This window comes from Accipiter gentilis, chromosome 6 (genome assembly GCF_929443795.1).
Source record: "Accipiter gentilis chromosome 6, bAccGen1.1, whole genome shotgun sequence".
Classification (NCBI taxonomy): Eukaryota; Metazoa; Chordata; class Aves; order Accipitriformes; family Accipitridae; genus Astur; species Astur gentilis.
Window position 1 is genome coordinate 14,727,979 of NC_064885.1, and position 143,706 is coordinate 14,871,684.

The window sequence follows — 143,706 nt, forward strand, 5'->3', positions numbered from 1 at the left end:
GAGGACAGAGTGAAACCATCCTGCTGACATGAGCCCCATCTCCCTCCCGCAGGGATGCCAGGAGAGCACGGCACTTGGTACGCATTTCACATGCTACTTACCTCCGCAGGATCACGCTGCCGTGATGCATCGGGGAGGTCCCCTGGGCCTGGAGCAGCAATGCAGTTGTCACATGTGAGCTCTTTCTAGCCCAAATCTGACTCCTCAATGCTGCTGGGCAGGAGTATTCCTCTGCCAGAGGAAAAGCTGATGACCTCTCTGCATGATGGGGGAGCATGGGGCAGCTCGGAGAGATGTTGGGAGGGCACAGCATTTCCCACGCTGCTTGCAGAGTGGGGACTGCTGTTCTGTCTCCTTGCAGACTGCCCCACCATCCCCTCCTCTTTTGCAGAGGTTTCTCAGGTTCTGTTCACAGTGTAGGGGACTGCACCGAGCTCTCAGACTGCTGTGAGCAGACGTACAAGATAGTCCAGGACCTGACACACAGAAGGTGCTGCTGCATCCTTACTGCTCTGGTCCCGATTGTCCTGGAGCAGCCCTGGACACCGCAAAAGGGACAGGTTACTCAATGCTGTGCTGGAAGCCTGAGGGATATTAAGGAAGCAAAGCCAGGTCATCCCTGGGAACTCCCACACCTCTGCTGGGGGCAAACAGAGGGTAAAGTAAGACACGTTGTGGTAGCATAGAAATTAGGTGCCTTCAGCCTGCAAGCCCTCTTGTCCCCACATCACCCTCCTGCTGGCTGTTATCTCAGATGCTGCCACACAGGTGGTGCCTTGTTTGGCCAGGGCACATGGCACCATCCTCAAGGCGTGGTAGAACTGCCCCATGGGTTGCTGGAGGTGTGCCAGCTGCTCCAACCTCTCTCTGGGACCTGCCCAAGTTTCAGACTGGCGAGCAAGCTGTTTTGGTTTTGGAGTCTGTTACCATAAAGGTTACAGCTCCCATCCCTTTATTTTCTTTAGGCTGACCTCCAAGCATCACTAGTGCTTCCTTTACTGACCACATTCACCACCCGCCTTTGTTTAAACAAGCGAGGCAAGGAGGCTTTGCAGGGCTGGAGCCTGAGGGGCTGGCACATACCACCCAAAGGGACAACTGCTTGGCAGAAACTGCAAAGGGGAAGCAAATTCGGAAGACATCAAGCAAGTTCACATGCCTTTGGTGGCACTAAACCCTCTGCAGCAGGACCAGGATGCAGCTCAGCAGAGCAAAAGTGCCCGGCTTGGCCCCAGGGAAGCACAAGGTATATGAAGACTTGAGCATCACCTGCTCCTGCCTGCTGCCCTCCCCAGAGTGCAGCCAAAGGGCTTGGAAAATTTTGGATCTCTTTGGGGTGAGGGATGAACCAAGGGCCCACACAAGCAAAAAGCACTTACAACTCATTTGACAGCTTTGCATGGCTCAATTACAAAATAATTTACCCTAAAGATCCCTGATGAAACAAATCCCAGGGCAGGTGGGATGCCCACAGCCACATCAGAGGATTCTCAGGGCCAGGGAGAAGAGGCATTGCTTTGTACCACTTCCCATCAGCCCAGCAGCATTCACACATGGGGGCCGTGTATGTCAGCTCCTCACTGTGCCCCTTGCTGGGTAATGTGCTTTCATGGTGGGGTGGGAGAAAGGGGAACCCTGTCCAGCCTTCTTCCCCTCCTGGTTCACCTTTAGGGACCACTTGGAGCATCAGCTGCCCACAGCCCCAGGCACAGCTGGGAAACAAGGGCTTTGCTCTACAAGGCACAGTGATAGTGAGGTGCTGCAGGGCATCCTTCTCCCATGTGCTCAGCTTGGCCCTCACTGCTGGTAGCAGCACAGCAAGCCTGAAGCATCCTAGGGGTGGATGTCCCAAAGGAGAAACTCATAAAGTAGCTCCAAGCCTGTCCTGACAGCAGAAGTCCTCTGAGGGGAGAGCCCCAAGACAAGCCACCCCCCTCCCAGAACATACAACCCCCAAAGATAAGCATCATCTGCTGCAGGCAGAGACACACAGCTGCTTCTCCTGCGGCTTTTGAGTTGCACCTTGCAGCTCCTGGAAAGGCTGTGGGGTTTTGCAAGAACAGATGGACACACCAACTGAACAAAGGGGGTGACCTGAGGAAGTGTCTTGTATGGAGAAAGAATGAAAACTTAAGATTGGGAAATTAAAATGTTCAAGACAAAAAAAAAAAGTCCAAGCAATTAATCAACACTTAAAACCACTTCCTTCACCAAATGGTATCAAAAGATTACAGTATTTTTTGCAGTTGAACACTGAGCAGCAACAATTTCCTTATTTCCTGTCCTAGCGCTGTCCAAGCAACCAGGGTGATGCTGAAGGATTTACGTGTTACCGGTATCTACCCCATGCATGACTGAAAACACTTTTCCTCCAACATGGAAAAAACCCAAAACCAAACATGAATTAAAGCCTTTTTATGCCAGGGTGAAATTGAGATGCTTCCCCTATTAGAGCCCATTTGCTTTCCAGTTTTCAGTTCTTCAGGGCTAAGAACTTTTAGTACCTTGATGAGATGTTCACATAAGGACAGGACTACAGACTTTGGGATTTTTAAGAAAGCAGATGTGAAGAAATGCTAAAAAGCATCACTTGGCAGTTTTATGCTTTGCAGCTTCCCTTCTGCTCTTTGCAGAGTTCACATAGATGCTGCTGCAGTGGGCTGTCACAGGCAATAAGTAATACCAGTTTACCAAATCTGGGCTCTGTCTGTGGCATGACCTGACCACACAGGGACAGGAGAGCCAGGAAACCCTCAGGTTTCTGAGCCACAGAGACCTGCCAGGTGTCAATGTCAGATGAAAGAAGCCCAAATTGACTTTTAAAGCGGTAAAAGGAGATGCTGCTCCTGGCAGAGGAATAAGCAGTTGGTTTCTGCCTGGGCCAGCACAGCCAGGATGAACACAGAAGAAGTGTGCACGTACCAGCCAAGTATCAGCTTTGGGCATGGTCCAGCCACGGACTTTTGGCCGGCACAGATGGGGAGCCTGGTGTCAGCACCAGGCACAGGACAAACCATACAGCTGCTCCACACCATTGCTAAGCTATGGGCGTCCAACCACCAAGGCTTCTGTTGCACTCAGGCCAGCTGGAGACACGTCTTCACCGACGCCAGCAGAGCAAGGGGAAGAACAGTTTCTGCTCCAGGGAGCTGGAGGAAAATGCAAGCCTGTTGCCAATTAATGTCAGATGAACTTTGCCAGGACACAGGAACAACATAAAAAAAGAAGTGGCAGCACTCAAGCTTCCTGCAACCATGCAGCATCTCATCAACGACTCGCAAAGAGGAAATATATTCGTGGGAGGGACAACTGCTTAATGTGCTCTCCCACCCACCTCTCCTTCTTATGGCTCCAAATTTCCCCACTGGGATTCAGCATCTATTGAGCAGACGTGCTGAGAATTAGGATATTAATCCACTAAAAGCTAAACATCAGAGTTTCAAACTGCTCTGGTCCAAATCAAACAGAGATTTAGAGAGGGGATAATGGTAAAACGATTCCTGCTTTTTTAGCATATTCCTACATAAGGACAGAAATCAGGGGTTCTGTAGCCAGCCATGTAGTCTGGTACCACACTCAGAAGCACTGCAGAAGAATACATGTAAAAATTGTTTTAATTAACTTTTTTTCCTTAAAGCTCACAGATTTCAAGATTAGAGAAACACACCCCAAATGGCTCTCGCTATCCAAAGGAACAAAGGAGCTTTGAAAGAGTTATGTGTTTCTACAGACTCTGAGACAATATCCACAAGTCAGTTCTTGTAGCAAAACCTAGAGCTCTGTATGTACAACCAAGGTCATTAAGCTTTTTATTATTATTATTGTTAAAAGCAGGGTGGGTTTTTTTTACTTGTTTGGGACTCATACTTAAGCCTTCCAGTATAGATAATTGTTCATGATGAGATGCACTCCTCATTACACGAGTGTTACACAAGGAAAAAGGCCAATCCAAATGCAGCTTTGCAACCAGGTGTTAGAAACAGCATTTTAATTTATCCCTCAAGACTTAGTGTACTTCCAATGCTCCATATAAATGTAAGCTCACTCCTTAGCAGGAAATGGAGTGCAAGGTGTTGTGCAGAAACGATAAGGGGGCGGGGGGAAGACGACACGTTTCATTACACTGCTAGGTAAATCCACAGTTTGCCTACACCAGGAACTGTGTGCACATCTATGTATGACCCCCTGGTCCTTGTAAAACAGGTGTCTTACAGGGGATATCCAGAGCTCTTCACATGCAAGAGGGGACTGTGTTCACAGCTGCCCCAAGGCATCAAAGGAGATAAGGCAGGTTGGAGCAAAAAAGAACAACAACAACAAAGAGAGAACAAAACACCAAAACAACAACAAAAACAAAAAAAGGAAAGAGAGAGGTGGTTCCTCACTCGACAGCTGAGCTGCAGAGCTCCTCACTGCAGGATGCTGGGGATGTTAAACACCCACAGGATTTCAAGGGAAGACCAGACAAGAGAAATTCATGTCTCAGTAGACATCATTTGGCTTAGAAAATCATCCAAGCTGGAAAGGGCTGGAGGCTGCAAGAGGACTCAAAAGGATGCGTTGCACAAGCCTGCCCTGCTCCTCCTCCTCACCATGCATCTGCTTTAACCAGGGCTGGGGAGAAGACCAGGACCCTTGATCTGCCCCAGTACAGCTGTTCTGAAATCTTTAACTTGAGCAGTAATCTTTAACATAGAAGGGAATGGGATTGTATTTGGCAAGTTAAGTTAATACAAGGAGCAGAACAACAGCCTGAACTTCAACATTTGCCCAAGACAAGTATCAAAACTCTAATGGGTTAGAGTGGAAAGGTGAATTTTTAGCATTGAGTTCTCTCAAAAGAATTAGCTCACTCTTTTGCCAAGACTCCTTGCATATCCTGGTAGGGTTGATACAACTTGCTCACTGAAGCCAAACAATAAAAGGAAGATATTCCAGGGAAAGCATCAAAGCACCTGAAAAGGTGAGCTGGCATAACCCCCACCGGGAGGGTGGAAAACACAAAGCCAGACACCAGCACCATTGCTGAATTAAAATCCCAATTCATGCAGAAGATACACCACTGAGCATCTCTTCTGTGGGTCCATGGATCACACTGGGGGTCCACTGCCACAACTGGAAGTCAGCTATAGAGATGGTCCTGGCCTAAGTGAGCACACATCTTAAGATCTGTGACATTAAGGTGAGGGTAGTTTGTCCTGACACAGGGAAGTCCTCCTGTTTCTAGGAAGAAGTATTCACATTGCTCCCAAGTACGCCTTTCTGGCTGAGAGTTGTCAGAGATCACAACCAAAAAGCCAAGACTCAAGTTGCATGCGCAGTCAGATGTTCTGCAAAGTTGGCACTGCAGAGAGAGGGACTGGGTAGCAGCCAACATCATCCAAAGCTGCACCAGTACAGAGGAGTCGGGCACACATCACTAGTGATTCCCCGAGGCACAAGAACTCCGTACAGAAAGCCAAAATTGGCTCTGACGTACAATAACATTGTTTACCCCAAATGCTGAGCAGAGATGGAATTCACAGCTTTTCCCAGAACCCACATTCTTTGTTGTATCCCAACATTGCCAAAACAAAGCTAGGAACAGTCTCCACAGATAGGACTGAGATATCCCCATTTAAAATAACATCTGAGAAGGAAAGGTGACTGACCTGAAGTAGCCTAAAGTTTAACTTGTCCCCCAAGAACAACAGCTATAAGCAGCTGGGATTTCTGCTGGACATATTGACAGTGAAAGCGCCTTTTTGATGGCAATGGCCTTGATTCACACCCAAGTTGCTGCCATCACACAGGCTACAAATGGCATTTTCTGAGACCAGCTGGAGCCACAACTCAGCTGCCAGCATCATCCTGCTTGAAGAGCAGATGAACTTGGACAAAAATAGTTTTACTAGTAAATTTTTCAATGGGTTTTCATCATCCCAGTGTGTTGTTATGAGAGTTGAAGGCCAATGGTCTCTGTCTCCTCTGCCCTTGTAATAACCCTCTCCTTTTTTCCCCGAAGGTGAAATTTGGTAGTTAATTTATGACAACACCCTATGGAAGGGCCACTTGGAGATGCATTACAGGTTTTCTGCCCCTCTCCCTAGTCACAAAGAACCTGTCAGCAATTCCCTCTTCACAGGTTTTATTTCCCCTGCACTATTACCAATTAACTGACACTCTACTTGATTAATAGCTGGGAGCAACTACCAGTTTTCTTGAAATTTTCCTTTGCACAACACCCCTGTGACTCAGGCCAGCACTTTCAGAAGGGGAAAGCAAGGCCTCAAGAGTTTGGGCGAGCTATTTAATGTGGCAGGAGAAGCATGGAGCACAGCAGCTAAATTAATCCAGGTCTCTAAATCACAGGTTATCTAATTTTTCCCCATCTGCCCTTTCACCTATAGCAGACATGGAGATTCCTACTGTTCCCCCTCCCTGAGTAGCAATTTTATTGCTGATGCACTTTGCTATCTCAGCTCTGCCCTTAGATTTTGGCTGTATGGCCCAGGCTACCTTGCTACCCCACCATTCCTCACTGCTCCTATAAATCCTTCAAGACAGCCTCAGCCACACAATTCCTTCTCTTCTTTATTACGTAAAACAATAAAAGAAATTCATTTTTACACAGCTTTGCCCTTACTGACTGCTGCTTCTTGGGAGCCCGAATATTGCAACACAGGGAATGGCTTGTCCATCAGCTGCTGGCACTTTGTTCCCTCTCAAAATCCTCCTCTTCAAAGAAAACTGGAGTTTTTAAGGTGAGTAAAACTAATACTATTTAATCTGCCTGAAACCCTCCCTTTGGCCTTACAAAGCAGACATCACCAGTCTGAGCACAATGAAGCACACAAAGAAAATGAGCTTTACAAGAAGAGTAGAAAAAAAGGGGTGCTGCTCACCAGAGCTGTGCTGCACTCTCCTCCCAAGCAGAAGCAGGCAGTCCTGCCTCCCCCTCCTGCCTGTACTTCCCAGCTGCAGATGCTCCTGGTTCTGGGCAAAATGCTCTGCTGCTCCTCAGTCCCCTCCGCCCATCCTCTTCCCTCCCTCCACGCTGCTATGGCCTGAACGTCACAGCACAAGACCACTGAAGACTTCTCATGGCACTCCAGCAGCAATATCCACACAAGACTGTGATCTGCTCCTGAAGTGCAGGAATATTTCCTATGTGCTTTTTTCTGTTGACAGGTAAAACTCTACCAGCTGAAAGAGGGCATTTAAAGCTTCCATTTTAGCCCTCTGGCCAGCATTCAAATCAGGAATGAAGTCCTGCAAGCAGAACCTTAGAGCATGTTACCCTTTTGACAGCCTTTTCTTTTTTCCTTAAACGCCTTTTATTTTTACACAGTTCCCCTTTTCAAAAGTAAATGCTGGTTTAGTTTGGTTTTTTTGGTTGTGGGATTTTTTTGTGGGTGGTTGGTTTTTTTCCCCCCTCTTCGGTCTCTTGCATTTACTGCACCAGTGAGGATTGCAGATCTAAACAGTTTGGTCACTGGTACAGAGCAGCTCTCCAGCGATTTTACAGCTGGTCCTGTGCATTGTTCAGGACTGAGCTGAATTGTTTTCTCTCTGGGGGGGGGTGTGTGTGTGTGTGTGTCCTGTCCACCTGCTCCATGAAACCAGCTGCTTATACATTAAAAAGAGAAACTCCAAACATGACATTTACCCAATATGAAAGACTGAAGCCTCCTGTCAGGCCAATGTACCTGTTCTCATCTGATATTTGACTATCTCACTGCTCATGCTGCTTGTACCATCCTTCTTTCATGCCTATCGTATCAGTATTCTCATTCAAAGCCAGCTTGCTGTCTCCCCACCTCCAGGCTTACCCCTAAGGCTTCTGACATCTCTGCAAAGACAAGTTTAGTCAGTCCGGTTCCCTATTTCTTCAAGCCCTGTATTCCGTCCCTTCTTTAGCATTTCCTAGGGAGGTGTTGCCAACATCTGTCCCATTTGCATCACTAAGGACAAACAATTAATTTATTTTTCCTCCTAGAGCATGAATCATCCCCAGCATAGTGCTTTCCCTATTTGTGGGTTTCTCTTAGCTCAAAAACAAAGCTTGGAAGACAGTTTTATTTAAAGTCTCACCAGCTCAGCTCCATTTTGATCGAGGGGAAGGCCATTGCTGAGGGACAGCCTGCTTCTCTACAGAAGGGACCAAGTGCTCACAGCAGCATTAGACTGAGGCTGCCTGGACAGAGATTTGGGACACAGAGGGTCTGAGCAGGTGGCTGAGCAGCCCTAAGCAGGACCTCTAGGACTGGGTAAGCTTGAAGATAGCTTTTACGTGTTATCTATAGCACTTGATTTGCATTCTGCACCCAGTGTTGCATCCCAAGGACATCCAGAAGAGATTCCTACTTGCTTTCACCCAAGCTTCACTGCAGAAATACACTCAGCACCCAGGGTGTCAGCTTCCAGCCTTCTCCAAGTCTATTCCAGAGGCTGAAGCATCACAAACATATTGGAGCCACCTCCCCTAACCTTCATCCCTAACCCTCACCCTTAGAGAGCGATCAGCTTTTGCTGGGCAACAAGCCTGGGATCTGCACAGAACTTGGTTAAAGAAAAAAATTAAAATACTGAAAATGTTTCTTTTGAAGGTGCTGGACAGCTCCAGGAGACAACCCCTGAGCAGCCAGACTCCGCTGCAGATCTCTCCCATGCCAGCTTCACAACATCAGGCTTCTGCAGTTCTCAGTCTGATGGATCAGAGGCAGCCCCCAACTTGTGTGCCAAGGAGCTACAAAAATGCAAGGGGGCTTTCACTGCAGTCTGAAGAGGACATCTCAGGAAGAAGGGGAGCCATTCTTATGTCTGCCAGCAAGAAGGATTCCATCAGAAGCAAGTTCTCCTGCTGGAGGACAGGATGGGATACAGGGCACATGGCTGCAGACCAAGTCACTTCCATCAGGCAAGGTAATAGGGAGCCACCATATATATCCCCACCACGGCTGAGGTATGTGTCTGGAGGTAGGTGTCCACATACATCAGGACACAGGTCCAAGCCATTTTCATTGTTGTCTACAGTATGAAGTGAACTGCACCACATAGGTTCTTCTCTTACAAACTACAGTTTCAGCAAGATGAATCTTGTCTCATTAATGAGCCCAAGTTCTCAGATTGGGGGACTGCTTGCAGCTAGTGCCAGGGTTTCTGGTTGCTTGCAAAGGGTTTTGGCTCCACATGGATGCAAGGCACAGGAAGAGTTATTGGATCCTGGAGGGTTACTCCCAGAGATAGATAACCCAGCTTGTCAGGTCAAAAGCTATGGGGATAGTAACACAACAGGAGACAACAGAAGAGGCCAATCTAAAACTTACTAAGCAAAAAAAGAGCTAGAATATGCTAAAATGAAGTGCATTTTGTTTCAGCAGGATTAAACAAGGTGGAAGCTGAGACTACAGATGAGACTGAGTTGAAGAAGAGGCTGGGGGGCTGGAGGGAGGAAGAGGAGGAGACAGGACTATTTGATGCATCCAGCCTCTCCCACCCTAGGAATGCAGAGAAGCTGACAGCTAAATCAGAAATAGACCTGGGGTAGTTACTTTGTTCAACTTTGCATATTTCTTGGGTTTCTTAGTGGAAAAATGTTTTTATTTGAAGCTTTTGTCAAGCTGACATGTCTGGCTGCTTCAGCTGCCATGCAGCCCTGAAAAGGGGACCTGCTATCTGAAGCATCAGACTTGGGAGCGAGAGCTGGTCCTGGAGTTAGCAAGCCACACTTGTTCACACAACTGAGAACAGTTTCTGTGCCATGAAAGGAAGACGACAGAACTAATGTTATTGCCTTTTCCAGCCAAGGGAAGCGGGACAGCAGCTAGCTCAAACACAAGACAGTGCAATCAAAGGAGCATTCAGCTGCTGCAGTTGTGGTGGGGCTGTAGGACACCAATATAAGCCAGCACGTGAGAACACATACCAAGCTTTCCCAAGTCCTCAGCCTAGTATACTCAGCCCCAATCAGGCCAATAACTGACCCTCAAACCCACTGAATCTTACAATCAAACTTTGCCTTCTGCTACAGAGCTACTGCATGGTAATACAAGCTGCCTCTTCTTAACAAATAGGCCATAGTTAGCAAGTGCTTAGCAGCACTATACATGAGATGTTGCTCCAATGCAAGATACAGTTAGAGGTCAGGATAGGCAAGGTCCGCTCTGTATAGGAACAAGATGAGTCATCAGAAATGAAGCATATTCCCTCCCTGTAATGCCATTTCAATCTGATATTTGCAAGGCAGCACCCCAGAGAGAAGATACATTCTCTACATCCTTACCAGGAAGGAAGCAGCAATTACCAAGAGCATCACCACATGGAGCACATGAATGGCTGCAGGAATGTCCTCATCTGGTTGTAAGAACCTGGATGTGCAAGGGTGTAAAAGCCTTGCTCCCCCAGCAACAGCACTGCAGATTTCGGCTGCCAGACTGGCTCCTTATCGGGCACTCTGACACTCTGGTAAGCTATTTGGATCAAATCTCTCTCACATCAGTTCTCAGCAGGCTGCTAGCCTCAGGAGGCAGCCTGCCCTTTTTCTTATTTCTTTCAATGGCTTCTCATTAAAATTCTTGTGCTGAGATCAAAGGCTATGGCTGGACTCACCTCACATCCTGCAATAACAATCTGCCAACATCAAGAGGAGTTCACCTGACAGATTTCTTGAGCTGTGTTAACACAGCCTTGAACATGCACAATCCTTGGGTCACAGATCATTTGCACTATAAGTCACATGCCATGTTGAAAAAAAGAATACACCATGTGTTCGCTAGAATACACACCAAGGGCTGCTTCCCCGAACACTACAGTGGGGCTTGCATGAACACCCTTCATGCATGTTCAACTGTGATTTGCGTCAAGTGAGGGTTTTTTAACACTGGCATTCGTATTTGTGTGTGGCATGATTATTTGCCTACTTTCAAAGGTAAACATTTCAGAGCTGGGACCATGGGACTTTGGGACTGAACTGCAGAAGATAGCCACATTTTCACCTGGCCCAAAGTACACAGATTCACCTGCAAGGAATGTACTCATGTAGTATGAAGTTGATGCACTCATACCACTCTTTTCCGGGAGAACTTTTTTTTTTTAATCCTCCTTTTCTTCAAAATTATTCATATCCATCAGCTACCACAAAAATGCTCAAAACTCAATACTCTTACACAAATTCCACAGTCTCAGCAATACTTCCACTTTCTTCTGAAAAGCACCAGCTGATTCAAGCCCTTTCCATGCACAAAGTTTAGAGCACACCACACATGTCTTTCCAGAGCAAACAGTGGAAAACCTCACAAATCCTAGGACAAAGCTGTCAGACGAACACTTTTGGGTGGGGTGCCGATTCTTAGTGCCAAACTCAAGAAAAAAAAATTAAATAAACTTGAATAAAATAAGGTCACCTTTAGTAGAAACAAACAGCGCCATCTTCACATGCACCTCCTTTTGCCATGCCAGCCTAACCCTTCACTGAAGGCCTGGAGACAGTTGCAGCGGGAAAAAGAGGACAAACTGAACATGAATGCTGGCCAAGACAGCCGAGAAGAGTGCTTTGATCCTCCAAGGCATCTTGAGTTAAATGGAAAAACTGCCCATGGAGCAGCCATTCTCTCAGCAATGCTTTCCAGGTATCCTTCCTATCCTTTATTTAGCACCTCCACAGCTCCCAACCCATCATCATTGATAAATTGTCTGCTCTCAGCCTTCTCTCTTCCCATTACTTTTTCTTTCCATGATTTGATCTCCACCTTCACTCTGGAGCCCTAGTCCATTGTAAGTCCTCCAAACCAACCTTGACCTCTGCCTCCATAGGGAGTCGCATGCATGACACCCTGCACTTAATGCTCAACACCTCTTGCCTTTAACCTCCTCTTGCCTACTTTTTTCTCCCAGTATCACCCCCTCCACCATCCCCCCAAACCCCTCTGGAAGCCACAATCCTCCCCACTTCCTCCCTTTCATGTAACCACAGCTTTCTGTTCTTTTACCACCTTGACTTACCTACCAGTCATGCTCCATCTAGCTCTCCCAAGGGTCACTCTCATACTGTTTTCTGTTACTGCTCTATTAAGCCTCTCCTTTGGCTTTTCCTTAATACAGGAGCACTATAATTTCCAAAACTCACTCTCATCCCACATGGTTTACTCATTTTTGTCTCTAAGTCTATAAAGAGAGCTACTGACAGCTGCTTCCGCAGCCCTCTACACAATACATACCACACAGTTTCAACATCAGCACTCCAAGTGAAACGGCCCCTGTGGAGGTCACCAGTAACATCTTTACAAAGAATCCACAGCAAGGAGCTATCATGCTCCAGAGGGCTGAGTGCAAAGAGGACTGGTTCACTCCAGATTTCTCCAGAAATTTGATTAGGGCTTTCTCCGCTGTTCCTTTCTTCTTTAGCTCCTATCTCATGGCTCTCCCACATACAAAAGATCTTTTCTATACATGAAGTCCACAGACTGTACTTCTCTGACAGACCCTGTTACCTCCTGTTCAAAGTCAGGCATGTGGAAAAAAGACTGAAGAAAGACTATTTGATATGTTTAGTATGGCCAAAACAGCCAACTTCATCCTTTTCTTGTCAACACAAAATACACCTCCATCCTAGTCTGTCACTGGAGCTTATAAGCCTGAGGACTATCATCAACATGCTCTTGATGCCGCTCCAGCATGAAACATTGTGCCATATATTGGACCTTGGTAAGAGGGTATATATTTGTATTCAGGTAACAGGTATTGATCAATCCAAACTTCAACACTGAGACTTTTCTGTGTACTTTAAGAATAGAAGTTATTGATAATATCCTCCTTCCAGAAATTCTGTATTTTTCAATCTTCTATGAGTGACCTGCTCCTCAAGAGCTTTCCTAAAAAGCCATGGAGCTAAGATATTATCACATGCAGCAGTGAAGAGAAACACCAGCATGAAAGCTATTTGCAATCTTAGGTACAATAAAGTTCTGCAAGGCATCTACTCAAGGTAGCTCTGCCATCAGCAAAATGCCTATCTTAGCTTTAACCCCTGTAGGTGAAGCATGTTTAAATGAATGTATCTATACTTTAATGCTACACTAAACCACTTCTTGGTCTCTACTGTTGTGTACACTCATCTGGGAGTAGATGAGAAACAGCCTATCAAAGGGAAAGCTGATGTAGTTTACCATTCCCACTGCTCGTGCTGACAGAGCAGAGCAGCTTGAAGAGCAGTACATCCCTAACCCACCCACCTTACGATCTGTCCTGGTTTCAGCTGGGATAGAGTTCATTTTCTTCCTAGTAGCTAGTATAGTGCTGTGGTTTGGATTTAGGATGAGAATAAGGTTGATAACACACTGATGTTTGAGTTGTTGCTAAGCAGTGTTTACACTAAGTCAAGGACTCTTTAGCTTCTCATACTGCCCTGCCAGCGACGAGGTGGGGGGGACAGGACGCAACAAGAAACTGAAAGTAGACACAGTCAGGACAGCAGGACAGCTGACGCAAACTGGCCACAAGGATATTCCATACCATATGATGTCATGCCCACTATATAAAAGAGGGTGAAAGCTGGCCGGGGGCTGCTGCTCAGAAACTGCCTGGGTATTGTGCATCATTTGGTTTTGTATATTCTAATTCTTTTATCATTATTATTATTTTTCCCTTCCTCTTCTGTTCTATTAAACTGTCTTTATCTCAACCCGCAAATTTTACTCCCCCACCCCGCTTCCCCTTCTCTCCCCCTCCCACTGGGGCTGGGGAGCCAGCGAACTGCTGTGTGGTGTTTAGCTGCCTGCTGGGTTAAACCACAACAAGACAGTAGCGGTTAGGTATCTGAAGTGACATCTATGAGATGTATATCTTGCAAAATCTGTTCACATCTTGTATGCATGTGACTCTACCCTGTGAAGCACATAGAATATGCATACCATTTTCACCCTGGGCTGTTTTCCAGTCTCAAGTAAATCTTACTATTATGACCTCTGTAGATCCCATCATAACACAGATCTGGATATGAAAAACAGTGCCACTGATAGCTTTAACAACCAAGTCATCATAAACAAGTACTGACACTGGGTAGTTTCCCCGGGTCAGAAAGGAAAGAGACCACAGAAGTCCACACAACCAAAGCCTTACTGCTATCCCCAACACACCCAGTGACTCCAAAGCCAACCATATGAAATCAATTTCAATTCATTCAAGCAAACGCAGCCCATCATAACATGCCCAAACTTGAGCCAGCAGGAAAACTTCCTTCTAGGATAAAGCAAGACCTGGTTCCCTAGCCACAGATAACTAACGCCAAAGTACAGATAGGGAAGCTCCTGCATTTTGAGGGACACTCCATTTTAGCTCAGCAATGCAAAGGGGCAGCCTGCGAGACTGAGAACAGACCACACAAAGTTCTGCCTCATGCGATATCAATTAGAAAGGATTAATTTTCTTCAGCAAGGTTCAGAACTCTGGAAAAAACAAAAGCTGCACATCTGCATGACACAGCCAAATCCAGCTGCTTGTACTTGCAGACCAGAGTCTCCCTAAATGCTACGATTGCTACAGAGCCTGTTAGGGCAATATACCGAACCATGCAGTTGCACGAACACTTGAGGCTACAGGTACTTTACTCTGAAGATGGCGTGAGACAAAAGACAAATTTTCATGTGCTGAAGTGCAACCTGCCTCATGGTGCCACCATGTAGAGGTGGCATATCACTTGGAGAAGTAAAAGTTATTCTACAAATAACTTTGCTATATATAGACTATAAAAGTTACTGAGGCTGAATTGATGGATCAGCACACATTTTCTTGAAATACCTTATTCAGGCCTCTTAAGTAATGGTCAACTCAAAATAACCTGGGTTGGAATGGGTATTTGGGTTAAAGAAGGCAGAAGGACAATATATTAAGTCTCAGGGGACTAGTTCTGCAGCAAGGGAGGCAATCCACTTTGTCTTCATGCCAACTCCAGCCCAACAACCGCCACCAACTTGGACATTCAATACACAGGGCAATGTGAGGGACCAAGCTTTCACATTAGATGTAATAGAAAAACATTCTTTACTCTGCAAGTGTCTTTACAAATATATATTTATATATTTAAGCCCATTTCAGGCCATAAAAGCCCATAAAAAACAAGCAGTACCTTTTTGAACAAGAGAAACTGCGATCTGGAAGTCTGAGGTGAAAGACTCCCACACAAGGGCTGCTTTGGCGCTTCTCTGAAGGCCTCTATTTAGCACATAAAACCATCTTAAAAATGACATCAGCCTTTTATCTGCAAGGAGGGGCACCATTTTTGCCCCACCTTCACTACTCTCTGTATGAGGTAAACTGGAATCACTTTTACATAATCACTTACTGCTTTAAAAAGGAGATATTGTATCCTGAAGACCAGCTTTTCCAAAAAACATTCATGAGTGGCTTAAAAATGTAAGATGCTGCTTGTGGATCCAACCACAATGTGCTGTTGTCTCAAAATAGAAGTTGATACTAAAAAGCTATCCAGATACATACAAGTACAAACACTAGAGCTGGTCAGAAAGATTCAATTTCAACATTTTTTAAAAAGCAGGGAAAATTTTCTGCAGTGTGGCTTTTGCATTAATTTCCCCTATCCTTACTTTACTACCAGTTCCATAAACCCTTCAAAAAAATCACATCTGTTGTAAGAGTGCAAAGTCCATCCAAATCTTGTGTTTAAGTTCACTATCACTACACTTTAAAAATCCTGATGGCAAATAAAAAGGTCTCAATTTAACTTAGCAAAAGTGATATCTAGAAAATATTCAACACCAAGAGGTCTTACAAAAAACTTCAGACTACTAAGGCATTCTAAGGCACAGTGTTTTGGAAGAAGTGCTTTCTCCCTTTGGTGTTGCTTTATACACATCGCGTGTGTGAGTCTGAGTGATGCACAGAGCTGCAATGTATGCCATGCCTTTTCCCAAACAGTGAAGTGAATCTTCTTCCACAGTTTCAGACGTAGGCTCCCAATGCTGCATGAAATTCAGTTAGACATTGCACCAGCTGCTGAAACTTGGGTCTTTCTTCAGGATCTAGGGCCCAACAGCAGGCCATCACAGCAAAACTGCAAGACAAAGACAGACGGAAGACATGAGAACATAAGCCAGGCAACCACAGTCCTAACCTGAAAGTGAAAAACAGCATTTGCCACTAGAAAACCTGCTGACTGGAGAGAAAAGGAACCCTGTATCTTCTGATACATGATGCTAAACAACTCCTTCAGAAGACAGACACCTAGAATGATCAATAAATGTGCTGTGACTGGAAGTGCTGGTTTGATTTAAGATACCAGTCAGATGCAACCCAGGAAGAAGCAATACATAGTTCATTGGAAATTGCTAAACTATTGTAAAAGCATAGTTCAAAGTGTTTCTGTGGTAGGTTTACAGGAAGGGGATTTGAAAGAACATGCAAGAGAAGGTAGTGCCTGTCTGTGCACTTGCATTCTCCTATACCATTAAAATTGTGAATAAACCCCTCAAGCACTGCCATTTAACTCCATTACACACAGTACTTCTCTGTAGTTTTGCCAAGAATGGAGATTCCCTCTACCTACAAACCTACTGGCTTCCTACACTGCAGCCCCACAAACACTAAGCTGAAAAACCCTGGCCCCTTTGCCTCCCTCCTCCCATCCTGCTGATCAACCCCATTTCTCCCATGTGTCAAAATAAGGAAAAGAGTTAGGTCAGGATTAAGTGAAACTTAACAACAAAAAGCATTTAATTTTTGCCCGAGTACCTTGACATACATTACTGAAGCCACACAAATACTTACACGAGGGTTTGTTTAAAAGGCAGAATAAACAGGCAGGAGAAGGCAAACCCAGCTCTTTCATTGATAAGGCTGGCTTAATATACTGATTAAAAAAATAGATATTTTATCCTCTCTCCAAAAATATGCACTTACAGTTCATCAGGGCAGTTGATTGGCTGAGCTATTCGATAGCCATCCTTTAAATAAGCAGCCATCTCAAAGGGGTCGATATCAACATATGGAGTCTGTCCTAAAGTCATCAGCTCCCACAGCGTTACTCCAAAGGCCCACTGAGAAGAAATAGCATACAGCATTAACGGAACATGCCGAATTTTGAGATCTCCTTCAGATATTCCACAAAATCAGTCACAAATAAGACTACACAGAGTAAGAAAGCTTTACATAAATACTATATACATCCAAGTTCAACACAACAATACTTTGTCTTGGATAGGGACAATTAAGAATCACAGAACAAGTGTCAAGTTGAACGAAAATTAAATCTTAATGCACTAAGATTTTAAGGGATAAAAAATTATGTATTTACTGCATTTTTCCAGTATGACATTCCAAAACACTTCACAGATGTAAGGGATATTAAACACTAAACCACTGCTTTGAAAAAGTTAACCGCTTTATATTACATTTTACCTCTTCAAAACACTACCCAACATTCCTTAAAAAAGGTCTCTGAAATCCAAAGGTTCAGAAAAGCAGACTAAATGAAACCATCATTTTTTCAAAGTCATCTGTATATTTTGAGCATACACTCACAAGTAGGACTCACAAAAAAAAAAAAAGATTTAATCCAAGTAAACTTTGACAGCTGGATCAGCATTCACCACATTCAGCCAACAATACTTGCCAAAAGGAGCTTAAGGTGATGAAATATCTATCAATCAGTTCATGTGCAAGCACAGTACAAGTAAAATGATTTACTAGCTGGTATCAATAGATCCAAGAGACAAAACCTAGATGGTGCTGATACTGCACACCGATGATTCACTGCTGAAGTTACAAGTGCTGCAAACATCATGATTTATTAAAAAAGGGGCATAATTCTGCAAGCCTCGAAAGATTCTTGGTTTTAATAAAAAGAAATCCCACCCCATCCTCAACCAAAGCCTTAACACTAAGGGATGCTCTCAGTGGACACTGATGGGAAGCTCAGAGCTGGAGAATGGCAGGGGCACAGATGCAGCCCCCGCTCTGAATAGCCATCTATTAGCAGTGTGGGAAGGCAGGGGATGACATCCTTTTCATTTGCAGTTAAGAAAAATGCTGAGGGACAAGTGGTGGTCTTAGAACATGAGAATAAAGGGTGATTCAACCAAAACTACTCTGAGAATATAGCTATTTCTAATTCCGTAAGTAGCTGCATAAAAATGGCATAAAGAAATGCAGAGCTTCATGTCCAACAGAGGGAAAAAACACAGAATTAAAATTCAAGAGGAATTGTATTTTGTTTTTCTATGCTTTGGCTGACTGATATAACTGTTGGCAGAGAAGAAACACATTAGGAATGTTTCAAGCCAGCAAAACCATTTTAAAGAAATGCATCCAAAAACCAAACCTAGAACACATGCCAACTGCATCTTAACAGGCACCACCTAAATTGTTTGTAACAGATTTCATCACCGATTATAAGCTACATGCAATTGATATCTAGATTTGTTCCTAGCAAGCAGACAAAAACATATTACACCATATTTGCAAAAAGCATCCAGGTAAATGCAATGATGATATTTAGGGCAGATGGTATTTTCTACACTCAGAAAAACTGTCTGGTTTTGCACACTGCAAAACTCGGCAGCTACACTTGCAAAGTTAAGAAATATGTATTAGAAGCAGAGTTGCATTTATCCTTATATAAGGCAAAAAGAAGTTCTGCATTAAAATAGTGCGGACTATATGCCGAATTCACTAGTTTTCTGAAATGGTTATGATGCCGAGGTGCCTTCATCCTAATAAAATTCTACATTTCACTGCCAGTGTTACATAAGCTTTTATTTCCAAGTCCAGTCTTCACAAATGGCAAATGCTTTCATGTTCCAGGTTTAAAAAAAAAGAAAAAATAAGAAATCAACGTTTAATTGATCCCATTTAGCATTACAAAAACATGCTTTTACAGGCAAATTCTATTTCCTGTTCTGTCTTCAAGTTTGGTATAACACAAACCACCACACATTTTCCAAGGAGTAGATAAGTATTTCTGGAGCAGAGCTGACTCCTTTCCTTCCCTTGGGTGTTGTTTTTTTTTTGTTGTTTTTTGGGTTTTTTTATGTGGCTTGAGCACTAGTACAGAGACTATGGCAATGAGGGGGGAAAAAAAAAAAACCAGCCAGAACTTTTCAAAAGTTTTCTAAACTAGCACATTTTAAGATGCAGACTGCAATCTCTGGATGTAGTCATGTTAAGGAAAGCATCATTACCAAAGAAAATACCCCTTTAGCAGGAAGACACAGATTGTGAGGGCAAGTGGTTTACCATTAATTAGCACTCTAATTACCACAGGTTGATCTTCAAGGACAAGCTCCTGTAAGTAGAAGAACAGTCCGTTCTGATGTGCAGGAAGCTGAGCAAGCATGATAGAAGGCCACCATGGATGTACTGACTAAGCCCAGACACTAAGGAAGGAAAGAGAGGGTGGAAGCAGGAGAAGGCTACTTGAGAAATGCAGCGAGAATGCATCAGCATGCAGGGATGGAGTTTGGAAAACCAAAGCTCAGCAGGGTTAAACTACTAAGAAACGCCCATAGAGGAAAACGTTTAGGCTGCACTGAAGCCAAGCGCGTACACACCAGACCACCATGCCAGACCGGATGCATCCAAGAGCGCTGAGGGAGCACGCTGAAGTCATTGCAATGCTGCTTTCATCATCTTTGAAAGGCCACCGCAATTGGGAGAGGTTGCCGACAACTGGAAAAAAGGCACCCTCTTGAAGAGGTGGGATCCAGGGAACTACGGGCCAGGGAGTCTAACATCACCTCCTGCTAATATTGGGGAGCACATGATCCTGGAAGTCACTTCCATGCATACAAAACATAAAGGTGTCTAGGAACAGCCAATGTGGATTCATCGAGGGCAAACTGCCTGACTAATCTGACTAGCTTTTTGCTGAGAAGACAGTGTTAGTGGACACACGGTGAGCAATGGATGTTCACCTTGACTTCAGCAAGGCCTTTGACGTCATCTTCCATAGCATCCTTATTGTCAGATTAGTGAGATGTTGACATTAAAGTGGCTGGACTGCTGGACTCAAATAGCTATGATCAGCTGGTTACTAGTGGCATTGCCTAGGAATCAATACTGTTGTATCTTCAGTAACAACCTGGACTCTCAGGAAGTTTGTGGATGATACCAATCTGCGCAGAGTGGCTGACAGGTTGAAGGACAGGGTTCTGCAGAAGGACCTCAAGAAGCTAGAGAAATGGGCTGACAGGAACATCAAAGTTCAAGGAAAACAAATGCAAAGTCCTGCAACTGGGAGGGCATAGCTCCATGCACCAGGCCTGGCTGGGGCTGACTCCCTAGAAAGCGGCTTTGCAGAAAAGGACCTGGGGGTCCTGGTGAACAAGCTGAACACATCAGCGGCCTGCCCTTGAGGCAAAAGAAGCCAACTGCATTCCACACTGTGTTTGCATTAAGTGTAGCCAGCAGGTCAAGGGAAGCAATTCTTCCCCTCTTTTCTGTCTGTGAGACTGCAACTGAAACACTCTGTTGTGGACTCTGGATCACGTTCATTCAAATAGCAGACAAGTCCCAATTCAGATTGCTCAGTTAACTAACTTGCCTTTTCTGCTAACGCTACCAAGGAGAACAGGGTGCAACGGACAATTTTGCCGTGCAAGAAAGGCCTGCTTGACATTTGAACTACCTGCCATGAGCAGCAAGTGCAGGAAGCAGGTGTATAGATGCTGTTCTAGACAAATCACTGTTACCTATTCAGTGACATGATTCTCCAATGGCTGAAAAAAAGGGAAAAATGTCAACAAAATACATTTACAAAATATAAGAGGAAAAAAAAACCCCAACAAACTTACCACATCGCTAGCACTGGAAAATTCATTGTTAACCAGGCTTTCAAGAGCCATCCATCGAACTGGTCTGTTTTCATTATCTCCCAGGCAATGGTAGTCCATAGGAAATAGGTCTCGAGATAATGCATTGTCTGTAATCTTAACCTGAAGTGCATCGTCAATGCTAATTTAAGAGAACAGAAGCGTTTAGCAAACTTGGCATTACAGTTTTACAGAAAATATTTATGCTCAACCTTAAGTTTCAGACTTAGGATTTCACAGGGGAACACTAATTGCACTATCAACATTTCAAAGGGCTAGCATTCTTCTAGACTGACATGCTTATTCTGTGATTACAAAATATCATCAAAGAATGTATTTATTCTGTGTTAACAGATAAGCACTAGAAAAATCAGCAGTCAGATTAAATAAAATCTAACATTTACAAGTGCAAAAAAATACAGTTAAAGCAAACAAGCAACTCCCTTAAATTATTCTTCCTCCCCTGGAGATCCCCTATCAGGTCAATTAAACAAATTTTAGCTATAGAACCTCTGTAGCAACAAGGAGCCAAAAATTTAAGCAAAGCAAGAGTCAGTAATATCTTGTTAAAGTAACCAATATTATTTGTGGCCTAAAAGCTTGTCTCTAATCAAGCAATCTGGCATGATATTATTTATTCCCCTCAACAAGAGATATTAATTCTGACTGTTGTCAGAAATTGGATACTGGCTATTTTAATCACCAAAAGACTCAAAAAAGCACACGGAGCCTACTGATTTCTTCCCCCCCTCTGGGATGTTAATTCATATTCTTTTAACTTTAAAAAGTGTGTAATAAAGTTCAATGCTCTCATAAAACAGCTGACTTCAGAATACGGGTGAGATGTTGGCTTTAACATCTTATGACAAAAATATAGAAATAACATTGCATTAGAGGGATTGTAACAAAATGGTGTTTGCTGTCTTTTCATCTTGTCAATTATTTATTTATTTTGATGAGAAAAATCAAATAGAAATGCTCAATCTGTGTGTTTTCTGCTTCACTATCTCAAGTACCTTCTTATTTATCCCATTTCTATGCACTTTCAGGTCAGTTCATTGCCCTCGAAATGTATAGGCCAGGAAGTTTCCATATCTAATCACTCTAAAGAGTTCAGATAAATTCCTAGAAGACCTGTCTATAAACTAATACAATACAAAGGGTAACTTCACAGTGATTAGAGAGCTCTGACTTCTGTAATCTGTATGTCCACTCTGAGCCCAACTGTGCCATGAGCACATGACACCAAAAGTATTTCCTCCCTTAACAAACCTGCCAAGACCACTGCAATCCTGGCTCCCTTCCCAAAATTAGGGCACAGGTATATAGGTCTGCTACACTTCATATCAACTTCTCCCAGCCTTTCACCACACAGGAATAGACTTGGGGAACAAAGGGGTGGTAGATGAACCAAAGCCCTTCAAGGGATCTTGGCTACTGGCACCCTCTTTCTCTTTAAAAACCTAATGCTAGCCCAGGATTTCTTGTACTGCAGCACAGATCAGCAGATGCTCAGCTCCTGCCTGCATTTCTCATGGAGAAGGAGCACCAGGTGCACTATGAATTGATTTTTATTGCCAGTGCTCTGCATCACACATATGGCAACTAAAGTGAGGAGGGCAAGGAGTCAAGCAGCCTGGACTGCCAACCCTTTGCACAGCAAGGGCACTAGGCTATCAGTCCACTGCACAGAAATGAGAGGTTGTCACAAGGTAACTCCCTGGAGCACTGTTTATGTTCTTTGTCTCCTGTGGTACCACTTCTTCCTCAACATGTTCACCAGAGAGGAAAAGCAACAGGAATTAGGAACAGAGTCTCTCAGGAACTCTGTCAAACTGAGCACCCTTATGTAGTGCAAGAGCCAGGAAAGATTCTGCTGGACTAGCTTGGTAGCACCAGTTCAAAACCACAAGGGATGGCTTCAGGGTGGATCTCACTACTCCCTCTGTCCCAGCATTTGCTACACCAACAGTGCCTACTGCCAGTGGTGCCAGTACAACATGTACAGTAGTTAAAAGAATATCCTAGGACAAGCATGAATGCTTAAGTGTCTCCCAGCTTTTTCTCTTAGTCCCCCAGATGCAAAGTCAGAAGCTTTGCTGGCCCTGGTTGGGATATTTGAAGAACTGGGCCAAAGACTGCACCTGAGAGGACCAGGAGATTTTGTGGACAGAAGCACAAGGGACAAAAGTTGCAGCAATAGTGACCTCTGACAACCCTGAGGGGCTGGGCAGGGAAGTCAGTCCAAATTTCAGAAATGGGATCTATCCTGGTGTGGGGAATGTGACCCATGTTTTACTACTAACTGCCAAGCCAAACACGCAGAGCTCTCTAATGGATACCAGTAGTATAGCCCCAAGACAGTCCATACACTAGAAGCGCATGCTGTCCATGAAAAGTGCAAAGAAAGAAACTGGGCTTCCACTTGAAGGACTATGGGGGAACAAACAAAGCAAACCCCCAGTTAAAAAGAGGTACAACAAGGTATTTCAACAACTGTGCCTTGAAGATATTGGAGGGACTGAGGCCTTCCTCAAGGCCTAGGAGGTCTTTTGAAGGGTATACTGGAAAACACTTTGGCAAATAAGAAAAAACACAAAAGGTGGCAAAAAGTTGAGAGAGATAGAAGCCAAAGAACAGGAACTGAGACAGTAACCCAGTCACTCCTCCTGCCTGGGTAACTGAGGAAGCTGGAGATTCAGGAGCGTGCTTCAGTCTTTACACCCTTGCACTAGCAGAAAACAGGACCTGAGAAAACCCTGTAGGTATTGCTAAGGCAAAAAGCCTCTCAGATTACATGTAATACATACCCCAAGGTCATCAAGAAGATGTGGGCAGCAATCCTGAGAAATTAACTAGTTTATCAATAATATTTTCATAAAACAGACACAAGAAGTATCAAGCAAGTGACCAGACCATGAGGCATTTTATATTCTTCCTAAAGTAAATGAAGCATTGTAGCTGAAGGAACACTAGATGCGCATCTATCCCAAGTAATCCAATTATGACGTAGTGTTTCATAAATGAAATTGTTTATGATAAAGCAGAGCTCAACAAATTTCAAAATCACCTCTAACAGCCAATTGCAGGTTAAAGACTTTATATTAATCAAGTGCAGTTACCTCGTTAGGGCTTACTTCATTGACCGACAATTTGTACACAGCTCTGGGGTATAACCCAGAGGTTGCTTCTTTCTCCTTTTCTTTCATTGCTAGCTCATTAATAGACCAGTACCTGTCCTTTCGTGCAGGGGTGGGGGCAGGCAAAAAGGAGAGGTGTCTCTCCAAATCAAGAACTTGAATTCAAGGCTTCAAACATAGTCTTGAACTCTGAAAATAACTATGTTACTTGAATTATGACATTATTTGCAGATATCATTAAGACTGAGCTCATGGACTAACTGCCCCTTTAGGTATTTCCAGATGTTTGGTTAAGTTTAGGCAGAACCCTGTATTTTCTATGTTTCCCCTTATTAGGTATGAAAGCAGGTAGAGAATGAGCACAGCTGGTGGTGTCTGAGTGATTTGGTTTATAGAAAGCCAAAACACACCTCAATGTCTACATTTTAAGGGCATATTCCAGGCAAAAGATGGTCTCAAACACTACTTAAGCATTCCTACCCTTTACAGAGCACATTCATATCTATCCATCATTTGACAACTAAGAAACCTACCAGCAATCAAAGCCATTAGGCTACATTTTTTAAGGAAAAAAAAAAATGAAGAAAACCAACTTCATACAAAAAAAAATAATCCATTGATAAACTGCCAAAGATATTCCAAGTTTTTATTAAAGTTTAAGGGAAGCTTTAGTATTTTTCAAGCCTTTGAAAGAAAAAGGATAGACAAAACCTAGCAAAAGTATTTAAGATGACGATATTCTGCTTTCTTGAAAACCATGCTTTGTGGTTTAAATTATATTTAGAGGAAAAAAACTTCACTGACAAAACCATTCACCCAAAATTCGGAAAAAAAACCCCAAAGAGTGCTATATTTTGAAGTAGACATCAGGTCAACTGGAGGAAGCCCATCCTAACTCTAGCTACTGACCTAACATTGCCTGCATGATGACTCTACCCTGGTTGAGTACTTACACACAGTTTCTAGCAGCCAGGTCTTTGTGAATGACCTCCCGTCTGGCCAAATAACTCATTCCACAGGCTATCTGAATAGCCATATGTACAAGGTCCTGCTGGGAAATTGCCTGCAAGAGCACAGAACAACAATCAATGCAAAAGTACAAGCCCAGTGCCTGTGAGGTTAGTGTTTTTATTGTATTCTAGTGTGTGCCCCTCATCCCTGCTTTAGCAGCTGATGCTTTCTAGTAGCTACAGACACTACCACCCATTGAAAACTTATGAAGAATCCTTATTCAATTTTAACATTTTTTTTTGAGACATGCCAGGGGCAAATGTTTCCAATTTGCAACTGCCTCACTGCTACACAGCTTTTCCTTTGATTAATAGTGAATGTAGGCAAAAATGGTCAATTTTACCCTTCTTACCACACTTTTTTCACTGTTTCCCTGGAAACCAACTCATTTTCAGGCAGCAGAGCACAAACAGCAGTCAAAATTGTTGTTGCTATCTACTGCTGAAAACTAGTGCCAGTCTGCTGCTCCATCTACTTTTACAATTTCACAGTCCTATAAAAATTAATTGGATTCCCTCTTCCATTTCTATAGTGTTTCAGAAACTTCAGTATGCAGGTGGACACACCGAGGTTGCAAGACTGGGGTTAAAATAACCAAATACTAAATTAAAACAATAATAAACTGGCTTCTTCTTTAACAGGTTATTAAGAGCAATAGCCATGTATTATTTCAGAGAACTCAAGCATTTGCTTTAGGTATTTGTAGAAAAGTTCTATCTCAAAATAAGTATCTAGGACACTAAATGTCCCATTTTTTGATAGTTAAGCACAGTCATTTCTAGTTACTAAGAGGCAACTCCTGTTTGACATAATACAGATTATAAACACCATTTCTACTTAAATTCTTAGAAAGGGATATTGGTGCATTGCATAGGGATTATAACTCAGATTAAGCAGCAAAACAAGTAAAATCAAAGCTGAAAAATCCTAGCAGCTTGTCACAACTTGTAAATTAACAGAGGTAGGTGGCCCTTGCTAGTTTGAGATCTGGTACATAACAGGGACAAATGCTGACCTCAGGAAACAAGATTTCATTTTGTGCTTGATTTAGCCTAAAGACAGAAGCCAAACCAAGATGAAGTTGAATAAAACACAAGGTAATCCTAACACGAGGCATAGTTTTAATACATATACACACCCATCACTAAACACTTTTTCAGATTTTTAAAAATAAGCAAAATATATTCTCATCTAGGAATATTTTCTCACTTCTCATGAAATATATGCAACAAGTTCTACTGAAACACAGTAAAGTTATGAATGTTAACAAGCACCCACAGCAGTAAAAAAAAAGTCAGCAGATTGCTTCCTTTAATATCTAAAGTTAAATAAATCCAGTTATTTTACTTAACAGCAAATCTACAGGAGCACCTTGAAAGTTTTAACAGAAATGCTTTATGCTTACTATAAAATAACAAAGAACTACAGTAATTAAAGGGATAATCTACTAATTTTACCAAAAATAAAAATCAGTAAATCTGAAATTTCTCCCTACACAGTTTTCCCCTGTGTATTCCAACTTAAATCCACAATCATATACCATTTTCTCCATTTTTTAATTTTTTTTTTTTTTTTTAAAATGTATTGATATACCAGATAATACCCTAATCAGAGTTTAACTCAGCTTCATGCCCTCTGAACGTCTGTGATAAATGCAGCCAAGACTGTTTTCCTTTTATGTATCAAGACAAACACTTGCTAGGGAACATGCTTGCCAATTCTCTCATTCACCTGTTCTGTTATGACAATACCACAACTATTTCTTTTAGGGCACATACACAGATGACAAACCAAGTCTAAGTTTAATGGGCAAGAAGTCACAGATTTCTGAGTGTACCTGAGGATTGTTGGCCTCTACCAGCTTGCACTGTCGTAAGAATAGTTTAAGGTTCCCCCAATTCATGTATGGCAGCAGCACCATTGGTTTCTCTCCCTCTTCTATACAGACATGAGTGATAGGTAGCAGATTCCTGGAAGACAGGGAGAGAAATCCTAATTATATGAAACACACATTACTGTGACAGTAATTCAGCATTGAAAAAAAGTATTTTCTTTTCTTGCATTATGAATTGCAGAGCACAAGGTCTCCAAACTAAAGGGGGGGGAGAGAAAGAGGGGGGGAGAGAAAGAGGGGGGGAGAGAAAGAGGGGGGGGAGAGAAAGAGGGGGGGGAGAGAAAGAGGGGGGGGGAGAGAAAGAGGGGGGGGAGAGAAAGAGGGGGGGGAGAGAAAGAGGGGGGGAGAGAAAGAGGGGGGGGAGAGAAAGGGGGGGGCGAGAAAGAGGGGGGGGGAGAAAGAGGGGGGGGGGAGAAAGAGGGGGGGGAGAGAAAGAGGGGGGGAGAGAAAGAGGGGGGGAGAGAAAGAGGGGGGAGAGAAAGAGGGGGGGAGAGAATGGGGGGGGAGAGAAAGAGGGGGGGAGAGAAAGAGGGGGGGAGAGAAAGAGAGGGGGGGAGAGAAAGAGGGGGGGGAGAGAAAGAGGGGGGGAGAGAAAGAGGGGGGGAGAGAAAGAGGGGGGGAGAGAAAGAGGGGGGGAGAGAAAGAGGGGGGGAGAGAAAGAGGGGGGGAGAGAAAGAGGGGGGGGAGAGAAAGAGGGGGGGGAGAGAAAGAGGGGGGGGAGAGAAAGAGGGGGGGGAGAGAAAGAGGGGGGGAGAGAAAGAGGGGGGGGAGAGAAAGGGGGGGGGAGAGAAAGAGGGGGGGGAGAGAAAGAGGGGGGGGAGAGAAAGAGGGGGGGAGAGAAAGAGGGGGGGAGAGAAAGAGGGGGGGGGGAGAGAAAGAGGGGGGGAGAGAAAGAGGGGGGGAGAGAAAGAGGGGGGGGGAGAGAAAGAGGGGGGGACAGACAGAGGGGGGGAGAGAAAGAGGGGGGGGCGCGAAGGAGGGGGGGGGGAGAAAGAGGGGGGGAGAGAAAGAGGGGGGGGAGAGAAAGAGGGGGGGGAGAGAAAGAGGGGGGGGAGAGAAAGAGGGGGGGAGAGAAAGAGGGGGGGGGGGGAAAGAGGGGGGGGGGGGAGAAAGAGGGGGGGGGGGAGAAGGAGGGGGGGGAGAGAAAGAGGGGGGGGGAGAGAAAGAGGGGGGGAGAGAAAGGGGGGGGGAGAGAAAGAGGGGGGGGAGAGAAAGAGGGGGGGGGGGGAAGGGGGGGTGAGAAAGAGGGGGGGGAGAGAAAGGGGGGGGGGACAGTAAAGGGGGGGGAGTGAAGGGGGGGGGGGGAGAAAGAGGGGGGGGAGAGAAAGAGGGGGGGGAGAGAAAGAGGGGGGGGAGAGAAAGAGGGGGGGGAGAGAAAGAGGGGGGGGGGAGAAAGAGGGGGGGATATTTGAGTACTTTCCTATTAGGAAGAACCCTCCAGATTTTTTCACTTTGTCCAAAAGGGCTGAAATACATTTATGTGAATACAGGTTATCATTTATATTAAGAAGCGATACATTCTCAACCTGGAAATGTATCATTCTAAATGCAACTATAGATATAAAATACATAGCTCCATTACAGTGGAGTAAAAAGAAAAAAAAAAATCAAAACATTGTGTTTGATCCACTTCAAAATGACAGAACAGAAAATTTTAGTTTTGAATCAATGAAACATTAAATTGCATTCTAAATGCAGAAGTATCTCAGGAGCTTTATCACAAGTGTTTTAGAATCATAATCATTTACACTGGAAAAGACCTTTAAGATTATCAAGTCCATCAACCATAAACCTAGCACTGCCAAGTCCACCACTAAACCACTTTAAAAATCCCTTCCAACCCTCCTTATGGCTCAGATAACCCCCATGCTGTATTTTTATAAACATCTTCCTATAGTACCAACATATAAATTTGCAGAAACTTGAAACAAACTATATATAGTTTCAATTTCCATTAAACATTTTTAAAAAAATATCTTCTATTGAAAATGTATTAGTAAGTCTCCAATTTTTAAAAGGAAACTTTGAAATTTCCTGTTCTTGAAGATGTCTGATAGTCAGATGTCACACCCACAATCTCAACATACCCATGTAGCTCTACCTTCAATCAAGATAAAGGTCCCAGCTTTATAGGCAGCAAACAGAAGAAAAGCTTTTTGGACTTTAAAGAGTTTGGCTTGTAAAAGGAAGGATAACAGCTGATTTTGAATGATGAGAGGGGGCTTGTTTCATTTGGTTTCAATTTTGTTTCCCCAAGAACCTGCCAATCCTCTTAATACAATCTTGTATTTTAGGCAAGGCCTTAACTGTAATAACTCTTTGAAGAACAACTTTTCAATGCACTGTGGAACTAACAATTCTGCATGAACTATTTTCGTTTCCTCCACATTAACAATAAGAAAAGATCAATTACCAGTCTAGGGACTTGATGAGCGTAGGTTTCTTCTTACCTGCATCCTTGCCAGTAACGAAGATCTTTAAGGCCAATTTCAGCCTTTAATCCAAGCTGCAAAACTTCCACTAACTCAAGCTGTTTGGGGCATCAATTTAAAAAACTTAAGCTATGACCCCAAAAAACCACATCATTAATTCTTAAGGAATAAGAATCACCACCAGTGATGTTACGATGCCATACCAGGAACACATACATGCAAAGAGTCCTAAAAAGCATTTCCTTGTGTCCACGTGGGATGGCACCTAATCACAATACTTTTCTGTGCCACGTAGAAAATTATGACCAATACAAAACAGACTAGTAAATTAGCTAAACTGACAATCAACCTGCATATATACTTACTCTCATCATCACTAAGATCCCACCACATTTAACAACTACCCTGTGCAAGAACCAGCACAAACCAATGCGTGCCTGCAGCATGTTTTTCTGTAATAACTAAGGATATATAAAAGAAATATCTACCCATATTGCACTGCAAGTCTTGGAACACCAAAGACTTTCTCCATTTTCCCACATGCTGCAACCATTTGATTTTATGCACTGCACAGCTAGGAAAGAAGCTTATAAGCAGTCTTTGCAATAAGAAGCGTATCTAGAATTCTGTATTTTAAAGTGACATAAAAATAGTTTCAACTCTTTATGGCTTAAAAAAAAGAAGTTTCAAACATAAAAAAATGTTGCTGAATTCTGAAAAAAATTCCCTCCTACTAGGGAGCTTTAAGCACAAGTATTTTCAGCTCACACAGATACAGTTTTGCTTATAAACACTGCTTAGCTTACCTGTGATGAAGTCCTCTGAGTTTACAGCTTTCAGTCAGCATCATTGTCACCTGTACCTCTGAGGCTTGATCTAAAAAAAAAAAATAAAATAAAGGAACCACAGATACAACTTTAGGAACAAATCAACATATTAATTAAAATTTGGTCCAGATTTCCAAGTCAGTTGAGGTCATTTGTGCATGAACAGAACTTGTTTGCCTACTTTTTTTACATGGAATTTAAAAAAAAACCCAAACGAGTAAGCCAACTTCTAGGGAATATTTCTGCTTAAACAAATGGGGTGAAGCCGAAAAAGGAAATAAAACACACTCCAGGTGCTGACAGACTGTACTTTTGCCACTTCCTGACAGCTTCTGGGCAGGCATGAACTGCCGGCGCTAGGCAGCGCGGGTCACATCCTCCACACAGGGCTGCTGCTGCTGCTGGAAGAAGGGGAATCTGCCGTGCGTTTCCCAAAAGCACAGAAGTGCTCAGAAGACACCAGTTTGCTGCTGAATTACCAGTATAGGCTTCTGCAGATTAATTCCACACTGATGGAGACCATTTATTTCTAGATTTACTTATTTACTGCTGTCTACTTGAAACACTTGACTCTTGGTAACCTTAGAAATGTTTGCTCTTCTCTTCCCCACCTTAAAATAAAAAAAAAATAAAAAAACCCACCAAAAAACTCAACCCTGCTGCTGCCAGCTAAAATTCAAGCATCTGTGAAAACTCCAGTAACCCACAGCAATCAGAACATCTATTGGGCAGAAGCAGAAGTGTTGCCTGTAACCCCTTCCCTAAAGATATTTTTGTGTTTGGTATTTTTCCCCTCTGGTGGCAAGAAGCAACAGTGAAGCTTAACACGATGTAAATCAGAGCTCTCACAATCTCACCCTCCTCATACCTGGGTGCATTTTCTGCCCCTCCTTCATGCTAGAACTAGTATTGGAGTGCCTAGGCAGCAAGCTAGCACAGGAGAGAGCACAGCAAAGGCCCATCAGTTTTCCTTGCTGCATTAGGATAAATTTACGTATTACAGATGTGTCAAACCAACATTCTACTGCTCTGGGAGGATAAAGAAGAAAGAACTTATCTGCTCTTTTCCCTTCTTCATGGTCTTACCCTCCTCCCTGTAGCAGCTCTAACACCCTTTCCTAATTGAACTTTAACCCTGCAAAAGAAAACATGACTTTTGACTGACTTGAATGGTGAACACGGTCAGTGCAGATGAGCACAAGCTAGGGAAAGAAAGCACAAAGCCCTGAGAGAGAGCATGGCCTGTCCCTTATGGCAATGGCAAGCTAAATAGATAGGCTCTAACCATAACGCACAAATTGGCATTCAGCTTTCCAGATCTGCTGGAACTGGAGGCAGCTTCAGGCACAACATAGCTCCTGCCTAAGAAGGGTTCATCAAAAGAGAAATCACATAACTCAACCTGTAAGCCACAAAACATTGGCTGGATTGAGAAAGGTCCCTTAAGTCAGGGAAAGGAATAATATCCCAAGGCAAACTACTTCAAAGGCTGCTTTACTACCTTGGCTCAGGAGAGATTAAAAAGGAGGTATGCCTTCCCAAAAGCATACAGACAGTAAAAAAGGAGGAGATCAGAAAATTGAGGTTATAAAGGCAGATACAGGTCCCAGCCAGAGGCACCGAACCCTGAGCATGCTTGGAAACCCCTAAGGAGCATCACTGCCTAGACCCCGTACAGGCTGGAAGGACCAAGGCCACCAGAGCCAAAACACAGTGCTTTAGGGAAGCCCACACACAGAGATGCCATTAGATTAGTGACAATTATGGCTGTGATATATCATGGGATGCATCAAAACAGTGCATGTCCTTGTATTTGATAACAAGTACATATGGGGAGAGGGTATGAACAGGTTCTTGCAGTGGAGACATTTAAGTAATGCTCAGCTGAAGCCTCTAGTTTGCACTCCAACACAGAGGCATGAGAAAGAGAAGGTCCTACCTACTGTGCAGCAATAGCACTCACGTGTTTTATATGCAACAAATTTGATAAGTACTCGAGACTTCAAAAGGCTTGTAAACACGTAAAAAACCAAGATACTACTTTAAAATGAAGTTACATAGGCATGAATGACTGAATCATCCAACTCTTATAAAGGGCAAGAAGCATTAAAAACAGAGGTATAAAAGCATATTATAAGAAGTTAGAGGAACTGCCAGCAGGCTGCTAGTACACAGCTTCAGGTTTACATGCATTAATTACTAAAACTCAAAGACCACAACCTCCTCAACTCAGCATATGACATTAACTTGCTTATGCATTGTTTGGCCCTGTGCTTGCTTAACTGGTTTGCTTTTAATTATAAGAGCCACCATGCAATAATTCGAAGCTCTAGATCAGAGATTATTTAAGACTGGCTTTAAAATCTACAGAACGAGTTAATCTGGTTCAGACAATGCACCTATTCATCTCTTCACACTAACACTGTAAGAGGCAGCACTCTTCTGCTGATGCCTTTCCCTTTCCATCACACAGGGTGTTTTTCAGCAGGTCACTGTTAAGTTTCATTGTTTTCTTTCACCTCGGAGACGCTATGCTATAGTTGTTGAGCACCCAAAAGGACGATTGACTCCCGTTGAAGTATATACGGAAATCTAAATCTTATCTTGTGAAACAGTCCCAGCATCCGTATTGTGTTTTCTTATCAATATTATTTCCTTGTTTTCTGTATGGAAAAAACTTACACAACACCAACAAATTCAAACACACTCAGAACAAACAACAGCAGTACAGGGCTAATCCTCTGCTAGCTTATACCAGTGCCAATTTTAGAACAAGCAAACAGTTTTATTATTGTGGGTTTGTACTAGACATAGTTCAAAACAGAATATAAATCACCACTTCTTTGAGTGATTCTACTCAAAAGAGGGTTAAAAAACCAAAATAATGTTACTCCAACAGTCCCCGTTGCAATTAGACTTCCTTTTGAGGCCATTTTCTTTAGCTACACAACAAAAAGTACATTTAAACAAACTCTGTCACATTTAGCACATTATAACCACTTTCGACCATCCAACAGACAGGTCGTCATAGATTAGGAAGAAGGTGATTTTGGTAATGATACATTTTGTTGTAGAGGACCTGGTACATCTGACCATCCTGTACTGAAAACCCTTAAAAGCAATCCAGAAAATTCACAGCGTTTCTGGCTTCGATACAAGAGCTACGCAGTCCGCAAGCAAAGACAGTGACAGCCACGACCCACCAATTCCAGCTTGGTGAAAGGTTTTTATAAGGACATACTAAGATGAATCCTACAGATTTCATTTTCCTGCCTGGGCCAAAGTGTAACCCTGTACCAAAACCATACATCAAATTAAGCATTACATGTAAGCACACACACGCGGGCATTTTATTCACAGAATTGTTTGTGTAGCCACACAAAATGAGACCTGGGGAATGATCTTGTCAAACACACAAGAATGCCCACAGGCTTTCACGGCTCATTTTTTCTGTACCAGGTCTGTGAAGTCATTTGATATGAACACAGCCACACACACAGCTAAAGAGGGTGAAATGGGAGGAAAGCCTCCCACAGAGCCAGAAACCTCTTTAATTAGAAGAGCAACTTAGAAGTCACGACAAAGGAGGCCATAGACTCCCATATATTAAATTTGGGCATCAGGAAATAGCCCCAAGTTTAAGTTGAACATGCCAGGGCGAGGCAATAAGGGCTTGTTGCACAACTTCTTCAAAGCCCTAAAAAAAAAGCTAAACTTCCCTCTCACATATTAACACTATTTGTGATTAAGAATACATCAGAGCTCAACAATTCATGCAGTTGCAGCCTGATGACTGCAAGGTGTTGCCAGGTCAGTGCTTCTCAGCCCTGAAAAAATATTATGTATTTTCACAAGATTATTGTGCACCAACAGCTGAGTAATTGAACAGCAAAGACTTCAGGTCACAAGAGTTCAGAGAAAGATTTAATACCCAGCAGTATTTCTAGATGTTCAGTTAGGACCAAAAAGGCCCAACTTTCAGAAGGTGCTTAAAAACAAGACTATTTGAGATAGATGTAAATGTATTCCAGAACTAGGAAGTTGCTTTTAAAGCACTGGTTTTACCCTTTCTGTGCCAAGAGCCTGGTTGTGAAAGTCTACCCTAAGGCACAGAGCAAGAACAAGCTAAGATTTCAAGAAGCTTTGATACGGTTGCAAGTTTATCTCATGATATTACGTTATTTGTATATAGCTAGGCACAATGGGGCTCTTGGCACTACTATTTTTATGTAACAGGCTAATCTCTCCATGCAATTCTGGCAAGTGTTATATGTGCTGAGGTCCTTCCTGGTTCATGGGGAGAAAGAGCACCTATTTGATTTTTACCAACTTCTCAAAGTCCATCTGCAAAACTGCATTTTAAAATCTTTGTTCATCATCATCAGTCACACGAATCACTGTAACACTCACATGAAAAAATCTCTGAGAAGTTTTGCGATGACACTAACATTGCAGCAATGTGCTTGCTCTGAGACTGGGCACTCATAACAACTGCAGAGCATTGTGCTCTACACAATGCTACGTGGTAGCATATCGGAAAAGGGTGACTCCACACCTCAAATTACTTACCACAGATGAAAAGCAGCAATTACCTGGATATTGCACTGGGTTACCCGATTAGCTGGATGGCTTTCAAGAACAACATTCTAAGTCAGACCTCCTAGAATCTCAAAATAGCAAAGCACAGCATTACAACTTAGACTTTAGATTGTAGCACGCATGGTCACTGAAGTCTGTTTCTTCAGACAGAAGGCAAAGCAAACTCTTAAAAGAAATATAACCAAAGGTTTCAAAATTTCAGTAAGTCATTTGAGCCCTTTCCTAGACTACTATAGGCAGTAACACCCAGCAATTTCTGTCAGCACTCCTATCAGAAGAAGCTCTGCAAACACTACAGATAGAAAGTCTAAGGCTTCTGATAAAACACATTTCCTGACAGCAATATTTAAAAAGATGTTCTACCTGAAGTTTTTCTCACCTTTGGACCATTTGTAACATCTTGTTGCCACGCGAACTTCCTTCTCTAATACGGCCAGTGAACATCAGCACACTTACACAACCCATTTTCTATATAGCTACTGTTTTCACAAGGCTTGTATTACCCTTATTATCCTTCAGACTTGTAGGCTTTGCCAAATATACTGTGAAAAAGTCCACAAGCTCAAGTTATTGAAGTATGAAAACCATACAGGCAGGTACAATGGTCACAGACTATGTCCATAGGAATTGGAAGCATAGTACTAGAACTGTCCTAAATGTTCAGCTTCAGGTAAGAAATGCTCCTAGTATCAACACATCCTTTTTAATTACTGCTGCTTCTGCATAGCAATTAATTATGTAAAATTTCTCCCAAGGCAGAATTCAATTCCAGTTCAAAGACAATACATGCCTGAATACTGCTTTAACCCTTCTACACAAGGCTTTGGTTTTTTGGAAGAAATTCAACACTCAAAAACTATCCGGAGTTCACATCTGTTGTACATGACATTTTTAAAGCTGCTAGCAGACATTTTCAGAACTTTCCTTCAATAGAAGGATGAACTGCTTAACGACTGCAAGTAGTCATGATCAAATCTGCTTTTTCATAGGTAGAAGGGAAAGTACATACACAAAAATATTTATGCTTTAAAACTTCAAGGGGTCCTAACAGTTAGACAGTGACAAGTTACCATGGAAGCCAGTAGCACATCCAATGGCTTTCTGCCTCCCACAGAAGTGAAGGAAAGACACCTTGCTCCTTTTTAACCACTCTATTGCATGCACAAGTCTGGACAGCTACAGAGGCATTCAGGTAATGGTTATACTTTCATGCATCAACATCTATCTGCTTTACAAGGCAACCATGGATCCTACAGAATTCAAATCTCCTGTATGTTAAGACATAAATACACAAATGACGACATAAGGAGGTTACAACATCGGACACTATGCATAGTTTTGTCAAAATTTCAATAGAGCAGGATTTCTCCCCAAATCTTAATACCAAGGCTATTTATATTGAAATGTTTGTTTCCACATGACAACCGCACAAGTTTATTTTCCAAAGCAATGCAGTTCGTGTTTTCAAATTCAAGCCTAATTTTAATATATTCTGGAAGTGATTCAACATGATACTGCTAAAACGGGGAGCGCTATTCTGGCTTTCCTACATTACAAATGCACACACAGTTTTAAAGCACAGAAAAGGGCAGAGAGAAGTATGATTTGGGGATACTCCTATTTCCCTTATATAACAATACTAGAATCCAAGTAGCAGCAGCAAATAGCAACAAGTAGAAGGCTCTTTGCTCAGTAATCCATTTAACTTAAAATGAAGCAGAAAGTGTAAGTAAATGTGAAGCGAAACTGGGGAAAAGACATAACTGATGTAATGTTTCAAAGTCTATCAATTGCTAAAGGGCAGCAGCTAACAAAATTGAAATTTTAAGTACAGGTAGTGATTTTAACTGTATGTAAATGAAAGTATACTGTAGGTTATGAATTTATTTTTTTCCTGCAGAAGCATATGGAATAGTAAATCTTTAAGTAGTTCAGTACTTTGGACATCAACCTCATAGCTACTACTGCATATTTCTTTTAATGTATATTGTACTACCTTAGGTCTCAGGATACTTTCTTAATGAACCAGGATTGAATGACAAACATAGTGCATTTTTAAGGTGATATTCAGAAATTTGCTACTTTCCCCCTAATTCTTTAAATTCAAGTACCTTCCTTTACAAAGACACTTAAGAATTTAACTCAGACTAGAAGCAGCTCTTTTCTGGAATTGTTTTTGTCATGAACTTTCTTCTACAGAAACAGGATCTTGTACTCTGATTTTGCAAGGTTAAGTACTTTTAACAATTAACTTAAATACTGTATATTTAAGGCATGAACTTAAACTTATATTTTCACAAGGCAGTGCTTTTAAGAATGAACTGCCCAAAAATCTGAAGTCAGTGCAATTTAAAAACAGTACCTTGGGAACAACTGTGTATGCTCCAGGTTGCAGTATACTCTATGTCTAATATGAACAAGAAACCCTTCAACTTGGTTAACACAAAGCTTACTATGAACACTTAACTCGCCTAACTATGCCTTTGGCTCTCCCCTGCTTTCCATAGCCTAAGTTCTCAGGATCTCTATCTCTACACCTTCTAAACACACTAAAGTAGTCCTAAAGGGTCACCAACTTGCACTCAGCTAGGTCATAAACAGGCCAAAACGGACATCACATGAATGAAGGCAGTAACAGGTCTTCACACTATGGACAGTTAAGTCCCACTTGTTTGAACTACAATGTTTAACATCTAATAGGTCTCCTCATATCTACAACTCAAAACAAACTTGCACTGCAAAGTGCACGTTTTGACTCATACTAGAGAAGTCTTGTGTACTACAAATACTTTGAAAGCAGCTGCAGTCCTGAGATATACCAGATGAATTCATGCTAAGGTCTTTCTCCAAGGTTTCCATTACAGCATCATAATCCATATTGCCTATGTGGGTGCACTTCGAGCAGCCCATCTTAGATTAACAATAAATAAAAATTTAAAAAAGTATAATGTTGGAGATAGCCAAGAGTGCTGAAAGAGTCCTCTAGTGACCTATGGTGATATGAACAAAACTCAAAGCTTTGTTAAAGTTAATAAAATTATGAAGTCTTAAGAGTTAATCTTCACTTAATACTATGACTTTGTTTCCAGTGCTTTTCATGGGTGGTTTTGTTTTCAAACACTCCTTCCTTGTACAGAAGAAAAATTTTAAGTGGTTAGAAAATGAAATGGAAGCAGTCAGATTATCTTGAACAGCCCGATCGGTTGTTTTTAACAAAAATGTACCTTGGCCAGAATGTACTAAATGAGTCAGGGCTCTGCACAACTCAAACTCACTGCGTAGGTTCCTGGAATAATACAATTCCATTTGTTCTGCAAAGAATTTTCTCCTTCACAGGAAAAGCACCATTAAACAATGTGTTCTTTAAATCAAAGGTAAAAACTGTGTGTTTTCTTCCTCTTCTGACGTAAGATGATCTAGAAGATTCACAAGAAAGTCTATTTCATACCATATAAAAGCAGAAGAGAACTGTCAATCACTGGCAAGAGACACAATGCCAGCTTTGAGAAACATGCCAACCAAGACACTTCCCAAAGTTTGAGAGTGACTGGAAACCTCCAGTTGGAAAGTGAAGCATTACAACCTCATAAAACAATTCTACTGTAGAGCAAGAAACACAATGAAGAAAGCAAATGCCAGCTAAGTCTCTTATCTTTCTAACAAAGAATTATTCAGGTTGTGTTGATCCATGGATTCCAATATCCCAAATATAGTACAGATAACATATCCTTGTTCTTACTGGCAATGAGACACACATCATTTATCTTCATGAATGTCCATTTAAAGAAAGAATGAGGCAAATTATCCTTAGAAAAGTCTAAACGTGAAAGAAGCTAAAACTATGATGATGACTAGCAAATTAATACACAGTGAAACTGTAAACTGCAAATAGAAAAGAACAACTGGATGTTCAACACTAAGGATCTAGAATAAGCATGAACAAGTAACCCCTTTTGCCCAGGGCCTGTGATCTTTTTACTCCCAAAGTTATTAGACCTTCCAGAAAGCTGTTTCTAATTTTGCCAACTGATACCCATTTTTTCTTTTAAGCTCTTCTCTTTGGCATGGAGCACTGCACATAAGGGAAGACTTGTATCATCTAATGCTTTAGAGTGTGTCTGGTTGCCCAGCATTAAAAAAAAAATAAATTATAAATTAATGTATTTCATGAACATGCAGGTAGAGGCTTTGTCACTACCCAAGGCATGTTACAACTCTTCTCTGGAGTGCAGTACGGTTAAGTGAAAAAAAAAAACAACCCTCTTCTAAGGGATCTGGAGTGAACATCTGGCACTCAGGAATTAATTCTGTCTTCAGACTCTATCTTTATAAAAGATGTGGCATTGAGATTTCAAGAGAAGTGTCTCCAACTTTTCAGTCATATCCCTGTACAAGCTACTGAACAAGTAATCACTCAATCAGTTGAAAAGTACTTTAATGAATTAATGAACAGTTCAGATGGAAGATCCCAGACAAATTCTGTGGTGCAGGAGAAACTAGTCAATGCTAAACAAGCAAACTCCCATCTATTTGCCTCCTGCACTGATGTGGCTTTATTAGGATCAAACTTGCCCTTTGAGAGTCTGACCTAATAGGTTAATCCCAGCTTGAGAAAATGAGGAATACAATACATTCCTGGAAACTAGTCTCTCACACTCTCTGAATAGCCTCTTTCACTTAAAGGAGTTTCTCAGGACAAAGGTAGGCAGGTCCAGGCTTTCTAATTTTTATGTCTTACCAATTCCTTTAACAGCAGGTCACTTTAGAAGGGAGAACAAGTACTAAGTTCAGAAAACTCAAGGCTTCTTGATTTCAGTTAGCACTCTTCTGGTTTATAGTAATGCTCAACACCTTACCAGAGGGCTAGAAAACATCAGGGAAGGGAAGTGGGAAGGACTGCTGCAGTTACTGCCATAACTCTTTGCTTTTTGATCCTTTGGAGAAAAGGATCAACCCTGGTGAGAGATAAGATAGGAAAGAGGCAAACTGACAAGGCTGCAAACACACTTCTCTCAGAGCAGGAAATACTCACAGATCTATTGTCTGACAACAATGTCAGCCACAACATTCATCTTCGACAGCACATTTTTCTCTCTCCACATTATTAGAAATAACCCATCTTGAAAGGTTATGAATCCTATAATACACTAACAACTGAAGGAGGAACACAAGAAAGAAGAGATCCATGATGATAGGCACCTGCTGTTTCATCTATGGCATGAGCTTTCCTCACAGGTTTTCCTAATGAGCAGTATTCAGAAACCATTACTGGAATGGCACAATAATCCTTCTTTGACACCTTTCCTAGTACAGCAGAGGTCTTCTCCTAAAAGCCAACATACATGAGCTACCAATGGCACAAGGAAGCCTTCCAGCCCCATGTATACCACTTGTTGGGCTTTCTTGGGCATGTCCAGTGGACAATCACTTACTCCACTAGCTTTACCACTCTGCACAATGCAAACTTGCTACAATCAACATATTTTGCAATGGTAACACCCAACAGAAGGCCACTTGTATGCCAGTACGCTGGTGTTACTCTGCAGGGCTGAAGGCTTATACCCAATGACACAGTAGACAACTGCACCAGCTAAGGTCGTGTCTAGACAAAGATTCCAGGTTACGGGAGGTGATTCTCCACCTCTGCTCTGCCCTCCTGTAACCCCACCTGCAGTACTGTGTCCAGCTCTGGGGTCCCCAGCACGAGAAAAACATGGACCTGTTAGAGCAGGTCCAGAGAAGGGCCATGAAAACGGTCCAAGGGCTGGAACACCTCTGCTATGGAGAAAGGCTGAGAGAGTTGAGGTTGTTCAGCCTGGAGAAGAAAATGCTCCAGGAAGAACTATTGTGGCCTTTCAATACTTACAGGGGACTTACAAGAAAGAGACTTTTTGTCATGGCCCGTAGTGACAGAACAAGGGGCAACAGTTTTAAACTCAAAGAGGGTAGATTTAGATTGGACATAAGGAAGAATCTTTTTTTTTTTTTTTTTTTTTTTTTTTTTTAATACAGGGAGGGTGGTGAGACACCAAAACAGGTTGTCCAGAGAAGTTGTGGATGCTTCAGCACTGGAAGTGCTCAAGGTCAGGTTGGATAGGGCTTTGAGCAACCTGATCTAGTGAAAGATGTCCCTGCCTATGGTAAGGGGGTTGGACTAGGTGGCCTTTAAAGGTCCCTTCCAACCCAAATAATTATGATTCTAGTAAGAAATTCTAGTTTGGGCACAAGTGTAGTGATATTTACCATGTCCAGGTGTTCTCCTTCCAAAGGGTTTCTTCTATTGGCAACTCCAGATTTAAAGCTGCAGCAACTACCCTAATGTCAAAACAGCCAATGCCATGTTTTAAGTTTCATAAGCTCTGATCCTAGTGAGAAGAAAGAGGTTTTTTCTCTCAAGAAGGTTATTCCTCCTCACAACACCTGCTGAAAGAATTTCAGTTCACGTTTTTCAGAAGATCTGAAACACCCCACACCCTCTTCCCATTATTTTCTGTCATTTGCGGTACCACTGGACTTTATTTTATCAATTTCAGAGTCTACCACTGGGTAAAACAAGACAGTTCTGGAGTAGCTCATACATTTTTTGGGGGATAACTCAGCTACACAGACAAAACCTTTCTTCCTTGTTTTTTTCCATGACCTTCAGGCTCCTTTTGTGCCTTCAGCAACAGAGATACTTAAGTCAGTTTAATAGTTCCCATACCCATCTTGCTTTTGTGGTCCTGCCCTACGCCTGTGTTTGTGCCAAAACAGCAGTGTGTGTGGTCACAGAATGAACAAGATCAAGGAAAAAGTCTGCTTAAGAGAGAATTTTTGCAGGTTTTTTTTCCAAGCAGATCAAATTCCCAACTTATTACATGACCCAGCTGCACACACAGCTATCACAGCCAGGGTACAAAGACAAAGCTGCTTAATATTAGCACTGCAAATGAAATGCTGTAAGGAGAAGGAGGGATGTTTACAGTTATTCTCCTAGCAACGTTCCACTGCCCAAACCAGTATTATTTCACATACAAGTATCAGCAAAATCTATTATAAACTTTGTCCGTATAGATCCTTTTTAAAGCTGAGAAATTCTCTACAGATAACAATTATGTGAATACCATTACTCCCTTAAGACCATGCTCCAGTTCACCACAGCTAACAAATCTTTCACTGCAAAGGGAAGGGCTAGAGAAATCAGGATGTGCACTATGTCAAAAATACAAGTCACTGCAAGGGAGAAGTGCAGCTTTAAGAGTGGATTGAAAGCCCCATTTTGGCAAAGCAAATTAGATAAGTAGTGATGGGAGGCAGCTAAATTAAGATCTGTTCTCACAAATGTTCACTATCATTTAATCCAATGCTATAAAAAGTAAGCATGCTTGAGTAGTGCTGTACAGCTGTCAAACTGTCCTAGCTCACAACAATTTGGGGGATCACAAGACCAGTAGCATTTGTTGACTCTGAATCAGGGCAGAGAACCACCAAATAACACAGTGAAGGGGATCACAGATTAAGATAACACTGGTGAATGATGCCCCAAGTTAGACTGCCTTATCAAACACAGAGAAGCACCAGGCTCATGTGATACAGGATAAGGCTTTTGGAAACTATATCAAATAAAAGCAAAATGACAGTCAGAACTGTTTGGCAGGGAGGGGCAACAGAAGAGGGCACAATTCAGGAAAAGTTCCCAAAATACTGGAAAGAAGCAAACTTTTTTTTTTTTCCTTAATAAAGAGAGGACATTCCTTCGCTTCTTGCTAGAAGTCACTACAAGAAAATACTTGCCTTTATATAAGAGGCTATGACTACTTCAGATGACACAGTTCTAGCTGCCACCATCATGCTAAATGGTATCTACCAACATCTTCCAAAGGGGCAGCATATCTACTTTTCAGAAGTCCTCTCTGGACTCAAGAGGGACGAAAAGTGCTACAGAAGTGTACCACCTCAGAGGCACTCCTGAAGAAATAACAGAAGTATCTTGTGACTATGAGAATAACTGTCATGGTGAATCTAGGAATGCTCTTGAGGACGTGCAAGAGAAAAGCAGGAAAAGCAAGAGCAGAAAATCCTCACTATTCAGCCTACTGTGAATCCCATTAGCAGAAACACAAACAGTTGATCCAGAGCACAGATCAAGCTCTGCTGCCTGACTCAATGCTGAGAGAGATTTACTCACAGGTTACCCTCCTGCTGCCTACAAATCAATACTTCACTGTTGGTACCCATTCCACCTTACAGCCATACCAGGCTGATTAGAGAGTAAGAATTTATTAGGCAGGAAAGGAGGATAATTTCACACTGCCTATGTTGATTACTCACAGCTGGTACCTGGCTCATAGTACTCACATGCTGGACCTTTTTAAGTTCAACATAATTTGTTAGAGCAGCAGGTATGGTATCGGGCACTGACCTGTCTTCACTGTCAAAACATACGATTGGGCTAGGCTCACATAAAGAACAACGTGTAGCTAAGGAATGCAACAGCATCCATCCCAAACTGCCACTTCAGACTGTTTCAAGGAGGGACCCCTTTTTTAGCTACTTTTATTCCAAATCAGGTTGGCTTCAAGAAATTCCTCCCCTTGAAGTGAGTGTGAATCTTTTTCTAAGTGGCTTTCCAAGTAAACTTTTTTTTTATTATCACAAGCATCCGATCATGTGAGAAACTTACCAAGAATAACAGAAAGTTGCCTTCTTTAAGCAATAATTTTTTCTTTAAAAGGGCACAGAATAAAGGGGTAGCAGAAAGGTTCAACAACAACAAAATTCAGCAGCTTCACCAATTGCCACCTTCCTCTTTAAAATCAGTACCTTTAAAAATTACTAGGTGGGCAAAAAAAATTTAAAACTAGTTGAAATTCTTAGAGAAAGCTTTTTTTTTTTAAAGAAAGAATTAGAGAAGTTTTAAAATGAAAAACCAAAAGCAATAATATACCCAATTGAAATGACAAAAATAACTGATGAAGCAACTACTGCACAAGGAATTCAGCAAAACTGTTGTAAGCTACTAGAGAACTCTTCCAATGATGACTGTAGAGGAAGGGATATATGTAGGATATAAGTAATATATATATGTAGGATATATCTAATATGGTTTTCATCTAGACTTACCTTGTTGTTTCTTAAGTCTACCTATCAATTTAAATCACTCCAACAATGTATTTCTTGAACAAAGATGTTATATTTGTATAAATTAAGTTTTAAGTGATAATTCTGATTCTTCAGTAGTAAAGTTTAAGGATGGCAGAAACTATGCCCTATCTTTTGTACAGCCACACGTTTATAAAAATTCTTAAGATACATTGCAGGTACCTTTTTCAACAATTTGCAGGGGAAGAGGCTGTGGATGGAAAGAACAATGACATGCTGGGGGGGGGGGGGGAACACCCAACTTAGAAGAATCATAAGCAAAAGTATTCAAGACGCAATAACTGAAGGCACTGGTGGAAAGCACACACATTTTTCTTCCATATAAGATTTCTGTTCTCTCTGGCTGAAGGCAGCATCCAAATTGCTTTTGCTTTTTTAGCAGTAGCCATTTGCATATTTTGAGGAGGAGGGGTTTGGTTTTAGAGACAGATTTGATACACTCAGCATGCTCTACAATCCAAACAACTGGACATAAAACCACTCCTTTATGTAAGCATACCTTTAACAGTTTTGACAAAAACTTGTTTCTCTTTACTAGGGTCTTTTTCTTCTATCAGAATCCCATGGAAAATACGTCCAAATGTGCCTACGAAGAGAACAATTAGTAAGTATTACGTGGTTAAAATACACTGATAACATTAACAGAACTGAATATCTATTAAGAAAACACTACCTTAAAACATATCAGCCACAGCAGAAAGTTAGGAACAATGGCAATTAAAGCACAAGTCCTGAATGCCCCAATTAAGTCAACAATATATAAACCAACCACCTCTCCAGCAGGAGGTAGATTCAGAACTACATGCAGTAAATGCTGAAAGTTTTAGGTAACTAAAACTTAGGGAGACAAGCATGTCATCCAGCCAGTTTGGGATTCTCCAGTCAAAACATTTCTCACAAGATGAAATATTTTTGGAAACATTCATAGGGAAATACTGGTTTCAGCCAACCAGTACACATGGAACAGTGTGAAAACAACAGTATCACATTATTCAAATGTTTCATCTCAGCTAGGTGTTGGGTTTGTTTGGGTTTTTGGTTTTGGTTTTTTGGGTTTTGGTGGGTTTTTTTCCAGTCTCTCCAAGATTTTTCCATTCACAAAATTTTAACGATTCAATTGCAGGAAGAGGAGCTACACTGAACAGCTGGAGTAAGAACAACTGCAGCATGGTAACACACAGAATTAACTTTTTACACAACTCAAGTTGGCAGCGCTTTTCTGTCACACTACTACCATGGTACCAATGTGTGCAATCATCTTCATGCAGCTTATTCATACATTACATCCCTTTCCTATTGATTTCTCCTGTCTGATTAGGTTGAAGGATCTGTGATAGGATTGCCTTAGCCTGGTGTACATCTTCTGGCATGAAGCATGGGTCTTATTTGGTTTCTAAATACTTGACGGGGACAGTGCAACATTCCTATCACCTACACTGGGACTACAGGTAATCCCTGTAAAACAGTGGGTCTTCAAATTGTAATTTCACTAAGAAGCAGTTTAACTAAGGAGACAAGGCAACCACAAATATACAGCACAAATTATTTAACAGTAAACTAAACCCCTCCTATCTTGGTTCTTGAAGACATCAAGAAAGTGCCTTAAATACATATTTCCAATATACAGATAATATGTAAAAGTCAAAGGGAAGACAGCATCTTGTACTGAAACATGTTATGGTATCAAATTATCTATTTGTAAATACTGGAATGAAAGAGAATGGGGAAGTGTGTAAAAGCAGTTATAACTAGAAAGTAATTTTCATGCAATCTAATATCTAGACATAATAAGACTGTAACACAGCATGCCTGTATGGTCCACCGTTTGGGGTTTTGTTGTTTTGGTTGGTGTAGGGGGTTTTTTGGTTGGTTTTTTTTTTGTCTGCTTGTTTTTGTTTTGCGTTTTTTTCATGATACCCTGAAAGGCTCATATCTTAGCAGGAATGGTATATGTCTGGTGTGGTGTGCTATAACATTTAGAGACAGCACTGTGAACATGCTACTTCTGCCTCACTCTCCTCTGGGGTTTTTACAGATTATGCTGTTTGTATTCCAGACTGAACATCTAAGCCATTTCTCTACCTCACCAGAAAACAGTAAAGGTCCGCTTACTGTTAACATCTGCTCCATTTGCTACAGCATAGCTATTCCATTAGAAACTTTTTTTTTTAAAAAAAAAAAAAAAAGACACCTACATTTTTGTCTTACACCTAGTACAATGAGCTTGAAGCAGGTTCAGAATTAGGCGCTGCACAAGCCCAGCAACACAAAAGGCCCCTACAGATCCGTCTTCCCTCTGCGTACTCTCAGACCTGGTGCTTTGCATCTTCCAGCTGGTTACACCACAGGAGAACCATAATTTCCTAAATTATTAAAATGTTAAGGTAGGTTAAGTTATGGAAGCTACGTTAAGTTTATAATGAATCTCTGGCCAAGATCTGTAAAATATGTTTAAGTTCCATTGGCAGCACTTAGGAATTCTTGAAAATTTTATGCAGACATTTCTATTATTCGCTGCTTCTCCTTTGGAACTCCTTTGTTCTTAGATGACTGAGGCTCAGCTGTGCTACATCCTGAACTAAAATCGATGATTGTTCATCAGAATCTGTCTTCTAGTCCTCTGACTAACTTTTGAAGGTTTTGACAGACTCAAATAACAGCTGGAAGCCAAGAAACAAGATCCCAGTATTAACTGCATCCACATTGCATTCAACAGCCATTTAAGCTGCATCTCACAGAACAGGGCAGTTCTGTCACTCCGTGCTAAACATCTGAAGCATAGCTGTGACACTGAGTCACTTCTAGTCATCGGGTGACTCCTAACATCACCGCTACAGGCAATAGACAGTACAAAGGAACACAAAGCACGTCCCACGTGTGAAGGAAGCTTTTCTGCAGAACTGACTTTGGAGTTGAGCACAACTTCAAGGACCTCCTTAAGAGATTTAGAGGCATACATTAAATGGGGAGTGTTAGCATCCTCCCATTGTTTTTCAGACAGTAATGCAAAGCATTTAGCAGCATTACCTCCAAAGGATGATTATCTCACACCTCTAGCTTTGGAAAGTTTGATTTCTCATGAGGCTTGGGGAACACAAGACTTGAAGTGGCAGCAGTAAAGATTAATGACAAAAACCCCTAAATATTTAAGCCTATTTCCCAAATTCAATATCAACAAGAACCAATTAGTGTTGTGCATGAACACTTCCAAGGTAAATATTAAACAAGACAAAAGAATCAGGTAATCCCTGAATTTTTCATATCAGAGCTATAAATGTTGCATCTGCTGATTAGATTTGCAAATCAGAAGCTATCAAATTGAGATGATGAGTATAGACAACTGAGGTTTCTGTGGACTTTGGCATTTTTTGTTTTGATTTTTTTTTGTTAAGAGCAGTGCTCCTGCAATAACTTATAAAAGTGAGTTACTTTGCCACTTACAGGCCTAACTGATTACCTCACTCCTTAGCCATCTAACTCTTTCTTTTATTTAAAGGACCAGATTAAGACAGACAAGCTGAATGATTTACTGAGCATGATTAGTTGCTCCCCGATTCTAATGAATTCTGAAAACTTCCTTCACCACCCCCCCACACCCCAATGCAAACAGCATTCATCATTCTTCCCCTCCACCAAAGTTACGAAGATCAGAAACATCATCCATGATTAATTTCAGAAAAATCTAGCTATTAAATATATATATATATATACACGCCATGCTGTAGCCCACAAGTGTCCAAGTCCCGTAAATACCTTCTTGGAGCACATCTTTTAGAGTTATCCTCTCCCTGGAGATGGCTATATCCTTCACTTTAGCTTTTGCTTCCATTAGAGTGACACTTTTAAGATCATTCTTCTCTATCCGTAATGTAGGATAACCTGAGGAGCCAGCAGAGCCAAACAAACAAATATAAATACCCTTATAATGAGAACAGAAGCACATTGCTTCACCTCAGCACCACCTACAGGTATAAAGACATGGCAAGCAGCATGTACTTAAAAAGATTATGTATTAATCTTAAAAAGATTAAATCTTAAATCTTAAAAATGATTCTTAAAAGTATTAAACACAAGTCATGTGAATATAATAATCTGCAAAAAACCCCCACACAGGAATTCTGTAGTGTCATGTGATCAAGTCTCATTATTAACACCAAGTAAACAAAACTCCTTACATACTGAAGCTGATTAACACAACACTGCACTTTCCTGACAACAAGGAAATAAAGACCACGGTCAGAGACTGTCAGAAGACTTACTGGAGCAAGGAAGATGCCTTACCCCTGCAGGATGTAACCAAAACTACCAGTGCCCTCTTCTGGTGCTTCTAGACATCTAGATACACTAATATAGTCAGGAAGGCCTGAATATTTTTGTACAAGTTTATGAATTATTAGAGAAATCTTGAGAATTGCTTGGATTTTTTTTTTAAATTTAAATATTACTGAAAAAGTTAATACAACTGTGGAAGGACCAAGAATGTTCTTCCTGTTTATTTTGTGCAACCAACCTTTTTTCTTCTTGTATTCATTTTCACTGTCCCCTGTGCTACTAGGGGTGTCCCAAAACAGGTAAGAGACTTTCTGGAATAACAAGGACTGAACACAGCAAACAAGTGCCATTTAGACATGGTGGCTACCATGCCTGTCAAGGTGAGGAGGGTATACTCATCACTATGGGCTTGGTGCCCTCCCCTTTTGCCAGAGGCTCAGTAATGAGTTTCCAGGGGTCATATTAAAATTAACCAAACAGTGTCACTTAGAGGGCCAACCTAAAAACCTGAGGTTGATAGGACATCCACACCACAGGATGATCTGGGATAAGAGATGGAAAATAAAAAGGCTGGGGAGGGACTTCAGTTGGCAAGAGGGAAAACCAGCTCAAGAATTAGTCGCTTGCTAAGGTCTCTTCCAAACTCTGTGGAAAGGAGGGTTTTTTTAATTTTATATGTATTTATTTATTTTTATTTTTAAACTAATGCTTCTACTAAATAAATTTTAATGCCAGGTCTTCACAAGGGAAAGATGAACTCAGATGACAAGAGATACTTTTTTTCTTTAGGGACATACAATACAATTTAGAAGAAAGCCAAAACTTTCCCAAAGTTGCTGTTCAATCTTAGGTAAACATCTGCTTCCTCACATGGTGAGGAAATGGGAAAACACAGCAGGGATGAACAGTAATCACATTTCTGCAGTGCTCCCTCACGAACTGGAATGGTCAGTATCACTACTAAGTACAATCAGAAGACAATGGGAGAGACTTTTGGGTCTTACTGCTTGCTTTAATTAAAAAAATCAAGTCATTAATCATTATATTTATCTAGCACTCTACCCATTAGACTGGTGAACAAAGTCTCTTCAGGCAATTAATATGAAACTCGATGATGTTAAACGTCTTTTCCAACCTAAATGATTCTATGATTCTATTGAGCATTACAGAAAAGAAAATCACTGGTGACAGAAGATGAAAACAGGAGCCATTTAATTTACACTTTCTGAAAAGGTCAGGAGTGCCAGAACACTATTTCAGGTTGGCAGTTCCCACTGTATTGAGAAAAGCAGCAATCTGAGTTTAAAAGAAAGATAGTTTGTTCCTCTGGCCAGACTCCCCCATTTTTCCTCACTTTGCAATATAAACCCTTATCTCACTTTAGATCTTTCAAAGCAGGCTTTGCAGTAGCTTAAGCCCTTTGAATTTGGGCTAAGTCTTGCCTTCTTCCAGTGCTCGGTCATGCAGATCCATACCCTCTAAGAACCAACTTTGGTGCTCATACAGCTAGCCTACAGGCCATTTCAGAGACCCGAGTCAACCAAAAACCCATCACTCCACAGAAGTAGTCAGTTTTTGGCTGGCTCAGCAACCTGAATTGTCTTGCAGCCTAGCAGCATAAATACCAGTACAAGAGAAAGGCTCATGGTCAGTCCAATGAGACTGAACTGCCAAGGAACTGCACACCAAGTGTGCCCCTACACTGTCCAGCTTCCCCACAGTCTGAACAGTCCCCTCCCTGGAGTAATGCTACATGGGATATCCCTCCACTAGAGAAGACAGACAATAACTGGAGGAGTAAACACTTCACAGATAATAAATACCTTCAGCAATTATAGAATTAACACAGAACATAGCTAGTATCAGTTACCAGGTCAGTCTATCACAGAGTACATAAACTACTGCCACCCTTCCTTTTAATTCACTGCTCTTTTTAACTATTTCATGTTCTTTCAAGCAAAGCTGTAAACAAAAAGAGATCATGAATATATCCCCATTGTAAAGCGTTTTCCCCATTCATTTCCACCTCTTGCTTTGGTCTCCACTTAGTAACTGATCCTAGGGCTAGGTGGGTACTTCCAGCTGCTGTTACCTCTTCTAGCTCTATATCACCCTCTGCTTGAGCTGCACAAGGCAGCTTCTTTCCAGTGTTAAGAAGAACAGATGCTTCAGATACCTGTGAAGTCTTTCTGGCTGACTGATCTACATGCAGGTAGAATATCCCATTGGACAAAACACAATATCATGATCATATGATGACTCCTGGGCCCCAGTACTTAAGGAGGCCTCAATCTTGACTATGGCATGGCTGGATAAAACCACACATCACATGAGCTTCAGAGGCAAACTGACAGAGCCAGTTGATTATTCATGCTCAGCTCTTCTACTGGATACTAAATCAGTGCAACCCCTATGACCAAATACTTCAGCTGTGTCCAAGAGGGTCCGTTGCAAGGGTTTGTAATTAGATTAACACTTACTGGTTACTGGCGTTGCATTGTTTGGTGTGTCAGCTCGCAAGTACTGTGTCGTCTGTGTGGAAGGTTGGGACAAACCTTGTGAGCTACTGCTGTCACTAATGCTGTTTTAAAATAAAAATGGACATGAACATAACTGCTTACCACTGTAATAAATTCAAAATTAACTTATCAAAGTTAAAACCAGAAGATTTTCCAGGCTAGACTTTGAAAGAGTGGCATTTTTAAAGTCTCTCACACATTAAAATGTATTTTAGGTAACTCAAAAATCTTAGCACTTCTGTCCTTTAAGCGTGAACAACTTTCTCCTATTGGTTTGGAGAGCTTGCTCTATTTTCTAGTCCTTCTTCCCCACTTTTGAAAAATCAAGGTGACAAAACATTTATTGCAAGAACCACCCTGTCATACCAGAAACAACAAAACCATTATATTCCAGAGAAGACTTGTATGCATTTGTTTCATGGTACCAACATCCCACTGAGAATCAACAACTACAGAAGTTTGAAAGCAGTAGCCTGAGCCAAACGGAGAGGCAACTGTAACACCCTGCAAAGCTTAACTAGCTTTTTCAGCCAGAGTGATCTCTTGCTTGCTCTGGGCATGCCAGCTGCTAGCTCTATCTGCTGCCCTGTGCTGGAGCAAGTATCAAAAAGACATTCCCTAGCTCATTACAGCAAACAGTTGTTTACCGTATACCACTGTACCTCTCTCAGCTCTCTTTTACAGACCCAATTACTTTAGCCTATTCTGTCATTCCTCTCTCTACGGATATTTCTCGCCCCTTCCAGGGCCACCTACAATGTGCTTTTGAGATATTTTCTTTGGGTAAAAAGACCATAGCTGCACATAGTATTCAAGAGACAGGCAAACTGTAGCTTAAACTGTAGCAGGATGTCTTCTATCTTATCCTCATAGACAAAATCCTACAAAAAGAGTTGTTGTGGCTGTTAATAGCCTAAGAACAAGCAAGAAAGTTTGCAGGCAAAGGCAGTACTACACCTCAGATGGCAGGGCCGGAAGAAGCTTTTTTGATCTCCCTCCCAAACACACAAACATCCCCCTCTTTTTTGAAACTTAGAAGCTTCTCCACTTCTGATGACTGTATCAGAAGAACAAAGAAGGGATTGTTTTGGGGTATAACCCTCTGCCTTGCCAAATAATCAACATTCCATTTGCTTCTCAGGCTGCTATTGAGCACTGACCAAACAGTGCTAGCCATCCTTGCAGGTTTTTTAGATGGTGCTTGGTGATGCCCTCAAGGACCAGTTAGCTTTGAAGCAAAACTTCCTTAATAAAAACAACAAAAAAAAGCCAAGTCAACTCTTTACCATTATACCATAATCACTGATGCACCTGCTGAATTTTTTCTTTAGAACAGAATCTACCAATTCTCACAATACAAACATCAGGCTTGCTGATTTATAGCTAGCCTTGATCTCTCTGTTTTAAAGTTATTCCCACATTCACTGTCTTCTACTTGTAGGCTTCCAGCATAGTTTCTAGCACGAGGTTAAAAGCCACAGTTGCTGGTCTAGCTACTCGACTTTCACTTCCTTTAGACTTTCTGAATGAATATTCTCATGTGCTGGCAACTTACTGCTGCTTATTTTAACTGTTTGCACTGTTGCATCTACACGCTGCTTCAATATGATCCACTCTCCAGTGAGTTCCCCAGAAAGAAGTGTCCTGGCATGGTCACTGCATTAAACACTGATGCGGAACTTGCATTTCGTTTTCCTGCTATGGCTGGAAACTCTTTTTGTAACTTGATCACCTACTAGCCCTACAGATTTCTTTGGCTGGCTTCCTGCTGCAGGCAAGTTTGAAAAAGGAATTATTCTTTTTATGCCTGTTGCAAGTTTGAAAAAGTACCTTTTTTGTTAGCTTCATTCTGGTTTTTAGGTTTAACTTGCTCATGGTTTATGAGCTTTCTTAGTTTTCTCACTTGCATACCACATCAGCTTTTTGAACGATGCCTTCTTGCTTTTAATAACCTCCATTATCCTGCTGTTAAGCCATGCTAACTTTCTTGGGCACTTTTTCAAGTGCCTTTGATAGGAGGTATGCAAGCATTTGCTCTGAACTTTCAATACAATGTTCTTAAACAGTCCGTGTGCAGCCTGTAAACTCAGCTGCCTGGTTTTAGCTTCTGTTTAACAACCTTCCCCATTTTTATTTAGTTCTGGTTTTTGAAATTAACAGCAACAGCAGCGGGTTTTCCAGCCTTTGTTGCTCCTGGGAGGTCATTAACCCTGATGACGTTATCATCTTCGATTCAGGACCCCTTTACAGCAACGTTTTGAGCTTGCTATTCAAAATTAAATCAAAAGTTGTTTCTTTGCTCACAAGTTCCTTGACTAGTTGCTACATCAAACAGTCACTGATCATATGTAATGCCAGTGCATAACACTGAGGCTAAATTATAACACAGAAGCAGTTTCTCAACCAAGCACTGAAACATCACCTCACAGTCTCTTTGCTGGCTCCTGTGCACGCTGCCCATTCTGAAAACAAAACTCCACAGATCCTGATTTTTCAGGCACATTTTGCCTCTGTTGCACCTTTGCTATGATACTTATTGACCACAGGCCTTACCCAAGAGCCCATCCAAGGTTTTGTCAGGTCTGGCACCTTTGGGCTCAAAAAACAAGTCATCACATGGCTCTCTGAAGAACTAAATCCCACTGTCTGCATAAACTTCACAGAAATTATCAGAAGGCCATATACTGATTTAGAGCAAATTCTTTAATGCCTGCAAACCACAGAGTATTAACATTAGACGAATTTTTAGCTTGTATCTCCACAGAAATCAAGTACAACAGAGTGGATGAAAGGACATTTGATCACAATGCTAGGCTGAGACAGTCTCTCAAAAACTCGCAGATGCCGCTGTTCACACACCCTATAGATGTAATGCTTTTCCTTTCTGAATTAAAGCAAGCTGCACATCCTTTAACACCTTCTATTGATTAAAAACCGTCAGTAGACAATTAGGCACAAATTAATTGAGAAAAGCTGACAAGTTAGATAATCAGGCCTTGAGAAACCATTACTACTTAGTACACTGACACTCCCCAAAAAACAAATGGTCTGGGGACACGAGAGGAGTAAATGGCAGAAAAAAAACCCAGAAAGAAACAGATGAAGGGATAGAGAGGAAGATGAAAAGAAAGAACTACTCAGAGGCTGCAGGCAGGAACAGAAACAGTTCAAAATATCCTTTCAACAGGGGTGACCACCCACAGGCCCAACTGTTTTCCAAAGTATTCAGTTTCAAAAAGGCCTGCTTCTGAAAAGTTGAATCTGATGCAGCTTGTTCACACAGCCTCAGCAGAGCCTCAGTCCACCTGCTTTTTCAGCTTCTCTTCCGCCTCGGTGTTTAATCCCCACTCAGCTGACCGTATTGCCCTTGGGTTCATGTTACAAGTCCTTTTTGCATGCCTGTGCCAATTTGGTTGTTATGGATTGAAAATATATTTGGGAGAGTGCCACATTTTCAGCTTTATAACCAACCAGTTGTAATCCCCAGACTTTACCCTAAGGCCAAAGTGAATACTGGTAAATCAATCAAAATAGAGAAAACTGAAATTCGATCTCCTGCAGAAGTCAGTTAAAAAACAAAAAACCTAACATTTTCAGTGTGCCCAGGTATCTATCAAATTTTCCTTCAATGCTGACAATCCCTGTAGATCTGATTCTGTCCAAATTTCCTCACTCTGTGTCCTCCACACAACTATTCTGGTGAAAACCCAACAGTCCCAACCCTCCCAACCCATAAACAGGAGAGCAACTGCAACTGCTGCCTTTCTGCTGTACAACACTTACTACAACTCTACACAGGTACTAATCGCTACAGCTTGACATCAAGAGCAGAAATTGCAAGCTACTACAGAGTGTTCATTTTGAGACCAGAACTCCCACAAATCTGAGTAAAAGTGTCCCAAAAAATGCACTTGAAAAGCTTGAATACATACCTGTCATCCAACTCTATCCTTTTCATGCTGTGGAGATGCAAGACAGCTAATATTATTGCCACCAGGAATATAACAGCACAGCACACACCAACACTGATATAAAACACACGGGTAGAAGTGGTGGGAGCTGCGTTTACAGGATCGACTGAAATAGAAAGGTGAAAGGTTACTGAAACTTTCTCAAAAAAGCCCAAACCAAAAAAAAGAAAAAACAAATAAAAAAGCCACAAAAAAACCCAAACAAACTCCACAACAGATGACATTTTGCTAGTTCCCAGCAGGCTGACATGTCAGGAGGACACTGCTGCTGTCCCCAGACTTGCCCCCAGTGCCCTGCCACCCAGGTCCCGCACAAGCAGGGAGCAGCAGCCCACCTGCAGAGGCAGACCATGGTAACCTGCAGAAGAGTGGGCACCACAGTTCCTGCTGTAGAAAAGCAGGGCAGGGTCCAGCAAGCCACTCAATACCTTCATTTATTTACTGGGACAAAAGGAGGGTTCCTACTGAAGGATAAAACCTAGGCAGCAACCTCCTAAAATGGTCTTGTTGGTCCTGCTGGTTCTACTTCGCACAACCCCTTGTCCCTCCTCCATGGCTACCATGCTGCAAACACAGTAGGAGCATGGACAAACCCAGCCTTCATCACAGCTGAGCCCCAATGCAGCAAGTGGCACAGACTTGCTAGTTGGGGCTAGAAGAGCAGGAGTCACCTGCACACCAAGACACACACCAATACAGTAAATAAAATGAGACTAATACTTAGGTGCAGGGTGATAGTGGTGCTTACTCACTGATCAAATGTGCTAGAGCACACAACTTCAGCTTCTCCTGATTTTAGGGTATGATGGGTGGATTACAGCCCCCTGACCTGAATCTTTATGCAGCAGTGTTAACAGGACAGTTAATCCTCTTTCTCAAAAGAACCTCAACTGCAGTGAGTTTTAGGGCAAAATTCTGCAGTTGCACCTTGGCACCAGAGGGCTGTCTGCTGCACTGGCCTTCAGCTCGTGTTAAGCAGCAACATGGGCAGAGGGACTGGAGGCAGGAAGAGGCAGTAGCCCTAGTCATCCCCAATTTTAAATCATGCATCGTGGAGAACAATTGCCCTGGAAGACAATGGGTGGTAAAGAGAAAACTGAGCAATGCACTCCACTACTTTCCAAAAGCATTTTGGCAAAAATGTTCACATTTTGGGTACTACAGAGGCTGAGCATAGTCAGTCAATGATATTTCCAGCTAGAAAAGGAGTGAAAGAAACTACCTCATTGTATTCATTCAATACTGACAAGTTAAAACAGCAAACCAGACAGGTCCTAAAGTCAATAGAATAGATCAGAGTCATGTACAGAAACCAGAGCTCCTAAGACATGATTAAAAAAAAAAGTTGTTAGGAGAATTGGAATAGGCTTTTTTCCTCTTCACAGTTAAAATAATTCATTACAAAAAAAAAAAAAAAAAAAAAAAAAAAAACACCAAAAACCCCAACCAAATTAAAATAAACTAAAATACTGGGTACAGTGCAGACTACCTGGAGAGTGTTTTCATAGAAAGAACATCACAAGTTTTTCATTTTTTACACCTGAAGTACATTGTACACTCAGGATTACTTACAGAGAGCCTTGCTACCATTTTTATCAGATGTTGGAGGTTTTACTTCTGGTTCAAGCTCTAGAGAGATGAGAAAAAAACATTAAGTTTGGTATAGATTTATTACTGTAGCCCTTCATAGGAAGTCAATTGCCTCATTTATGGAAAAACAAATCTGCTTTTCCAAATAGGTGAGCTGGCTTAAGGACTATAGTTATCTCTAGATTTCCATTTTAAATACCTAAGCACTGTCTAATAAACATCGCACTTAAGACACATGGGTCAGATACATTTCTTCACTGATACATATGTCCATTGAGGCCAGGCTTGAACTCACTGAATCTACCTACCTCAAAAAACCCTCTGGCTTGTCCACCAAAGTTCAAAGCAGCAGACAGTAGAAAGAGGAGGCACAGAGTATGTGAGTGTATGCTAAGACACTAAACAACAAAGACCTCACAGAATCAGTTACTACAGGATAGAAAATAATTTCTTGAATATTCAATCAATACTACCCTGACCTTTTGGAAGAAATTCTGGCTCCAGTCTAACGCTACTCATCCTAGGAAGAAGTTAAGAGATGCACCCATGGGCACTGTGCCTTCTCAGCTGATGCTACAGTCACAAGTGTTTTAAAACTGAAGGGTGAATAAGGTAATGGCTATTTAAATACTCATAAATATGGAACAAAAGACACAAGGACAATACTCAGGTTCACATGTGAACGTAGTCCTTTAGAAATGGGATAAATCTTCATTAAGCTTACTATGAGTCTGGTCACTAAGAGGAGCAGTGCAAACCAAAGGAATGCAGGCTGTGGAGATGACTTCAGATGAACCTCCCTGAGGATTTGCATGCAGTTGAGGCAATATAATGGACTTCTGTGGCTGCAAAGGTGCAGTCCCACTTGTGCATCCTCCTTCCTGCTCCCAGCCATGAAGAGCTGCTTCCTTCCCAGCACAGCCCCTTCTGACTCCTTGGTAAGCCAGTTCAGCCTGATAAACTTGTGAAAAAGTAATCTGGTAGAGGGAGAAATCTGAGACTTTTTTTTGGTTGGTTCCCCCCCCCCCCCCCCCCTTTTTTTAAACTTTAGGAGGAACTATTATGAATGCCTTGAGCAAAACTGCCAGCAAGTTCCTGCATATTTTTTACTTATGCACTAAATTTAATCAGAAATCCCTGGATGCTCTATACCAATCAACATATATCAAAAAAAGCCACTGACATTTCACTTTTAGGAACCTACAGAAACACGATCTTTGTAAGAATCACTTCTGGAAAATTTAGGAAGTAGCTCTATCTCACACACCAAGATAACTGTGTGGTGCCTATGGAGACCTCCTCTGCATATTCAGCAGCTCAGTAAGCTATGAATGCATAAGCAGTGCTGACTTTGCCACTTGGAACATTTGAAAAAGTACCTAGGAAAACATGAAATAAAGGTAAAAGTGCCAGACCACCATTTTCACTAGAAAAACAGATACACTTCGAATTAAGAATGGTCTTTCCATAACATCAATGCAAGTAACATGAGTATCACAACACTATGTGCTAAAAAGCCACACTAGCTCTTTCACCCACACCTTCCAGAAGTTCATCCTTAGACATTCATACCCAAAAGAAGTGACAAACTCCCCTCCAAAAAGCCTACTACTGTCCTCAAAGGCTCCAAGTAAACTGAACAGAGCCAGGAGGAGCATGTAAATAGAGAGGCGGCCATCCTCAATGCTGGCTGAGAACAGGCCACCACAGCCATTTTTAAGGAGGGTACAGTTCTTGGGATTGTCCAAAATAATTTTCTTCCAATGCCTATGAAAATACTTCTAGGAAGAAGCAACAGGAGATAGTAATAATCCAAGAATAAACTGTGCTTGCAGATTCCCAACTCAAAACACAAAAGAGTCAATCTGGGATTTCTGAAGTCTGTATTATCTACCAAGATCATTTAGTACTCCAAGTCAAAGACTAACACGTGCATTCACTAAATAGCCAATTTTATCACAATTTATAAACTGAGTAGATTTTGTTGGTAATTCTTAGAACAATTTAAATATTCAGAGTGCTGCAGTTTTGAGGAAACTAGTTGCTTCCTTCCAAGCACAACAGAGAAAATGCTTTTTGCTATATATGTAAAACCAAAAGTACCCATTCGCCTCTGAAAGGCAAATTTTACCTGGTTTCTTCCTACCCTCTCTGGAACTGTTACTTATGTCCTGGATCAATACCTTCCCACTCCCTTTTCCTATCATACTTTAACACTAGAAGTTTTTTAATATTTGAAACAATGTCTTACTTTTGTAGCACATTTTCCTTCGTTTGAAATTCAAAACTGTGATGTTTTTTGATGAATTTATTGTTAAGTTGAGCTGCATTAGTATTGTGACCTCAGAGTCGAGTCTGCCAGCGCAGGAGAGTTCAACACGGAACACTGCAAACAAACAATTAAGTTCGAGCACTTCTCAGACATTGTGGTGAAAGAACATTTAAATGATAAAAGTCTCTTAAATGATGTTTACAATGTACATTTTTAAAGAACTTGCTATTAAGAAATGCTATTTTAGTCTCATGACATGTAATTTCAGACAACTATTAAAGCACTAATGGACATATATTTTAAATTAATTTATGTGAGTTATATTAAAAGTTTACAGATTACTAAAATTTTATTTGTGGATAAATGACCATTAGCCATCCATTAGCTTTGGAGTTAAAGTGCTGTCACAAGAGAAACCTCCGTTACCACAGAAAACCAGAAAATTTAGTTTTCCTTGTTGCTTTTTCAAATGCTATGAAGGTGTCGTGGTTTAGCACCAGCCAGCAACTAAGCACGGCACAGCCGCTCACTCACTCCTCCCCTCCCCTGGTGGGATGGAGAGAAGAAGTGAAAACAAGTAAAACTCATGGGTTGGGATAAAAACAGTTTAATAATTGAAGTAAAAATAAATATTATTACAATAACAATAATCATCATCATGAAAAGGAAGATAAAAAGAGAGTGAAATATAACCAAAGAAAGACAAGTGATGCACAATGCAATTGCTCACCACTCGCCAGCCGATGCCCAGTTTCCAAGCAGCAATCCGTGGCTTCCCCCTACCCCTGCCTCCCCACCTCTCAGCCAACTCCCCCCAGTTCATATACTGGGCACGACGTCATATGATATGGAATATTCCTTTGGCCAGTTTGGGTCAGCTGTCCTGGCTGTGTCCCCTCCCAACATCTTGTGCCCCTCCAGCCTTCTTGCTGGCTGGGCATGAGAAGCTGAAAAATCCTTTACTTGGTATAAACACTACTTAGCCACGACTGAAAATGTCAGTGCATTACCAACATTATTCTCATACTAAATGCAAAAAACAATATTATGTGAGCTACTGGGAAGAAAATTAACTCAATCCCAGCCAAAACCAGGACAGGTGGTTAGCTTTTTTCACAACCATTAAGCATTTTGGTCTCTGCAAATCTGACTGGAATCGAGGCTTAAACTAATATGACATTATTTACTTTCTAGCTTATATACCAGTATTATTTATGCCAACAGAGCAGATGCAACAAGCCTAATTCCCGTGTCTGCTTTCACAAAACAGCTGTACACAACAAAACCATCAATATACATTTTATTGTGCCTCAAGTATCTAACAGAGTACAAGACAGCGAGGAACCATACTTGAACATGCATGAGTGATGATTATTTGCACATTTCCTGAAACAAATGCAATTGTTTCCAGTATAAATTCTATGGAGGAGCTAGTATATATTCAAAATAGTTTTCTCAGTTTTACACCTACCATAAGCACTTTCATGTATTAACAGCTCCCACATATCTTGAAATGTCATCTCTACATGCTAGAGAAATTAAAAGGCGTGGATTTTAAAATCCACGCAATTGTTAATTATTATTGTTGAAAGAGAATGGGAAGCTTGTGTGTGTACATATACATAAAAAAATGTTGCATTTCCGTTCCAGGAAAATCTCTGTCCTCCACTAAATGAGAGGAGGAAAAAAAAAATCTTACTCTCAGACTAATGGACTCAATCTGTAATACCTTTTTAGCTGTCATAACTGCTGCAGAAGGCCTGTAAACATATTACATTTAACAGAAAAATTACAGTCTTATGCAACACTACACACATTTTGGAAAAAACAAAAGTACCACCAGAAAGCATTATTAGTATCAGCACTAGCTGTGCACTTTCGGGGGGTGAGAAGTTTACCTGAAAGTGTGCGAGGAACTTCTCCTTGTAGAGAAATGTTGGTCTGGGGCATAGCCATAGCCATGGGATTATCTACCTGAAATCCCAGTTTATACTCAACCTGTAACAATAGTTGGGAAACAGAAAACACGTAAGAAATCTCTACAGCACTAGAAAGAAATGCTACATACCTTTTCACAATTCTTTAAATTAAAACCACTGTAGCTTATTTTCAAAGAATGCTGGTGATTTTAGGTGCCCAAATTCAAGGTTTCTTATATGAAGTCTAAGTATCAGACTTTTGTGACAGTTCAAATTAAGAAAGCCAAAATAGAAGCCACTCTTGAAATCATTCTTGAAAATCTGGGGCAGAATTTAAAGTGGCATATTAAAAACAAAAACAAACAAACAAAAAAAACCACACACACCACAAACCTCACTTGCTGATACTTTTAAACTTACTTGTTCGAAAGCCAGTTTGTTAAAACCATGGGAATTCAAAAAATTCCCCTTCTTCTAGTTAGTTTTATAACCTACACAGCCAAAATTGCTTACAAACAGTTTATTCAACTACAGGCAAGATTTTGTTTATTTTGTTTCCACTTAAGAAGCTTATTCTGCATCAAAAAGTACAGAACCTATTGTAACTAAGTCATAAGCTCCTGTTGGAAATTCATCCTATCCCTCCATACTCACTTGAACGAATTTGGTTTGACTTTGTTTGCCCCATTAGGTTATTTTTTTCCCCTTTCTAAAACATAATAGGATGCATTTATGTTTTCAATTTATTTTTCAGTCAAGATGCCAAGTGTAGAAACATAACCCAGTTTCTGAACTCCTATAAACTGCACTAACCCATCCTACAAACTTAGCACAGAAGATGCTGAGAGGTGCAATCACAGCAGTGGAAGAGGGCTACACAACCTCAAAAATTCCTATTAAAAATTCACAGACAGGCCCAAGAAAACTCAGGGCAGGGACAGTGATGCAGGTAGCTCATGGCTGAAATTGTAACAAGAAAACTCCTTCAAAGGTCCTACTCAAATGCCAAGTGACTGAACTGCCTGTGAAGGTGGAATACGATATCAAGTGGAAAGGCTGGCTTGCTCTCTATGCCACACCATTGTAGTCCAAAATTCACATCTCATAAGAAGTTACACCTCAAAGGGAAGAATGCTGGCAGAAGGAATCTTCAGAAATTGCATTGGTGGAGTTGTTAAATACTACTGCTCCTACTGCAGTCTTTCCTGCTTAAGGACGGAAGAATAACCATCACTCAAGTTTAAAAAAAAAAATCTGGCAGAGACTAAACTGGTCATTTCATATACAAAAATAAGTTAAGTAACTGGAAATCCTTCAAAATATAAGAGCATATGCAATCTTTATGACAGCTGTTGCTGCATGCTCCAGCCACGGTGATTAAGTGAAACAAAAATCCTTTTCCGTCCAATTGAGGCTCACTAATAACATACTAGATGCTACTTTTATAGGTTCTTCTTGTCTCCAAACATACATTTCTAGAAATCTCTAGAACACAATTGCTCTACATTTGATTTTGAGAGGCTTCAGTTCATGGCTGCCCCTTCTGTGTATTCAATGCACCACCAGAAGAGATTCCACAGCCAGTAGTTTGTACATATACACACAGATTGCAAGAAGTAAGAAAAAATACTTCAAAAGAAGTGCTTAACCTTTCTAAACCAAAAAAGGAACAGTTTGGATACATATCATCTTAACCTACTGCCTGCAATCACATAAATAATTCTTCTAATCCTAGCATATGTTAATTTTTGCAAAGGAAAAAAGCCATTAAATTATAATATTGGGTATTTACTAAGCAATACAGATCATGTATCAAGTACTCAAACAGAGAAGTTATGCCTCCTTACCTTGGATTTAGCATGCCAGCTGAAGTGAAGATTGTTGGTCTCGCTGGGTATTAAGAGATTGAAGGACAATGCATAGTGATTAACCACATCATTCCTCACATAAGACAACTCTGCATCAAGACCTGTAATGAGAACGAAAAGAGTAAGACGGGGAAGAACAGAACCAGCAGTAATACACTGGAACAAACAACTCTCAGTACTACCAGCTCCACTTGTACTTGAATGTTTAAGCAAATACTTCCTCAAGTCCATAAATTCAATTGCAGATTTGGAGATCAATGCTCATGCATGTCAGCATTAACAAGTGTGCTTCAAATTCTTACAAAGCAACAATTTCAGAAAGATGCCACAAGCCTAATAAACAGGTAAAAGTTGGAATGTAATGAAGGAAACATAATTTTTCACAGAATCCTCCAAAAGAATCATTACAGACTTTCCTGAATGTACCCCTATCTGCTTCTGGAAGTCACAGGTTCAGTTTTGCTCTTATTTACAACTGCGTACACTCAAAACAAACTGCTTTGCATTATCAGCTTGTTAACTGCAGGTAATTCTTCCTGGAATAGCTCATTTCCTGAGCCTGAGACACATAAGCACTATGGAATTAACTTCAAGGTAATTACATGATAACACAAAGCACACAGTGAGAGGAGGAATAACATTTGTTCAGGAAGTAATACTAGTATTTTATGTCTACTCTTTGCTTTCTGAACATTTTAATAAACCTAAAGAATTGAAAGACCCACAAAACTATTTCTTATAGAGCACCAAGGTACATTTTCCTAAACAAGACACATACTCTGATATTAAAAATACTGAAGCTGCCATTATCTTTTGCAGCACACGTTCCGTTCCAAGTTCACAATGAATACAGGGTAGGACCCTACAGCTTGCCCTGGGTGTCATTAGCAATTAGTTAGTGGTAAAGTAAGCACTCCAAGTTAACCCCCTTCCCTGCAGCTGTAAAATTAATCCCAGCTCCATATCCTTAGGACAAAACCATACTGTATTTGTAATCAGTACCATTTTGTCCTGTCTCATACAGCTTTTCCTCCATCACTCCCAGTTAAATGCTATCCAGGCTGAGCAAGATATTGGCATGCTAAGAGAACAACTGGGCAAATCAGACACAGGTGCATGCTCCAAGGATGATCTACACAGAGGGAACTGAGTTCAATTAAAATATTCACAGTACAATTGGGAACATAAATAATGGAGTTATTTTTATTATGGCTAGAAAGTCAAGAAAACTGGAGAGGCTGTGACTCCAAGATGACAGCATTTAAGGCATCCTGAAATTACTCCAAGAACCTAGGGAATCATGAAAGGTTTGGGGTTTTTTTAAAGAAAGAAAAAAAAAATCAAAGATAACTATTGAACTGTGTAGACAAGCTGCATTTGAAGAAAGGGAGAATTAGCTTGAGTGGAAAAATTCCTATTTAGTGCAAAAACTGGGCACAGATCAGTGCAAAGTGATAAGCATTCTCTTATTCCAGAACTTGATTTAATCCACTTTGTTTTCACAAGATATAGAAATGCAGCCAAGACATTCCTCTTCATTCTTGTTGCTGTTAAACCATTTTTACTCCCTGCTGGCTCATTAGCGTCCCAAAACTTAATCAAAACCCAAGAGTATATAATCACAGATACTGGGGGGTAGCGAGAGGGAGAACCCTAGAGACTGGATGCATGAAAGGAATCAACAGAATGGAGTAATCCCAGGGTGAAATGCTCTCAAACAAGATCTTGAACAGAAAAAGATGCAGATGATGCCTTAAATGCTGAATGTAATCAGCCTGAGAGAGTATATTAAAAAAAAAAGTTAAACCTTTCTTCTCCAATTTGTCCATATTTCCACTCGATAAATGGCAAATGCAAAAGCATATCCACCAGTAAAGTAGGGAGGAGGGAGAAGCGCACACACACTTTGAAACAAAATAAAACCCTGAAAACACATAAAAGAAACAGCAAACTTCCAAAATAGCTTTTTACATGTGTACATGTTTATACATGAAATCTCCCTCAGATTTAGAAAACATGGAAGGAACACAGAGAAGAGCTCACAACTATCAGGTACTTGCCATTACATCCCATCAAGAAGATGGGAAGCTTTAAGGGCATAAACTTACTAAACAAAGTATTCAAATCAAACCTGGTAAGTACAAGCTATCAAAAAAAAATTAGGACAAAAAGATTAGCAGGTGAAACAATGCAACTGGAGCAACGAAACTGCTTTTAAAAATGAAGAAAATCTTCTCTTGCTGATAAATGGTCACACCAGCGATTAGAGGTTCACAAAAACATTTCAGAATCTGTGTCCACACCAGACAAGCAAGCTCCCATCTCCCCGCCTCCAATCCACCACAGTGCAGTTTTGCTTCCAGACCATCCTTCCATCCCTAATTTTTCATCCCCTCGCTGCCGCCCCCACCTCAATCCTGAATTCCTGAAGCACTCTGTCAATATAATTTACCTCAATCAGGCCAGCAAAACACAGAAAAAATTGCAGTTGAACCTGCCAGTCAAAAAAGCACCTTGCTTATGCTCTGGGCAGGCAGCCAGGCAGGCAGTAAGGTGCATTCTGCCCGACACAAAGGAGCCCAGGTGCTGATCGCCAGCGATGCCAGGAGCTGCACCACAGGAGCTGCACCACGTCCCAGCGGTAAGAGAGGGCACTGGGAAGGTATGTACGTAGAGGTAAGCAATTCTGCAGGGCACTGCAGCAAACAGCAGCAAAAGCCAGAGGCGTAGCTCACTGATCAGTTGTGTGAGCTGAGTGTTCTTGATGCAAGCTGCCATCGCTTTACTCACTGCATTCCTGGGCTTCCTCCATTTTGTGAGTCTTCCACTTAGCGCAAGAGAAAATTGCCTGATACCCACAGAAATTGCAAAGGCAATGCTGCAGCACCGTGCATGCTCAAGAGCTCCACAGTGGGTGGGGACTCCAGACTTGTACAGTTAGTAGATTTTAGCCAAGATAAAGTATGCTTTTCTCAACGCCACAGGGGTTGCACGGGTTAAATTCTTACCAAGAAAAACCACAGCACATTCTGCCAGGCTCCAATAGCCCTGCACTGCTGAAGACAGAGGATGAGAATACCACTGCAAACACACTGAGTAGATCACATCTAACACCTCTCTTCCCACAAGTTTGGATCAAGAGGACAATGATCAGCCTCAGTGAAATGTCAAACAGGTTCAGTTATGTTCACCGAGTATTGGCTGTGAGCTACCTCTATTCAATCAGACATTTCATTCCTTGTTATCTACATACCTTTTTATATGCAATGAAATTGTGCCTCCTCACTGCTTAGATTTCCAGATTGATTAAGTGCTATTATTAACTCTCTCTGGAGTAGACATTAAAAATCATTAAGGAGTTTGCAGAAAACACTTTAGGCTCCATTACCACAACAATTTAAGTCTAACTCAGAATTACTTTAATGCTGCATTTCACGCTTTTTCTTCAGACATGCATACTTACACCTGCTTTGCAACATTCCTTATTTAAACCTTCAGCAAGCCAAGTTCAAGGAGTCAAGCTGGCACTATGTGGGGAGAAAAAAAGTGGGGGAACACTCCTCAGTCAAACTCCCTGAACTAGTGAGGATGCTCAGGAGCACCCAATATGGGGGGCAAGACTGCAGCAGCACTAACTTAGATGGAGCTTATACTAAAATAGTACTGTTAACATACCCAGATAGTCTAGGCTTTTTTTCAAAGCATGCTTTGGGCATAGGTAGCTTCAAAAGATGGTATCAAATTAAGCAAGTCACCGTCAATACACAGCCTAAGCCAGCAACCTCAGTTTTTTACTTTTTTTAAAACATGTAAATCTCTTTCAAACACAGTAGCAGCATTAAGATGTCATCAGCCTACATAGCAAGTTGCTGAGGAAAAGTAGGACACTAAGTAGGACACATACACCAGCACCCTGGAACAAACACAAATTGGTATGTAATGTTTTTATGTCATATATGGAATGATAAAAGGAGAAAACAGGTAGTTCTAGAAGAAAAACACAGATGCATTACAAACAGCTAGAGAAAATGGGCCGTTCTTCAATAACCGTTTTCTAAGCAAAGCAGTAAAATATAAAGAAAGAGGCGGAGAACCTTACAAAGAAATACCAAAAAATTGTTGCATTACATGAACTGCAGGGGAGGAAAAGAAGCTTTTCACAAATGCTTCTATTAATTTAAGCAGTATATTGGCGATCAAGGATGAACAGTTTTAAAACATCAGCTGCAGTTCTGCTTTGGCAAGCCTCCTTAAACAAGTCCACATGCAGACAATGCCTAACACTAAAGGATCTAGTTTCTCATTACTTGGACTTGACTAACCTACACCAACCCACGTGAAAACAGTAAGACCAATGCTCTGCTTTGATTTCAAGGCAAAAACACCACCCTTTTACCCAGGCAACCCCTAAATCTCATTATTAACTTCCACATCTTTGTACCTCCCACCCTTGGGGACAAACTTGAAAGAATAAATTAAAGTTGAACACAAACAAGAAGGTAAATTTAAGCAGCACCACAGAGAAAGTCTGACATTCTTTGCACTGTTTAACATAACAAAACATCTGAAGAAGCTCAGAAAGGAAGGGGAGAGACCAATTTTCATTCCCAAATGCAAAAGATGCTGGGCAGCCCTTGTGTTCATGATAAAACTGAATCATGTCAGTCTAGCAGCCTAACAAAACACTTCTTTTCAAACATCCTTGTGCAAATGCAGTCTAGCTTCTAACTCTTTTAGCACAATATATGAAAGAAACTTGCCTCTCTCAGCATGGGAAAAATTAGATTTTATTTTTATGAAGCAAATCTATCCTACAACACACACTAGTAATAACACATTCTTAAAGACGACAGTGTTTAGGAGTCTGTTACCTGGGGTTACGCTTCATTACTTAATTACTTCATCATAACATAATTTTGGCAGGTTTTGTCTAAAATCAAGAGACAGAAACTGAATGTGCAATGTCAGAGTTAGATGAGATTGCTTTTAATGAAATACTACTTTTTGCAATATGAATATTAGCCCTAGTCTAATAGCAATCTGGTAACGATAGCTGACTGTATTGGTTTTGTTTGGCAAGGTTTTGGTAGCGGGGGGGGGTTACAGGGGTGGCTTCTGTAAGAAACTGCTGGAAGCTTCCCCTGTGTTCAAGAGAGAGCGAGCCCATATTAGCCGGCTCTGAGACGGACCCGCCGCCGGCCAAGGCCGAGCCAATCAGTGATAGTGGTAACGCCTCTGTGATAACATTTTTAAGAAGGAAAAAGTTGGGACGGAGAGAAACTGCCGCCGGAGTGAGGAGTGAGAACATGTAAGAGAAACAAGCCTGCGGACACCAAGGTCAGTGAAGAAGGAGGGGGAGGAGATGCTCCAGGCGCCGGAGCGAAGATTCCCCTGCAGCCCGTGGTGAAGACCCTGGTGAGGCAGGCTGTCCCCCTGCAGTCCAGGGAGGTCCACGGTGGAGCAGATCTCCACCTGTAGCCCGTGGAGGACCCCACGCCGGAGCAGGTGGGTTCCCGAAGGAGGCTGTGACCCCGTGGGAACCCCGCGCTGGAGCAGGTTCCTGGCAGGACCTGCGGATCTGTGGAGAGAGGAGCCCACGGAGCAGGCTTTCTGGCAGGACTTGTGACCCCGTGGGGGACCCGCGCTGGAGCAGTGTGCTCCTGAAGGACTGCACACCGTGGAATGGACCCATGCTGGAGCAGTTCGTGAAGAACTGCAGCCCGTGGGAATGGCCCACGTTGGAGGAGTTCGTGGAGGACTGTCTCCCGTGGGTGGGACCCCACGCTGGAGCAGGGGAAGAGTGTGATCAGCCCTCGTCCTGAGGAGGTGAAGCGGCAGAAAATAACGTGTGATGACCATAAACCCCATCCCTGTCCCCCTGTGCCGCTGGGGGGGCTTGGTGGTGAAATCCGGGAGGGTAGTTGTGCCCGGGAAGAAGGGAGGGGTGGTGGGAAGGTGTTCTGAGATTTCGTTTTACTTCTCATTACCTTGCTCTGGTTGATTTGTAATAAATTGAGTATGTTTTGCAAATTGAGTCTGTTTTGCCCGTGACGGTAATAGTGAATGATCTCTCCTGTCCTTATCTCGACCCGCGAGCCTTTTGTTATATTTTCTCTCCCCTATCCAGCTGAGGATGGGGGAGTGATAGAATGGCTTTGGTGGGCACCTGGTGTTCAGCCAGGGTCAACCCATCACAGTCTTTTTGGTGGAGAATGCGGGCAATGTGAGGAATTTGAGATAAGGATAGTAACTGAGAGAGGTAACGGGCAAAACATGGACTGAACGCAGCTAGAGAGTTAAGAGCTGCTTGATGAGTGGGGAATCTTTATTGTTGTAATTGTGGTGAAGGGATGAGGGGTGGATTGTGTGTGTAAATTGTCCACTTTTGTCAGTTTTGTGATGATATTATTTTGATTTTGGTGTGGGGAATTATTTTTGTGATGTGAGTGAAGACTTTGTGTGATGAATGTGGATTTTAATGATAGTTCTTAAAAATGTGATGCACAGAGGCGAGGGGTGGAATGTATTGGTTTTGTTTGGCAAGGTTTTGGTAGCGGGGGGGGGTTACAGGGGTGGCTTCTGTAAGAAACTGCTGGAAGCTTCCCCTGTGTTCAAGAGAGAGCGAGCCCATATTAGCCGGCTCTGAGACGGACCCGCCGCCGGCCAAGGCCGAGCCAATCAGTGATAGTGGTAACGCCTCTGTGATAACATTTTTAAGAAGGAAAAAGTTGGGACGGAGAGAAACTGCCGCCGGAGTGAGGAGTGAGAACATGTAAGAGAAACAAGCCTGCGGACACCAAGGTCAGTGAAGAAGGAGGGGGAGGAGATGCTCCAGGCGCCGGAGCGAAGATTCCCCTGCAGCCCGTGGTGAAGACCCTGGTGAGGCAGGCTGTCCCCCTGCAGTCCAGGGAGGTCCACGGTGGAGCAGATATCCACCTGTAGCCCGTGGAGGACCCCACGCCGGAGCAGGTGGGTTCCCGAAGGAGGCTGTGACCCCGTGGGAACCCCGCGCTGGAGCAGGTTCCTGGCAGGACCTGCGGATCTGTGGAGAGAGGAGCCCACGGAGCAGGCTTTCTGGCAGGACTTGTGACCCCGTGGGGGACCCGCGCTGGAGCAGTGTGCTCCTGAAGGACTGCACACCGTGGAATGGACCCATGCTGGAGCAGTTCGTGAAGAACTGCAGCCCGTGGGAATGGCCCACGTTGGAGGAGTTCGTGGAGGACTGTCTCCCGTGGGTGGGACCCCACGCTGGAGCAGGGGAAGAGTGTGATCAGCCCTCGTCCTGAGGAGGTGAAGCGGCAGAAAATAACGTGTGATGACCATAAACCCCATCCCTGTCCCCCTGTGCCGCTGGGGGGGCTTGGTGGTGAAATCCGGGAGGGTAGTTGTGCCCGGGAAGAAGGGAGGGGTGGTGGGAAGGTGTTCTGAGATTTCGTTTTACTTCTCATTACCTTGCTCTGGTTGATTTGTAATAAATTGAGTATGTTTTGCAAATTGAGTCTGTTTTGCCCGTGACGGTAATAGTGAATGATCTCTCCTGTCCTTATCTCGACCCGCGAGCCTTTTGTTATATTTTCTCTCCCCTATCCAGCTGAGGATGGGGGAGTGATAGAATGGCTTTGGTGGGCACCTGGTGTTCAGCCAGGGTCAACCCATCACACTGACATAATTGGCTCTCCCAGCAGCCTACCCAACCCTCTGGTAGATTACTGTCTGTACAGAAATGATTGAATTTAGTGCCTGTTTTCTTAGGACACTAGTCTGTAATTTGTAGGAGTTTCTTCATAAGCAGCTGAGAAATCTTGCAGTGCAACATCAAACCACCACAGCCTTCACACCGCAAGCCACTCCTGCTTCCTGACTCACAAGCACTGAAATAAGTTAGAGTTACACAGTTAAACAAGTTATCTTTATATAAATATTCTATTTGTTCAGAGGTTTACTTGCTCCAGAGAACGATGCCTACAATCCTGAGCAGCTCATCTGGGTTAGCCCTCTGGCCAGACCAGAAGCTTCCACTCCAGAGTGAACATCCACATGAAAGAGTACGAACCTCATGCTTCAACATCCCTTCACCACCATCCACTTCCCATGTCTGTGCAACCTACCACATAAACACACAGGATTCTCCCAGCACCAGACAGTTTACCTTATTGAAGAAAGATTTCCCCCGCCCGCTTCCATTTTCCTTTCATTCAAAGTGCACCATAAGTCTGAAACACTGACTTTAAATCCTAAGCTTTCCTTTTTTTGCAACAGGTTCTACAAACGCACGCTGGAAAAATTCTTCTGTTTTCACACCATCAGCCTAAGCACAAGGAAACATGACTGAAGAATTAAAAAAATCAGCTCTTGACCACTGAAACTTTTTTTTTTCAGGGTAGAGAGAACACTTTCCCAGAGCAAGTCTTCTTAGTTTGAATGTATTTAATTATTTCACTTCAACAGTAAGCTTACACTGGGCTGAAACTACAACTGGGAGTTAAAAAAAAAAAAGATGAAATCAAATACAAATGGATCCACATGGATCAATTTCATTTAGAAAACAGCAAATGATTGGAAATGTAATACTAAGCATCTGAATACATATACACACACATAAAAAACTTCTTATATCCTATTTGTACATATCCAGTATATACAACAATGAAAGTGAACTTTCCTTTAATAAAACAGATTATAGCCTTCTACTTGCATTTTTACTTAAGTTTTCCACAATGGTACAGTCTGCCAGTTACAGCTGTTGGTCAGGAATTTGGGCTGAAATACTTGCTTTGAACCGTCTCGCAGCCCATGAGTCTCTGGAAAAGATGACTGATGAAAAATATCCCAGGAAAAAAAAGTTAAATCTTCTGCAACATGAAGATGATGAAGAAACAGCTTTTCACTCTGCTAAGACAGGTGCCCAAGAACATCAAAGGATGCTGTTCAGTATCAAGCTTGAAAGACAAATCAGCAGGCACAAATCCAGCGATACTCACTAACACTTTGTACCTTTTGCTTAGAAACATTTCTTCCCTGACTGTTGAATAGTCCTTCCCCTTGTCACCCACCTGACACTTAGGAAAAAAAAAAAAAGACAAAAGAATCCCCCATTTGGGGGGGGCAACTTCCTACCTCTACATGAAGTTCTTCATTGCCTACATGCATCTATCTTGCCAAAGAGTTCTCCAACCCACTTTTCTAAACTTTGCTAGAAAGAAGCATCTTATAATCCAGTACCATGGACCTTGGGGAGAAAAAAAAAATTCCAGAGTATCAAGTGCATGGAAAACAGACTAGAAACAAAACCACAGCTTGACACATCACCAAAGCATATTGAAACATGCAAACTCCTTGCGGAATTGCTCTAACATTAGCTTGTTAACATAACAAGCACACTGATTGGTGAGGTTCCAGAATTAAATCCATTCTCACCTTCACAGAAAACCTCTCTCCCACCAGAGGCTGATGCCTCATTGTGAATAGCATGGTTGCTTTGCAAGCTCACCTAACTCCACCCAGCAGCAGCGGACAACATATGGACTATGGTTATTTACACAAATGGCTTTGTTACCTGTGCAGAGGTAACGCCTCACAAGCTGCAGATGGAATACAATATGCAAGGCATTCAATTTGAGGAAATACTGAACATAATTTCAAGGCAATGACTGCATCCTTGAAAACCAAGCAAGATTCCCTAGCAGAAAATCTTAGTAGGAAGCTTCCCAACATCTAGCAAACGAGGACAAACTGTAAGCTGAGCACGCTCATTAATTCCTCGTGAACCCTCACTGACAGGTCACCCACAATTCACCTTATTGATGCTGTTAAATAGAATTTGCAAGGTCAACACCACAGGCAAACAAGATTTTTCTCACTGAAAGGCCTTTCTGAAAGTCACAGAGCAGACTTCTTCCCTTCTACAGGAAGAAGCTTCCCCCAGGAGATGGCACTTGCTGAAGCAAAAGCATAAGGAACTTCGCAATATTTAACTCAATCCATACTAAAAAGATGTTCATTGTTCCTAGGACCCAACTGCTTACTCTTTTGTTTGTCTCTGAACAGCTGCAACAATTACATTTCAACAGACTGCCTGTTTATTCTTCTCTCCTCCTTCACCTACAGAAAAATCTTCATTTTTCTGATATGTATGATATAAAGACCACTGTGAAAATGGTTAGAAGATGACACTCTCCTTAAGGGGGGGGGGGGGGGGGGAGAAGGAGGGGAACCAAACCAACAACACATTTTACCTCAGAGCAGAATACAAGTAAACTCTGCTTCTGAGAACACCTTCTAAATGAAATTTGCCCATTTGAAACTTAGGAGAAAAAAAAAAAAGGTAAGAAAAGAAAAGCTAGTAAAACTCCCAAACCAGCAGTCACTTTGCTATTAATAGCCAGAACAGTGTACATGAGTCAGCTGAAGGGCTGATTCCAAAGGAAAGATGCAGTAGAGATGCACGAGACGGGTATTTGAAGGTAGCGGAAAATTAGTGCCAGTGACCTACACAGCAGGCAAGGGGAAATGGGACAGATGGGAGTAGGAATGGTGCAGATAAGGAGTGGGAGGTGACTGAAAGAGAACTCTGTAATAAAAAAAAAAATAAAGCTTGCTTTAAGGAGCAAATTAAACAACTTTATTCTTAGCACACAGAATAGTTAGGTATATTTATGAATTAAAAATTTAACTTATCAGTATTGGCAAATGTCTCAATTATTGTAACATGAAATTTGATGCTTCTTTTGAATTAGAATGAAAGTAAACACTAAGAACAGAAAACGAAAAGAAAGATTCCATCTGCATGAACCGCAGTTGTCCAAGAGCACACACCTCGAAATAAAATAATTTCAGATCAAATGCTTACTAGTATCACAAAGCTTTTGAACTGAACTGCTGTATAATCTTCCCAGCCAAAACTCAAGGTTATGTCAGACATCATTTAGACTTGTGAATAACGTGCATTTGCAGTATTTTAGTGTCACCTACCTACAGAAGTTGTGCCACTTCATTTTTTAATTTTTTTTTTTTAGTTAGAGTAATGCACCCACATATTGATTCAGTTACCCCGGTAGGCAAGACCATAAGGTACAACAGCATAAGTCACCTTTAGAACTGTGTCCCTGCCAGTGGCCTTAACTATTTCATTAACAAGTACCCAACTGAGTACAAATAAAAAAATAATTTAAAAAACCACACACCCCCTTCCCTCAATGCATCAGACTGCTCAGCCTCAAAACTCATGCTTTAGTTCTGTGACCAACAGGACTTTACGTCTGTTGAGACACTGGAAGACGTCCATCACAGTGACAATAATGCAAAACCAAGCTCTACACGAACTAAAATGGGTCTATTCGCTTCTGAGGCAATCTCTGCACTCAGGAAAGCCATGGAGCTTAGTATTTTTTTCTTTTATTAGGAATTACTCTACAAGGCCATCAACTAGCTTCATAAAGGCTAAAACAGTTTTGAGAGGATAACTATCTTTAGTTTATCAACCTGCTCAGCTTCACTGGTACCGCTGTCATTACGTATTCTGAGTGGCTGCAGCTTTTCAAGCCTACTAAGCAGCAGCTCCAATGCTTACGTTAGTCCTCTTATCTTTCCCAAGCAGCATGGTGAAATCAATATACCGGTTAATTTAATTACGGCTATTCAACACTCAGTAAGTGGCAGCAAAATTCTAAAGCATCACATTAGTTTCATGCTGTTGCTTCTGCTCCCAGATCTCCAAAGCAGTCAGTGCAAATACATGAGTTATCCGCTTGAAAGAAGGACAAAGGCAGAGATGGAAGAGAAATAATGCGTTTGAAGCCTCTACCATTGCGCCCTTTGTACCGCCACAAGACATTTTCAGAGAGTGTTAGCATTCATTCTTACATAGGATCTGCTGGTGCTGCTGCCATTCGGGGTTGGGGGGGGGGAGAAAAGGGGAAAAAAAAAAAAATCAATTCATCAGGCACAACTCATTAAATGCACTTCACCCTTTACACATTCCCTGCTTTCACAGTTGAGACCTCAAGCACAATTTTAATACTGCACACTAAGTTACTAGAGGAATAGCCTCTAACTAAAGACCCTTCCACTGCAAGAAAAGTAGGAGCCTCAGTGATATTTCAGTCTGGATAGTTCAGGTAGGAATTAGTCATCAAGCAACCCCATTTTGCTAAAGCTCAGAACAACTGTGAACCAAGATACATTTGGAACTTGCCTCATAAATACATCTTTTACAGTATCCAAACACAACTCTGAATAGCAGAAGGGGAGGAGAAAAACACAAGACTTCCCAAATACTTCGCCTTTTAAAGTACCCACACACCAGAATGTACAGTATAGCTGCCTCCACAGCTCCCACTCTCAGGAAAATGCCACACTGGGATTTTTCATGCCTGTGAGCATGATCCTTATCTTTTGTATTTCCCTCTGCCCAGGTGGTGTTTAGGAGCAGTTTCAGTCCCTGACTTCCTCCCAGTAGTGAATCCTTCTTGCCGGCTTTTCTCATGCATGCAGGAGGCTCTTTGCCTCCATTTCCTCTCCCTTGTTCCCATTCTGTCCACGCACTGGAGGGAGAGAGAGAGCATATATTCGAAGAGGCCAAACAATCAACAACGATCAACAACATGCTGCCAAACAGAATGCAGGTGTATAACCACAGCAGTGAGGAACGCAGCTTCGGGATTTGTTTCCTGCCACACCCCCTGCACCCCCATCAGCCTAGCCTTCAGTCTCAGGTCAGATTTCTTCCAAGTCCCTGACACATGAATGTTGCAAGAGCCACAAACATTTATCACTAGACAGACCTTGGCCTCTCGGGAGCTGAAATGGCTGCTTCCTCCCAGGGCTGAGTGTGGACAGAGTGCCACACGAGGAAGCCAAGCCGCCTGCTGCCCACGCAGCCTCTCCTGAAGAGCCAATCTGCAGAAGCAAATTGCTTTCTCGGGCTAGGATTCAGATGGAGCCCCCAGCATTTTTAAATCCTAACACATAAGCTGGTGTGATAAAGCAGGCCACGGAAATCAACCACCCGTCTCTGCAACACCAAGTAGATTAATACACACAAGGGCATAAGTATTTCCCAGGCTTCCCTCTTAATGCAGTCACACTGACTAAATTATTTTAAAGCAAACCTGACCCAGGCTAGAAGCTGCCTCCACTGGCATCACTCCCAATGGCCTTCCACAGGCTCTTTCAAACTTCTAGGAGCGTATTCTTCTGCCAGTTTGCAAGCATTACAAATATTGCAGTGGGTTTATATGACTACACACATCTCCAAAGAAACAGCTATCCACACGCTAGTTGAACTTTGCAAATTGAAAGTAAGGTAATAGAATGGAAAAGGACAGATGAACCTCAAATGCAGCTTGTTCTCATAAACCTCAAAACAATACCGACATGAACCATGGTACTCAGTAAATCAGACAGACAAGCATCCAAGCGCACTGAAAGGCTCCAAAACAAAAACAGATTGCTCAGCTCCATGATGCAAGTAACTTGTCACAACCTGCTGCAGCTCGCAAGTGGCCAGATGTTGTTGCATGCACCCTCCAAATGCCTTGCCAGCCTTAATCCCTCCATTTCTCCAAAGCAGACTTAAGTTACATTCACCTGCAACACTAAAAAGCCCATCTAATAAGCACCAATCATGGACTATCATTAGGATAAAGGGCTTTACCGGCAAGGTAATAAAAAAGTTATCCTAAAAACAGCACTTCCAATAACATATCAGAATATTTTCAGGCCATCATCAGCAATTCAGTTTTGTTACAGTGCATGGCATCTGTCAAGATTAGAAGCTTGCTTGCCATCCAGCAGTGTGCAACTACAGTAATCTTGAAGTCCCTTTCAAATGGCAAAATGAAGCATTAACGTGCAGGTTTTTGCACTTCTGCAAAGGCAGGCATGTAGACCATAGCAACACAATGCTTATTTTTGCATACAACATGCAAAAAGCTACCATTCTTCAGAGTCAAGCACTTAAAAGCTAGAAAACTAAGATCTAAGAACATGATTATACAACAGAACCAGATTCTGAACTGCAGGTCACATACCACATAGACACTTGCTTCAGGAGCTTAGGGTACTCAAACATACGTTCTTCAGTGGACATCTCATCCTTCTGCAGCTACACAGAGGTTCTTTGATTTTTTCTGTCCTACAGAGGCACCACGTACAAGCACCTGTAAGTTACCCATCTCGCATGGAAATTTGTCTTGGGTGCTACTAACAAAACTCACAGCACTAGCTCACTAGTGGTGGTCTAGGTAGCAATGCTGTCAAAGACAGGCATGGGTAGGCTTTTAACAAGGCCCTGAGGTGTTTCAAGACTCACAAGAAAGAAATACTTCAACCTTTCAATAATTTGAACATCCAGCTGATCCCAGCACACTGAATTTCAGCTCCCTTTCATAACAAGGGCAACTAACCAGGTGACAGACAAAGGAACAAGAGGATTTCCAGTCACAACAAACGCAGTGCAAGCACCATAAAGCACTTTTGACATGAACTCCTGTTGCTAGCTCCCCAAAACAGTGACATTAAGCAAGCTGTTCCACACTACAAAATTAACACATCACTTGATCAACTGTTGCATTAAGTAGGAGATGTTTAACCTCCATCTGAAATTCACAAAGCTGCATTTGGTCAGTAATTTACCAGGGCTCTGCTCATGCCTGGTGAGGCCACACCTGGAGTACTGGGTCCTGTGCTGGGCTTCCCAATACAAGAGACACAGAGCTACTGGAGAGACTCCAGCAAGGACCACAAAGATGATTAAAGGGACTGGAGCATCTCTCCTATGAGAGGCTGAGAAAGCTGGGGCTGTTCAGCCTGGAGAAGAGAAGGCTCAGGGGAATCTCAACAACATACATAAATATCTGAAGGTGTGTGCAAAGAGGACAGAGCCAGCCTCTTCTCAGTGGTACCTGGTGACAGGACCAGAAGCAATGGGCACAAACTGAAACACAGGAAGGTCTGTCTTGAACATCAGGAAAAATTCTTCTGCTGTGACGGTGACTGAGCACTGGCACAGGTTGCCCACAGAGGTGGTGGACTCTCCATCCCTGGAGATGTTCAAAAGCTTCTGGACACAGTGCTGGACAACTGGCTCTAGGCAGCCCTGCTTGAGCAGGGGGTTAGACCAGATCAGCTCCAAACATCCCTGCCAACCTCAAGCACTCTGTCAGCAGCACAATTTAAAAAACAAACAACCCACCCTCTGCTGCAACAGATTTTTGCATCAATTTTGCATCTTACAGCCAAACAACTCATTTTAGTAAGCTGCACACTGGCTTCAAATGAAATTCTAGAACACATAAGAAAAAGTCACATGTTAAATTAATTTAACTCTGTAATTAAGCAAGTGCAAATATAAAGCCAACAGAAGACAGCATTCAATATGATTACGCAGAAGAAACTAGGCCAAAGAATACTAAGTTTGCAAACTCAATGCAAACATTGTAGGACTTCTGACTTTAAGATTCTCCTGTAATTCTAATTTAGCCCCCTCGTATGTATGCATTATGATAGCCCTTAGTTACGTCATAACATGGTATTTTCCCCCATGGGACTGAAGTCACATTTGGCATTCAGGCTAGACCTGTCTCTAAAAAGAACTAAAGCCATGTGATGATGAGGGCTATCCACAAGACCAATTTCACAGCTGAAAGGTACATATTCTACAAAAAAAAAAACCCTGCAAGAACAGAAAGGATTGTCCTCACTGCTTAAGCATCTTGTTGGTGCCATGAACAACTACGCGCCATCTCATGAACGCCACAAAAAGAACTGCCTGCAACGCAAGAAAAACCACTTAAGACAAATTTTCCCAGGCAGCTATTCATTCTGGTCCTCATACTCAAGAGGGTATAACCCAAGGTCTCCTGTGAGGCTGAGCTGCTGGGAACTCATAGCTGAAAGTCTAAGAGATATACCATGAATGCATTAAGTGCTAAATAATGCTCTATACTTTAAACAGACCAGATAAAATCCTTAATTATTAAAGCTAGCTACCTAATATTAATGGGTGTTTTTCACCTTATTCTCTAAACCTTAGTTCATTACCTGCAAAGCAGGGATAAACGTGCCTTTATATCACAGGATCCTGTGAAAAGCAGATCAATGGAACATTTCAACATTAGGCAAACACCACATTCTGATTTCACAGGAAAATTTGAATCAAAGTCACTAAATCAAGTACAGACCTACTGAATAACTCATCACTAATTTAATAGCATCTGTCCTGCGTGTTTAGCATCACAGGGCAGTTGCTGGAAAAAAGCGATACGAGCAGGTAGTATTATCATGCCTATATAGTTAGCCACTCCATAAAACTAACACCACTTTCTTCAGGTTTATGCGCAGGCCAAAAAAAGATTGTCCATATGAACCAACTCCAAAAAGCTACAGATTACGGTGCTCAGAGAGTTCACAGACACCCCTAAAAAGGGTTGTGGTGCTCTGGATGTCTCTCTCCAGCAAGCAACACTTCTCTTCCTGCCCCCTGACTCTCCCATCACCCTGCACCTCACCCGTGCTCTCACTCAAACACCTCTGGCTCCCACTGCCATTGTTGAAGTCCTCTCAATCAAGTCCCCTTAACTAACTCCTCTCTCTCTCTCTTTTTCTACCTTTATCCCATCTATCACTGAATCCTGCCTGGAGTGAGTGGAATCTGACACATTCAAGTATGTGAAAACCACAATTCCCCCCCCCCCCCCCCCCCCCGCAAGGCTTATAGTTTGGATGGCTGCGAACATTTTCCACGGGAATGGCAAGAGGTATTTCTGATGGAGACACCATCTGCCTGCCATATAGCAAGTCCTGCTTTCAGACCACAAGAACTCTGCAGCTTTTCAAAATAAAAATCCATCTCACACAATAAGACAAGCCCGTTTTCTCTAGTTTTCTTCTCTGTAAAGTTCTGAAGATTTCAAAGCAATTCATCCTAAGGCAGACACGTGGTCAGAATCACATAGCCTAATGGTGGAAATCTGGCATAAACATACAGGAAAGTAGCGGGTAGTTTTCACTATAAACCATAGTATCTGTCCTGCCTCCATGCCACAGAAAGAACAGCAGCCACAAATAATCTTAAGCAAGTCACTATTTCATTTACAAGAGCCACAACTTAATTAAAAACACAGGCCATGGTTCTGTAAGACACCGAACTCTGGTTTTGAGGAGAGCAGAAGCACTGTAATGCGCCACTGAACTGGTACAGCCTCACTGGTGGAGAGACCACGTGTGGGTACGGCCCCGCAGACCTTACACCAGACCCTGTGGATGCTCCAGCTTTGCACAGAGGATGCAGCATATCACTGTCTATGGCTGATTTAATAGACACAATCACGTGCTTACATTTGTTCCAAATCAAATTTTTGATTCAAAGATGTATGGGGATGACATTAAGAAGCATGAAAACACACCACAGGCTGTAGTAACTCCACATAACATTTGGGTTTATGAGCATTTCAGAAAGTCTAAGAGTTTTCTGTTCAACCACAGCAAGACAGTAACAGACAGAGTTTGTTTAGAAACAAAAGGTCAAAGAAACTAGCTTCTATATTAGCAGCTTCACTGAACCTAATGGTTTGCTTCACAAGCAACATCATTTTCCTATCCGCTGTGAATGACTATTCTAGCATCCGCTGAAACCTGGCTTTCCTCAAAGAAGTTACAGAAGCTGAAACACCTCCCTGCTCTTTCAAAGTTCATGCACACCGATAGTAGCACTTAAACCATAAACTTGATTGTATGTAAACACAATTCAGATACTACAAAACTAAGCATTTTAAAATTGCTTGTTTTGTTTTCAGAAGTGTGAAAAAGTGGAACAAACCTGTCCATCCCTTTGGACTTTGATTTGCCTGTGAGATTTGATTGCCTGTGTCTAGATGCCTCGTTAAACTACACGTTGCCTACAACAGCTAGTACGCGTAAAGGATGCCCCCAAAATTAAATCTGCTCATGCCAACAACACAACGTAAATCTTGAAAGTTTCATTTACGACAGATTTCTAGGGATCCAAATCCCACTAACTGAAAAAAAGTGCCAGTTTATCTCCACATTAGACTCCAATTTATCCAAGCTTTTGGGGTCGCAGAAGCAGAACTGATCATTAAGTGTCAGATACTCAAAGTGATATAAAACAGCTACAGACAGCCTGAGTAATAAGTGACTTTAGCCACATTAGCAACAGACACCCACAAGGGAGGTTGCAGGATGCAATTTAACTTAAATATAATAATAACAGCAGATCTTCCCTCCTCAGTTGCTACTCAAGGATTAATAATTATGCTAGTGGACCATGGAAGTCTGAGCAAATCCAACTAATACAGATTTCAGGCACTAGACTCGGGGTAGCTCAGACCTTACCATTTGGTATTTCCAAGATTAACTACTTGTTTAGAAACTCAGCTAAACAGCAAGCCTGACATTTTTATCCTCTATCTGTAACAGAGCATCTGGCAGCAAGCACATGCAATGTAAAAATGACAGCAACAGAACACTAATCACCAGAGCAAGCCATAAGGGAAAAAAATGTTTACAGTGTTATTCACTCACCAGGTCGCCTGACTTCGACCAGCTACGTGCTTACAGTGTTCAAATTAACTGGAGATTTTTTTATTTTGTCCATTTGATGCAAATACAGTCTTGCACTGCTTGTTTTTCAGCTTACAGAGATACAGGACACTTGCTGAAAAACAAATCACTGGGGATACCAACCCATTTGTTTTGAGACTCCAGCCACCAACTCTAAACAAGAGCTTAAGCAAGCCAAAGCCTATAGAAAACAAATCTTTATTTAAATCAGAGACTCTCCAAGCACAAAACTACGGTGAAAGCTTTCTGCAGTGGGCCAGATCAGGGACTTCATGAATTGTCTTCAAGTACTTCTGTCAGCCTGCCTAGAAATTAAGATTCCTTTTACACACGCACCCAATCATTGCCAGGTCTCCTCTCTGCCCTCTGAATGTCACTCGCCTTGCTAATTAAATCACAAGCCTGAACTCACCTTTTCCAGGGCTTACCGTGCTCCCACAGGGCACCATCCCCAGTCACTTGGGCCTAGGGAACCGCTCACCATCAGGATAAAGCCCAGGACCCTTTCCTTCCCCCAACCACACACACGCAGGGCAGCACAGAGACTCTTTCTTGACTCCTCAGACTCCTTCGTTCTCCCCATGATACCTTGCTTCCCCATCCTACAGAACCTCAGAGAGCCCCCAATTCACCCCACCCAACCCCACCCCAGACCCATAGACCCCCATCCCCTCCTAAGCCCCAGGTCCTTCATCCCTGATCACAGCCCTCTCCATCCTCCCCTACACCCCCTGACTTGCCTTCCTCGCAACAGTCCCACAGACATCCTCGTTGCCTCCTGGACCCCCACAGCCACCACCCCGGTCCTCCAGTCCCACTGACCCCCACCATCCCCACGCCAGTCCGACAGACTTCCCCCATCGTCTTCCAGACCCCCAAGCTGCCACCCCAACCCCACAGAACTCCCTTCATCCCCTTCTGGGCTCCCGGACCCCCAACACCCCCCCAGTCCCACAGACCCCTCCACCCTCCCCAGCCCCACAGGCCACCGTCTCGCCCCCCCGGCCCCCACCCCACAGACGGCCCCGGCCCGCACTCACCGATCAGCCGGCGCACCTCCTCCTCGCTCAGGTAGAGGCTGAAGCTGGGCCCGGGACCGGCGGGGGGCCAGTCCGGGGGCCCCGCGGCGTGCGGGCCGGAGCTGGGGCCGGCCTGGCCCTCGGCGCCGGCGGGCAGGAGCAGCAGCAGCGGTAGGAGACGGAGGAGATGGCGGCGCGGGCCCCGCGCCCGGCAAGACCACGACGACGACGACGACGGCCGCCGCCGCCCCGCGCCCGCCTCCCCCAGCGCCGAAAGGGGCCGGCCCCGCCGCCGCCGCCCCCCGCCGGGCTCGCGGCCCCCGCCCCGGCGCCCCGGCACCATCGCTCCGCGGGGAGGCAGGCAGGGACCGGGGAGGGGGGGGTGGGGGGGGGAAGGCAGGGAGGGGACCCCCCCGCCCCACCGAACCCCTCACACGCCGCGGCCGCCAGTCCCCGCCCCGCCGCTCATGGCTGCGCGCGCCCGACGCCGCCGCTGGCGCCGCTTCCTCCGCGGCGGCGCCGCACGCCCCGCCCACGCCCCGCGCACGCGCGGCCGCGCGGCCCCGCGGCCCCGCCCGTCCAGCAGCGGGAGGAGCGGCCGCCGGCGGTCTCTCAGCGCCGCCTCAGGAGCTCCCCCTCGGTCCCGGCTCGGGGGGAAGCGGGTGCCCTCTCCCGCCGGGTGCCGGGGAGGAGGAGGAAGAGGAGGAGGAGGAGGAGGGGGAGGAGGGGGTCGGCGGAGGGGGGTTGGCCCCGCCCGGCCCCTGGTTCCTGCCGGTGCCTCACAGTCTCAGTGCCTGGCGCCTGGAGGGTCTCTGGGCTCGTTCCTGGGGGAGGGCTGGAAGGGGGTGAACACCACACCGCAGGCAGCCCGCCGAATGGCCTCACGCTCGCCTTTAGCCCCCTACACGGCCCTCCTTCTCATCCATGCCACTTCCTCCGCATCGCCTCCATCCCGTACCTTTCCAGCCCCACAGTCTGTCCTGGTCATCTATCACGACCTGTCTTCGCCATCGGCAGCCTACCTGGCCGGAGGTGGCCCGGCAGCCCAGTGTGCGTGGGCTCTTTGCCTGGCTGAAAATACTTTGTCAAAACATCCCCGGAGAAAATACCCTGAAGTAACTGACACCGATCAGAAAGTTACCCAACTGGAAATACTTCTGAAATACCAGCATTTTAGTTTAAGAATATTTCCTTTTTTGGTATTTTTTTTTAACATTTGTGTACTGATGTTATGTTTAATGTTTTAATCTGCTTTTCGCTTTCATCTTGCGCTTATGCTCCTTTCAGAGCTAAGAAATCGCTGCAGCATTTCATTTCACTGTAACAAAGGAGGGCCTTTGATCTACAGTGGATGGTTATTTCAAGCCCAGCCAAGTCATTGCTGCCTGTAATGATCCTAAAGTAAAATCTAAACTGTAAACACGTCTGCTGTGTTATAGTATGAGATGCCAGCAGCAGTGCTGCATGACAGCTGCTATACTTTGAAAGAATGCAATAATAATCAAGTCAAATGACAAAAACAACATTAAATTCCAGCATGAGACTTTGAATCTCCTATACAAACATTCCTGACCTTTTCCCAAAATCCTCTTCTGTGCAGAATTTCAAAAGTAAGTACTTCTGTTGCAGTTTGGCGCAAAACCCCGTTTCAAGATGTCCACCTTTCCCTGAAACGCGAAACTGCTGTTGCAATGGGCTCGGCAAGTGGATCTTGTTTTTCCGAACTGACGTCTGATCTAAATGCCGCCTGGTCCCTCACCCCTCCAGGCTGATGATGGAAGAGCTGCCTCCATCATCACCTTCCTACCTGCTTTTGGACCTGGCTGCGTTCCAGCTCCTCTGAACTCCCCAAATAGCCGTAATGGCTTCAGTCTTAGAAAATGCATTGCTGGTAGCGGCTTGCTTGATTGAGATTTTCAGCAGAAGTGTCACAATATTCATTTATGACCATTAAATCAGTTAATAGCTTTGAATTGTAAGCTACCCTCTGACCTGCCAGGAGGAACTTCATACCTATATAGGACACTGTGACAGAAGGATACCACAGGCTAATTGGCCACAGAGGGTTTTTAATCAGTGAGCCTTTCAGCTCGTAACCCTAAGAGTGGAAAGTGTGTAGGAAGTCCTGCTCCTCCAATCACTGTGGCAAAAGAGAAATTGCTCGCACACATCCCCACAATAAACATCACTTACTTAGCAGCATGAGGCATAAAACAATAAAATGGCAAACTGAAGATAGAGTTGCAAATTACATGCAAGTCTTTAGTTGGGTGGATGTGGACCAGCCTGAACAGCGTTGGTTATTGAGAGAGAAACCTCCATACCACATATTCTCCACAGACCGTTTCCTCAGCCTCTAAACCCAAAGTCCGGGCATGTGTGTTTATTTGCCACTCAGACATAGTCTAAATTTCTGACTCCTGGTATTTTCTAATGCACCTCACCTAGGGACTTAGAGACAGACAGACAGGCAACTTGCAGTGTCTGATGTGATCAAAACCAAAACTGAGGCTTGTCTTTGGCTTAGGATTCCTGAATTGCCTGATAAAAATCATTGCAAAAGCATTCGCAAAACTAATACACTAAATGAGCATGAATTTGCACCAAGCTCTGTTTGAGAAATGCAGAGAATACAAAATTAGCCTGTTTCAGCAACAATCCTTGTTTAGTCTCTTAAAGACTCTTGTTCACGGTAGCAATAACTAACCATGCTTCAAGTTGTGAGAACAGAAGGCTATTAACATCCTAATAGTGTATCACTCAAAGGTAACTCGTACAGTGTTACCTCTTGCACTTATGGTATTTTCTCGGGCAGAGCCAATCTCACCTGGGTTTCAACAACGCACCCCTTGAAAGGCTTGCCCAGAGACCAAGCAAAATTTTGATAGCTTTCTCTGTTCAAGTTAGCAGACAGTTTACATGCTGAGATGCTGCCAAAGCCACCTGAGCGCAGGCATGGCTTTCTCACTTTGAGACATCCCTGCTTCACTTACAGTCTTTTTGGTGCAATGAAGGAACAGCAAGAAATTGCTGCTGCTCTCTGCAGGTAGGATAAGCCCAGTGAGACTGAAGAACGTGGTATAGGTACCAGGCAGGAGACAAACAACTCTTTTTTTTTTCCATGGGCTTGTCGAAGACTTGGCAGAAGAGACAGGAAAATGCAGGCACTCCTCAGCTACAGAACAGGCTGTAATGGTGACCGGACCCACAGGAAGCCCCACATGGTCACTGTGCCCTAGTTTGCCCATAATGCATTTCTGGGCTGCCATTCTTTGTGGGAACAAGGTGGCAATATCCATACAGCCATCCTGTCCACCGATAACGTTACTTTAACCTTAACCTCAGTCATCCCTACATTGGACACAGGGATATGATATTCAGCAGAAATGTAATATTCAGCAGAAGGACCCATGCTAGATTATTTTACTGCATTTCTTTTTAGTGAGTATGTAACTTGCCTCCTGGAAGTCACTGGCTGATTTTAACAAAAGGTCACCAAAACCACATGAACCAAACACAAATAAACACATTCTTAGGACACATCTGCCAGCCTGCACACAGACGCTTTTAGGGCTAAAGTCATTGCTGGTATGTCTGTTCCATTATGCCCATGAAGCTGATTGCTTGCTGAGCCCTGAAGTTATAATTAAAATGCAGTCTGCTACACTTAGAAGAATAATCAGGGGTATTAGAAGTCAAAGGAAGGTTTCATGGATGTCAAGAAACATATCATTTGAAAAAGGTGAAAAATGCAACTCACAGGCCAGCTCAAATGCTAAAGATCTTCTGTTGATTTTTTTTGGCTGCATGGACTATTTTTGGCAGGATCGAGTTCACGGTCTTCCAAAACCGTTCTGGGTAAGATTATATTGCAAGAGGATACACAAAGTCTCTTCATGAAAGCTGCTAGCAATAGCTGTGAATTTACAGCACTTGTATGGAAAAGTTTTGCTTGGCTAGGCAGTGGGATGCATCATTGCTCGTGCTCTGAGCTTGATTGTATCAGCATTTACCACCACTGTGTCCCGAGAGGCACAGAAGAGCTGGTATTCATTTCTGGATGTAAAACAAATCTGCAAAAGCAAATAGCTGACAATTAATGGCACCGATGAGAAGTTGATATATTAGGACCTCATGGAAGATATATGATATAGGGATATTGCTGGAAGGTGGGAGACAGGGCTTTGGTAACGACTGCTCCATGTCCAGACTCGCTTACACATGCTGCTGCGTTAAAGGGTGGCTTTTCCCACCTCCTCTTTACAACTGTAAACGACTGTGTAACATTCCCTGTAGAGCAGAACTGGCCCCTTCACGTGGACACGGGAATGAAGACCTTCTGCCTCTTTCAATCAGTCTTTGAACATTTTTCCCTTCAGTTTCTCTTCTTTACAAGTACTAGGTGACCTCAGCACTTGGATGGCTTCCAACATGGCCCAAGAGCCTTCATCTCATGGCTTGTACAAACACGTCTGCCAGCCAGGCTTCTCCACAGAAATGCTGTGGAGCTTCAGCTTTGCTCATAGTCAGTCGTTGGATATGGGCAAAAGATATTTCAGATTTAGGAGACCTAGGAAAAGATGTCACAACTGAGACTGTATAAGCACTAGGCTTTCTAAGCTCTTTAGTATTTACCTTCTCAGGCAACTTCTAAAGGGCTCTGTAATGGCAGCAAGAACCCCTTCCCCCATGGGCAAGGACATGTGCATAAACTTCTGAGTAGGGATAAACCCCATTCATTTGCTGTGCTTCACCTGCTGCCTTTTCCTGAGCAGTGTCCCACTTCTGTCTTTCATGGAGCAAGGTGTCCCAGGGTTTTCAGTTCTCCTCTCTTGTCTGGGTGGAACAGACTGGGGGCTTACTGCTCTTTTTCTCCTGCATCTCTAAATTTGCCATCCCTTTTCCCACAGCCCAAGGAGGAGAACTGAGAATGAGGGAAGGGACTACATATTGAATTGTATAAGTAAATAGATGGCTTCACTCAGATCAGCAGTCACCCATGGACTCTTCCAGGGTAGGGAGGACCTGAAATTTCAAAGTTCAAAACATACAGAACCACTCCCCCCAAACTCTTTTTACCCCATCTCATCAACCATAAACAGGAGGCACTAGCTGGGAGGGCTGGTGTCCCCTGTTCCTGGAATAGCAGAGACCCAGCACTGAGGCAAAGATAAAAAGCCTCAGACTTCCAGCCTGCTCCCCTTTGCAACAGATGTCTACTTTTTCTTTTTTTTAATTTCTAATTGTGCGTGCAGGTCCATAAAGCTGCCTGTGAGAAGGAAGGGCAGGCTGGTCAGTCACTGCAGAGTTGGACCACTCAGGCTGGAATATATAAAGAGAGGAAAAGTTGCTTTCACAGCAGCAGGGGGAAATGCCATATACAAGTTCCTGGAAATGTAGTATTTAATGGAAAAAACATCCTGGGAACATTAAGCTGAGAGCTACTATGGCATTAAGCAAGCAGAGTCTGGAGGAAAGCAGAGCATCAGAATACAATTTCAGCATGTGGTTGTTAAGACACATGCCATTCCTTTATTTGCCTTGTAAGGGTGTTGCGCACCATGATATTGCTAAATATGAAATAAATTGTTTGCGTTTGGGGGCTGGTCGTGTCACCTCTTCCCTCCTCGGGACTCCCATGGGATGCTGGCTGGGGTGTGTGTCATCTGAAGCATTTTCCTTGCCAATAGATGCCAGGATTTGGGGCCATTTTAAGGCATGGATTGCACAACAAGGCTTGTAATGCTGTTACATTTTGTTCTGTGCTCAGACAATCAGAGCTGAATGCTCAGGTGAGAGTTTGTATCAGGACAGGCCAGAAAATGACAAATAAAACCATTCTGATGACAAAATTGAGAATACATTGGAAAGATGTCTGCTGGAGGGAGCAGAGAAGGCAAACGGGCACCTGAACCTGAGAGCTCCCTCCTGGAAGAGGGATGCCGGATCTCAGGAGCCGGCGATGGATACTGCCAGCCCCAGCTTAGTAGGAACACCTCCCATCTTACAGAATACCCCATCTCATCTTGGGTCAAAGGGTTTGTCTTCTGTATGACTCTGTCTGGATCCGTGGCTAGCGCAAGCTGTCAGACCCAGTGTGCTCTGGACAAGACTGAAAAACATTGGGTTTTTTCTAGCTCATCAAAGGGCTGTTGCTGTTAAAACCAACCCCTGACCCCCGGTGTTAAAACCACCTTGGCACAAACATCCTGAGAATCACTCCGTGGCAGAGACCCAAGACCAGCTCAATGGTGCTGCACCCCAGAGAGCTGCCTCGGGGGCAGCCTGGTGCTCCTGGGTTTCTGTTTCCTGTTCAGTCTTTTGTTGGCTTTTCAGCCAACCTGAACCTGCAAATGAACCTTCAAAACTTGTCTTCAGGGGCTTTCTTATGTCTCTGCTGAAACAACAGACCTTGCACTGACTGTAGTTCAGCACAAGACTCCAAATGCAGCACCCATCCTCAGAGAGCTCGAGCTTCCATGTGCCTTTCACTTCTCCCTTGGGAAGTCAACTGAACAGCAGTTATAAAGTTATGTGGTCATGTTTTAGAGATCACTTATGTAAGTTTTTTCCTGTGCTCTGGCAGCTTGAGCTGTTTTATGGTTTACCAGGGTCTTTCAGAGCCCCCACACAATATGGGAATGGAGATAATTAGTTGTAGGAGTCACTGTATCCCACCATTCTTTTACAAAAGCACAATTGGAGCATTTGCCCAGGAAGTGGAAAATATTTTACTTCCTTTCTGGGAAAGTATTAAAATCCCCATTTTCACTAGGGTAAAAGACACTGTGAATGAGAACCAGAGAGAAGTACTGACCTGACTCACCCAGTTCACCAAATCCCACTCCCTCTACAGAAGACATTGTGGAACCCCTGGATCCATCAAAGGAAGAAGCATGAGAGAGCATGACTCTCACACTCCTCTCAAGGTTTAGATTGTTTTGGGGAGCAGCGAGTCTGAATTCCTTTAGGCTGCAGAAATCTAACGCTTGTCTCCCATTTTCTGGCCAAGTGGCTTTACAATTCTTGCAGTATCACCAGCACCAGCCAACAAAGTGGCTGGGAAAAAACAAACCCCACTCACTCCTTGCACACAGGGGATGAACAGACCCATTTGCTAGCAAGTGTTTTGGACTCTGAATCTTGCATGGATGAAATCTCTTGCCTGCAATCCCAATTCAGATGCCCACACTCTCCTGCACGCTACAAATAAGCAGTTCCTAGGTGACTCCTACTCAGCAGGAAGAATACTTGGGAGATTTTTGCCTCTGCCCACACACCAGTGAGACACCTGGACCCCAGCTCTGATCTGTGGGCTGGGCACCTATGGTTAAATCCTGCAGATATGGCAGCAGTTAAGTTATTGGTGTAACTGAATATACTAGACTATGGTGAACTCATTGTGGACAACAGGAAATTCCCATGGCTTCTGGTGGCCTTTGGACCAAAGCAGAAGTTGTTCAAACTCACCAGAATCTGCCCATGGGGATGAAGGAGAGTACTGATATCGATTTCCTCAGCCACACACAGGATCTGAGTCAGTATTATATTGTGGCCAGTCTGAGATATCTGCTTCTCTCCCCAGCACTAGGCAATACTGTTACACCCTAAGCTCAACTGGACACTTTTTACTGAAGAGAAATAGGTTTTACTTCTGAAAAACAGATTCCTGTAGCTGATATAGTCGCATGTAGATAAAACCAGATCCATTTTAATCATGCTTATGTTGCAGATCCCATAAGTCAGCTATTTTAATAGATTCTTTCTGAGTCCTTTTCTTTGGGCTTGAAATGTACTCAACACCAATAAACCGAAAGACTTAGCAGGATGTTTTGCCTCATTAAAATGCTTTGTGCTTTTGACTGTGTTCTGTTTTTTACAGGGCTGCCATGTTTTCATAGATCCTCACCCTGAAAATGAGGTAAGGGTCAGGAAAAAGGCTGTGGAAAGACAACCTGGCCTCCTCCCATCCAACTGTTCCTGGGCGTTTTCAGAGTCCCTGCTGGACCATTCATTCTCCAGCAGCTCACGCCACGTGAAGTCATGTATACCCAAAACTCCTTCCAGCAACAACAACAAAAAACCCCAAAACATTTTTAAAATGCTTTTCATAAAATAGCCACTATTCCCACATAGATCTCAGTGCTGAAAAACCTTTTAAGGCCCCAGAGTCAGCAAGGAGGGATCCTATAAGCAGGCACTTGCTTGGGCCAGGTCTCGCCCCATCTTGGATGACAGCTTCCAAGAGTGGAGAAGTGATCTGCAGGATCCTTGCACATTTCCACCAGCTCGTTCCTCTGCTGGTTAACACTTTGTCACTGCTGTGACAAAAATCCCGAGCCAGGCATTTTCTAGACTAGGTGATTCAGCCGCAAGTCACTGACCTAACGGACTGGAGAAACAGAGAGTGTTTCTTTGCTGGATGCCTCCATTCTCCCTGCAAAGCTGGATTTTAGTCCAGCTGTGAGTCGTCCCCAGCTGCATGGCTCAGATGTTATTTCCACTCCTCGTCCAGCATTCGCTCTTGGTAGTCAGGTGGAGATTTATTGAGAAAGGGAGAAAGAGGCAGGGGACCTGAAGGGGCTGTGTCCTGCAGGGAGCAGGGATGAGCAGCTGTGGGCTCTCCGGTGCCCAGGCAGAGCAGAGCTGCCCCTCACCCTGATGCATTTTGCCTCAGCTTCCCCTGCCACCAGCTTTCATCATCTTTAAAAATCACCGGCTACTGGGAACTTTCTCGCTTTGTGATCACAATGATTAGTCATTGCTCTCACATAAGCAAAATAAGCTCTGTTTCCTTGGCCTTTCCCTGTAAGGCAGAAGCCTGACCTTGATGGTTTCCACAGGTCTTACTTCAGCATTTTCCATTTATTCGGCTTCTTTATTGAGCTTCAGGTGACAGGACTGGACACAGCATCCAGTGATGGATGACAGAAATAAATTCTATCTCCCGTTTCCTACTGGAGGCATCTCCACACAGGTCAGGATGAGGGTTAGGTCAGGGGGAAACAAGCTTTCTGCTGTGGGTGCGGTGCTTAACATCTCTTGAATGGCACTAAAAGCAAAAGTCTGCTCTTGGAACACCATCTACAGGCGTTTTTATGGGGTGAAAGCCATGCAGAAAGTTTACAGTCATGCTGTTCAGCTTCAAGACTGCTCTTATTTTGGTAATATTGGCAACTCACAGCTCATGTTAATAATCCCTCCTGGAGAGGGCAACAGATTCCCTACCCCTAATTTAAAAGCCTTGTTTTGCACGTGCAGGCGAGGGCAGCGAGGCCCCCGTTAAAGACCCGTTACTGTGCGCAGAACAAAACCAGACAGGGAGAAATGCTCTGCAATGAATCATGCGAAAAAGCCCTCAGCTGGAAACCATCATTGCCACACTGAGACGTGGGAAACCATTGACTAAATGCAATTTATAAAGAGCCCTCCTGACATCGAATTGGTACTTGCAGCAAGGAGGACGGTACGAGCAGAAGATTCGTCGTGCGGTTTTTAAGCACGGGAGGGCAGGTGTCTTCTGCGTCCAGCTAATTTCGGCGCCATAACCGGGCAGATAGAGAAGCACCGTGGCTCTGACAAGGGGTGACGGGTCCTTGCTCTGGAGGGTTAACCTGCAGCAAGAACCTCCTGCTCGCTCGCTCTCCATCAAACCCCCTCGGCCCGAGGCTGCTTTTCACCATCCCCGAGTCCGAGCCGTGCTTTGAAGACACCGCTCGCCCCCGGGAGAGAGAAACGGGCCAGAGTATCGACCACCGACCAGGCTTTGAGAGAGAGCCCCGGTGCGGCGGAGGGCAGCGGGACACTAGGTGTCACTGCCCGCCCGGGCTGGCCGCCGCCGGGGCCGGCACCGCCTCCTGCCGGCGGCCGGTCGGGTCCCGCTGCAGCCAGTTGCGGGGGCGGCGGGGAGTTACCCTTGCCGGGATGCCCGCCGGAGCGGTGGGTACCGTGACGCCCCATCTCGCTGGGGGGGTCTGGCAGTGGTCCTTCAGGCAGGCTGAGTATAGACACGGGGCGGGGGGAGTGCTTCCCCCCCAGCATGGTCCCCGGCCACCCGCCGAGTGCTGGCGGTGCCTCTTTGCACTTGGTGTTAGGGTGCCTCGTTCTGCAGTTTGGCCTTTGGCAAAGCCGTCTTTTCTCAGATTTCATCCCAAGGGAACACGTGCTCCCGGCCCCAGCGAGGCCGTAGTGTGGCGGCAAGCCGCGCGGAGCAGAGACTGTGGCACCCTCATTCCACGCCCGTATCTTGTAATTAACACCAAGGATGAGGAATGCCACAATAAACATTGCTGCAGAGCCAGATTCCTCCCAGGAGACAGGAGTAGAGCCAAGGGTGCCATAACATTGCAGGGTTTTAAAACCAGCTGGGTTTTGGCACACCTGGTGCTCCTGTGCGAACCCAAATTGATAACCGCAGGGGCAAACCAGCCAGATTTGCATCATCCCGGCCAGAGTGGGAACTCCAGGCTCCCAATGCCCTGCATTGCCTCTGCATGAGGAAGGGATGCTTTGCTGGAGGGCCACGGACGCGAAGCGCGGGGAGCAATCTGCAATCCTCTCAATCCGCGTGCTGAAACCTGCTCGTAAAAACTGCCCACGGAGTGACTTTAAATACCCAGTGCACCGATATAAACAAGTCCCTTCAGGATCAGAGGAACTAGGGATACCTGCCTGCATGCAGGTTTGCATCTCACCTTTGCTCGATCGATGACAGTAAGGCATGTAAGCGAGTCCTGCCCTGGCTCAGCTGTGTTCTCACGCTGGAGCCAGCCACCGGCCTGTCCTCGCTTCGCCTCTCCAAGGATTTTATCTTGCTCATAGCTTATATCCCACACTACTCTGCTTGCCAGCTCTGCACTGCGTCCCACTTGCTACCTACACCCCTGCTGCCATCCTGCCAGCAGCTCATCTGGAAGCGGACTGCCTTCTGCAGCCAACGGGGGTGGGTTTCTTCCAGCACGTCTCAAGTGGTCCTGGAGCCCAGGAGTAGTTTTTATTCATGTTTCTGAACAGCATGCAGTGCCGTTGAGCCCCAGCTAGTGCCAGGAGTCATGGTTTAAATAACACACAATAAAAATTAGAATAGCCTGAGTTATGGAGAACTCCTCAGACACCAGTTTCTAAGGATGATCTAATACATTTCTTGGACTTGCTAGTCCTTCTCATTACTCTTCTGTATTTTTTCCCCCTGCTAATTTTTCTTCCCTCCCAATAAAACGTTTTGGGTTTCTTCCTTTTTTTTTTTTTTTTCTTTCTGCTTGGGTCTCTGAAATATGCAGCCATGGCAACAAGCTGGAGAAGCAAATTCCCTGGGTTCGCCCGTGTGTCCTTGGGGTCTGGCAGGGAGCAAGGGGGCTGAATTCCAGCCATTCCCTCTCGCCGGGAGCAGTGTTTAGTAAACACAGGCGAGCACACACACGCTAACCCCTGCCCAGCTCTGCCACATACCCGCCAGCACAGTAAAGGCTTTTCTGTAGGCTTAGCACGTCTCCTCCTGTCCCCCTGGACCGAGCAGCACCCCTCTTCCCAGCACCGTTCAGGGCTGGCATTTTTTGGGAGCAGCACTGGAGAGGAATGCAAGCCCCTGGCATCGGGACAGGAGCTGACATTCCCAGCCCTGAGCTGAAGAATGTGGACATAGTGTCCGCTCCAAACTCCAGCTCTGGAGTTCATTCACCCCGCGGCCTGGGCAAGGGGGACACTGGGGCTCAGCCCTCGGTGGCAAGGCTGCTGTAACTTGGGGGCTGATGCACTCCCGCATCACCTCCAGGCACTCAAAGGCACACAGGCCACGTCTTGCTAGGGCCTCTGGGGAATTGCTTGTCCTTGTTTTGGTGGCTCTGTGGCCTCTGCCCCTCGATCTGCAGATACATCAGCCTTTTCTTGGAAAAGTTGGGAGAACATGAGGTGCACTGGATGCTTCTGGGTGAGTTGGTTTTGATGCAGCAGGCAGCTCCAAATCTGGAGAAGGCAAACCCATCCCTGGTGGGCCGGTGGCAGGGATGCTGCAGTCTGGCAGCAAAGTGGGGACCACCGTTTAGGAACCGAGCACCCCAGTTTGATGGGTGTTACTTAAAGACCCGAAAAAGGCAGTGCAGGCTGAAGGTCTCATGAAGGTCTCATGAGGTTTCTATTAAGGAGAGCTGACCGGCTTTAGTGTCTGTACTATGGAAGAAACCAGAATTGAATTTAAATTCAAGGCCTAAATCCATTACTAGCTTTCAGCTCATCTTTCTAAGGCAAACAAGGGTGTTATAATTCCCCCTGCCCCTCCGACACACCCAGGCGAAGGCCGGCAAGGGCTATTTATACACTTTATAATGTTACACGCTGCTTGGATTACCACGTGGCATCCAGTTTGTTTGGAGCAGGGTCTCATGAACCAGAATAGTTTTGCATTAATACAGTTCTCACCAGTTCATAGGTTTGAAATTGGATATGATGGAGTTACTCACCATTTACTTAGACTGAATTGTATAGAGCTTTGTGGCTTAAAATAGCAAAACTTCAGCAATAACAATGATACAACATGGTTCAGACAGAAAGATGCTCAGTGTTTCACCACCCTGTTACATCAGCATTACGACACCAGGGAAATGCTGCTCATTCCACTGGTTTTCAAGGACGGTGAAGGCCCGAGATTGCAGGGAAGCTGAGAAAGTTGGGCAGTTTTGAAAGAATTTGCAGAATTCTCATTTTTTAACAACACTGGAATATGAGAGAAGGATTATCCCCAGCCCCTGGGAAACTGTGGTTTGAGAACAGGATAAAATGAAAAGAGGTATCACAAAATCCACCTTGGTTCTGCTCCCGGGAAGGGGGTGAATCTGGCAACATCCTCCTGACCCCCTGTGCTGGGGATGGAGCTCAGCAGCAAACACCCTGTGTGGGACCACAGGCTGACCCGACATTCCCTGGATGTTCGTCAGCACAAGCTCCCATACCTCCCTACCTGCTCCAGCTTCTGGAAGGTTTCCAGGTGTTGCACAAAAGCAAAGCACCAGCAGTTTGTTGCAGAACCTGAAGGAAGAGGCAGCACTTGCCTTGGCACGTCGGAGCCAGCCAACACATTCGAGTCATGCTCTTAAAGTCAAACTCAGAGAGCATCTAGGGTTACCCAGCAAATTCTTGTCTGCAGGAGGGAAGAGTGACAGTTCCTGAGCCCTTGATGTGTCTGTGGGTAGCACAATCAAGCCCATGGCTTTCAGTTGTCAGAGCCTGCTCTTGAGTTGACCCATGTCTCAAGCTACCTAGGACAGGAGGAGACAAGGGCTGAGCTACAGAGACCCGTTGCCCCAAAACAACATTTTCAAGGGAAATAAAAGCCCAGAAAGCAGATCCACCACAAAGGCCATCTGCCCCCATTCTTCCAGCAAAGGAAGGGACTGAGCTTGGTTTGGACCAACAGTCAGAACAGTCTATCCAAATGGAGAAGCTTGGGAATGGTCTGCCCCTGCTGGCTTTCAAGGGTTAAACCTGGTGTTTGTTTTACGGTGGTGGAGCTCACCCTGGCATGCTGCTGCTTTGTCATCCCAGGATTTTGTTCCCTGGCGCGTGAGCAAAATCTGACAGTCGGGGAGATGCACAGCTGTGCTTCGGTTGTGCAATGCAAAGCTGTGTGTGCAGGCAGCAAGAGGGATCCACAACACAACAGGAGCCTGTACGCTCATGATTCCATTCTTAAGTATTTGTGCCATGGTCATGCCAAGGATCCCTAGTTCTAGCACCAAGGATCCCCAGTGCTGGACCCAGGACAGGTTGTGGAGCTGGAGATGCTCCAGATTCAGAGTCGTTTTCAGTGCTCTCCCACCTGCCAGGGCACCAGCCTCCAAGGGGCAATGGGAGTGGAGATGGACGGTGGAATGGAGATGGTGTTTGGACCATGGGAGTGGAGATAGTACTTGGTGGAACATGAAGAGCATGTGGATTGGAAGGGTTGGGGCTGGTTCTCCTGTCTGGAAGCAAGCTGAAGCTAAGGGGAGTGATGCGATGTCATACTTGCTTTACCACAGAGTGATGCTTTCTTCAAAAGCAAGCCTACCTGCTGCCCATGGTGCAGCAGTCCCGAGGGCGATGCCCATTGCCCCTCACTCCTGTTCCTCTGCAGCACAAATGCCCACAAAGCCACCAGCTGCTTCCCTGAGCTCAGCTGCAGCCGTGTCACACACATCCCTCTCCTGTCTTCTCTCTTACAGTCCTTTCAGGCCTTGCAAAGCCAAAGTGGGCTCTCCTGTGTTAGCTGCCTGGCTTCCCTCGCACCCTCCTGGCTGCTGCAGCTCCATGGCAGGGCAGGGACTCACTGCCGGCTTGGAAGTCGCCCAGCAGCATTGCCAGCAAATGCCTATCATAGAAGAGGACAGCAGGGATTACGCCCTGCAAGCAGTAATAAGCAAGAAAGCAGAGCGCCAAAAAAAAAAAAAAAAGCCTGGGACTTGCAATCTGGTCTTCCTGACCTGCTGGTAAGCCCTGCGCAGGGAGGCTGGGATGCTGGGTGATGATAAGCCTTCCTCCCCACCGACCCATGGTCTTGCCCAAGCGAGGTCAGCTCTGTACACTGCTCAGCCTCGGAGCCAGCTGAATGTGGGGAAGAAAAAGCAATGCTGCTGGTTAAACAGACACACCATAAAGCCAAGCAAGATGGGGAAAAAAAATGAATGGAAGAGGAGCAAGGACCAAGATGGAAACATAGGAGCTCTCGGGCAAAAGTGAATTGTGTTTGGACCCCAGAGATGGAGCCTCCTGGGTGCTGGAGACACACATTTAACTCTGCAAGGACACAACCCGAAATAGCCGCCACGGGGTAATGTCTCCATGGTGGCTCTGTTCCGGGATGGAGCCACTCCTGGTCTGGCGCATGGGGAAGCAGCTCAGGAATAGCCCCGGCTGGTGAGCGCAGCCCTGGTGTGCTTTCCTGCATGGAGATGACCTCGCTCACACCATGAGCATCTTCCCTGCCCAGCTCCAGCCAACATTCATCAGGGAGGACCTGGGAGAGGGACCCGCCTGCCAGTTTTCCGGCTGATTTCATTTTCTTAGAATTTCCTCTGTTGGTTCCGTTTCTTTTTCTTTAATCCCACTCTTTTCTTTTTTTTTTTTTTTTGGACAGCTGGAAAAAATAATATGTTTTGGTTGCCCTGGAAACGTGCTCCTAAACTTTCGGTGGGTCTGAGACATGCCAGGAGTTCCAGGACGGCCAGTCACAGTGGCAGAGGCTTGCCCTCACTTCCCGAAAGTAACAGGCGCTGCTCTCCAGCGGGTCCAGGCACACGTGGCCCTGACCTACCCTCCGTGCCGACCCCTGTTTACTCGGCAAATACGGCATTGCTTACAAATCGCTGGGGCATGCCATGGGATTGCAAGGCTGGGCTCCGCCAGCGTAGTGTTACTTCATGCTGGACCCTATGCAAGAGGAAAGAGAAAAAAAAGGATTGCACTTTAAGGCTGTAAAAATGCGGGTGGGAATATTTTCCAGCCTGTGTCATTTTCCATCAAGGCCAAAATTCACATTCTGCCTCTTGCTGTTTGTGTTTTTCTCCCTAAAACACTTTTTCTTTTTTCATTTAAGGATCTGTAATGCCTTTCTCACCCCACTCCCTGCAGCTTCCAGCCTGCACCGATGGGAGGGACCGTGCGGGGCAGGCGGCTGGGGCAGCCGGGCTCCCTGGGGAGGGGACACACAGGGAAGGGGGTCACCCCCAGCACCCGCCGTGGGGACCGGGCATCTCTCCCGTCCTGGCTCTGATGGTGGTTGTGGCATCCCACCTTCACTGCAGCATACAGGCGTGCAAAAACCCAGGGAGAAAAGTGCTGCAGGGGATCTAAGCGCAATGTTTGGCTTCAAAGTGTCAGTTTGAGATGAAACATGCTCCGACTTTCTCAAGTGAAGAATTAGGAAATTCAAGGGAAGTGAGTCTCCCCCCAGCTACCCCATGAAAAGTTTCAAGGAAACTCGTACTTGTAAAATTTCAAGCATGGGGAGTTAAAATTTTCCTTTGGCCTCAAGCCAATTGTTTTCCCCAAATTTAAGTATTACTGTGATTTCCCTAAGCACGAGAACAGCGAGAAATGGGCACCTTCTCTTTGATTAACCAATACAAACTTTTAGAAGAGTTTTAGCTCTAAGGTGGAGAGGGAAGCAAAATTACGATGAAACATTTCCCCTGCAGCGGTCAGGAGGGCCAAACGTCCAATTTTTCCTGGAAGGAAGAAGCCAGGTTTTTTTCTTAAAAAAGAAAAAAAGAAAAAAAAAGAAAAAGAAAAAAGAAAGAAACCAAGCCACTTCTGTATAGGAAAATGTTTCACTTGAGATTTCCTGAGCAGTGTTACTGTGCAGTGGCTCAGTGCTGGTGTTAAGACCTGAGAAGTGAAGTTCAGTGGTTTTTAAAGGCTTCCCCTACCCTGGACGATGGCTTGACCGTCTCCATCCCCTGCAGCTGGGTGTCATTTGCCCATCCTGCCAAGGAAGTGCCACAAGCCTCATCCCCCTTCTGAGCCCCTTTGCTTCCAAATGAGCTTCCAATGCCCACAATTTTTCTCCATCTAGTTAATTAGTCCTGGGCTCCCTTTGGATATTTGCAGTGCCCTGAGGTGGGACTTGGCCCTGCAGCCCTGGGGACTTGCCCTTGGCTCTGTGCTGGATCCAGCCCCTTGTGCTTGTGCCAGTCCTGCTGGGACGGTGTGCCGGAACCTGCCGCAAACATCTAAACCTTTCCTGCTGGAGCAAAACCCAGTGAGCAACCAAAAAAAAAACCCCCACATCAGCTCTAGCAGGATACTCAGTTCCTTTTCTTTCCAATTTCTGCTTGAATATTTTCAGTGGCACGTTTGAAAATGAAAAGCTTTGGAAAACAACCCCTGCCTGGTGGGAAGTTAGGCTTCCCAAATGTCACAGTGAAACACTTAGGGTTGGTTTTTTTGGCCAAAATAAATGAAGAAATAAAAAGGCATCTTGGGCCAGGGACAACTCAAACACTGATGGGGGTGATGTGAATAATGTTTAGCTAAAAAAAAATGTATTTCACTCAGAAATGTTTCTTGCACCTCTCCCTTTCACTCACAGTGAACCACTGATCCCAGGTGACGTACATGACATCAGGCATGCTTATTGCTGCCCCATATAACAAAACTTGCCTATAGCTGTCAGGGAACATAGGGATACATAAATACTTTAATTTACACACATGAAAAGTATAATGGATGTCGTGCGCGGCAAGAGATGGCATCGTGTGAGCTCTGCAGAGGACAGGCACGTGGGAGATGTCCCCAAGCCCCATCTGATTTCAGACCCCCCACTACTATTAGGCAGGAGCTTAAAATTATTGTGTGCTCAGCTGTCATCCCTGTTCACACCTCTAAGCAGCTTGTGTCCCCCTGCTTTCATTCAGCGATGCCGTTGTGGCTGGCATCCTGCGAGTCCTCTGCATGCTCCTGCTCTGACGAGCCAACGGGCTGTGCCTGGATGCTGGGGGACCCCTATCCCCTTGGGCAATGGCAGCTCCACTCTACGAGGTCCTGAGTCTCCTGCTGTGACTTTGCTCCAGGCAGGGAGGTGACCCGGGGTCTCTGGGGGTCCCTGCCAACCTCAGCGATGCTGGGATTTCCCATGACCCAGCTTTGCTGAGCGGAGAGCCCCTTGCTCCTGCTCTCTCACCTGGTTATTGCAGCTCTCATGTTCCCAGGAAGCGTTCGGTCCCAGAGGTGAAGCCTCACACTCGGATCTCTCCAGACATTGAACCGCCCCCATCCCGCTCACCAGTGCTTTCTCATTACCCCAAGGAAGGCTATCGGTCCTCAAGCCTTTCATCCGACACTCTCCTCAATACATCCATGTGGGTGCTCTTCCACTGCAGAGCTGGTGTCCTGGGGACCCACTGTCCCCCAGCTCCCACCCTGGTGCCTTCCCAGCATGGACAGACCCCCCTGCAAAAGCCCAGCACTGGTTTTCCCCAAGATGCTGCACGAGGATGAAATCATCAGCCACTCACTGATCATCACCACCATTGTCCAAACCAAGCCCTAGCTCCAGCTGGAAACTTGAGCAGACATCCAGCCACACCATCGCATATCGACATTAAACTGCCAACAGGCGAGAGGCACAACCTGGATCCTGCTGGTCCTCTGCATCCCGGCTGGCACTGACCTCCTCTTCCTTGCCTCCTCGCCGCCATCCGTCCAGGCTCACCATTGCTCCTCGGCCACCAGAGCATCTGAAGCATCCCAAAAATTTTACTGAGATGAAACAACCTGGGGCTGAATATGGAGCCTGTCCCGCCAGGCATCTCCTCCTCCGGCAGGCAGGGATGCAGCTGAGCATGGGGTCATCCCCTGCCTGCTGCCGGCCCTGGCCCAGTGCTCCACCCTGCCGGTGCTGCCTGCAGCGGCAGTCCCCACGTGCAGGCAGGGGTGCGTGACCCCCATACCAGCGCTCAGGCAGCATAGCCCTGACTCATTTTTCATGTGAAGTAACATACCCAGGGGAGGGAAAGGAGCCCCCCAGGAGGCTAAGCCCACCCCACCAGCAACCCTGTGCAGCTGAGGAGCCCAAGGTGCTTGGATGTGGGAGCCCTGACCCATCCTGTGCCTCTTGCCACCAGCTCTGACCTCCTGGAGACCTTCGGGCACTGAACCCTGGGCTGGAGAGGGGCTTTTCAGCTTTTGGGATCACACCTAAGAGCAAAGGCCTATGGGGCTGCCCTGTGGGAGGATGAGGGGGCAGGAAAGGGGAGGAAGGAGTCCCAGCCCTGCCAGGGGTCATGGGTGAACCAGGGAATACCTGCTGCCTGCAAGGGCCGGATGGTCAGGCTGCTGTTGTGCTCCCTGCAGCTCCCGGCTGCCTGCATCGTCCCCAGACAGACATCTTCCAGCCCCTGGGGACACAAAACAAAGAGCACAGGCAGTATCCCGCACCCTTGCCCCAGCTGCCTGCACAAGCTGCACTCCCCGGAGCATCCCCAGCCACCTCAGCCAGGGGAGGTGACGGGCAAGGTGCCCAACGGGCTGGATCCTACCCGCCACCACCAGCCCGGGGTTGCTCCGCCACCAGGCTTGGCCCCAAATTTGCCCGCTGCCAGCCACAGGGAGCAGCGAGAGTGGCAGCCGGAGTACGGCCGGGGAGCGGGTGTGAGCAGGGAGAGCCAGCGAGCTCGTCCACCTGGTTTTTCAAGGTCACAGAGGTGGTGGGAAGGAAAGAAAAGAGAGCGAGGAAAAAAAAGTTGACTCAGAAACCGCAGGGAATTTTTTGCCTTTTTAGAATACTGGGAAGAGAAAAAATAGCCACAGTTATTCAAAGCATCCGGGATAATAACAGCCTGTTTACTGTTTGCATGCAAAGATGGCAGGCCCGCAGTACAGCGCAGGGAAGAGGAATGAGGAATTTGCTGCTCTCGCGCCACGGCCCAACCGCTTCTGCTTAGCCCAGCAAAGCGCCGGGTGCTTTCCCAGCCTGCCTGTGCTGGCTGCGAGGCCAGGAGCTGGCCAGCCCTGCCACGACGCCTGGCCGGTCCCTGCTGCAGGCCTGGGAGGAAGGGCTTTGGGAGGGACCTGGGGCTGGGGAGGATGAAGAAGGAGCTCCCGGTGCTGGAGGATGCTCGCGCCGCTCCGCAGCTGGGTGGATGGAGCATCCTGGAGGGAGTCACGGCCACCCCCATGCATGTGGGGACATGCATCTCCCCTAAATAACAACAGCCACCCCACCCCGTGGGTCCCATCTCTGCTCCAGTTCCTGCTGCACACTGATGCTCTGCAAGGGAGGGGACATCATGGGGGGTGGCTTGTAATGGCAATGGGATGCAAAACCTGATGCAAAGACTTTGGAGGAGGGAAAGCATTGGTCTCCCAGCAGGGGAAAGCCAAGGGAGAGCCCCCCCAACAAGCGCTGGGCACAGAGAGGAGCCTGTAGGCTTGGGGGACCCCTAGGGCAAGGCAGTGGGGTGAGGAAAGGAGGAAGGGGGAAGGGAAGGGTTCAGCAGGCCCGGCGGGGAGAGCTTCATTCCTGCCGGCCCGACAAGCAAGCCGGGACTTGAGGCGAGAGAAAGCACCACAGTTTGCCCAACTGGTTTGCTGGGAAGCAGGCTGCAGGGCTGGCCCGCAGCATTGCCAAACTTCCCCCACAAGAATCAGGATTATTTGGAAGGGGAGAGAAATTCCCTTTCTCCCAAATCCTGTTGGGGATTTTTCAGCTTTTCAAAGAGCCATTTTCCATCATAAGGAGGTTGCAATGACCTTGTCTTTCCCCACCCAGCTCCAGCATTTGGCAAGTGGAAAAGGAGAGGAGACGCACGAGGAGTGGATGGGGAGGCACCAGGGCCAACAAAGAACCTGCCAAGCTCCAAGGATGCTCCGAGGACCAAGCTCCAACCTCCAGGCTTCAGGGAGAAAGGAGGAAAAGCAGGAACCAAAGATGCAGACTTGCTGCTGTGGCATGGCACCAGGAGAACAAGGTGCTCCTGGCTGGGAATGGGACTTCGCGGATGGCCATGGGGCCCCAACAAGATCGTCAACCTTGTCCGGACCCACCGTGACTACGGGAGGGACCGTACCTCCCTGAACAGCCCCCAGGCCGGACAAGCTGTCTCCCTTTCACCCACGAGAGAGCTGTTGCCCTGGGACAGGGTGTCTCACTCAAAGCCACTGGGGTAACAGTGGTGGCATTCCGACCAGAGCCCACTGGCCGTTTTCCATCTCTCCAGGGCTGTGGATGTGCAACCCACAGAAGGTGTCACATCCAGGCACCACCTCAGCCAGCAGCTCAGCAAACATCTCCAGCCACCCCCTCTCAGGGACATGGGAACCTAGGGATACAGGGATGCAAGGATTGTGGACACAGGGAGGCAGGAACAAAGGGGTGCAGAGATTGAGGACACAGGGGTGCAGAGATGCAAGGATGGAGGACACAGGGATGCAGGGTCACAGGGATGCAGGGATACAGGGATGCAGAGATCAAGCCCACAGGGACACAGGGACACAAAGGTCAAGGACGCAGGGACATATGGAGCGAGGACATAGAGATCATGGACACAGGGATGGGAGCAGAAGCAGGGATGAAGTACCACACATGGTATTTCAGCTGAAACAGCAAAAGAGTCACCGGCAACTGTGGCAGTGTGACAGGGACATGTCCTGGCCTGAGCAGGAACCACGTGGCATAAAGGACCGTGGGCCCAAGTGATGCTGATGGTGAAATCCATTGAGACAGTGTGGAAAGAGCAGAGGGAAATGCCTGAGATGACAGAGAGATAAAGCAGGTGATAACGTACCCCCGTACCAGCCTTCCTTGCACCAAGGCATGGAGATCCATTAGGCTGAAAAGCAACCCTACCAAAACAAACAAATCTGGGCGCTGCTGCTGCATCCTCCGGGGCATTAGCAGGAGGAGCGGGGACCTCCTGCCCCAACGTGCTGGGCTCAGGCGTCTTCTCCCCACAGCCTGACTCCCCCATTTACAGATGGGCTTTGGGGTTTTCCTTTCCCTTCCTATTTTTTTACGCTTCTCTGCCACCTCATTTGTACAAGGCTGTGCTCCCCCATCTTCTGGCTCCTGGAGACTGTGAAAGCCCTGGGGATGGGGCTCCACAGGGTGACAGGCAGGATGGAGAATGGCCAAGCAGTGGGCAAAGCTCTCAACAGGAGCCCAGCCCTTAAATCCCTGGACCCAGAAAGCTGCCTGCAATCAGCCAGACCTGCCGCAAGGCCGCTCTGCATCCGGATTCGGGTAAATAAAGCGTGGGGCGTGAGAGCTGCGGTATGCCAGGAATGCTGCAAGCCTTCTTGGGGCGGTATGCCAGCTCCCTGGCAGCAGGAGCTGGGGAGGCAGGGCAGGTATGGCCCCTGGCTGGGGACCGCCAGCACCCCCCTGACATCCCAGCAGCAGCAGCTCCCCGTAAGCTTTGCACCCAGTTCTCCCCATTGCTGGCCCCATTTCAGGGAGGACAGAACGGTCCCCTTCAGACATGCCCTGTGCATGGGGGGAGCTTGTTTCCCTGCTTGCAAAACCCAGGAGAAGTCATGGGTGGAAGCTTCCCATTGCTCCGAGTCTCTCTAACCTACTCTTGCAGGGACAAAGACCTGTCCCACAGCCACAGGAAGCCCTGAATTCTCAGCCATGCTCCTTCCAGGTTCCTGGGTGGGAAGGGTAGAGCCAAGCCAGGGTTCAGCATCACAGTCCCACCAAGACCAGTGATCCTCAATGGAGTCCTAAGCCACCTTCCAGGGATGAGTTGGCAGCAAAGCTGGTTTCTCACACCGTTGTTCTGGATAATCTGAGCTAAAGCTCATTGCAGAGACTTGCACAAGATCCCCTGGTCCCCAGGGACAGGAGGATAAAAAAAAATAAACTGCCAATAAATGCCAAGTGATGCACAAAAGGGAAAGCCCCAGCCCAGCTGGTGATGGCTCCAGCCAGGCTGCCAGCACCCAAGCAGCCAGAGCAGAGTCCCTGGGGATGCATCCTGGGAAGCATTAACACGACAGCTATTAAAAATAAAAGGCAAATGAGAGCAGCAAACAAAAAGCTCAGAGAAGAAGGGCTGGGCAGCATCATGGCGTGGCTCTAGAAGACTTAAGGTAGCCCCAATGTGAACACCAGGAGAACTTCTAGTCTTCCAGAAGACCAAGGAGCGAAGCAGGGTGTGAAGGGCTTGGAGGTGGCTGACAAAGCCAGGGGAGAGCTTGGGGACCATGTCCAGCCCTGCTTGAAGACGTGGCCATCAAGGAGCCCCTGTGGCAGGAGCTTAGGAGGGCAGGAACGGGGTCTTGCGAGGAAGAGGAGGAGGATCCCATCAGGATGGAATTACCAGAGCACTACACCCAGGAAGGAAATGATATCAACATTTCTAGGTAACTCCATCCTTTTCCCCCATCGAGGTGGGAAAAATGGGATCCCAGTGGGATTTTGGGGAATGCAGAGATGCTCTTCAACATTTTTTCCCCCTGTCCCATGCAGCTGCACCCCAAATCACTGCCCCAGGGAGCCGGGAAGGGCAGTGTTTCAGCCGGGGGGTCACTAACCCTAGACCCCTTCTGCCCCAGCAGCACCTCCTTCTTGCCCTATCGCATGGGAAAAAAGAGTACACGTGGGTCAATATTTGGGGTTTTTTTATTAAAATATTGTTATACCAAGTGGAATGCTACAGCAATCTCGGTATAGGGCGGCATAACGAAACAGCCAGGTTTACGTTTAAATACTTAAGATAACTTAAAACGCACAAACAGGAACTCATCATCTTTGGCAGGAAAAAAAAAAAGTTCACAGCACGAAAAAAAATACTTAAAAAGAAATACCAATATTAATATAAAATATATTAAGTTGGAGGGGGGGTGTTCCTCTTTCATAATTTTTTGTTTGTTTGTCTTCCACTTTGTAAACAATGCACGAGAACCAAATGCATTTTTTACGTGTCTGGGAGAGAAAAATAAAAAAATGCAGTTGTCCAGCAAATGCACACGTTTAAAGAAGAAAGAAAGAAAAAAAAAATACAGATACACAAAGGGCAAGGACAGGAAGCATCCCAGCTCAGAGGACCGAGACGTCGGTGCTGGCTATGGGCAGAAGCCAGCTGCCAGTAGCCAGGGGATGTGGTGGTGGGATGCAGCCACAAGAGGGGCGGCGCATCCCACTGCCTCCATCAGCCTTCCTCAGTTCACTCTGAGCGTTTCACCTCTGGTTTCAAGGGGATTTCTCCTCCACCTTTCATTCCCTTGATTATCATTGTCTTTTGCTTCACTGCCACCGCATCCCAAACTCCTCGCCTGCCCGTGATAAAAACCCAGAGGCAGGTTGCAGGTGATGGATGCAGGTGATGGATGCAGATGATGGTGGTTTGGGGCTCCTGGTACTTGGCTTGGCCACGTGGATCCGGGCAGTTGATGGGACCCATGGAGGATCCCTCCCAGCTCTGCCCTTGTGCAGACATCACCTTGTGGGTGCAGTTCGGGTGAACAGAGAGGGATTTTCCAGTTGGAGGCCAAGCACCTGGGTGGGTGCGGGTGGCCAAGACCCAGAGATAGGATGGGGATGGAGCCGGGATAGGGATAGAGCCCATGAGCGAGAGGGTGGGAAGAAGCCCCCCACCTCAGGAAGGAGAAGAGGCTGAAACAACAAGTATGTTTGCTCCCATCGTACAAAACCTGGGTGTATTTACAGGGGGGTCACAAGGCTCCACTACCACTGTGGGGTTCCTGGGCTCCAGCGCGCCCTGCGCAGCTGGGGACCCGTGTGGGTGCCAAGTGCGGACAGTGGCTCTCCCATGCACGGAGGCCACCCACTGAGACTGGCTGCGGGGACACTGCTGAGCTCCAGGCTCGGTCCTCCTTCCCGCAGGCTCCTCCATCCCAGGCAGGTGCAGGCAGGGCGGCTCTGCCCATGCAGCAGGCAGGGAGGGTGGAGGGGCTGGTGTGCAGCCTGTGGGTGGCCTTAAATCAGGATCTCCACCATGTCAGACAGGTCCGGGGCTCTGGCAGCAGCCAAGCTTTCTGCAGAGAAAGAAGGCGAGAGCTGGAGGAGAGTTGAAGAGCATCAGCATGGCGCCCATCCCACTGAAGGGCCGGCAGCAAGTGTACTGCTGGTCCAGCCTCCCCCAAAGTGTTCAAGAAAAATGCTCTGCACCTGAAAAGTGAAAAAGCAACAAGCAATTGTAGGGATTCAAACCCACCAGGCTCAAATGGGGCCTTTAAAATGCCTTAAAAAAACACCAATGCTTGTGCAAAGCCTATCTCCTGGATGCCAAGCCCACGTGCTGGAGCATCCCCAGCTCTCCTCGTGCCATCCCCAGGGACTCACCCAGCAAACCAGCCAGGCGCTCAGTGCCCTCGCCCTGGCCGCTGCTTTCGGCCGCCCCGTCCGTCTGCGTGCTGCCGTCCTTGCTGCCATGCTTGGAGTGGGAGGGCAGAGGGAGGGTGGCGGGCGCTGCTGCCCCTTCGGCAGTGGCTTTGCCTGCTGGAGGAGATGCCATTAGGGATTGCCAGCTGCTCTGGCTGGACCCTATGCCTCACTGGAGAAATCCCCCATCCTCAAGCTCTCTACTTCCAAAACTGCAGGGGAAATTGCAGGCAAATCCCTGCTGCCAAGTGAAGGCATGGAGCAGGCAGGTGCCTCTATTTACCTGTGCTGCCCTGGGAGCTGCCCTCGGCCAGCCGGTCGCTCTGGCCAGCCCCCGGCCAGCTTGGGGCAGCAGAGGCGGCAAAGACAGAGGGCACGGACTTGGCTGGCCGCAGGGAGCCTTGGAGGGCTTTGCTGGGGTCCCTCCGCGAGCGCTGCTGCAGGACCTTGATGACGGCATCCTTCTCCAGGATTTGGGCATGAAGGGCTTTTAACCTGGAGAGGAGAAGAGGCAGAAGCTGGGAGAGGTGCCGGAGGAAGGAGAGGAGGAGGCGGACACTGCCTGGCCAGAACACGGCGCAAGCTTGTCAGCAAGGTGGGCCTACCTGTTCTCCATCTCCTGGTGCTTGTGGCTGGCCAGGAGGAGATCCTCGTTGAAGCTGCTGTTGGGGGAGTGCCGCGGGGAATGGCTGATGAGGGTGGTGTCCCGCTGGGCGGCCGCGGTGGCTGCAGCGTCCATGGCAAACTGCCGCATGGTGCACTCCTCCAGGTACTTCTGCTCCCACTTGGTCATGTCAGCCTCCAGGGCCAGGATCTTCTCCTCCTTCTCCCTCAGCTGCTCAGAGAGCGTGTGGGCACTCAGCTCCGGCGTCCCTCCACCTGCGGCACCTGCGTGCCTCTGTGGCAGCAAAAAAAAACCAGAAAACAACCCAAAAGAGAGGATGAGGAGGTGCTGGGAGGATGCAGCACCCACCATTGCTCACCAGCACCCATGGCCATGTCTCGCCGGCACACACCTGCTGAGCCCGCAGCATCTTCAGCTCCTGCTCCAGGCGGGTGCGGAGCCGCAGCTCAAGCTGCTCCCGTTTTTCACAGGCGGCCTGGAGCTGGCCCAGGGCTGCCTGCAGCCGCTCCACCTTCTCCACGTAGGCTCGCTTCTTCCGCAGCTCAGCTTCCGCCTTGGCCGCCCGTGCCTGGGCACTGCTCAGCGCCTGCTCCAGCAGCTCTGCCCGCCGCCGCTGGTCCTCGTTGGCACTGCGCAGCAGGGACACCTCTCGCTCCAGCTTCTCCTTCTCTTGCTGGTGCTCATAGCCTGCAAAAGACACCCCCCCCAGTTCTCAGCCAAAGAGGCTTCACCAGCCTAAGGCTGGTCCACAAAGCCCCCCCTGGGGGCTCTTTGCTCCCCAAAGCCTGGCCGGGCCATCCCTTCCCCAGCACACAAGGTATATGGGGGGTCAAGGGCATCCCAGCCACTCAGGCAGATGGCCAAAAGCCTCCATTTGCCACATTCCAGCCCAAATTTTGGCTTGTGAAGGGTAAAATCTGCCCAGCATGAATCCAGCCACCTTAGGGAAGGGGATGCGATTCCTCCCACATAACACCAACACTGTGTCTCTCTGCTAAAATAATGCATTTAGGTATATTTTCCCCCAAAAAAAGCCCAGGCCTGCACAGCTGCAAGGCACAGGAGGGAGGAGGGAGAGAAGAGCCAGGCTGGCGCAGGGCGGGAGTGCAGGCTCGATGCTGGAAGAGCCGGCACGGCGGCAGGAATGTGGAGAATGCGGGTCACGCCGCCGGCCGGCCAGGATTAATGGCTCGAGTCCAGCGCCAAGAGCAGCTCCATCCTCCCCGGGGATGGGCAAGAGCTGCCGCTCGCCACCCGCCTCCTCCTCCTCCAGCCAAAAGGGAGCACGCTGAGCCCCGCCATCCCGCTCACGGATGCCATGGGGAGCCAGGCAAGGACAGGCATCCCCCGGGACTTACTCTGCGCCAGGAGTTTGGCCACGCTGCCCTGGTTGCTCTCCTGGCTTTCCTGGGTCTTGCTGGCCAGCTGCTTGTTCGCCGATTCCAACCGCTCTGGTCCAAAGGCAATTAAATCCAATTAAGATTTAAATACAAGATTTTGGCCAGAGGAAGCTTGGCTCCTGGCAGAAACACACGGGGGAAAAGCCGGGGGATGGAGAACACCCATGGAGATGGGGATGTGGAGGGTCCCTCACCTTTCAGGTCCCGGTTGAAGTCCTGGAGCCGTCGCATCTCGCCGTCTCTCTTGTTCCTCATGGCTTTCTCCAAGGCTTCCCGCTTGGAAGACGCCTTGACGAGGTTTTCGTAATCCTCCGAGATCCGCTGGATCTCACTCTCCAGCTGGGGCGGAGGAAGGGACAGGCCGGGGTTAGATATTCATGGAATGAGGAAAGGAAAGGGAGATGCTGGCCAAAGCTCACCCAGGCCACTCAGCCCAACCCAAGCTGTCAGAAGAGCTCATCACACCCATGAGACCCCCCCAGGGTGACCCCCAGCGCACGTTTTGGGGGGAAACCCAATTTTTCTTCATGCAGAAGAGTCCCTCCACAGGTTTTGGCTCTGCTGTAGCCCGGCCGGCAGGGAACAGCCACCCCTTGTACGCGGCCACACAAAGGGCTTTCTGTGGCGGCTGGGGATGGGGGGGACAGGCAGAGGGAGGGGGTCACCAGAGAATAGGCTCCTTCTCCCCCGTCCCGGCTGCCGTGCTGCTGAAACGCAGCTGCTCAGAAGGGAACAAGCCACCAGAGGGAGGGGGAAGAAGGGATTAAAACGCTAAAGGGGGTGAATTTTCACAGCAGCTGGTTGAGCATCCCCTTGCTCATGGGGAGGGGGGACACACGATACCATGACCACAGGGCTGCTGCCACTCGCTCACCTTCTGGATGCAGCTTGCTTTCTCGGCGCAGCTCTCCAGCTCCCGCCGCAGCTTCTCACTCTCCCGCTGGAGCCTCTCATTTTCCCGCAGCACTGCATCTGCCCGGGCCAGGCGGCTGCTGGCCGAGACCGCCTGGGCACTCACCAGTGCCTCCACGCTGGCAGGACCCAGTGTGCCCGGGCAGAGGGTTGCCGGTGGCGGCAGGAAAGTGGTGGGGACATGGGTGGGCAGCACCCTGCAGGGAGAGAGGAGAGGGATGCTCAAGGGGCTTGGCAGGGTGGGAGCGCTGACTGCATCTCCAGCTCCCAGCCGACTGCTCCAAACCCATGGGCCAAGCAGGTGCTGCTGGTGCCTTTGGGTGGCCCCGAAGGAGGAGGGAAGCTCTGGGAAGCACCTATCCTGCTTTTCAGAGCTGGGAAGCGTTTGCTTTCTAAAAGGTGCTTTCCTGAGCACCCTCAAACACAAAATAAACCCTGTCTCACAGGGATGCCTTGACCTGAGAACTCCAGGACCTGGCCGGTGGGTCAGGCTGGGCTCCCAGCCCCCCAGGCCCACCCTATTGCTTGGGGTGCTGCAAAGGGATGACAGCTCAGCAAAGGATGCACCTTGGGAGACGGCAGGACTGCCCCTTTTCCTTGTTTTCTGGGCAAAGCAAGGGCTGCCGGCATGGCTCCTCACCACCAAACTATTAATACACCCTTGCTGTATTTGGAGTAGCAGGGCCAGCCCAGCCACCCCTCGCATGACCGCTCTGAGTTCCTCGACAACCCGTGGCCGCCTTGAATACCCCAAGCAGGGCAGCCGTGCACAGCCCAGCTCCACTCCACTGCGGGCTGCCCGCCAAGGGCCTGCATTCCTGCAGGATGATATGGGAGAGAGGAAGAATAAATACATCTTCCTCGCGGCTCCCCTTCCCCTCTTTGTTCCCTGGAAGGAGAAGGTTTTCCTGCCAGAGATGCTATCACTCTCCACCTGGATAGGTCAGCGGGGCTGGGAACAGCGTGCATCCTCCCATCAAGCCTCCAGTTCCCTTCTTCCCATCATTTTCCACACTGGAAGAAGTTTTTTCCAGCCCTCCTCAAATGCCAGGCATCACCTAGACCTCTGGGCCCCCCAGACCGCTCCATGGCCCTCTCGGAGACAACCTGGCTCTTTGCTGGAGGCATCAAGCTGCTGAAGGGAAGGGGAGAGCTGCCCAGCGCTGCTCATCGCCTCCATGAACCACCTGGCAGCAGCCCAGGCTTAGCTCAGCAGCAGCCCCACGGCACCAGCAGCAAACTGGTGCTATGCAGACATCCCCAGCTCAGGACTACGGGGTGGGTTTCCATGGAGTGGGGAGCACATTTGCCTTCCACCCTGTTCCATGCCCGTTCCACATTTAGCCGTTTCCTGAGCTCGCTCCAGCTCCTAAATTAACTCCAAATTCCTCCCAGCACGTGGGGAGGGGCCAGGGTCTGCAGACACAGTGGGATTTTCATCACTGCTTGGAAAAATCCAACTGTGCTGGGGGAAACTGGGGAGAGGAAGGGACCGGTGGTGTCCCTGCAGACCCCCACAGGCTGAGCCAAAACCAGTCCCGTGAGGATGAGATTTGGCAACGGCTGCCCCGGGCCCCCCCACTGCTCTCCGCATCCTGCATCTTCCGAGCATCCATCCTGGCCGCTCCTGGGGCACCACGGCTGGGAGGCACCCAGTGAGCACCCCAAAAGTGGAGCCCAGGGGCCGCAGGTTACCTGATTTCGGGGTGCTGAAATCCAGGACCTTCCCGGGAGCAGGGTCGGGGTTCGGCCAGGTAAGTGTCCTGGGAAGGGATGACATAGGGATACTCCGGAGGGGGTCCCCGTGGCTCCGGCCCCTCGGGGTGCTGCCCTCGGAGGGCAGCGAGCTGGTGGTGGCGGGAGAGCTGGGGGTAGCTGTGGGAAGCACTGATGGGGCTCTGTGCTTTGGCTCCGTTCCTCTCCAGTGACATCCGCATCAGCCGCTCGCTCAGCGACCGCACGTGGCCATGCTTCAGGTCCTTCAGCCCCTCGTCGGGGCGTCGGGTACCGCTCTCGGCCCCGCGCGGACCATTTTCACCCCGAATCCCTGGGCTGACCCCTCCAGGCTGCTGCCCGCCCCGCTGCGAGGCATAGTATTGGGAATGTGCCTTGGCCTCCTCATAGGTCGGGAGCTCCTCGCCCTTGTGCTGGGGCTGGCAGAGCCGATAGACGCTGTTCTCCAAGTAGACGTGGTCAGAGTGATGCTCCTGACCCTGGGGCTCCTGCCGCGTGGACTGCTGCACCATTTGGCTCTCCTCTGGACTGAGGCTCTCCAGGGAGGAGCGGGGGCTGCCGGCACCCCCACCGCCACGCAGGGCCTGCTGCTGGATGGCCAGCAGCGTGCGGTTCTCTGTGAGGTTCCCGTAGCGCAGCTGCTCCTGAATCAGGCGGTGCAGGACCGTCCCGTTCGAGTCCTCTGCCGTCCTCATCTCTGCCTGCACTGTCGGCAAAGCCACGTTTCCACCTGAGAAGGGTGACCCCGGGGACCTTAGCAGCAACTGTCTGCGCTGAGGCACCTGCGCAGGGTAAAGAGGGGATAATTGGGAACCGGCCCAGGCAGGACGCAGCGCAGACCCTGATCAACAAGGGTTTGTTTTCCAGGAATCCTGCTCGGCACGCTGGCAGGCCGGCCGGGACGCGCCGGCCGGGTGGGAGGCCGTGGCGGCGGTGGGAGTGCAGAAGCGAGCTCCCCGCTGCCGTGGCTGAGCACTGCCACTCTCATCACACCCATGGCCGAGCCTGGCTCCGGAGGCCGGGACCGGGGCTGGGGGGGGGGGGGGGGGGGGGGTGGGGAGGGGGCGGCGGCTCGGGGGGTCGAGGCTGACTCCGATGCTGGCTCCCCACCGGACCCGGGCCCTCCCCCAAGGGCCGGCGCTGCCCCGTAGCCCGGGGATGAGGGACGAGGCGGCCCCGGGGGGACCGGGCACGGAGCCACCGGGAGGCCGGCGGGAGGCCGGCGGGGACCCCCCCCCCAGCCCCGGCGAACAGAGCCGGCCCCTCACGGCTGTCCCGATCCCGGCGGGGTCCCGATGCTAGTGGGAGCCCCACCGGGGCGGCACTTACCGGAGCATGGCGGAGCGGAGCGGAGAGGAGCGGGGCGGCGGCGGCGGCGGCGGCGGCGGCGGCGGCACTGGGCGTCCCGCCGGCAGCGGAGGCCGGCCCGGGCCCTGCTATGCCCGGAATGCAGGGGCCGGACCCGCCCGCTCCTCTCCGTACCGCCCCTCCCCGTCCCGCCGAGGGTGCTGCCGGCAGGGGGAGCACGGACGGGGACGGGGACACGGACACGGACACGGACACGGGAGTTGTGGGGCAGCCGCAGTCGGCCTGGGCTGGCGGCTTCAGACCCCCACCCCTGGGGAAGGGAGGGAGCGGGACGTGCCTCCCTGCTTCCCCGCGCTCTTCAAAATCAAAATCACCCCAAAACTCACCCAGGCCTTTCCCGCACCCACCGGAGCCCACCGGCACTGTGAGACCCCGGGTGGGTCGCTCCCAGCTCCGCAAGCGTGCGGGGATGCAGGGGGCGCTTGTCCGGCCTGGGTCCGGGAGCACGTGCCCCGGGTGTACCAGGGGCCACACGCGTGCCACGGGTGTACCAGGGGCCACACGCGTGCCACGGGCGCTGCCGGGCATGTGAGGGGCCTGGGGGGCAAGAGGCAGCAGCAGGCCTGGGGGGTCAGTGCACGCCACATGCGTGAGGGGAGTTCGCAGCTGCCAGGATATGGGGGGGGGGGGGGCGAGCTCTGCCCGCCAGCTGTCCGGGAACATAAATCTTTCTGTTTAATCGCAGCTTGGAGAGACGCGCCATTGTCTGCGGGACCAACCCAGCCCCACAAAAACCTGCTGGCCCCATCTGCTCTGCCCTCACGCCCCCCCCTTCCTCGCCTCCCGCCGGCTGGGGGACATCAGCTCACCGCAAGTGCAGCCGTCCCTGCCAGCTCTTGCATGTTGGGCACTGGGCTCAGCACCTTTGGGTGTCCCCTGCCTCCCTCCCAGCCTCAGTTTCCCTTTTCGGGCAGACGCCGTTTGCAGCACGGCCACGGGAGCACAGTGGGGCCTGGCCACCCACCACTCTGGGGGATACAAGACAATAGAGGAAGCCACCAAGGACCAAATTCCTTTTCCCCTTTCAACACCAAAGAGGCCCAGCTCATCTTTGGCAGGGGACACCAAGAACCCCCAACCCCAAAGCAGAGAAACACAAGCCCCATCTTGGCCCTGAGCACCCAAGGCTGCCGGTGCGGAGCCCAAAAGCCGTGGCTCCCTGCGAGGCCCCAAGACGGCAGATGGCTGGAGGAGAGGCGGCGGCGGCGTCAGAGAGGCAGGTGCAGAGGAAAATTGCTAATTAGCTCCGGGACATTAAGCTCCCATTATTGTGAGAGGGAACTCGACATCTTCTGACCGGCACAGACCCGGGAGGCAGGTCTGGAGGGGGGGACACACACGGTGGTCTCCAGCCTCATCCCCTTGTTTTGCTGCTTCTGCTGGTGTGATATCCACCCCATCCCACCCTGGTATCACACCTGGGCCACCCCAAAAGCCACAGGATAGCAATAGCAGGCAGGGAGCTGCAGGCACAGCTCTTTCCCTCTGGGTTTTCTCCCAAAAAATGGGGGGGGGGGGGGAATCCCCAGCGTGGAGCAGGTAACAGACTCAAAGGCAGGGGAGCACGCAGAGAAGGTGCACAGGGAGAAGGAGTCGGTGCTTGGAGGAAGAGGAGCACCCTGATACAGACCCAGAGATGAAGAACGTGGCTCTGGCATGATCAGTCTGGATTTGGGCTTAACAAAGCCTCACAGCATCCCCACCCAGGCAGGTCCTGAGACTGTACTTAGCGCCCAGAAGCTCATCAAACAGTAACAGGGCTCAAGAAACAAGTTTTTCAGCCCAGTTTTACCAGTGACAAGTCAAACCCACCCAGCTGGAGTTTTGGAAGTGGGAATTGGCACCGGCCCTGTGGGTGTGGGCGAGACCCCAAAACCCCAGCGAGGGGTCTACCCCTTCGTGGGGAGGCGAGCAGGGCACAGCTCTCATCCCTGTGTCCCCAACCACATGCTGAGCCTGGAAACACCAGCCCAGGCCCAGCACTGGGTGGATGGATGGATGGATGGGTGGGTGGATGGACAGACTCTGAGATACCAAGCCTGGCAGCAGCACCTCCAAAGGGACCCAGCTGTGGCTCTGCCCTGCTCTTTCCCAAGGGGATGGGGCAACGCACCCTGAGCCCCAAGGCAGCCAGCCCAGCTCCCCCCAGCAGCCAGGCTGCCTCTCCCGGCTCATCCGCCAGCCTTATCTATATGCCTGCGTCATCCTGCTTCCCTTCCTATCTTAACACTGCTCTATTTTTGGCAGCAGGAAACCCCTCCTGGGCTGATAACACCCCTTTGGAAAGTGATCTGAAGAATTTCCTCTTTTTTTTCTAATGTTGGAGGTAAGAAAAGCCTCAGCCTTTTCGTTTTCCCCTGGAGAAGGTGGAATAGCAGCTGGCAGCCCCACACCGGGCCGGCCCAGGTGGGAGCATGTGGGTGGAAAGCCCAGCTGGGGTCGTGCCATGGGACAGGGACTTGTGGCTCTGGCTGGATCCATGGGAGCGGCGGGCAAACGCAGGTGCCAATGTCCCCGGCTCCCTGGGTGACACACGACTCCGCAATGCAAAACCCTCCCACTGACCTCACCACCGAGCCTTATCGGAGAGGCGTTGGAGTGAGACGAATGAGCCAAGAAAATACTCGCGGGATGAGATCACCTCGGCTGTCTTCACGACTCCCAAAATGCCTCGGCCATGCTGAGCCCAAATAACTGGGGTGTTGTGGGCAGGTGCCCACAATGGAGAGGAGGTTTGCAGCTGGCTTTAGGCTGGGCTCAGTGCATTTCCCAGGGCGATGATCATGGTGGTGAAAGCGTCCTCCAGCCGCCGAGCCCTGCTGAACTCCCCAAACTGCTCCATGGCGATTTGCCCTATAAAGCTCCCTCCAGGTACCTGCTTCTCTCCCAAGCTCCTGATTCAAAGTGCAACCAGGCGGGAAGGAGAGCTGGAGTTCAAGGAATCACAGAAGTGCCTTTCCTGTACTCTTTCCCAGTGCCAGGATTGGTGTGAGGGCACCAGGATGCTGCATCCCCGTGGGCAGGGAGCAAAGGCAGCACCAAGGCTCTTCCTCTCCACCCAGCATCCCAGCCAGGTGCTCCAGTCCCTGGAGATAGCCCCACAAGACACCGGACCTGATTAATGACTCCTCTTCCCCATCCTCTGATACCAGTTTCTCTCCGGCAGCTTGATATGGGAGTTGTGCCATTTTGGGGGTATCCCAGCTCTACCCCCTCCATGGGGATGCCTGGCCTGGGGTGCTGCTGTGTGACAGGGTGAACCCCATTCCTGCGGCTTTTCCCACAGCCATGACTCAGAGGGGGAGCACTCCTGGGGAGGGCTTGGGTGGTAACGGTGTCCTCCTGGCTTTTGCCCAGTCCCCTCACTCCTTTTGTTGCTCCTTCCTGAGCTGGTGACTGATACAGCTCTTCCTTGGTGGAGGAACGAGAAGAAAGATCCCGTCCTGCCAAGGGGAAACCCAAGCAGCCTTGGTCCAGGCGCTCAGCCAGAGCGATGGGGGAACCAGGGCCAGTCCTGTTGGAAAAAGGCTGATAGGGATATCCCCACAGGCAGCCATTCCCCCGAGACATGGCTCCAGCGCTGCTCCTACCTGCCCCATTGCTCCAGGAAAAGAGGAGGTTGCCTCCACGCCTCAGATGTCTGTCCCGGAGCCAGAGTTCTGAGACTCCGCCTTGTTTGGGGGGATGCTGGGTCTGACCCCAGGTGAGGATCGCACAAGGTTGGGGTGCTCCTGCTCCCCCTACCATGCTTTGTCCTTTGTGCTCTGCTCTTCTCCTGGGGCAGGGCAGGACCTGCCATGAAGCTGGGACATCCCAAAACTGGCACCTGGGTAACCCAGGGGACATCCCCACTCCCCAGCATGGGTAGGTACTTTTGCTGGAGATGTCCATCAGTCAGACACTCAGGAAGGTGATGCCACAGGTACATTCACAAAGCCCCTTTCAGGAATTTGGGGAGAGGAAAAGTGTGGCTGGAAAACCCCCCGGAGGCTGCTGCTCATCCACGGGATAACATGGATTCATGAGCATGACACAGTCAGGGATGCAATCCTGAGTGTGCACACTGGCATCTTCTGCAGTGCCGCAGCTCCACCCTCTCAGCCATCCCTGCTGCCGGCTCCGGCACCTGCTCAGCAGGACCAAAACTGATTCCTGGCGGTGGGTACAGCCTCAAGCCCTGCCCGGCCTTTGGGAAGCTGTCACCGCAGGAGCCCAGCAAGGAGGCAGCGAGGCTGGATGCCTCTGTGCCCTCCAGCCCTGCTAAACAGGCAGCACAGACCAAACTCTGTTGTAAGGTAGGAAACACGAGGGATAATGTGCAAACTTGTGACAAAGCCATGTGGCCATCAGAAAGGGGCCAGGGTTCTTCTCCTCCTCCTCTGCGTTTTAAACCCCTGGAGTCATTTCCATTCCTGGATGTTAAATTGTCCTTTTCTGCTTTCCTTTATTTCCCCATTTCCTGAAAGGGGCTCGTTGTTCCTGACCTGCCGGCGCCAGCATGGTGGGACCTGAGGCTTTGGTTTCAGTTGCCAGTATCTGCCAAGGAGATGCCAGAGAGAACAAAGGTTGAGCGTGGCCACCCGCTGTGGCCCAGTGAGATGCCAGGATCCACCAGTCCCAGGGGACACAGGTTGGCATTTCCATAGCAAAGCCCTTCGCTGCCATTTGGCTACGTTCTCACACTTGCAGCATTTTCACTCTTTCTTGAGAAATGTGAAGTGCAGGGTGTGATTTCCTGCCCACGGGAGGGCTAGCAGGGACACCCCCCCCTCCATGGCTCTGGTATTGGCCAGGAGAGGGAGCAGCTCTGGCCCCTGTCCCCGCGCCAGGTGGGAGCATGGGGTGACACAATGCCACCCATGAAAGTGCCATGGGCAAGTGGCCATAAGCAGTGTCCCCTCACTGGCCACATTTGCCCACTTGTCTCTGCTCTGAAGTTGTGGCCTCCTTGTCCGTACCCCCTCCCCATGGCCAAGCAGAGAATCAGCATCCTAATTTAGGTGTAGCACCCAGAGGGGCAGAGGGATACCAGCCATTCTGCTCCCCACCGCTCTTTTGTCATGAAAATAAGTGCACACATCTGGATCCCTAAGGAAGATTTGCATCTTCCCAGTCGTGAGGATAACCTGCCGGGGGACACAGCCAGGGCAAAATCAGCTTGGCGTTGTGTTCCCAAACATAGAAGAAGTAAGAACTATCCGTCCTGGAAAAGCAGCCCTGGCTGAGTCATGCTGGGGTGATTGGGGCCAGAGAAAAGGGCTGTTGACTTTTGTACCTGGTGATGATGCTTTACAGAGTAGGCTGCCAAATAGCTGTCTCCAATGCATGGACAGGCTAAGTGAAATAAGAAGTGGGAAGGAGAGCATTGGGCAGGGGTTGTTATTCATCACAGGATCCCAAATGAAGCAGGAACTTGTCACCTTCTTTCTGCTTCACCTGCCTCCTGCATGCTCTGGTAGAAACCTGATGGTCTGTCTAGAGCGATTTAGGCCACTTTATGGGAGGAATTTGGCTTCCACACACGGGGTGTCCAGGATCCCAAATCCTACCCCATGCCGTGCAGCTTTACTCAGAGGTGCTCCCACATCAAAGCGTTACCCACAGGAGGAAAGTAAAAGGATAACAAGGGCAGGTGCATGCGACAGCATCAGCCTGCGAGCAGCTGTTTATTTCTGGGTACCATGTCGTGGTTTTGGGGTGTACCCTCTGGGGCAGCCATGGTGGGTACCAAGCTCCTGGTGTGAGGGTGGTGTTCCTGTCCTGCTGGAAAAGGGCTCCACCACGGAGTGGGACATCAAATTAGGCACTTCCCTGGCAGTGGCTCATCCTGTGGCTCCAGCAGGAGAGGAGGGAGTGGGGCTGAACAGGAGCACCACAGCCTCCTGGAGCAGCTCCCACCGGGTCCCTGCCACCATCTGCCCTTTGCTCAGAAGCTGCAGGAGATAGGGATTCAGAGGGAGGAATTTGCTTTCCCCATTCTCTTGTGAGAGCAGAAGCACCAGCCACTCTTCAGAGCTCTGCTCTGGGTGAATCGGTGCCTGGTGCAAGGAGCGTGTCCTCGTGCACCCACATCTGTGGCCATCTCCTGTGTATGGGGGGGACAGCTGTGTGGGGTCCTGGAGCTGAATGCACAGCTGATTCATGAGCTCCTCTGCAGAAGCAAGAGGCATTTTCATACAGCAGCTTGGCACCAGGAATAAGGGAGGTAGCAGCCACCAAGCAACCTGCTTTTAAATTTTCATGCAAATACTGAATAACAAAAGCAGACAAGAGAAAGACCAGGTGTTCTCCCAAAGTCCTCACCGCGCTCTGCCTCCAGCAGACCTTCTCAGGGCAGCTAGGCTGGTCTTTTTAGCTAGCAACAGGTTTTTAACTGCCTGAGAAATCGTAAAGACAAACTTTGTTTTGCAGAATAGAGAACATACAGTGGGAAAGATGGATGGATGGATGGATGGATGGATGGATGAAGGAAGCAAGGAAGTATCTTCCTTTTTTCCTCCATTTAAATGCCATAGAGATAATGATGTCTTATCAGTACACCACTTAAATGGCCAAACTCTTCAAAGCTCTGATGATGCCTCCATTTCTTCAGGGGCTGCTCAGCTATCATGGAAAGAGGAGATGGGTATGAGCGCTTCTCAAGAGAAAGAAGTGTCAAGGGAGAGGCACTGGGACAAGACTCAGAGCAGGGAAGAGAGGGTGAGGGATGCCCCAGAGGTCAGTTCTTGGCATGCATCACGCCACGTCTGCCGAAGAGGGGAAGAGGGAAGTCAGCAGCATTTCTGTCACCTTGAGGTCCTCCAGGATGGTGGCCATTCCTTGGGGAAAGGTAGCCTGCCTCCAGGCATCCCTGGGGGGAAAGATAAACCCTGGAGACCAGGCTCAGTGGTGTTATTGCTGGCTATCTTCATGCATTGCATTAAAACATTATTGCTCTTTGTGGAACACTGCAGGAGCTGGTTGGCTTGCACTGTGTCTAACGAGGTTTCATTGAGCAATGAGAACCAGCACTGGCACAGGCAGTTTGTCACAGTGTGGAGTTGAATCACACAACTCTGTGGCAGAGCATCCCCCCAAAACAGAGGGGTGGGCATCCCTCCACCAGACGGCAATGGGCTTCCTAGCTTCCCTGCTGCTCTCCTTTTGAAGCCCAAAGCTGACAACTGTCATGGTGTTTTCAGCATGCACAGCATGCAGTTTTGGAGCCACAAAAGCTTGGGAGAGTCACTGGATCTGCCCCTGAAACTCTTGGAGCTGTTCATGGCTTGCCTGGGAGACGTGAGTAACGTGGCTGGGGTGGGAGGCTGTCAGTGCAGCGGTCAGCCCGTCCCCTAGAGTGAGGATAGAAATCATTGCCCCATTGCACCTGTAGACACATGGAGCTAAAAAATACGCATTTCCTACAAACCTTGGAAAAAGGGGTGGGGGGCAGGGGAGAAATATATGATGAATGATCTCCTCAGGGCAACAGCTGTGCCCTGCAGGGACAGCAGAAACTGCACACGGAGGGTAAAGGAGGGAGGGAAGGGAGTGGAGGAGGTCAGGATCACAGGATCACAGAACAGCCCAGGTTGGAAGGGACACAGAAAGTTTATCTGGTCCAACCTTTCATGGGAAAGGGAGCCTAGCTGAGATTATATAGCACCCTGTTCAGTCTCAACTTGAAAACATCCAGCAATGGGGATTCCAACCACAACCCTGGGGAGGTTGTTCCAGTGAATGATTGTTCTCACTATAAAAAAATTCTTTCTTATGTTGAGATGAAACCTCTCCCAGTGTAAGTTGTACCCATTGCCTCTTTTCTTCTCCGTGTGACCTCTTGTGAAGAGAGAGCCTCTGTCCTCTTTGTAGCCACCCTTGAAGCACTGGAATACTGTGATGAGGTCCCCCCCAAGCCTTCTATTCTCCAGGGAGTAAAGACTCAACTCCTTCAAGCTTTTTTCACAGGGCAGGTTCTCCAGCCCTTTGACCATCTTTGGGGCCCTCCTTTGGACCCTCTCCAGTCTGTCCACGTCTTTTTTGAAATGCAGGGGACCAGCACCAGACACAGCACCATAGGTGCAGCCTGACAAGCGCTGAGTAGAGTGGGATGATCACTTCTCTGTCTCTGCTAGCAATGCCCCTGCAGATGCAGCCCAGGATCTGACTTGCCTTTGTTGCTGCAGCAGCTTCCAGCTGGCTCCTGTTCAGCCTGTTGTCTACCAGGACCCCCAAGTCCCTCTCAGCAAGGCTGCTCCCCAGCCACAAAGGTCCCAGTCTTTACTGGGCTCTTGGGTTATGTTGTTGCAGGTGCAGGACTTTGCACTTGTCTTCATTAAGCTTCTCTCAGTTCTTGCTAGCCCACTCTTCCAGCCTGTCCAGGTCTCTCTGTAAGATGGCTTTTCCTTCTGACATGTTCACCTCACCACCCAGTTTGGTGTCATCAGCAGACTTGGTGAGGGTGCCTTCAATCCCATCATCCAGATCATTTATGAAGATGTTGAACAACGTGGAGTTCAGTATTGATCCCCGGGGGACACTGCTTGTAACAGGCTGCCAGCGGGAATCAAAACCATCGATCACCACCCTCTGAGCACAGCCTGTGAGCCAATTTCCTACCCATCTTGTGGACCACCCATCCAGTCTGTGCCTTGCCAGTTTGTCCAGGAGAAGGCTGTGGGTGCTGAAATCCAGCAGGACTTCAGGAAGTTGGTAGGAAAAGCCTCGGTAAGAAATGGCACCTCTTTGACAGTCTGAGGTCTGCGGGAGACTGACCTCCAGCACTTCCCTGGCTGAGGACTCTGCCACCATGCTCACTTCTGCTCGCTTGGTCTCATACCAGTGCAGAGGACTTCCCAGCTACTCTGTGTTAATAAATTAGGAGGCCACGCAGCACAGGACAGGCTAGGTCTGTGTCAACACTGGGATTGGTGCCAGCCGCATCCAAACACCTGTGCCATGCCCAGGAGCTGAGCTGTGGTGAAAACACAAGTGAACAGTCTGCCAGACATGAAGGTAACACCTTAACGGTATTGAACATCCCCTGGCATTGTGACAGTGAGCGTGTCACTAGGTTGGTCACTGCTAATACATGGCTGAATAACTGGAGGGCTCATTAGAATCATAGAATCATTTAGGTTGGAAAAGACCTTCAGGATCATCGAGTCCAACCATCATCCATGCCCATTAAACCATGTTATGGAGTACCTCGTCTACATGCTTTTTTAATACCTCCAGGGATGGTGACTCAACTACTTCCTTAGGCAGCCTATTCCAGTGTCTGACAACCCTCTCAGTAAAAACATTTTTCCTAATATCCAACCCAAATCTCCCTTGCCGCAACTTGAGGCCATTTCCTCTCGTCCTATCTCCAGCCACCTGACAGAAGAGACCAGCACCCACCTCACTACAACCCCCCTTCAGGTAGTTGTAGAGAGCGATAAGGTCTCCCCTCAGCCTCCTTTCCTCCAGACTAAACAACCCCAGTTCCCTCAGCTGCTCCTTATAAGACTTGTGCTCAGGCCCCTCACCAGCTTGGTTGCCCTTCTCTGGACACGGTCCAGCACCTCAATGTCTTTCTTGTAGTGAGGGGCCCAAAACTGAACACAGTACTCAAGGTGTGGCCTCACCAGTGCCAAGTACAGCGGGACAATCACCTCCCTGCTCCTGCTGGCCACACTATTTCTGATACAGGCCAGGATGCCGTTGGCCTTCGTGGCCACCTGGGCACACTGCTGGCTCATATTCAGCCGGCTGTCAACCAGCACCCCCAGGTCTTTTTCTGCCGGGCAGCTTTCCAGCCACTCTTCCCCAAGCCTGGAGCGCTGCATGGGGTTGTTGTGACCCAAGTGCAAGACCCGGCACTTGGCCTTGTTGAACTTCATACAATTGGCCTCAGCCCATCGATCCAGCCTGTCCAGATCCCTCTGTAGAGCCTTCCTACCCTCAGGCAGATCGACCCTGCCTCCCAACTTGGTGTCATCTGCAAACTTGCTGAGGGTGCACTCAATCCCCTCATCCAAATTATCAATAAAGATATTAAACAGAACAGGGCCCAACACCAAGCCCTGGGGAACACCACTTGTGATCTGCTGCCAACTGGATTCACCACAACCCTCTGGGCTCGTCCAGCCAGCCAGTTTTTCACCCAGCGAAGAGTACACTTGTCCAAGCCATGAGACACCAGTTTCTCAAGGAGTGTGCCATGAGAGACAGTGTCAAAGGCCTTGCTGAAGTCAAGGTAGGTAACATCCACAGCCTTTCCCTCATCCACTAGATGGGTCACCTGGTCATTGAAGGAGATCAGGTTGGTCAAGCAGGACCTGCCTTTACTCAGATGCAGCTCCTGGCAAGCCCTGTGTGGACACAAAGTGGCTGTGAAACATCCTTTGAACCTCTCGTCATGAGTTTTTGAGCTTCTGCTGCGCATGGTGATAGTCGTGAGAGCGGCTGCAGTGGCATAGGGACAGATGTGGAGAGGGGACGGTGAAGAGCATCTCCCTCTATAGCTCCCTCCAGCCCAGCAAGCATATGGAGGAAACACAGCTGAGGCAAAGCAGGGTGTAGAGGTGGAGGGTGGAGCAGTGGCAGCTTCAAACCCAACACTGCCTGAGAAAGATGCAACAGGGATAAACCCACAGGCTATGTTGCCTCTGGTCTCAAATGTCAGGGGGTCACAGGTGTGGAGAGATGGGCTCCACGAGGACCCATAACTAGCACCTATTTATTAGCTGGCAGGATAAACAGAGACAGGGCCTTGGGAACAGTTTGTCCAAGAGCAGGGAGACACTGGACTACTCTGCCCAGACTGTCACAGCTGTGCATGGCAGAAATGCTCTTTCCTTCTACACTTCAGCTCCAGGGACCAGCCACACCAGCTGCTCTGTGAGGGGATGTGACCCCCAGCACTGCTGTGCTGCTACCTGTCCCTCCTCCCCCCACCTCAGCTGGGATGGATGTACAGACCTTGGCTGCCTGCTCAGCTGTGACACTACCCTTAAGTGCTCTGATCCTGGACCTTCTCGTCCTGGCAGTGTCCCTCCCCCAGCACACAGCACAGATCCTGCCTCTAGCAATGTAAAAATGCAAAGAAAAATGTAGGAAGACCAGGATTTGAAAACCATGGGTACTGAACTCTCTGGTGGCAAGTCTCCACCAGACTCCCATGCTGAAGGTCATCTTGCTTATGGCAAGGAATTTGTGGCTGGCCCTGTGGCTGGCAGTCTGCAGCTCTGCTTTATAAGCCAGCTTTTTTGCCAAGGTGAGCCTCCTCTGGCAGTCTGCAGCTCTGCTTTATAAGCCAGCTTTTTTGCCAAGGTGAGCCTCCTCTGGGGACAGGTCCACACAGCTGCCCTGCACAACACAGCATCAGTTCAGGAATCCCACAGCCAGCTCTGGGCAAGGATGGTGCTGGCAAGCAAGTTCAGGTGTCGGAAGAGCAATAGCTGCATTAGCAGAGGCAAATTAGAGCCTCTTTGGCCAGGACGCTGGAGCTATTTTTGTTGTTCTGGAGGTGACCTGTTCTTCAGAGTTAACTTGGCACCCCTGTATCACATACAGGCAGAGCATGTGACACCTGGAAGCCTCCAAGGGGAACATGGAGATGAAGTTCACATGCACCAACAAGGCAGCCCTGTTCTTCTAAGCAGTCTCCCCTTTTACAATGTCCTGGGCCTGTCTCCGGCAGAAACCTTCATCCATGCATGGGGTAAACCTTGCCCTTCCCCAGCCCAGCCCAAGGTGGGAAGGTTAGGTTGGCCACTGAGCAAAGACCTTCAAGCAGAGCTGCATGTTTTAGCTGTGCACTTGATGATACAATAGAAAATGCCTCTGAAGTCCTGGCCCTCTGGAGCATTTCCTTAGCTCACTGGAATTTCCGTTTATTTCTTCCTCTCCCAGGCTCTTACCGAAAACCAGTGTCACCACATGTGTCTCCTAGGCAGGCTCTGGAGACGGGCCAGCTCTCTTGGTCCCCCTCTCAGGGCTCTCATCGATGTGCAAGGCATTTGCAAGGAGCGAGCTCCCCGAGGGTGTCAGCTTCGGCTTGCCACTTGATTAATCACTGAAGGCAATTCTGCCAATCAAGGAAAGATTTACAAGGCAGGCAGGAAGCCCTTGTTTTTACAGGAGTGCCTCAAACACACAGCACACAGTAGGAAAAGCAAACATTCCAGGCATACCAAGGGATCCATGGGATAAAAATTCCCCAAACAGCCCAGATTAAGATACTTGGCAGCACATGGAAACACTAAAACCTGGAGTCAAGGATTTAATTGTGTTATTTAGCAGAGAGCCCTGAGCGCTGTGTGGAACAACCTGAGCTGCATGGGAACAGCCACCCCAGAGGGGCAGGGAGAGGGTCAGCGGCAGTGCCCTCCATACAGTAAAGGTCAGGGCTGGCACCCCCCCCCTTCCAGCTCCATATGGTTGCCAGAGCCTTCTGGCAGAGTTTAATGTGAGTTTTCCTTTGGAAACACTCAGCCATGCTCCTTAGCAAGTGGGGCAGGGGTCACTCTGAATCAATGCAAAGCTGAATCTGAGCCCGTTGGAGCAGAGAGAACCACTGTTCTGGCCTGAGAGCAGCAGTCGTCATGCTGGGTCGATACCTGTTACCTCCCGTCCTACCCTAAAGCCCTCCAAAGTGAGTGGAAACACTCCCATCCTCTCTGGTCCCACATGCCAACCCAGGAGATGCAGGAATGGCCCTGCAATTGCTTGCCTCCACTGAAATACTCATTGAGCATCATCAGGGTTGAATGAGAAGAGAAACCGCTAGAGCAGGTCCAGTGACACCAGTGGGTTCAGCTGCTTCTACAGAATAACCTGTCTCCTGGGCTGCTTGACCAGCTTACTCCCTGGCTGTTACCCAACTGTTGCTGTTTAACAAACAGCAGCAATATTTTTCATTTATGGGTTTTCAAGGGACCAGAATAAAGGCAGGAGGGAAACAGCACTTTGTTTTCTTTAATCAGTCCAAATGATGTGCTTCCCCTTTCTCTAATGCTCTTTTGAACTCCCCTTTTTCAATTTGAAACAATTTTTTAAGGAAGTTCATTCTCTGGCTGTATTTCACAGAACTTGCTCTTGTTTGTCAAGTTACCTGTGCAACGAATTCACACTCCTGTGGTTAGTCCCAAGTATGTGTTGTGAGATAGTCTGTACTCTACATCAGGCTCTGAATCTCTATGTGAAGAAGAGGAAAAAGCTGTGCAGGACAAAAAAAGTGAGAAGGCCCACAAATTTTCGTAAGCTGGAAATATTCTCCTCTCTGAAAGGATCAGTTGCCACATAAAGGCTCCTTTTTCATCTTTCTGCAAACCACCCCACAGAAAGTGGAATTTGACATCGCCTAGTTATGTATGGCTTGTCCACTTCTGCTCCAAATCCAGCTGCCAGCAGCTTGTCCTGGCAGGAAGCTCTGGCTCCCACTCACAGACAGATGATTTCTGGAAGAGTGGCAGAGGGGACCAACAAGGAAATAAGTCATCTGCTGAAAGCGAGAGTTAAAGGGAAGCACATGCTTGAGATCATTGAATCACAGAATGGTTTGGGTCAGAAGGGACCTTTAAAGATCATCTAGTCCACCCCCCGCCGCCATGGGCAGGGACATCTTTCACTACATCAGGTTGCTCAGAGCCCCGTCCAACCTGACCTTGAACACTTAGAGTGATGAGGCATCCACAACTTCTCTGGACAATCTGTTCCAGTGTCCCACCACCCTCGTGGTGAAGTATTTCTTCCTTATAACTAATCTAAATCTGCTCTCTTTCAGTTTAAAACCATTGCCCCTTGTCCTGTCACTACAGACCCTGGTAAAATGTCTCTCTCCATCTTTTTATAAGCTTCCTTTATATATTGAAAGACCATAATAAGGCCTCCCCGGAGCTTTTTCTTCTCCAGGCTGAACACCACCAACTCTCTCAGCCTTTCTTTGCAGGAGAGGTGTTCCAGCCCTTGGATCATTTTTGTGGCCTCCTTTAGACCTGCTCTAACAGGTCCATGTCTTTCTTGTGCTGGGGGCCCCAGAGCTGAATGCAGTAATTATCCTAGAATAAAATCCTCAGTTACATGCTCAACAAGTCACCTGCCATCCACTAAGAAGATGCAGAGTGCCCTGAGCATTTATCCTAAATTGCAGCCCATCCTCAGGCATGAATTGGGCTGCCTGCCCCAAAAGCTTGCCCCAGCTCCCCTCCTGCAGCCCAAGCTTTCACAGCGCTCCCTGCGACTGTGAGGATGCTCCATGGCATCCAGATGTAGGAGAATGACTCAAATTATTGAGAGTTTGCATCTCAGTACCTCATACCATTACTGCAAGCAGTTTCCTTGTGGTCCTCCTCTGTTTCCTGCCTCATCACCAGCCAATGCAGCAGAAGTCCACAAGACCTTTCAACAGCTAGATCACGGTTGGGAAATTAATGCATCCTTCAGAAACTGGTTTTGTCCCAGTAAGTAGGATTGGCTTTAATGCGCAGCTCTGCATGTCTTCTGTGATCGTATGTGTCAGCGCCCACGTCCCTCCATCTAGCAGCTGAGTTTAACCCTGCTTCCATGTCAGCTTTCCCAGCAGCATCCTCCTAAGGCAGCCATGGCTGTGCTGAATGTGCAGTCCCTTCCCGGGAGCCTGACAGCATCTTCCCTTTCTAGGCCTTTTGCAAGTCCTCCGAGGCTTCCAGCTTGGCAATTTGCATCTGCAAAGTTCAGCATTTGCTTAAAAAAAAAAAAGCTGTCCATGTTTAAGAAGCTTAACGTGGCATTGCAGGGACATGAGTCATCATCACCAGCATTGTTTTCTGCACCGTGGTATTTTTGTTTGACCTCAACCACAGAAGAATGACACAACTCAGCTTGCTGCATGACAGTGGCACTTGGCCCACTAGTTGCAGCCCCATCTCGTTAGGAAAAGGTAAATAAAGTTACACCATGCAGTCCAGGAGCCATCCCAAGGGAGATGGCCACCACACACACTGGTCAGGCCAGTGCCATGCAGGCACTACAGGGTCCATGAATCCAGCAGCCACTGATGAAACATGATGAAGAGTGGTGGATCTGGGAAGCAAGTAGTCAAGTATAATCGCTTGCTTGTGCTAGAAAGGGTCAGGGATAAAGTCCCAGTAGCGCTGTGGTCAGGAGACCTGGTGTCAGGAGGACCACTGCTGTCACCCATGACAGACGCTGGGTGGGCTGGAGGCCTCGGCTAAGCACTCTGTCTTCACACCAAGACTTTCCAAGATCTCGGTTTGCAGCCCTTTTCCAAACACAGTTCAGAGTGGAGATGGCTCTGGGCTCTCCCAGAGGCTTCCAGAATCAGGCTGCCCACCCTGGGCATCACTGCTGCCCGTCCAGGGCCCATTTCCTGGCTGGGAGTGCATGGGGGTGGGAGGTGGGGAAAAATCAGGGCAGGTGGGACTTCCCATCCTGACCTCCAAATGCAGTTGGGAGACCTGGCCAGGGTGCTTCAGGTGCCCTTTGCCCCGCCTTGCCTTCCTTTGTCTTCCCATCACTTGCCTTGCCTTCCCATCCCTTGCATACCTATCCCTTGCCTTGCCTTCCCTTCCCTTGCCTTCCCATACCTTGCATACCTATCCCTTGCCTTACCTTCCCTTGCCTGCCTTGCCTTGCATTCCCATCCCCTGCCTTCCCATCCCTTGCCTTGCCCTCCCTTGCCTTCCCTTCCCATCGCTTGCCCTCCCATCCCTTGTTTTGCCTTCCCATCCCATCCCATCCCATCCCATCCCATCCCATCCCATCCCATCCCCTTCTGCTTCCCTTAGGCAGTGTTAACCACCTGCCCTGAAGGCATGGCGGGATGGAGGTGAGAAGCTCCTATGGCCTCCACTCCACCAGCTGTGTTCAGAGTGGGCGCTGGGGATGGCACACCAATCTCCTCTTTCAATACATGGGTCCAGGGACTGCGGGCAGAGCGCTGCGGGCAGGAGTCCGGCTCTCTGGGCTTGGCTGGGAGCATGGCATCTCACAGCGTGAATCCTGCCCTGCTACGAGCAGTGTCACCCCGGGAGAAGGGTGGTGGAGGGCCGAGATCGGATGTGGAACAGACACTGCACTGTTACACGGCTGGGGTTCGGTGAGATGACATGCCACCTCCAGGCAAGCCCCTGCCATGGCAACGGTGACCCCTGCCGTGCACTCAGTCCTTCTCTGTCCTCAAAGTGGTGGTGATGGTCGTGTCCCTTCTGAGCTGAGTCACAAATGACACCACAACAGCCCACGGGGAAGGAGTAACATCTGGGAGGAGTCAGATCTGCCCTTCTCGGCTCAGGCAGGAGTTAAGTTCACGCTCTGCAATTTTACATCCTGAGTAAGACTGCCTAAACTGATGTTTGGGCACAAGATGGAGCCTGCCCCCTGAAGCTGCCATTTTAGGGTGGGAAGCAGGGACAAGCTGTGAATTCCTCAAAGGAAAGTCACCTCTGCTCCCATGATGTGCTCTTAGGTGCCATGTTCACATGTGCATGAAGTTAGCCAGCCAGGCACGCTGGAGACGCAGGCACTTGGGTGAAATACGCCCCACTGGCTACGATGCACTATAAACACAGGCTTAAACGGGCTGTTGGACAAAGATGTGCTTAGAGCTATTCCCATCCTGAGCAGGAAACTGAAAGGGATAATACACAGTGAAGCCATGAACTTAACCTTCAGCTATGTAAATTACAGGGAATGAAAAAATGCAACTGATGTGAACCAGTATTTATAAATGCACCTTAACTACAGGCACTGCATTGTAATGCGTTACCTTGCTGAACTGGGGAAGTGGAAAAGAGTGAGCAAGTTTCAGCCTCAGAGCTATCCGGGGTGAAATATAAGCTGTTTTTTCCAACCGCTCCTGCTGTCGCATGTGATCCCACTTGATGGAGAGTGACTGTACAAAATGGGCTGACCGGCTAAAACACACACAAGTCATAAGGCAGCTATGTTGACAAATTGTATCATATTTAGTGGCACGATACCCAAGGCAAAGGATCGCAAAGATTAGCGAGCGAGGGGTGTGAAAGCATCAGCAAAAGTGCACTGCTGAGACTTGCAGTGCTGGTTTTGGAGTGCTGAGCTCCAAACCCACACACCAAGCCCCTGTTTGGAGGCAATAAGTGAAAGCATGGGGCAGCAGCAGCTTCTGTGGGGCACGGTGCCCAGAACTGCGTGACAATGTGGATGGTGGCCACTGAGTTAACCTGGCCCTGCTTGGTGTTAGATCGGGGGGAGAGGGGGGCCACGGAATGGGGAAACATCTTTTTGGCAAACAGTTCTTTGGTGTAGCGCTATGCTACCTGGACATCATCCTGAACACATGTAAAATAAAGAGATTTAAATGACAGATTAAGTATATACCTAAAGTGTGGTATGTACCTAAAATTACCAATAATTACTCTAGCCCCCAAATTAATTATTCCATGGAATTACTTTGTTATCCCCCTAATCTGAAACACACTGCTTTAGCATCCAGGTACATGAACTACATTGATTTCACACTGAAGCTGCTCTAAAGGTAGAGACTTTGGGTAATGCACAATTAATGAGCGCAGATTCTAAAATTATCTGCTTTCACTATTGGGTCGGAAATGGGACACAAGTAATCCATGTGTATTTAAGTGGCCAGTAACAGGATTCTGGATTTACATGCACCAAATGTCATAATTTTGAGTCATTACACATTAATGTACTGAGCAAGAAGCTCAAAGGCATAGTAAAGAATTAAGTCATGAAGTTAACCATCAGCTGCATAAATTACAGGGATTGAGAACTGTAACCGATGTAAAGCTGCACTGTAAAGACACGCCAGGAGTTACAACATACAGCCTCTTGCACATCTAGCTATTGTTATATTTGCCTGTAGGAAAAAACTGACAATTTTGCCATATACATGAGAGAGAGAGAGAAAAAAAGCTACAAGAAGAAAGATTGCTCAGTCTGGTGGCATTATTTTAATGAAATTCTAACTTCTTTGTGTATTTGGTTATGGATGTTTTAGAGATCGTAACAGTCTTCATACCAAACACCATGCCAAAAAGAATCAGATGATGTAACTCCACGTTCACTGTCCTCCTATATCTGGGACAAATCCTTCAGGCAGCACAGGACATCGGATGAGCACCACAGTCAGTCGCACCGACCCTGCGTTCACAGTCAGGTACTTTTCCAGCATGCACAAAGCCATTCATACAGACATCTTAAAATCATTTAACAGCATTAAAATCACTGTCCTTGCACCATCCTGGTGAGGCTAAGGAAGTGGTGTTATCAGGAGGCACAGAGGAGCTTGTTTAAAAAAACAAACACAATTCCCGAGATTTCATCTATTTTATTCTGAACCATAAGACTTCTCCTGCGGTGGGTTATACCACACGGTGGAGGAAACTGCAGCTGGGGGGACGTGCCTGTCAGAGGAATCCTGCAGCCCCAGGGCTGGGTCCACACCTGTGCTCAGGGTGGGGATCCCAGGGCAGGAGAAAAGCCTCAGCACCGTCCCTGCTCCTGGCACAGGGCCTGCTGACAGGGGAGCGAGCGGTGCAGGGCAGCTGTACAAGCCCTATGTGTGCCACATCTGCCTCACGGGCAGGGAAGACCCCTTTCCTGAAAGGCCATCCTTCCTCCTTTCCTAGTTTGTAGGATATTGTCGAGTGGAGAGGAAATCAGCGCTCTGATTTCCTCTCCGCAGTTTTAGCTGTGGACAGAAACAGCAGGAGCATTGCAGATGAGCCTTGGCTTCGCAGAGCTAAACCGATGAAAACCTCACACCTTTCCTTACGTGGGAATTCAAACAAATACCCCCTCCAGCTCCCGGATGCAGGATTCAGCTAAAACATGCGGCCCGGGGAGAAGAAACAAGTGGAAAAGCCGACTGAAACAGCACCTCCGAGCCGCAGGCCCAGGGCAGGCCCTGTGTGGGGCTGCCATGCCCTCTGCCGGACTGCTTCCACCACCCACCCAGCCCGGCCTGCAGCCTGCCCGTGCCCAGCTGCCACATCACACTTCTGTGTCCAAGGCTCAGGCATCTTCCTTGGCCAAAGCCCTGAAGCGTGAGTGGAGCGGTAATTAAGTTCCTAAAGTAACGAGGAAGGTCGTTTTAATTAAACCGGACACCACCATAACGTAGACTCCCCGCAGGTGTGAAAAGCTAGCGGGACCTCCCACGACAAAGGCTGCCCCAAAGTGCCATTCCTGCCCCGAGCGCTTTAATCTGCCCGATTTGTCCCGCAGCTTCCCCCTTAAGTTGAAGAGAGGCAACCTTCAACTTAAAACAATCGTTTTCACTCATGTGGAAAAGTCCCTCCGGGACGTGGCTGCAGCAACACCTGCAGCTTCCCCTGCTGATTTCCACCCCAGAGGTAACAGCTGATTGGGAAGCACCGTATTTAAAAAGCCCTCTTAATAGCCGGCCCTAACAACCAGCCAAACCCACCGGGAAACAGCTCAACAGGAAGGTTTGCTCGCCGGCTCCAGGGCAGACGGTTAAAGCGGAGCCACTGGGTGGGCTTCTCGACGCGGGCGGTTGGGCCCTCCTGCCTCAGGGTTCGAATCACAATGGTAGAACGCTGGGCCCACCCGCTTACCCTTCAGTCGCGCTTCAGCCATGGCCCAGGCGGCCGCTCCGGCGGGAGCTCCCGCGGCCGGGAAAGGCTCAAAGCGTCTGTCGCTTAAGCAGGGCCGGGCTCGGTAAGCCCGCGATTTGCGTTTCCTCCACAGCCCTGGAGAGAGCAAAGCAGGACGGGGGCGGGCGGGGGCGCGCGCCTCCGGTCGGTTTCACCTGCCTTTGTCCCTCGGGACGCGGAAAGGCTTCCTCTGGCCTGCGTGGGGCGAGAGAGAGGCTTCTCCCTGAGGGGGGGGAGAGAGAGAGAAAGACCGGCCGCTCCCGGGGAGGACCCAGGCAGCTTCCCCGAGTCCAGGCCGGGCCCTCGGCGCCCAGATCCCCGCCCAGGGCTTTCTGAAGGGGGAAGGCCCCTTGCCCAGACGCAGGAGGGCACCGAAAGCTGCGGCAGGCCGGCGGGGAGGAGGCGGGCAGGGCGGACCGTTAACGCTCCCCGCTCGCGCAGCGGAAAGGTGGCACTGCCCATGCGCGGCCACATCGCCCCGCCTCCCCCTCTTTTCGGGGCGGGGTGTCCCCGGGCCGCCGCCGCCGAAGCCCAATGAGAGGGTGGCCCTGCCTCCGCGCGTCGCCCGGGTCGGGCGCACTTCCGCCGCCGGCGACCGGCCGGGGCCTATGTACCAATGGCTGCTGGGGGCCCTCGGCGCCCTCCTCGCCGCCGCCCGCCGCCCCGCGCCGCCCCCGGCCCCGTCGCCGCGCAAGAGGCCGCCCCCCAGGTCAGCGAGCCGCCCCGCCGCCTCACGGCCGCCCGGGGGCCTCGCCCCGTCGCCAGCCCCCGCGGCCTTCCGCGGTGGGGCCCTGCGGGACCCCCCCACCCCGCCCCCGGGGCTAGCTTGCCGGGAGCGGGAGCCCGCCGCCTCGGTCGGCCGGCCTCGGCCCGAGGGGTCGGAGGCGAGGGCGGGAGCGGCGTTAGTCGCTCCGTTGCAGCGTGAGCTGGGGTGCGGTGTGGTGTCTTGCCCTGGGGTTCCCCTCGCTCCGGCTGCCCCCGGCTGCCCGCCCGGACCCGGCCCCCCTCCAGGGCGTGGTGGGCTCCCGTGAGACCCATGCCGTCCACAGCCCTTCTCCCGCCCTGGCACGGGAGCGGGCGAAGCAGAGCAGGCTGTGCCCCTCCTTCTGGCCCGGGTGTTGGCCGCCGTGGCTGGCCGTGGCTCACGCTGCTGTTGGGTCACCCACTGCCCACGGTCCCAGTTGTTCCCGTGTGATGCTGAGCCGATTGTGGGTTCCAGGTGTTCCCGATAAGTCAGTCCGTTGGCAAACCCACCCCTTCGTTCACTTTCCATCTGCACAGTGGGGGGGTTGAAAAGAAGAAAAGGGGCGGAGGCTTGGAGCACGTGTGTTGACGGAGCAGAGAACAGTATATGTATGCATACAGGGGTATATTGGATGGAGGAAAGTCATGCTGTGGGGATGTGGTAGGTATGTGGAGTGGAAGAAAAAGGGATGCCTTCCCAGGCGTTAACAATTGCTGGTGCCCCAGAGCTCCCAGTGACGGATGGCCAAGCCATCTGCGTGCCTGTCGCTTCTGTCCCTCTGAAGAGAGGGGATGTGTAGATTACGTGCCATGTTTTGGGCAGCATGGTTGCTCCCTCTGGGAGAAACTGTTGGTCCAGGAGGCTCTGCTTAGCATCTCATGTTCCAGAGTGAGTGGGAAAAGTGAGCGTCTTCTGGAAGGAGCCAGTTGTTGCACGAGCAGTTGTTCACTGCTGCTGTGCAGAGCACAATCCTGAACTGAAGAATGTGCCTTTGTAGATGTTGCAGGGTGTCATGTCATGGTCTGACCAGGAGACCCAGTTTTGCTAAGAGATATCTGGAAATGACAGGCAAAGCAATTAGGAAGAAATACAAGTGAAACTGCATTAGAAGCTGTCCTGCTGAAAATAAGTTTTCAAACAGTGTTCCCTGAGACATGCTGTAAAATGGGAAAGATGTTCCCAGCTCCCCTGTGTGAGTCTTTTCAAGGAAATCTGAACTACGGGGTAGTTGTTTTTTCTGCCACTTGAGGTTTTCCCATGGTAGAAAGATGAAGAATTCTGGGCATGGGGATTGAAACTGTTGGGGAAAGTAGATAAGCATTAGCTGCTCTTGTACAGCACTGCTGAAGTGCAGTGTGTGATTTGGAGGGGGGGGGTTAACCTGTGAAAACTTGAATTTTTTACAAATTTAAATTATAAATCTCAATGAACTGTCCTCAGCACTGGTGGGGGAGGAATTTTTGAAAAGAACAGAGCCTGAGCGTATATGGGTGTATGCAGAGTTACTGAGTTTTCCTAATGCCTTACTTGTTTTCCTGTAGTTGCTAAGGAGGCAAATATAATGCTGGGCATAAATAGGTGCTGTCTCCTCTAGAGCGTGGAGAAGGACATGAATGCATCTTTACATGAAGACCGGTCTCAAATTGCTTTTATTTTCTGGCCCATTTTTTCAGCGTGTTTCAAATATCACTCAACACCCTGTGCGCTTCCCTGTTTCTCCCAGGCCCTTGGCAAAACCCCAATTGCATTGACACAGTTTAACCTTCTGCCAGGGTGGTTGTATTCCCATTGGAGACAGAGGTAGCTGAGCACAGATTAATTTTTCCTTGCCTTTTGCCCATCCATGCTCCCTGGCCATGCCTGCTTCAGAACGTCAAAGATTTCCCAAAATTTATTTCTGAATTGCCAAGAGAGAATTCATCTTTTCTTGTGATCAAACTAATTCTTAACCTCCAAGTGGCTGGTAAAGTAAAAAAGGACAAAACAACACTCTCACAGGCTCCTAAAGCTGGAGAAAGAGGCACTTCTGTTCCAAAACAGTTATTGTAGCCTCAGTCAGGTATGTAAACTTATCTCGGAACATAGCCTTGAGAAGGTTGAATTGTGCTTTATCCCTGCAGAAGACTGATGCTGGGAAGTTTTCACTGAAGAACAGCTCAGAATTAGTTCGCTCTTGCTAAAAGTTGAGCAGGAGGATACAAATATTTTGTCATCTTCAGTTTTGCCTTCTGAAATACCAAATATGCGGAGTCAGAATGCATTTTTATAGGAATAGATTTGCATTTAACAGCTGCCCCACAGTAGTTTTTGCCTGACTTTAATAGCATAGTAATAGGAAATATTCTTTATATTGTGTGAGCAGTGCAGTTAAGGATATCAGCTACTTTTTGTGCACCTGATACAGACAGAAGATAGTCCAGAAGCAATGATACCAACAGGGTTTGGGGGCATAACATTTTAAAACAAATTATTTTGTGTAGGAAAGACCAAAGAATTCTTCAAAGAATCCTTGCTGTCTGTCATGGCATTTTGGGGGGCAAATAGGAAAAAACAAACAAACAACAAAACAATGAGGAACAACCTTTGCGCTCTGTTGCCAAAGTAAAAAAATTTGCTAGACTTTATCATTGTATCAACTGATATAATATGCTTACTGATGTAATGGACTTGTGCTTTGTAAGAAAGGGCGCAGCTAAGAATTATTTCAAGAACTAGTTCACAAGCACTGATTTAGCAGTAAGTTATTTAAGTGGGTGTATGCATGAGTTGCTTTCCCACCTTTTATTTCCTGTCCTACTTAGACTTTTCTTTGCAATTCAGTGTAGTGACTTACAAACTTAAATGGTTTAGTAATCTCTGGTATGCTTCTTTCCTTGAGGAAAGAGGAAGACTACTTATTAACTTAAGTAATTTTTTGGTGATAGGAACAAACATAAAACATTAGGAAGCATTAACAGAATGAGAAAAAGAGGCCCAATATGCTTTAGTGGGATAATTAGCTTTCTGTGAGTGGTCCGTTGACCAGGCGAGGTGGGGAGTGTGGATGAGACATGTTCAGCAGTGGCAGTTGGGGGGGGGGGGGGGGGGGGGAGGGCGGGGGTGGTGGTGTCTGAGATCATCCCAGGGGTGCATGGAAGGGGAAGACCTTCAGGATATGAAAACCAACCAAGTTTGGGCCCTGTGAAGGGAAGTCAGTCTGTTAGAAGCTTACCTGTGGTTGCAAAACACTGTTCTGTGTGTGTTCTTTCCTCAGCGTTCGTCCACCTGTGGAAGATCCTGACCAGGCTCAACCACAAAAGAAAAAAAAAGGTATTGCCTGTTACAGAACTATTTAATATGCCTGATTTTTTTAGGTTTCATGTACCTTAGGAAACTGGCTTTTGTACTTCAGCGTTGTTACTGAAACTGGCTTCTCAAGCTGTTCTTTCCTTGTGGCCATCTGTGTAGCCAGTGGCCTGAGGGTGTATCAAAAGGCCTTGCCCTCTGTGTGATGTTATCTGTGTTGACTGTGGCAGGGCACAATACTTTTACTGCCAGCGGGAAATATCGCAGGTCTCTCTGGTGCTGAGCCCATGCAAGTCAGCAGAAAGAGTACTTTAAATCAAAGCTGTGTGCTCCCTCCTATCTGTATTCGCAAAGTACCTCTGTCAGTTCAAAATACCTGTATGTCTTAGGAGAAATCACTTAGAATCTGAGATGTGAAGGAAGCTAACTTTATGATGGCAGGCAGAGAAAAATGGTATTTCTGTGAGCTAGTGGGTTTCTGGGGAGGGGAAGCTGGATTGAAAACAGAAGAGTTGGTTTAGTCTGAATCTGAAAATTTTGGCATGTGCATTTTGAAAAGATAGAGGAAGGATGGAGATGCAGCAGAGGCTAGGCATAGGAGAGAACAGCAGGGGTAGAGAAGTGCTCTCTTTGGTGAGGGTGTCTCTGATTACCCCCTCCAGAAAGTGTTTAAGGTTAAAATTATGCAGCTACCTGCAGCCATTGTTGATGCCTCTGGGTGCACTGGTCGTGATTTGAGATGGACATTTCCCCTTTACTGATAAGGAGGGAGAAATGTGCTCTTTGGGCTGTCCTAGCACAAGTTCTGTGGGGAAATGTAGAGCTTCCTAGTTACTGCTTGGCTGTCCCTTAATGGTAGGGGCTGCTGAACTGTTAGTGTGCTTTTCAGGTTTAAGAGCATAAACCAACTGAAAAATACCTCAAATTGATGTCTTGATCCCCTCCTCCTCTTAGTAACATCACCAACTCTTGGTAGGAACAATTCCCACGTCTTAGTAAGTAGGCCAAATCAGCTTCTAAAAACCTGGTACCATCTATGCCCTTGTCTGCTAAAATGTCATTTTCTTTTCTTCGAACAAATGGTGTTGTCTAATATGATTTTATCTCTAACACAGCCCCTTATTAGAGAGCCCTGGCTTGATGTTTGGAAATAATGTCTGAGGGGCTGCATGTCTGCTGCTTTAATACTGAAAAGAGCAGGCTTGGGTAGCTTTGGTTTCTACACCTCGGTGAACAGCTTCTCTCAACTAGACAAGAGTGACACATAATAAACTGCAAGTGTACATGCATATGCAGAAGGTATGAGGAGGGTAAATTGTACTCTGTGCTGCTTCTCCAGAAACAGGGAATGTTCCCAAAAGCAGGATGTTTTTGCAGATCTGGCTGGCAGACCCATGGGTTAGTCTTTGAGCTCTAGCTCTGAAGGACTACTCAGTGAGCCAATTAATACAAAAATCACCACCAACTGCTGTTGGCAGAAGGGTGTGTCACTTGAAATGAGTTACACTGCTTTAGGTCGGATTAAGGAGATGGGCTTTAATGCAAAGAGAAATCCTAATCCCCTTTTAAATCATGTTCTTATATGGCCTGTCTTTCTTTTTTAGGTTACGCCATCTCTGGGCGTAAGGAGAAAGTTGAAGAAGTTTCTGCTGCTTTGAAGGTGCCAACCAAGGAAAAAAGTAAATGCCAGAAGGCTTCAGTCAGCCATGCCGCTCCAATTACAGAGTCTGCAGAAGAGGTTAGCAAGGATTTTGAAAGTAGGTAGAATCTGTGCAAGATGAAAGAGGAAGTGGCTCTCCCTAATGCATCTTGAAGTTGGGCCTGCTTTGAGCCTGTACAGCAGTAGGTGGTTCTTTTCCATTTATATCAGGCAGTTCTGTGCTGGGTTTGCCTTACTTGACTTTGCGTATTCTGCTCTAGCACTTGCAGCTGAAGAAGGGGCTAAATGTTTGTTGTCTTCCAGATACTTTACAATTAGTCAAGTTTATAGTTTTAGTGTGTTTGCAAACTGTTACTCTTTCTCAGGCTTGTAATTAAGGAATCAAAACACATTACAGTACAAGAAGAACGGCATAGTTTGTCTGAATAAACCTCTTCTGCTAGGTTTGTTATCCACCAGTCCAGGAGGGATTCCTGGAAGACTTTAGCTCTAAAAATGAGTCATGAACTGCTTGACTCCCTAGTTTGGAGTTTAAAGGTATAGTTTAGTTTAAAGGTATAGTGTTATTTTTCTGATTGCCCCATAGAATAAGAGGAATAAGAAACTGTCGTGCTATATTATTTGTTCCTGAGAGAGTCATTAACTCTTATTTGTACAAAATATATTTTTCAAGGGCTAGCCTATTGCACTTTAGGAGCTGACTGAGGAGAACTCAGTGATAAGCTTGTATTGTTTCAATCACTGCACTTATGAGAGCCTGTATTAAAAAATTAAAGTGTACTTGTCAGAGATCCTGCAAAGATTTGCATTCTGCTGCAGTCTGAACCAGCAAATCATGGTCCCCAAGTCATAACAGAGCTGACTACATTTCAGGAAGTTTGTTTGCTTGGATTCACACTCAGGTTATACTCACAGTGCTTTTTTTTTTCTTTTTATTTAAGACTCAGTCAACTTCTTCTGACCCTTCAGCTAAAAGACCAACAGGTTCTGCGCTAGAAGCAGAAATGCTACAAATTGGTAAGGCTGACATCAAGTTAATAACTCATTTCTTTTTCACCCTACCTTGTGTACTGTGCAACTCTGCCCCTAGGCTTATGTACAGATTATTGCAGGCACAATATCTAGGTAGTATCTAGGAATACTTGAGTGTGAACTCTGTTTCTTCCCTGCATCCTGGCATTGCTTCTGGATTGGGGCCAGGTGTTTATCTTGTCATCTCGGTACAAGAGCTGCCTTGGATGCGGTCAGTCAGTTCTGATATGTCCATTGTTAGCTTGCCCAAAGTAAATTGTTTTAAATGCTAATTTTAGGTAATAGATGCTGATAACCCTTTTCTATTTCAGGTTTAGGCTGGCAGTACCTTGTGCACACAACTTTCTGTAGTTGCCAACATAAAAATCTGAAAATATCCTAAAGTAGCATAACACAAATAATATTATGATGTAAGAGGAAAAAATGACAATATTTTGTCTTTGGTGAAGCTCTTTTCTGTAAATTCATAAAACTCTTCAGTTTCCTTTTATAGTTACTGATGGCTTATGCTCTTCTCTCGTAGATCAAATGCCTTGTGGAACCAATACTTGCTTGAATAAGGAAACACTGTCCCTTTCTCATAAAACAGTTCCATGTCTGAGGTAAAAATCCTTCTGTTTTCTTTGACTACTTCTCTGAACCGTTTGCTGTCTTTCACTTTCATGCTTGAACTTCCTCTATGTTGCCTAACATTTGTATTTGTGTCCACATAGCAATATTTTTTGAAGGTGTTCTGGAACTCCTCCAGGCTGCTTTAAATTCAGATACTTCATAGACACAGGAGATTAGATAAAGATTAAAAGTCTGTGGTAGGAGGCAGTGTTGAACTTGAGAAGAGGCTGAGACCAGGAATGCTTGTGAAAAGATCCTAAATAGTTAATTTGGCAGGAAAAAAATTATTGTTATTTTAAAAAAGCAAAACCAAAAAAACCCAACAACCTTCTCTCAAAAAAAACCTCCACGATGTTTGGCATAAAATACTTCCTGATTTGATAAAAGGACTAGCCTTTACATTGCATTTGTTTTGAATTATTGTTTAAGGGATGCTGGGGCACTGTTTGTACCCTTACCTCAGAGTCAGAAATAGCTGGAAGGAGGAGTGAGTGGGTCATGATGTGATTTGATGCTACTATTTGTCTTCCAGTGTCAAAATTAGATTGGTAGTCTTGTCTCTACCACAGCTTGGAGGTACTGTGGTGACAAAGTTACAAAGTCCAGTTGGAGGCCAGTCACTAGTGGTGTACCCCAGGGACCAGTACTGGGGCCAACACTGTTTAACATCTTCATTAATGACCTGGACGATGGGACAGAGTGCACCTTCAGCAACTTCACAGGTGATATAAAACTGGGAGGAGCGGCTGATGCCCCTGATGGGGGTGCTGCCATGCAGAGGGACCTGGACAGACTGGAGAGCTGGGCAGAGAGCTCATGAAGTTCAACAAGCAGATATGCAAAGCCCTGCATGTGGGGAGGAACAACTCCATTCAGCTGTATGTGCTGGGGGCTGACCAGCTGGAAAGCAGCTCTGCTGAGAATGAGGTCCTGATGGACAACAAGCTGACCATGAACCAGTGATACATCCTTGTGGCAAAGGCCAAGAGCATCCTGGACTGCGTTAGGAATAGTGTTGTCAGCTGGTCGAGGGAGGAGGTCATCCTTCCTTTCTACTGAGGTCACCTTTGGAGTGCTGCATCCAGTGCTGGGCTCCCCACACAGGGAAGATGGGGACTTACTGGAGTGAGTCCAGCGAAGAGCCATTAAGATGATTAAGGGAGTGAAGCATCTTTCATACAAAGAGAGGCTGAGAGGGCTGGGACTGTTCAGCCTGGAGAAGAGAAGGCTCAGGGGGATCTCTTCAATGTGTATAAACATCTGAAGGGAGGGAATGAAGAGGAGGGAGCCAGACTCTTCTCAGTGCTGCCCACTGGCAGGGCAAGAGGCAATGGGCACAAATTGAAAACCAGAAAATTCCATCTGAACATCAGCAAATGCTTTTTTTTTTTTTTTTTTTTTTTTTTTTTTACTCTGAGGGTGGTCAGATACTGGCACAGGTCACCTAGAGAGGTTGTGGAGTCTCTGTCCTTGGAGATATTTGAAAACCTGACCAGACACAGTCCTGGGCAACCTGCTTGACCCTGCTTGAACAGGGGTTTGGACCAGATGATCTCCAGAGGTCTCTGCCATGATACTTTGAGAAAAGCAGAAGCTACACTTTGGTGTCAGTGCACTAACTTTTAGAAGAGCTGGTGGTTGGATGGCATGAATAACACACCTGCATGGTTCTTTAGTCTTCTGTATTGACTCAGGGCTTGGACTGCTGTGGATATAACATGTGCCTCTGAGTGCAGTTGTGATGTGCAGATCAAACAACAGTGTATATTCAAGGCAGTTGTTCTGATCTTCACTTTTATTTCTCTGTACTTTCCCATTAGCCAGGTAAAGACAGCAGGTCTTCACCTGAAAGTCGTAAATGTTTTGTGTCTGTCTCCATCATCATACATACTTTACAAAACAGTTGTTGGTGGAGCTTGAGTCAGCAGGTGAATATTTGAATGTTCTCTTGATACTATTTCTCTTGCTGTTGATGTTTTTAGCACAAGCAGGAATGGCAAACACCACATCAAACCTGCTCCAGATGGCATCTTAACACTGAGGCCACCCATTAGGGAACGCACTGTGCCAGAACCCACGACTTTGGAAGTCAGCAAAATGGGGAGGCTTTTCTGTACTGCTGAAGAGGTATGCTGGGTGAGAAGAGTGTCTTCTGAAATGAAACAACTTAGCAGTTATAACAAAACTGTATGTAAATGCTGAATGGCAGTTTGTAACAGCACAGTGGGTGTAGTTAATGAAGTTGAAGGAATGCTTCTAGAAAATCAGTGTATAGCATTTTATTTGCCTTTACAAATGCATCAGGTCTTGGAACAGAGCAGTGCTTTGCTGCCAAAAGATGGAATTTTAAACCATTTTCATGGAAATGTTGTACTGGGGGAGGACCCTCCAGCCAGTTTCACTTGTAAGTGGAGCTGTATTGCCTTGTCACTAAGTGTATATTTGTTGCAGAGTTGTTTCACTGTTTGGTCCTTCACCTAGCTCAACTGTGATCTTTAGGTAGGAACTTTAAAAGGATAATGTAGGCAAAAACCCCACTCAGTTGCTGATAACCCTTCCTTACAGGACTGTCTGAGAAGTCTTTCCCTGCCCTTTCCTTCCAATATCTGAAGCAACTATTGGAAAACTCCTGGTAAATCTAGCTTACATGGGAGAAGGACTTGCACCGAACTACTGGAGAAGCAGGCCATGGCAAGCTGTGGAATATGATTAAGATACCCTGGGGACTGATAGCACCCAATCATTATGTATATTGACAGGAATGTGTATTAGCCTGAATTATTATGCAAGAGGTGCTCACCACAGCTGAAGAGAAGAGGCCCCCATTTCAGGAAATAATTGCAGAAGGAAGTTTGAGGTTTATAGTGGGACACAAGTTCCTAGAGCAGGGCTAACACAAAATGAAGGTGTGGGAGTTCCTGCTAAAGTAAGCTGGAATAATATGCCAGTATTTTGGGAACAGCCTGCACAGTCTGCACTATATCCAGATTACAAACATTTGCTTCATATGCAGTGCTTCTAATCTGTTTGTTTTTTCCCTCCATTCTGTTAGGATGTTCAGCGAGGAGAAAAGGAGAAATACAAACAGCTCTTGCAACTGGTAAAGGAAAAATATCCTAGAAACTGCCCTAATCCACAGCTGACAAGCTTTGTCAGGTAATTATAGGAAAAATAACCGTTAAGTTTTTGGTGGTAACTTTGTAGCTGTTGTACATGGAAGTGGAGGGGAATTAATCTTTCCTACCCTCAGAGTTCTGGACAGTGTCCCGGGGGTTGTGTCAAACTAATTTTTAAAAGACCAACAGCCCCCTTCAGCTCCCTGCAATGAAGCATAAATATTCTCTGAATGTATATTCTAAAGACGAAGATTCCTTTGTTGATATGGATGTGTTTCTCTTTCTGATACTCCTTTCTTGTCTCTGTGTTAAGAAAGGTAGTGTCTAGTTCTAGTGCTGGCAGTATAACTTCTAGTATAAAAATACACAGCACTGGTTATTCTGTAGCACCATTAAAAAGAATTTATCTTCCTCTTGTTTGCAGCTGATGAGCTTTTCCTTGGTCAGGAATCCTGTTTTATCTGAGAATGTGAAACTTTAGGTAAACACAGGGAGTGCCAGAATTTTCTCTGTTCCTTTCCACCTCCCCCAGTCCTCCTTGCACAAATCTAATCTCTCTTTGTGGTACACTAAGTTGACAAAATCCCAGTCGTATGTAGAATTCCAGTTCCTAAAGCAACATGCAAAGGGGAAATTGTGTGTAATTCTGATTCATATATTACCAGTGGTGAGTATATTTGATATCTTATAACAGTGTCAAGAGATTGCATGAAGTTAACAACACAAGTAAAAAACCAGAAAAGTAATAGACGCTATCATCTTAGTGGAATAATTACACTTCAGAGCTGTGCAGAAGGGGCCAAATTCTGATGCCAAGGTGGTGCTGAACTTCCAGCATGCCTTTATACACAGTAAGATGGTAGAAAATGCCATGCTTTCTTGCAGTTTCCTTTAAATGCTGTGAAACATGGGTTGTTACCAAGGCTTTGAAAGATCCCAAACTCTGCCCAGTGGTTCATA

General features: G+C 46.6%; 3 protein-coding genes across 5 annotated transcripts in view; 1 reads left to right on the forward strand and 2 right to left on the reverse strand.

Moving 5' to 3' along the window:
• Positions 1-15,001: 15,001 nt before the first annotated feature.
• RYK (receptor like tyrosine kinase) lies at positions 15,002-82,373 on the reverse strand. 2 transcript variants are annotated; one of them, XM_049803013.1, is made up of 15 exons: positions 81,879-82,373; positions 62,236-62,357; positions 60,368-60,467; positions 58,449-58,583; positions 56,180-56,236; positions 54,569-54,713; positions 50,598-50,698; positions 47,599-47,724; positions 44,345-44,431; positions 30,085-30,154; positions 26,790-26,922; positions 24,895-25,004; positions 20,784-20,943; positions 16,894-17,030; positions 15,002-16,048 (listed from the first exon to the last, which is right to left on the reverse strand). In XM_049803013.1, the coding sequence occupies exons 1-15, from the start codon at positions 82,198-82,200 to the stop codon at positions 15,937-15,939; spliced, it is 1,917 nt and encodes a 638-aa protein (XP_049658970.1). In that variant the 5' UTR covers positions 82,201-82,373; the 3' UTR covers positions 15,002-15,936. The 2 variants fall into 2 exon arrangements, with proteins under 2 accessions (XP_049658970.1, XP_049658969.1); XM_049803012.1 differs by having other exon boundaries at positions 47,599-47,732; positions 50,597-50,698.
• Positions 82,374-104,931: 22,558 nt separating this feature from the next.
• On the reverse strand, positions 104,932-112,771 carry AMOTL2 (angiomotin like 2). Of its 2 annotated transcripts, none has more exons than XM_049803237.1 (10): positions 112,672-112,771; positions 111,304-112,124; positions 109,571-109,805; positions 108,891-109,035; positions 108,655-108,747; positions 107,688-107,983; positions 107,277-107,569; positions 106,955-107,166; positions 106,633-106,785; positions 104,932-106,325 (listed from the first exon to the last, which is right to left on the reverse strand). In XM_049803237.1, the coding sequence occupies exons 2-10, from the start codon at positions 112,035-112,037 to the stop codon at positions 106,267-106,269; spliced, it is 2,220 nt and encodes a 739-aa protein (XP_049659194.1). In that variant the 5' UTR covers positions 112,038-112,124; positions 112,672-112,771; the 3' UTR covers positions 104,932-106,266. The 2 variants fall into 2 exon arrangements, with proteins under 2 accessions (XP_049659194.1, XP_049659193.1); XM_049803236.1 differs by having other exon boundaries at positions 106,633-106,788.
• A 20,111-nt stretch (positions 112,772-132,882) lies between these two features.
• SENP2 (SUMO specific peptidase 2) overlaps positions 132,883-143,706 on the forward strand; it is a 21,539-nt gene continuing 10,715 nt past the window's right edge. The window contains exons 1-7 of the mRNA XM_049803205.1: positions 132,883-133,005; positions 136,295-136,350; positions 137,931-138,064; positions 138,928-139,003; positions 139,542-139,620; positions 141,613-141,757; positions 142,683-142,786. Coding sequence (XP_049659162.1) covers positions 132,905-133,005; positions 136,295-136,350; positions 137,931-138,064; positions 138,928-139,003; positions 139,542-139,620; positions 141,613-141,757; positions 142,683-142,786 — 695 coding nt within the window. The 5' untranslated portion in view covers positions 132,883-132,904. The remainder of the gene's footprint in view (positions 133,006-136,294; positions 136,351-137,930; positions 138,065-138,927; positions 139,004-139,541; positions 139,621-141,612; positions 141,758-142,682; positions 142,787-143,706) is intronic.

Bases quoted from the DNA above. Each gene is read 5' to 3' on its own strand.
- RYK (XM_049803012.1), bottom strand. From the start codon at position 82,200: ATGGTGCCGGGGCGCCGGGGCGGGGGCCGCGAGCCCGGCGGGGGGCGG. The intron at 60,468-62,235 runs GTAAGGAGGCAT...CTATTGTTACAG, and splicing joins GCTGGCATGCTAAATCCAAG to GTTGAGTATAAACTGGGATT. The intron at 16,049-16,893 runs GTAAGTGCATAT...TTTGTCTTGCAG, and splicing joins ATCAACTGCCCTGATGAACT to TTTTGCTGTGATGGCCTGCT.
- AMOTL2 (XM_049803236.1), bottom strand. From the start codon at position 112,037: ATGAGGACGGCAGAGGACTCGAACGGGACGGTCCTGCACCGCCTGATT. The intron at 109,806-111,303 runs GTAACCTGCGGC...CTCTCCCTGCAG, and splicing joins TTTCAGCACCCCGAAATCAG to GGTGCTGCCCACCCATGTCC. The intron at 106,326-106,632 runs GTGAGTCCCTGG...CTTTCTCTGCAG, and splicing joins GCGCCTGGCTGGTTTGCTGG to AAAGCTTGGCTGCTGCCAGA.